This window comes from Macadamia integrifolia, chromosome 11, assembly GCF_013358625.1.
Source record: "Macadamia integrifolia cultivar HAES 741 chromosome 11, SCU_Mint_v3, whole genome shotgun sequence".
NCBI classification, from domain to species: domain Eukaryota; kingdom Viridiplantae; phylum Streptophyta; class Magnoliopsida; order Proteales; family Proteaceae; genus Macadamia; species Macadamia integrifolia.
In genome coordinates this window covers 11,048,082-11,192,260 of record NC_056567.1, presented here as the reverse complement: position 1 = coordinate 11,192,260, position 144,179 = coordinate 11,048,082, and the positions used below count along the sequence as shown (strand labels likewise).

The 144,179-nt window shown below is 37.6% G+C and overlaps 4 protein-coding genes, 1 long non-coding RNA gene and 2 other non-coding genes across 9 annotated transcripts; 5 read left to right on the top strand and 2 right to left on the bottom strand.

The window, feature by feature from the left end:
- Positions 1–61,997: 61,997 nt before the first annotated feature.
- Positions 61,998–66,883, bottom strand: LOC122092910. The gene is made up of 3 exons (XM_042663212.1): positions 66,638–66,883; positions 66,283–66,497; positions 61,998–62,349 (listed from the first exon to the last, which is right to left on the bottom strand). The coding sequence occupies exons 1-3, from the start codon at positions 66,881–66,883 to the stop codon at positions 61,998–62,000; spliced, it is 813 nt and encodes a 270-aa protein (XP_042519146.1).
- Positions 66,884–69,979: 3,096 nt separating this feature from the next.
- On the top strand, positions 69,980–71,650 carry LOC122092908 (pentatricopeptide repeat-containing protein At2g22410, mitochondrial-like). Its single transcript, XM_042663211.1, has one exon. The coding sequence runs from the start codon at positions 69,980–69,982 to the stop codon at positions 71,648–71,650; it is 1,671 nt and encodes a 556-aa protein (XP_042519145.1).
- Positions 71,651–76,355: 4,705 nt separating this feature from the next.
- LOC122092721 (kxDL motif-containing protein 1-like) lies at positions 76,356–81,972 on the top strand. Of its 2 annotated transcripts, none has more exons than XM_042662963.1 (3): positions 76,356–76,627; positions 77,569–77,721; positions 77,880–79,894. In XM_042662963.1, the coding sequence occupies exons 1-3, from the start codon at positions 76,506–76,508 to the stop codon at positions 77,911–77,913; spliced, it is 309 nt and encodes a 102-aa protein (XP_042518897.1). In that variant the 5' UTR covers positions 76,356–76,505; the 3' UTR covers positions 77,914–79,894. The 2 variants fall into 2 exon arrangements, with proteins under 2 accessions (XP_042518897.1, XP_042518896.1); XM_042662962.1 differs by lacking the exon at positions 77,880–79,894 and adding an exon at positions 81,617–81,972 and having other exon boundaries at positions 76,382–76,627.
- A 2,886-nt stretch (positions 81,973–84,858) lies between these two features.
- On the top strand, positions 84,859–84,941 carry LOC122094592. Its single transcript, XR_006144906.1, has one exon. It is a non-coding gene; the product is annotated as a small nucleolar RNA R11/Z151 (small nucleolar RNA).
- A 228-nt stretch (positions 84,942–85,169) lies between these two features.
- LOC122094594 lies at positions 85,170–85,277 on the top strand. The gene has a single exon (XR_006144908.1). It is a non-coding gene; the product is annotated as a small nucleolar RNA Z152/R70/R12 (small nucleolar RNA).
- A 2,881-nt stretch (positions 85,278–88,158) lies between these two features.
- Positions 88,159–116,420, bottom strand: LOC122093752 (ADP-ribosylation factor GTPase-activating protein AGD12-like). 2 transcript variants are annotated; one of them, XM_042664223.1, is made up of 9 exons: positions 116,057–116,420; positions 115,534–115,605; positions 114,915–114,999; positions 97,113–97,188; positions 94,811–94,974; positions 93,927–94,065; positions 92,332–92,451; positions 91,792–91,887; positions 88,159–88,580 (listed from the first exon to the last, which is right to left on the bottom strand). In XM_042664223.1, the coding sequence occupies exons 2-9, from the start codon at positions 115,568–115,570 to the stop codon at positions 88,299–88,301; spliced, it is 999 nt and encodes a 332-aa protein (XP_042520157.1). In that variant the 5' UTR covers positions 115,571–115,605; positions 116,057–116,420; the 3' UTR covers positions 88,159–88,298. The 2 variants fall into 2 exon arrangements, with proteins under 2 accessions (XP_042520157.1, XP_042520156.1); XM_042664222.1 differs by having other exon boundaries at positions 92,332–92,454; positions 116,057–116,418.
- A 15,813-nt stretch (positions 116,421–132,233) lies between these two features.
- LOC122093642 lies at positions 132,234–136,079 on the top strand. Its single transcript, XR_006144521.1, has 2 exons — positions 132,234–132,562; positions 132,717–136,079. It is a non-coding gene; the product is annotated as an uncharacterized LOC122093642 (long non-coding RNA).
- The last annotated feature ends 8,100 nt before the right edge of the window (positions 136,080–144,179 follow it).

Below are 144,179 nucleotides of genomic sequence, written 5' to 3'. Positions count from 1 at the left end.
ATGATGAAGCAGAGTATAGTGATGGGATTGATGGTCAAGATGATGGAATAGATGGCACAGGAGTTGCAGACCAAGATCACAATGAAGCACTATTTGACTATTGTGATGATGATTACACCATTCTTTAAAAATGAGAATGCTTCACATGGGCGTGTGATAATACTAGAGAAAGGGATGTTGTTTGATGATGTGACTCATTTCTGGGCTGTTCTTAAAGACTATACTATTCAAGAAGGTTTTGAACCATTATAAGTCATTCACAAAGCTACCTAATTATGGAGAAATACTGCTATAAAGAAACCCTGGAAGTCTATTCAAGCTGCAATTCCATCAGAGAGTGAAAATGTCAGACCCTCCTATCTTCAAAAGATTGTTCATTAGTTTCAAGGCATGTATTGATGATTTTGTGAAAGGTTGTAGACCATTCATAGGTCTTGATGTTTGCCACTTGAAAGGGATGTGTGGAGGGGTACTAGTGGCTGTAGCCTCTGTTGATGGCAATAAAGGGTTGTTCCCTATAGCATATGGCATTGTGGATGTTGAATGTAAGGAAAGTTGAGTTTTCTTTTTGTCATAGTTATATAGTTGTCTTTACATTACGGAGGAGAAATTTACCATCACATTTATGTCGGATAGACAAAAGGTGGATTACCTTTTACTCTATATGCATTTATACCTTTAACTATAGGACACACACTTTTTTTTTTTTTTTTTTGTACTTAATCTTTTTAATTTGCTAATGTGTAGGGACTACACTAAGCCATCGATGAAATATTTTCAGAGAGACTACACTAAGCCATCAATGAAATATTTTCAGGCTGTCACTATAGATGTTGTAGTGAACATATGTACCAAAATTTTAGAAGCAAGTTTCCTGATGTGCTACTTAGAAAGTATTTTTGGTCAGTAGCTAAGGCTTCCACTACATTCTTGTTTGAAAAGGCAATGTCATATATAAAATCAATTAACATGGATGCATATGATTAGTTGAACAATGTTAAATTTGAGATGTGGTCTAGGCATGCATTTGACTTTCAGTGCAAAAGTGACCATATCACCAACAACATGGTTGAATGCTTCAATCAGTGGATTGCACATTTTAGGAGCAAGCCTGCCCTACTCGTAATTGATGAGATATTGAAGTCGTTGATGGAGATAATGCATAAGAGATATTAGGAGGGTTGCACATACAATGGGATTGTCACCCCCAAGTATAAAGAAATTGCTGGATTTGATCCAAACACAATCAAGAGGATGTATGGTCCAACCTGCTAGGGTATATGAGTTTGAGGTCATTAATACTGAAGGAAGGCATGTGGTCGATTTGAAAAAACAAACCTGTTGTTGTAGAGAATGGGAAGGTTCTGGATTACCTTGTAAGTATGCAGCAGCATGCATTATTAGTGAAAGAGAAAGCTTGAAGAGTTACTGCCATGAGTACTAGAGCATAAAAACATATTTGGCAGCTTATGAGGGTATTATCCATCTATTACCTGGACTTCAAGAGAAAAGTAAAGAACACAGAATTGGTATTGCACAACCTCCAACAATTAAAAGACTTTCAGGAATACAAGATACTTTTAGGAAGAAGGAAACTGATGAAGTCCCACCTGACCAGCAAAAAAAAACAGATCAAGAGTTGCCAAGTGTAGGAGATGCGACTAGGAAGATAATAATAAGAAAAGATGTACAAGACCTCCAGTGAAACAGAAAGCAAAATCATCCCAGGTTTTCAATTTTCAAGTTTTTTAAATATTTTGAAATTTTAGTGATCTTATCCATTTATTGCAGTTCACTAATAGTTACTCATGTTTAAGTAAAGAACTGAGTAGCCTGAAAATCAACCTGATACAAGAAATTCTCGAAGAATGATCAGATCACAAACTTCTAAAATGACCATTGAGTTGAGCATGCAAGCCAAGGTTAATGCACAATTGCAAGCTAAGGAAGCCAAAAGGAAAGCAAGGGAACAGAGGAAGAAGGCAGTTGCTGGTGGGAGTTGAATGCAACAGAGAGATAGAGTGCAATGAAGACTTTCATGAGATTGGATGATCTGATTTTCATGTTTGTACTGTTAATGAAAACTTTTTTTTGGTTGATGGATTTGATGTTAAGACAGTACTTGGACTACTCTTTTGGGTTTTGATGTTATTATGGAGTATATGAATTGTGTTTGAATTTTTGGTGGAATGTTTATGGATGTGTGGAACATTGCTGGATGTTTGGAATTTTTATGGATGTGTGGGGTGATGTTTATAGGTCATATTTCTGGATTATACAAGTGATGAAAATCATGCCAAAATGCTGTCAGAATTTCTATTACACAACCTAATTCAGTACAGAACGTAGTTCCTTGCTTAATAACATCCAACTTTTACATTTTTTTGCTGATAAATACGGCTACAAAAACACCTACGAAAAAAACAAACACAAAATTACAAAACATTTTCATTGATCCAGCAAAGTTAACTATGTCATCCACCTTTATCTTCACACTCTGCATCTCTTGCTGGAACCTAGGTAATACATCTCTAAGCCACGCACCTCCTCTCGCAGTCACCTCATATCCTCTTCCAACTCTTGCATAACAATGGTGGGATTGGGTAACGGATTGATAGTTGTAATATTCATAGGTTCACACCATGTGAAGTATTTGCATCCACTGTAATCTGGACAACTATAAAAAAGTATGTTTGGGTTGTCAGCGGTCTCTGATATCTTGATCATAGCTTGCTGATTACACCTACATTTTATGGATCTATACTTGAAACCTCTGGATTTGCTACAATTACTCTCAATAAACATTTAGGGAGGCCCCTTGTTGCAGTCAGATCGACCGAATATAAAGCGTACTATGCCCTCAATAATTAAGCCCGATTAGTTAAATGAACGGACACGGTGTAGTTTTGAAAGTCTTTAAGCCCGATCACCAAAACTGAAGCGGCCTGACCGATTGACAGCCCTAGGTCCTACTTGTAAGAAAGAGAAAAAAAGGGATGGGAGAGTAAAGTTAGTGGGACCCATATATAGTAGGGTGAGGAACAGAAAAAGAAAGGACAAATGGGAAACCCAATTGTTGTGGGTCCCACATTACTAAATAACCAATTTTCACTTCTTGTTTTTTTCCTTATTATTATTATTATTATTCTCCTTAACGCTGAGTCTGCTCTTGCTAGTTGCTGTAATCCTCTCATGGTCTTCATCTGGTCACTGATCCCAGCGCAGGTACCTCCTCCGTTTTATTTTATAATGCTATTTTTTTAAGGGTAATTTACAGCGTCACCTCTTGGAAAATGCTAGTATTATAGGAACACCCACTCTTTTTCATCAAATTAGATTCAGACCCCCAATCGTCAGTCATTATTACAGAATATACCAAGAATACTGACATCAGTAGTTCAATTTTTTTTAATACCATTTTACCCTTAAAAATAATGAAGTATCAAAATTACCCTTACCCATGATAGTTTGATACCAAACCCTTGTAGTCCCCAAATCGATTTCACCACAACCCTTTGCCGATGACCACTACGGAGAAAGAACATTCCCTTCCGGCAAAACCCTCAAGAACCCAAGAGAGACTCAGAAAAAAGGAAAAAGCTTCATTTCTTTCTTTCTTTCGGTGAGAGATAGTTGAACGAGTAGTGGATGATTTTGTTTTTCTCTGCTTCTTTGTTGGAAATTACTTTCTCCACACAAGCCAACGTTGGAAATCTGGGAGGATGCCATTAATCTATTGATGTTTGTCTACAATAAGGAGTTTACTGCTATGGGTGGTTATCTTACTGATGTGGGGTGAGGTCTTATTGGAAAAGGTAGAATATTTTATTCAGAAAGTTGCAGTATATGAGGACCAAATATTTCAGAAGTTTGCATCCACTAAGAGCCTAGAAATAGTATCTATAGGGTGAAATATCATCTCTTTCCTAATTTTCCTATTAAAAAATAGTTGAAGTAAGCATAGGGCAAAGAACAGATTCCGCTCCGTGACACTTTTCACTGTCTCTCATTTCTTCCCTCTTCACCAAATTGAATCTTTCCTCTCCTTCTCCTCCTCCTCCTCCTTCCAATCGGCACTTGTTGAAGTTCAAAACCCTATCGGTTTTTCTAGTTTATGTTAATGCCAATGGAGTTGCTTAGATCAAACCTTTCTTGAGTTCGAATTCTTGAGCCTACCAATTGAAGGCTATTTTGTGGTTCGATCAGAAGTTGAATTCTATCATCAATAAACGGCTTGAGAGAGAGAGAGAGAGAGAGAGAGAGAGAGAGAGAGAGAGAGAGAGAGAGAGAGAGAGAGAGAGAGAGAGAGGGAACCCGCGACGTATGCGAAGAGATTGACGATGGTGAACAATAGAACCTCAAAAAAAGTCAGGTTGCTCTTGATAAAGAAGAAGAAGAGAGGGATATTTTTGAGATAATAAAATAAGGGTGCTTTACTCATAAAGGCTAAAGTGTCATTTCATAGTATCACTTAACAGAGACTGACGGTAGTAGGGATGTAAATGGATAGTCGAAATCCGAAATCAAATTCACATTCGTATTCATTTAGGGGTATCCATATTCGGTTGAATGTATCCGAACTAAAATCCAAAATTATCCAAAAAATAATTATCCGATCCGATTAAATAATCAATTAATGATTTTGATGGTTCTTGAAATTTAAATAAGTTCTAGAGGATGAGAAAAAGAGTTAAAACAACATAGAAAGATAGATTAATAGCAAATTATATTCATTAAAGGGAAGAAGATTTGGATTATACAAGTCAGAGAGTAAACGGTAAAGGCTCCGAGTCTAATTTGGTGAAAGAGAGGGGGTGTTCCTATAATATTGGCATTGTCCAGGGGGTGGCACTGTAAATTACCCTTTTTTTTAATACAAGTCACAACAGAGTCCCAGAGTCCCCCATAGACCCATCACAGTTGTATAGATAGTAGAGTCTTGCTGAGTTAGATTTATTGATTTTTATGATTTAGTCCGGGCTCGTTAGAGGTGTTCAGATGCTCTTAGGTTATGTTTGGTAACCAAGAAAAGAAAAAAAAAAATAGCATAAAAATATAATAAAACAAAAATAATAATTAAATAATGATTTTGTACGTATCTCCTCAAATTCAAAATTTTTTGATTTTTTGATTTTTTTCCTTGATGACCAAACATAGGCTTAATCCACATTGACAACACCGTTTCGATGCCGTCAAGGCAGCTGTAACTACTTATTTAAGAACACAAGCTACGGCCGCCATGCAAATGCCAACTTAAGATTAAAAAATCTGTCTCCACTTTCCCTGTAGCTCGTTGGTTTGAGGAAGCATTCAAGGCTATCAGACGAGAGAGAGAGAGAGAGAGAGAGAGAGAGAGAGAGAGAGAGAGAGAGAGAGAGAGAGAGAGAGAGAGAGTTTGGAGAATCATCATACCAGTTAACAAATGCATTAATTGTTCTATGACTTGTCTATTCTGGGGTTGCAAGGAAAACATACTTCCCTTTGTACCTACCATTTTCGCTTTTCTCCATCTGGAGAACATTTTTTGTAGCTTATGTAGATGAGAAGCTAAGCTACGCACATTGGGTTCGGTGCCGTGCGTGTCACCTAATTTGTTTTATATCTTTGTCACCTATACTCAAAGTCCTACACATAGCAAGGGTGGGTGGGCGGCCCGGTGGGTGGGGTGGAGCCATTGAGGGGGCGGGTCGGTGGGGGTGGAGCCATTGAGTTGGGCTATGTTTGGTAGTCATCCAAAAAAAAATGGTCCTAATGTTTTTTCGTTTTATGAGAATAAAGGGACATAGAATAAACGTTTATTCATTTGGTGCTTTTTTTTTTTCTTTTTTTTTTTTTTTGAATAAGAAAGGGAAAGAAAAAAGAAAAAAAGCTGTAAACGCAAAATAATGGAACAACAAAACCTTGTTCCGTTATTTCGGTTTCATTCTAAATAAAAAAAGTGAAATAGGGTAATCATTCCTAAAATAGGTCTACCAAACACTATCTTTTTTTGTTTTAAAATGACATTTTAATATAGAAACTGAAATTTTTGTTTTTAACATGAAACGTCGTTTCTGGAACCGAATGATTACCAAACGTAGCCTTATACCTCATAATGGGTCCATCGAGGGATCCAGCTCTTAACCTGAGTGCTGATCGTTAGGGTATAGCTATTTGGGCAATCAACATATATTCAAGTGGTGATCCAACAGTAATGTTTCTATCGATCAGAATAGAGGCACCGCATTGAGAGTCGTTGGATCACCACTTGGACACGTGTTGATCACAACAACAATTGCCTAGCGCAGTTGGTGAGTCGTGGTGTGTAAAAATCCCATGATCATCAAGAGATCTCAAGTTGGAACCTCCTAACTGCTACCTACTTCCCTCCCTACTTATCCAAAAAAAAAAAAAAAAGACATATATATATATATATATGTTGATCACCTAAGTAACTATGAATAAGGCCTGAACTATCAGCGCTAAGGTCAATTAATACATTGTTAAGATCGAAAGGTCATTTTGATCTTATCTTCTTATCTACTATATCAAAAAAAAAAAATAAATAAATAAATAAATTAAATAAATGGAGTCAGTTTATTAAAAAAAAAAAGGCATTTTTGCGACTGATGTATTATATTATTATTATTATTATTATTATTATTATTATTATTATTATTATTATTATTATTTATTAAATTTTTTTTTTTGGTAAATCGACTGATGCATTAGTAAATTTTGAGAAGAAGTGTTGATTATATTTTAATCTTACAAATTGGCAATAAATAATTGGATTTGGTAACATGTCATCATCATCCTAAATTAATAAGCCAAATTTTCCAGCTAGTTTATGGGATTGTATGTACAGCTAAGCTACGTGCATGGGTTAGGTGCCATGCATGTGTCAACTAATTTGTTTTACATCTTTGTCACTTGTACTAAAGTCCTACACTCCCATTATATGATAAACATAAGGTGGGTGGATGGGTTGAGCTGTTGAGCGCTGATTGCTTAGGTCAATTCATACTATTATAGTCATTTGGGCAATTGATATATATTTAAGTGGTGGTTCATCGGTTGTGGTTCTATCAATCAAAATAGAAATGTTATATCAAGAGTCGTTGAATCACCGCTTGGACATGTATCGAACATTCGGGTAGCTATGAACAACACCTAGGCAATTAGTGCTTAGAAGAGGATCTCGATCCTCCATCGAGTGTTACAATAGAGTCCTTTTCTATTAATTTTGTGGTTTCTCTTCACCGAACCTCTTTCTATTTAAAAAAAAAAAAAAAAAAAAAACCCTGATAGTCTGATGTAGAAAACACTCAAGACTGCATAGGGTACGAAAAGGCCATATTACCCCTTGACATGTGTTGGATAATGAATATGCTCCCACACATCCTCCCATTGATCCACTGATCTAGTGTTTCCTACGTTAGTAGGGTTCTGTCACCCTTTTATTTTTTAGAAAAAAACTAACTTCATTAGAAAAGGAAAAAAGAAAAAAGAAAAAAGAAAAAAATCAAAATAAACACATTTTATAACGATTCAATTTTAACTTCCCTCGCTAATTGATCCACAAAATAAAACATCCTTCTGTTTTTCTTTTCAACATCATAAGAGATAAAAAACGATACATCATATTATGAAATATCGATCCAACAAAAGAGAAAAAAAATCTCTCACAACCAATGCTTTAAGAACTTGAATATCGCTTCACAATTTTTATTCAAATGGCGATAGAAGTGATTCCTAATTGTTTTGCCTGCTGACTTTTAGTCTGAAGAAGCTTACCTACATTGAAGCCAACATCTATTAGCAGTCAAGATCATTAATTGATATTTATTGCATGAGAAAATAGTTTAAGGAAATTTTTAAGCTAATTGATTTTATAACAATTGGAGGGTTGGAGTCTTCAATCTCGTCAGAGGTGACACCAGAATCCAAATATTAGAAAGTATTTGAGATTTAAAATGTAACCGCAAGCGTACGGATCAGTGTAGTTACGGGTCGAACACAGGGAGAACAGCCACTTTATTTTTTATTTATTTTAATAATGCAAAAGTGAACTGATTAATGGTTGTGATCAAATTCTAATTACCGTCCTAAACATATGTATCTAAAATAACGTCCTAACCATTCGTCATCTAAGAATTTAAAGAAGCAAGCCACACAATTAAAATTAAATAAATAAATAACTGAAAAGGCACAACCCACGCAATTAAAAAAAATAATAATAAATAAATAAAGAAAAAAAATGCTGAAATAAAAATAAAGTAAAAGAAAGGGGATAAAGCTAGAGAGAGACTCACAAGTAGGTTTCTCTACTTAGCCCGAGGGATGCATCATAATATGAGCTTCCCTACTTGACCAGAGAATCACTCTTACAAGGATTACTCTACTTGGCTTTAGGGAAAGGGAGACAATTAAAATAAAAGCAATAAATTGATGGTTCTATGGCTAGGAGGGGCAAAGCCAACACATACACTAGCCATGAACCTTGGGAGAAAGGGATAACAATAATGTAACGACTAAAAATAAAAATCCTAAATTAAGAAAGAAAGGGTAGTCAGAAGAGGGAATGAGAGGAGGGAGAGAAGACTACTGAAGGAGCCTACTTACTTGAATCAATGCTTGAACTTGAAAAAAAATTGCTCCACGGTTCGTGATCTTGTCACTTTTTTTTTCTTTCATTTTTTTTTTTTTCTTCTCTTCTTGCTTCCACGATTTTCCTTGCTTCTAATTTGATGTGGAAATTCCCTCCATGCCCTTAGTGCTTTAAGTGAGTGAAAAACAGGAAATCTTCAACAAAATTCTCTAAAAAAAACAACCATGAGATATGAACTTGAGACCTCTTGGTGAGCAAGAGAATTTTGTACACCATAGCTCACCAACTACCCTAGTTGTTGTTACCAAAAACAAATCTTTAATCACTTAAGGATGTGGTCCATCGATCCTTGTTGGCATTTGGAGTATTCCTTGTACCTCTGGGACAATTGCAAATGGGCTGGTTCTGCATCTCGGTTCAGTTTTAATCCATTATTCTTTTTCTGACCCGAATTTCGTCCATCTTGCTCAGAATTTCATCCTCTTCGCAACCATGGAAAGAAATAGGACCTCTTTATGTGTAAAATTGAAGATATAGCGCCCGATAATCCTTAAGGCCTTGAAAATATAAAACCTGCAAAAAGAGAGTAAAACCCAAGGTAGCTCCATTCTAAATATGTAAAATGCATGTTTTACTACCCTAGATTTCAAACATAAATGTGCTCATCAGAAAGCCTTTCCATATGATATGTTTTCATTTCATTAATAACTTATACATATTAAGAAAAAAAATAATAATACAATCATCCAAATTTACATTATAGTAGCTATCACTTTTAAAACAATTTCAAAACTTAGAACTCTCTAGCAGTATCAGTTGATAAAATATAAGGAATTATTATCTAGGATGAGATTCAAAGCTCCTTCTTCATGTTCAATTTTCTTTGTAATACAAAAATTTTCTTTGTTCAATTAAGGCTCTGCCATTTGCGTCTTATAAAATGAGCTAATAATGCCAAAATTTCTTCCAGACTTATATATTTTAATAAGAACACATCATTTGCATCATCTACATAGCAAGAGTTCTTTCAAACTTATCAGTACTCCAACACATAATATTCAAATATATCAAAAGTTCATTACTTGAAACTAGTGAAAGACCGTGTGTGAATGTAACTTGTTAATATAGGTTATAGTGCAACTTTGGTAACCAACAAATATAACAACTGTTTAGCATAGTTGGTGAGTTGTGGTGTGTAAAAATTCCATGCTCATAAGGAGATCTCAAGTTCGAACCTCCTGGTTGTTACCTACTTCTCTTCCTATCTATCAAAAGAAAAAAAAAGAAAAAAAAAAAAGCAAACATGCAAGTTTTCCTTTTCCTAACATCGTCTTCAGCCTGGCAGCTGTTGAGAGCTCAAAACAATAAATACTGTGTCTAAACTTCCTATATTGCACAATTATTGAGCCATGACAAAGTGAATGCAAATGATCATCAAAGTAGATCTTAATTATCCCATGGTTTGGATGGCTAGAAAGAAAGGAAACGAGGGGCTGACAATCTAGGAAATGGCTACAAAATGGGTGTTACGTGACCCTCTGCCTTGGCTAAATTAACAAAGCATGACCAGCAAATCAACCCTTAAAATTTGTTGAACTACTGACTAACGTTACCAAAGAAAAGAAAAAAATTGAACTATTGTTTAATATATCAACTTGTCCAATCGTACAAAATGAAACAAAATTCAACAAGATAAAATTTAATTAAAATTATGCGGTGTTAGCAACTTCTAGATCTCGGATTGTAAGATTCTCAAGCAATTACCTTGCAAATGAGGGAGAGGGACATTGGTCATTGGGTGATGAACAATAAAAAAAAAAAAGGGGGGGGGGGGGGGGGGTGATAGTGGAATATTTTAAGAATAAAAAATGAGAAATTTAATCAAAATTCTCTTGATTAAGCCCAAATTGTATAATTCCGAAAAAGAAATACATAAATATGTGTGCGATGGTTTTGGTGGTGGAGTGTGACCTATATGTCTACATATATGGGATCAAAACTAGTGACTCACCTCACATGAGATGAAAAATAAGATTTTTATTCATGCTTCTTCTATCCAATCTCACCGGCTCTTATACAACCCCCTCATCTTTTCTTTTTATTTCCTCCCAAGCCCAAAAGAAAACACTCGACTTTATCCTTTTGTCTTAATAATGGAATATCGAAGCGTGAATGCGTTATAAAGTTTGCCACGCGTTTGTTATAACATTTGATCCACCCAAACCCAACAACAAAAAAACAGGTAACGAAAAGGCCAAAAGCCAAAAACAATTAACTCTCATTTTGACTTTGGGTCATTTTTGTGGAATATTTTAAACGTAATTGCATCCACTACGCTTTATTGCCGTTATAATATTCACAGATGGTGTTAAGGGATTGGGACTTCTTATTCCGGGAAATGAAATAAAGAATGAGAATAGGACCTGTATCAAGTTCGATATGCATTTCTTTGAAATTTCAATTGCTAAGGCAATGGAGTTGAATTAATCAAAAAAGTAAAAGATACCCACTACAGCCCATTTAGCCAACTTGTCATTTTCAACCAAAATAGATAGATGGATTCGAGGGAGGGACAGAGAGAAACCAAACAAAGAGAAGAAGGGTGGGGGAAGAAAGAATGCAGAGATGATTGAGATTTCGTGAAGCTGGCTTATTTGCCTGTGATCACTGATCCCTGAGAAGGATGATAGAAAAGTAAAAAAACGAAGCTGGGTTATTTGCTATTAAAAAAAAAAAAAAAAGGGTGTGAAGGGAGGGTGAACCTAAATTACATATTTTTTCTCCCCCATCTTAAAAAATGAGAATAAGAACCTCCTTGACTCATTAGAATTTGTATAAACTAACTTTTACTGTTCAAAAGTCCATGTCTTTCTTCAATAAGAAAGTTGTATATTTATACAAAAAGAGAGGGAGATAATTTCTCCTTAATCTAAGCTAATTGGAGAAAGAGATGATTTCTCCTTGATCTAAGCTAATCGGATCCTCTATGTAAGGGAACCAAATTTACAAGTAAATAACAGCTAGATATATACACGCATGAAGGGATAAGATTGTACACTCATGAAGATCAGGCTTGGAAGGGATAAGGCTGTCCAACTGGCTAAGATACCGCCCAACTAGCTAAGATACTGCTAATACTCCCCCTCAAGTTGGGAAGTGAAGATCACAAACCAACTTGCCAATGATGGAGTGAAAGTCAGTTTTGCCTAAGGCCTTGGTGAGGACATTTGCCAATTGAAGCTTTGAGGGGACGTAAGCAGTCTTGATGATGCCTAATTGAATCTTGTCCTTGATGAATTGACAATCTATATCGATATGTTTCATTCTCTCGTGAAACACAGGATTGGAAGCAATTTGGAGTGCAACCTGATTGTCACAGTATAATGTGGCAGTTGTTAGGAACATGCCCACACTCCTATATGTGTTTTGGTGTTAACGAACAAACATATATCGTTAACTTGCTTTGATAAGTGTGATTAGTATAAGAAGAAGCACACGTGGCAAGCTCAATTCAAGAACTCAAGGAATCACTCTTGGAGATACAACCTTGAAGGACAAAGAGATGAAATCCTAAGAATGGGACTTCAATACCAAAGATGAAGACTCAAGATGAAGACCCTAGAATAGGCCATCATACTTTGTACATTGTACACTCACTGCATATGCACTCATGCATTACATAACATCATTATAGAATGACCTTAGGACATACCTTAAACAAGTATAAATGTCCTTAGGTGGTATGGAACAATGTGTTGTGGTAATATTCTATGAAAATCACAATGACCTGATTCAAGGGAATTATGAGTAACCTTAGAGTTAATATCAGGATATAGACCCTCATAAAAGTTGAAGGAAATCGAGTCACGATTCCAACGCAACTGACTTCAGGTCAATCCAAGGTTGGATCAAAAAGTTATGGTAAAATCACTGACGACTGGTCAGTATGACAGTAGTCTGTCAAAACAGAGCTTATCATGTTGGCGGTCGACCGGATGGAAGCGTCGGTCAATCGAAACTGTCCGAGACCATAGCCGATCGACATGATGAAAGTCCCAATCGACCGATGACTCCTTGGAAGTGCTCTAACGGCTATTTTTTTGGCCCTAACGGCTCTTTTCGATCGACCAGCTACCAATGGTGGTCGACCGGTGGATCTAGAATAAGACCGTTAGAGCCTGATTTGCTGCCTAAAATGTACTCCTAAGTTCACCTATAAGTACCTAAGTTGCACTTGATTAAATACTAATAAAATCTGAGCATTAAGAGCAATATAGTGAGCATGTAAGAGTCATAAAGCCATTCCATCCTACTTGAGCAGTTCGGTTTCCCAAATCTGAGAAGAGCTAAAGTCCCAATCACTTTTCTGTGAAAGTCAAACCTATAGAGCAGACTTCGTAAAAAGGTGCATCATTCATTTCTTACTTTCATCATTTGCACCACACTAGAGGTATTCCTCTTATTTCACTTTTCTCTATTACTATGTTTACAATTCTAGATTATACTTAGGATTGTAAGGATTCTATTATCCTAAAAAGAGTAAGGTGCCTCTCTACCTGCACAGGAGATTGTAAAGGTGCCTCTCTACCTGTAAAGGGATTTGTAAGGATACTCTTATTTATAAAAAGATTGTAAAGATTTTTTACCCTACATACTGTATTGAAAGGGAGAACTAGTGTAATACCTTACAAGAAAACTCTTGTAGGGAGTGGACTAGACTCGGGTTGAGTCGAACTACTATAAATTCTGTGTGTGTGATTGTGATTATTTTTATTTATTCTGTATTATTTTCAATTCGTAATCATGCTCAGGGATATGATCTCGAAAAATTAAATTTGCACTAGTGTAACCTATTCACCCCCTCTAGGATATTTCAATTGGTATCAGAGTGGGAGCTCAAATTATTTAAGACTAATTTTGTCTTAAAGTGAGTTAAAGACCATGGTCACATTCTAAGGACCACCAAAGGGCATGAACGCCTCGAGACCCCCTTACTTTAATAGAGAAAACTTTTTTTTTCTGAAAGTGTAAATTCAAGAATTTTGTGTGTGATCATAACATCCTCATATGGAGAGCTATAGAGAGTGGACCATACACCATCACCAAAATTGTAGACGAAAAGACAATACTAAAATAAGAAATAGAATGGACAACAGATGATATAACCCTCATCCAGTACAATTTCGTGCAATCACGTTTCTTTAATGTGCCATTAACGAGCAAGAGTTCAATCGAGTCATAGTATATGACACTGCCAAAGAAATTTAGAACATGCTCATAGTCACACATGAAGGTACGGAAGAGGTAAAAGAGAGAAAAGTAGTCCAATTCGTCTCAGACTATGAGTCATTCTTTATGAAAGAAAATGAATAGATAACCTTTATGTTTACTCGTTTCACTGACATTGTGAATATCCTTAAAAGTTTAGGGAAAACTTATACTAATACTGAAAAGGTTGGAAAGATCTTGAGAGTCTTGGCTACAGCTTAGAGACCCAAGAAAACAACAATAGAAGAAGCCAAAGATTTGATGAAGATATCTCTAGATTACTTGCTGGGATCTCTACAAACTAATGAAGTAGAGTTGAATGCTGATAAACCAAATCCTGAGAACAAAAGAAGGACCATAGCGCTAAAATCGTCTCAAACAATCGAAGAGGTAAGTGAAGACGATGCAGATGAAGAGTTCGACATGGAGAAAGAAATTTCTTTCATCACGAGGAAGTTCAACAAACTTCTCAAGAAGAAAGGAATAATGCAACACAAAAACAAAGCCTACGGAGATAAACCCTATGGAGAGAAAGGTAAGTCCAAATTTAAACCTAAAGAAACATTTTCTAAAGATGTTGTGTGTTTTTAGTGCAGGAAGCCTGGACACTTCAGAACTGAATGCCCACATAAATTAAAGAAGAAGGCTTATGCAGCCACATGGGATTCAAGTGATAAAAAAAGAAAAAACGACTTAGAAGAAGAAGTCACCAACCTAGCTTTAATAGCTATCAGAGATAAAGATCAAGAGGTATGTCAAACCCAACCTGAATCTCTTATAAATGACTCTAATGAGGAACTTCAAGAAGCTTTTAAGGCCCTATATGAAGAAAGTCTAAAATTGGAGTCAGATAAAAATAATATGAAAAAAGAAGTTGACATGTCAGATAAAAATAATATGAAAAAAGAAGTTGACATACTCAATAAAAAAGTGGATGCACTAACCTCAAAGGTGAGTGAACTTGAAGAAGAAAACTCCAAGTTAAACTCCACCCTTTGCACCTTTACCCAAGGGCAAAGGAACCTTGACAACGTCCTTGGATCTCAAAGAAAAGGTCTTAATAAAAGAGAAGGACTGAGTTATGATGGACAAAATCCATTTAGGAGAAAAAAAAAAACAAAATAAGAATCCAAGAAGGAGTGACCAAAGAAATCAACCATCCACTTCTTATATCAAATGTGGTTTTTGTAAGAAAATAGGGAATTCGATAAACCAATGTAATGCTAGGAAAAGAAAGACCACCAACTCTCAAATTGAGAGACCAAGAACTAGAGTTAACCATGCTTACTATTACACACCCCAAAGAAGGCAATATAGGCCTCAAGAGGATCCTAGACCTATGCCCAGAAATAGAAAACCCCAGCGTCAAAGGGAATTCTCTATTGAAAAGGGCCAAAGGCATACCAAGATTATGGGAACTACCCTCGAAAGTCTTATAGACCTCATGGGAAATACCAAACCCAAGGATCCTATAGACCTCAAAGGTATTACTATACTCCTCAAAGACCAAATGGATCACATAAACCTCAAAAGACCCAAAGAAACCCAAGGCCATCTCAAAGGCAGAACCAAAGACCTAAAAAGTATAAGGCCACTTGGGTGTTCCAATAGGAACATTCGACACTAACAATGACGGACCCATGAGATTATGAGGACTAATGTACGATTAGACTACTATTGTAGGTGTGCTTGAAGAATAAGGTGGAATCTGAGTAGGTAATCAATAGTGGATGCTCCAAACACATGACATCCAACAAGAATCTATTTTCAAGCCTACGACACTACAACAGAGGATGGGTCTCCTTTGGAGATGACAGCAAAGGAAAAATTGCTGGAATTAGGAAGATAAAACTAGGAGGTATTTCTATTTCAAATGTCTATTATGTGAAAAAGTTGAACTATAATCTTCTGAGTATAAGTCAATTATGTGGAATTGGATATAAACTAGAATTTGATGTCTTTCACTGTTACATCAAAGATGCAAATAATGATCTCATCTTAAAAGGTTTTAGGAAGAACAATATATATGTTTGCATGCTTGAAGAAACAAGTCCCTTAAATGCATGTATGATTTCAAACTATAGTGAATCCTCATTATAGTATAGAAGACTTGGACATGTGAATGTCAAGTTAATCCAAACCATTGCATCCAATGATCTTGTTAGGAATCTCCCTAAGATCAAGTATGAGAAAAATAATTTTCGTGATGCTTGTTAAAAGGTCAAACAAACCAAAGTTTCTCATAAGTCGAAGAACATTGTTTCTTCTTCAAGACCATTGGAACTTCTTCATTTAGATTTGTTTGGACCTATTAATGTATCTAGTATGAATGTTAAAACTTATACTTTTGTAATTGTAGATGATTACTCTAGATATACTTGGACTGTCTTTTTAAGAAATAAAAATTACGCCTTCGATGAATTTGTAATTCTGTGTAATAGATTACAAAATAAGAAAGGATATACAGTAACCTCTGTGAGGAGTGACTATGGAGGAGAATTTGACAATATAAGTCAGTTTGACTTATATTGCAATAAGTATGGAATTGACCATAATTTCTCTGCTCCTAGAACACCCTAATCTAATGGGGTTGTTGAAAGGAAAAACAGATCATTACAAGAGACAGCCAGGAGTATGCTCAATGAATATTCCTTGGCTAAATACTTTTGGGCTGAAGCTGTGAATATAGCTTGCTATGTGCTAAATAGAAAAATTCTCAGATCTTTGCTTTCCAAATTTTGGTTAACTACCAAAAGTAGACTACTTCAGAGTATTTTGTTGTAAGTATTTCATCCTAAACAATAAAAACCATCTTGAAAAATTTGATACAAAATCTGATGAAGTAATATTCTTAGGATATTCTCTCACAGTAGAGCATATAGAGTTTTCAATAAAAAGTCATTAATGGTTGAAGAATCCATGAATGTTAGATTTGATGAATCATTACCTAATGACTTGAATAAATCTCCTGTTGATGATGATGATACTATGCTTGATGAGATAAAGAACAAAGTTAATGATGTTTCTCTTGATGATTCTAAAGTAAAAACAAATGACTTTACTGTCGAAAAAGTAGAAACACTACCTAAGGAGATCATTCTCCATAAAAATCGTCCCTTAGAGAACATAATAGGAGATCTAAATAGAGAAATCTGAACTAGATCTAAATCCTGAGAGATATGCAATCACACTGCATTTATCTCAAGGATTGAACAAAAAAATATAGAAGAAGCACTAAAAGACGGTGATTGGATTGTTACTATGCAAGAAGAACTTCATCAATTTGAAAGAAGCAAAGTATGAGAACTTGTTCCAAGACCTAACCACCACACCATCATTAGTGCCAAGTGGGTCTTTCACAATAAACTAGATGAAGATGGTAATATAGTAAGAAACAAAACTAGACTAGTAGCAAATGGTATAATTAGCAAGAAGGAATAGCCTATGATGAAACCTATGCACTTGTAGCAAGGTTAGAATCTGTTAGAATGCTGCTCGATTTTTCATGCCATAAGAATTTTAAACTATACCAAATGAATGTAAAAAGTGCTTTCTTAAATGGTTACATTCAAGAGGAGGTATGCGTAGCGCAACCCCCTGGTTTCGAAAACACAATGTTTCCAGACCATGTTTTTAGACTTGAGAAAGCCCTCTATGGACTCAAACAAGCTCCTAGAGTTTGATATGAAAGATTGAGTACTTTCTTAATTGATAGTGGCTTCTCAAGGCGGAGGATTGACACTACCCTATTCGTGAAGAATAAGAATGAGAACATACTCATTGTTCAGATTTATGAAGATGATATCATCTTCGGCTCAACCAATGAGAAAAGGTGTACTGAATTTAGTAAGAAACTGAGCAATGAATTTGAAATGAGCATGATGGGAGAATTAAATTTCTTTCTAGGACTTCAGATTGAATAAACCAAAAATGGCATATTTATAAACCAAAGTAAGTACACCAAGGAGATTCTAAAGAAATTTGACATTAACAGTAAAAAATCTTCAAACTCTCTAATGAGTTCATCCTTGAAACTAACCAATGATGAAGATGGCATTTATATGGATGTTATTAGATGTAGAGGCATGATTGGGAGCCTTCTATATCTAACGGAAAATAGATCGGACATCATGTACAATGTATGTGCATGTGCTCGATTTCAAGCCAATCCTAAGAAATCTCACCTCACTGTTGTAAAAAGAATATTAAAATATTTGAAAAGCACTTGTGATGTGGGATTATGGTATCCTAAAAACCAACCCCTTGACTTGGTTAGTTTCTTAGATGCTAACTTTGTTGGCTGCCATATTGACAGAAAAAGTACCAGTGGTACCTGTCACTTCCTTGGATCATGTCTTGCTTCTTGTTTTAGTAAGAAACAAAATTTTGTTGCTTTATCCACCACCAAATCCGAATACGTCGCGGCCAGTCGGTGTTGTGCCCAAATCCTTTAGATGAAGCAAACCCTCTAAGACCTTGGAGTAAAGTTTGAATCTTGCCCAATTATGTATGATAACACCAATGCCATTAACTTGAGTAAAAACCCTATTTTTCCCTCAAGGGAAAAGCACATAGACATTAGACACCACTTTATGCAAGATACCATCCAAAATGATGATGTCTCCCTTGAGTACATCAAAACCGAAAAATAACTCTCAGATATCTTCACTAAACCCCTAAGTGAAGAAAGGTTTTATTTCCTAAGAAAGGAGCTTGGAATTAGCAACCCATTTGGGTAAAAGAATAAATATTTACCATGCATATTTAAGTTCCTGAGAAATCGGATACTAAAACCCCCTCAAAAATCACTTTTTCTGGATTTTCTGGCAAAATTTGTAGTTACCGGTCGACCACCCCTAAACCACCGATCGAACACCCCTAACAGAACCATCTTCTGGTCACCACCTCAAATGAACAGGTCAACTGCCACTGACTGAATGATTTTTCAGTTGACCAGAACAATCTACCGGTCGACCGGTGCTGCTGAAAATCTCAAACCAAGCCTCTCTAAAACCCAATTTTTTGAGACTCTTGCTTCACTTTAAAAGCCCCAAATAGCCTAAAACCCTATTTCGACTATCCCTCTCCCAAAACCCTAACCTAAAAACCATCGACAACCTAGATATACAAGATCTCCTATTTCCTCACTAAAATCTCTTCTCTCTTTCCCATTCTTAACTCTTCCATTCCATGGAATCTCATCGCCCCACCAAAGTTAGAAAGCATGAAGGGAAAAAGAAAAGCTCCAAGTGGAGACAAATGGTTCTCCTCCTCCATTGCTCGAGAACCGTGGAATATGATAATTCCTTGCCAGATTGAGCAAGGAAGAAACATTAACACCGAGTCTCTCTCCAGGTATGACATCAAAGACTACTTTGATGCTTTGGGATGGGGAAATATACTCAAACTAGAGACCAAGTGTCACACCCCATTCCATATAGAACCTGATTGGTGACCGAGTTAACCACCTGTTAACCCAAAACCTATCGGGATTACATGACACAGAAATCACAGCACAACATACACACACTAAGTCAAGGAGAATTTGTATTTCAGTGAAAGTCTTACCTGTACATATCTGTAAATACCCTAATACTCTTGATACCCAAATTGTATTATATAACATAATTACATGTGGGCCTGTAGGCATGATATATACACAAGAAATATAATTTAAGCATCTAGAATACAAAAGGGGATCATCTCCAAAATAATAATAAAAAAATCCCTGTATGGTATCAATGTTGCTAACTCACAACACAACAATTGCACGGGCACTCGGCCCAGTGCCTGAGATCTATGGGACCCACCAATCCACGACTAGAAATTCCACGATGGATCCCGACTTTAGCTCTTCAACCGAATGACTTGTAAGATCAACTAAAAATGGTGTGCACGTGGGACAAGCTCACTAGCCTAGTAAGTGAAAAGAAAGACCACACAAGTATGCACAGTTCATTTTATTATCTTAATCCACCTAGACAACAATTCTAAGTCATAGGTTATGTGCTACTCGCAACCACAGTGCGCCCCGGGTCTAAGTTACAAATCCCATCACGTGATACGCCGATATGATTGTCGAAGAAGGCTAACCATTGATACCAAAAAGTAAAATTCCCACCCAGAGCGACATTAAATTTAAAAGCAGTATGATTGGCCCTCTTGTTCATCATCAAAGTTGCCCTCAATGAGATACCCAACACCTAAACCCCTACTGGGAAGGTCGTAGTATAGGGATATGTCATTCCTAACTGTATGCTTCTATATGAGATAGTACGACTGCATAGTACCACCTCGTCCCATTCCACGAGGCACCAATGCATTCGTGTCCAAGCCGTCTATGACATCCAGTCTAGTCAAGCAACATATTCAATAATTTAAAGTCATCTATATCTTATCACAAAGCACGAATAGACATTTAACAATTAAAGATATCAGCATGTCAAATCATAATTGAATTTCATAATGTACAGGTCAATGCATGTAATGGCACTTATGGATGACTAGTCTAAACAATAATAATATGATGACATGACTAGTCTACAACCAGAATGACATGATGTAATGACCTCTTTCCACTTATCTAGTTGTGTACACAGATCACCCTTAAAATGAGGAAGATCTAACGTACAATGACACAAGTCCTAGTACAACCTATCATAAAAAGAGTTGGGTTTAGTATACCTCCACTTTAGGGTCATAACCAATTATGTATGATGATTCCAATGTGTTTAGAATCACAAGAGAAGGTTGCCTAACAAATTTGGACCCAATTAAAATCTGAGAAGTGGGATTGGTAGGTCGACCGGTGGGTAAAGCACCCACCAGTCCTTGCTTGCCTGCCGATCCAGAGACATTGCCTGGACCAATAAGCAAGGCACCCACCAGTCCTTGCTAGCTTGTCGATCCAGGGACACTGCCTGGACCTGCAGGAAAGGCACCCACCAGTCCTTGCTCGTCTCTAGGACTAGTGGCTCTGTTTGGACCAGCGGGCACAGGATTGGTGGGTCCCATCCATTTTCAGGGCACCCACCAGTCAGAATCGGGATTTTTGAAGTTCTCTTCCATTCTTCATCCCACCTTGGGGAAACCATCAAGGGTCAATTCGGCCACAAAGTTCAAAATCATGATTCCAACCTAGATCTAAGTTAGATCCAAGGTCTTAAGCATGGATCTTACCTCTTTGCTCAAGAACACCTTAAAACCCCAAATCTTCTCTTTGGCTCAAGAGATCAACAAATGCTTTACAAATCTTGCGAATCTTCCTCTAAACCCTTTATAAACAACATATAGAACCTATATTAAATCTTAAATTCACATTATCAAGAGATCATAACAAGATCTAAAGGATTTCTACTCAAATTGAAGAGTTTCACAAGGGTTTAAGGAATATAAATTTTACTCACCTCAAATCGTAGATCTCGAGGTGAGGATCGTTAATCCAGTGTCAGATTCAAGAGATCTGACCCCGATGACACACAACAATCATCTACTTCCCCATTTTCTTCCTCCTTCCTCTCTCCTCTTTTTTCTTTTTCTCTCTCTTCTTTACTTTTCTCACCCACCATGTAAAACAATAAATGAGGTGAAAGAGAGGTAATTAATGCTATTTATAGTGGGGTCAAAATATCTAGTGACTAGATTGGTAGGTCACACTGGTGGGTTGCCCACTTGTGACCACCCACTAGTCAGCCAGAACTTAGCCTAAACATTAGGATTTTCGATGGGGCTCGGCCCCGACACGTATTTCTCTCCCAATAAACTATTTATATGTGTACTTGACATAAAATATGACTACGTACCTTTATTGTGCATACATAACCTCGTGATACGTACAAGTGCAAGGTTTGGGCATGCGAACTTCATTAGGCACTGATTCCAACTCATTTGGGCAGCCTGAGTTCGGAGTCACTCTTGCCATCATGTTCTATAAGGTACTTGAATCGGCTCACTCGGGTTCAGGTCCTGCAAGATCAAACTGAACTAATCGAAAAATTAGACTAGGTTTAGAAAGTAGGGTATCACATTTACCCCCCCTTTTTGAAAATTTTATCCTCAAAATTGAGGTATCTTGTTGTCCGAAAAGATGAGGATACTTGGCTTATATGTCATCTTCTTTCTCCCAAGATGCTTCTTCAAGCGAATAATTGGCCCATCAAGCTTTCACAAAGGTGATGGAGCGATTGTGAGAGTCTTTATCCTACGGTCTAGAATTTTAGTGGGCTTTTCTTCATAGGTCAAATCAGCTTCTAAATATTCAGGTTTCATAGGTAGCACATATGATGGATCATGGATGTACCGCTTCAGCATGGACACGTGGAACAAATTGTGAACATTGGTGAGAGAAGGTGGAAGAGCCAACATATATGCTAAGGAGCCAACCCGAGCCAAGATCTCAAATGGGCCAATATATCTCAGACTTAGCTTACCTTCCTATTGAATCTATGCAACCCTTTGGTAGGAGAAATTTTAAGGAATACTTTCTCCCCTTCTTGAAATTCAATGTCCTTCCTACAGTTGTCTGCATAACTCTTTTGGCGTGATTGGGCTGCTTTAATTCTTTCCCGAATGACGTCGACCTTGTCACATGTCATCTGTATCCTTTCTGGTCCAAGCATCCATCGCTCACCCACTTCATCCCAGTATAGGGGTGTTCTACACTTTCTTTCATACAATGCCTCATAAGGAGCCATTCCGATTGTGGCTTGATAGCTATTAATATAAGCGAACTTCATAAGAGGTATGTATTCCTCCCAACTGCCACTCATTTCTATTTCACAGGCCTTGAGCATATCTTCCAATATATGTATGGTTAGTTTTGACTGCCCATCGGTCTGTGGATGGAACGTTGTACTCAGATTCACATGTGTCCCTAAAGTTTGTTGGAGACTCTTCTAGAATCTAGATGTAAATCTTGGGTCTCTATCTGACAATGCTTATCGGTACTCTATATAAATGGACTATGTTATCCATATACAGTTGGGTTGACTTGTCCATGAAGAAATTGGTCCTGATCGGAATAAAATGAGCAGTTTTGGTAAGCCTGTCTACTACAACCCAAATTACATCCATTCCCTTGGGTGTATGGGGTAGTCCTATGACAAAGTCTATAGTGATCTTGTCCCATTTCCACTCCGGTAAGGGGAGCGGCTGAAGAGTGCCATACGATCGATGCCTTTCTGCCTTGGCCTTCAGACACACAAGACACTTTACCATATATAAGCAATAGTGATTTTCATTGCTGGCCACCAATAACTTTACTTAAGGTCCTTATACATCTTTGTACTTCCAGGATGAACGGAGTATTCAGAACTATGTGCTTCCTTCACAATCTTATCCTGTATCTCCATGTTATCAGGCACACACAGTTTATCTCAAAATAGTAATGCCCTGTCATTGGCTAATGTGAAGTCAGGGCCATTCATTGTCTGCTCTTGAATTTGTAGCATGATCTTTTGCTCAGGATCCAATGATTGTTTCGTTATCACCTCTTGTCTGATGGATGGATGTACCTGCAAGACTAACAAGGATATAGTCAATAGCTTAACATCATCTAGTTGATGCTCAAGCTCCAATGTTGCTCCCTCATTTAGAAAGATTTCATCCAACAACATTGCCTCTTGTATGAGCTGTGGACTAATAGCTAAGTACGAAAGCGAAATTGTTTGGGCCTTTTGACTTACCAAGTCGGCCACCACATTAGCTTTGCCTAGGTGATACTGAATATCACATTCATAGTCTGTTATGAGCTCAAGCCATCTTCTTTGCCTCATATTTAAATCTCGTTGGGTAAAGAAGTACTTAAGGCTTTTGTGATCACTTTAGATCTCGCACTTCTCCCTATACAAATAATGACATCAGATCTTTAAAGCAAATATGACTGGTGCCAGTTCTAAATTATGAGTGTGGTAGTTCTTCTCATACTCCTTGAGTTGCCTAGAGGCATATGCTACCACCTTGCTGTGTTGCATGAGAACACAACCCAACCCTATCTTGGATGCATCTGTATAGACTGTCATCCCACCTGTACCATTTGGAATGGTTAATACAGGAGCCATCACTAACCCTTTTTTTAACTCTTGGAAGTAGATTTCATATTCTTCCGACCACTCAAACTTTACACCTTTCTTGGACAACTTAGTTATCGGCGCTGAAATTCAAGAAAAGTTTTCAATAAAGCACCAGTAGAAGCCTGCTAAGCCCAAAAAGCTTCTGATCTTTGTTATATTCTTGGGTGCTTCCCACTCTACTATAGCTTTCACCTTTTCTGGGTCCACTTTGATCCCATTCTCAGACACTACGTATCCTAGGAATCCTACTTGCTTGAGCCAAAATTCACATTTCCTGAATTTGGCATATAACGTTGCTCTCTCAATCTTTGTAGTACCATCCTCAAGTGTTTTGCATATTCTTTTTTGACTTCGAGTAAATCAAGATGTCATCAATGAAAACAATGACCCATTAATCAAGGACATTGTGGAATATCCGATTCATTAAATCCATAAAAGTAACCGGTGCATTGATTAGCCCACAAAATAGCACTAAGAATTCATAATGACCATATCGAGTTCTAAAAGCTATCTTTGGTATGTCACTGCCCTTTATCTTGAGCTGGTAAAAACTAGAGATGAGATCAATTTGAAAAGGCCCTAGCACCTTGCAATTGATCAAATAGGTCCTCGATGCGCGGCAATGGATACTCGTTCTTAATGGTCAACTTAATCAGCTCTCGGTAATCGATGCACATATGTAGGCTACCTTCTTTCTTCTTGATAAATAAGACCGGTGCACCCTAGGGTGAGACACTTGGGTGTATAAATTCCTTTTTCAAAAAATCTTGTAATTGTGTCTGTAGCTCTTTTAAATTGGCTAGTGCCATTATATACAAAGCTTTAGATACTGGGGCAGCTCCAAGAATTAAATCAATGGCAAACTCTAGTTCTCTGTCAGGCGGTAGCTGGGTTAGATCATCTGGAAAACATTAGAAAATTCCTTGACCACCTCTAATTCTTCTAACGGGGTGACCTTTGCATCAACATCTAGTACTGATGCAAGGTAGCCCTGACATCCATCTTCTAATAACTTTGCCGCCTACAAGACAGAGATAATAGTCTTCCTAGGTCACTTTGACCTTTCAACTTGCTACACAAGCTCTTCGCCTGCATGTTGAATTTGATAAGCTGGGCATCTAGTTTCTTTCCATTAATCTCTACTGAACACGGCCCACACACTTCTTTCAATTGTTCCACTGTGCCTGTAGGTGTGCTCACCACCATCTTGCATTCTAAGGTCTTAGATGGCACACTAAGCTCTCTAGCAAGTCGCTTAGATAAAAATGAATGCAACGCCCTGGAATCGAATAAGACATATGTAGGTATACCTGATACAGATAAGACACCTAGCATTGCATTGCATGTAAGTATAACAGATTACTCAAATCTTAATCATAAGGTCTTTTAACTAAAGAGTACCTGCTACTACTTCCGTACTGGATTTAGCCTCTTCAGCTATTAGGGCATACATTCTACCCTGAGGCTAGTTTTCCTGAGTCAATGCAGGTCTATGAATAAGGGGCCGATCAGATGGGGCTACTGCTGGGTACCAATAATCCTTGGCAAAGTGCTCGTACAAATGATAATTAAAACATCGATTTGGTAATGACTGAACTGGGGTAGGAGCTCTCTGCACCATTCCTAGTGTAATTGAGGACGAGGGGGTCTCAGAATTGTAGGCTCCACACTAATGTTTGGGCAAAAAGATGTAGTGCCTGCTCACCAGCTAGTCAGGGAGGATAACCCAAAGGCCTGTAGAGCTGTCTATAGGTGGGACCATAGGAGTATGACCCATGAAAACTCTTACTCGGGCCACCCCAGTCAGCGTATGGGTTTGCCCTGTTCCATAATCCCGGTGCAAGGGATGGTTCTTCCTTCTGCTTATCTTCCATTATCTTAGCCATTTGCACAATCTATGCATATCAGTTAAATCTAACGCCTCCAGTACTGTACCGATGGATGTCTTTAGCCCCTTCAAAAATTTTTGGGCTTTTTCCTCAGCCATCCTCATATGGCGAGGAGCGAAATAGAACAAGCTTTTAAACTGTTGCTAATACTCCAGAACAGTCATGCTTCCTTGGGTCAATGCCACAAACTCTGCCTCTTTATGGTCTCTAAAGCTCTTTGCATAATAATTTGACAAGAACAATTCCTTGAATTGTTCCCAAGTAGGCTCTGGGTGAGTTGCCATCAGTATAGGCTTGGAAACTTTCCACCAAGAATCAGCTTCATTTCTAAGTTGCATGTGCACAACATATAAGCTTCTGTGCCTTTATGCACTCTACTATGTCAAATACTTTCTCTAACTCTTGGATCCACCAATCTGACTCCAGTGGGTCATTTCCCACCTTGGTGAAGATGGGTGGTATGTACTTCTTAAAAGATACCACCACCTTTGCCGTACTTGTGGCTGGAGGATGATAAGGTGGATAGTACGAATAGGGTGGAGGCATCATGAATGGCAGAGTGCCATATGGTGGAACCAGAGGGGTACCTCCTGGTTGATCTTAAGGTGTGACCCCAGGCAGTGTTCCTCCAAGTTGTACTCTAACTCCTGTCCCTACTAGAGGGTCTAGAGGAGTAACCCCTCTAGGAGGTTGACCCTATAGAGTAGGGTTCAAATATTATTGCATAGCAGCCATGAATGTTTGTTGCTGCTGAAGCAACTGCCGCTCGAAAGCCCCTTGCGAGTGTTGTATAAGTGTTGCAACGTCACCAGGAGTGATGACATGTGGGGGACCTAGGATTCCATCCACGAGTGGGTCACCCTGAACTTCCCCTGGATCATGATCCACTTGTGGTGGTGGATGTGAGGGTTGCCCCATGGGTCGAGGTCCACGAGGAATGGGTGGTCGACCACGGGAGGCACCACAGGAACGACCACCGGATCTAGTGCGTACCATGGTGTTCTGTACCTGGATTATTCCAAAACATAAGCATTAATTGAGTGCCACAACTTTTTATATATTCACAATCAATGCATTTCATATCACAGGCCACCTTGATACACCACATCATATATCCAAAACATGCCCTCATTATTTATCAATGCATAGTTTTGGTCTCGTAATAATGGTTGACTATGCGGCGAAACACCCCTATTGACATCTAATTGGGGCCTAGAAGGCGCAAAATACTAAAAGTCCCCCAACACAGGCCAATTTGGGGCCTTGATACTCAGACTGGCGGGCAAGACCAGTGAGCAAGGGTAGACAGGGGCCAGTCGGTCGGCGGGCCGCTTATTGGTTTTGTTCAAGACCATTTTAAAGGGGATTTTTAAAACCCATATTTTCTTCTTCTTCTTTCCAAACTCAACTAGGGCGATTTGAGGGTCTCATCCCCCGCTTTAACTCACGATTCTACTCAATGACTCACTATTCCAACTTCGATTCATCTCCTCAACTCCACAAGTAAATTCTCCTTCTCCCTTTTTTCTTTGAAAATCAAGTTTTTCAGTGCTCTTTTGCTGTAGAACTTTAAATCTCTTCATATACATATTTTCCATGAAATGTTTATTTTTTTTGACAATGTGGTGTTCTATTTATGCTTTCCATGGTTTGTTGGTCTTGATTGACCGATTGCAAAGAGAAAATCTCAATTTCTTGCCCTAAATTATCTGTTTTAGGGTTTTATCCTCATTTTTCCTTCTCTACTTCAAATTGATGGTTCAAATGCTATTTTCCACTCTCAATGCACACCTACAATAGTATAGTAGCCATTTCCATTCGTGTATGTCTATGTTTTCTTCTTTTGATATGCAATCACCCCCCCTTATGGTCAAAATCCTTTGGAAATTTGGGGGTCTTTCTCCATTTTCTTTACTTTTCCTTTATGAATAAAATTATCACTATGTCCATCCTCTATTAATGATTTGCAAATTCCTTTCTAGGGATCATCAATTTTCCCTTATGATTGTCTCAACTTTACTTATACACACCTCCATTTCCTCTTTGTCATCATGTTTGGGGATTCCATCCCTTTTCTTAAATTTTGTATAACTATTTATCATCATCATGCTTATTATTTTCATTCAGTTGCTTATGGGTATTATGTAGATTTTCACACCCATCCATTTCTTTATCACAAAATTTTCATTTCCTTCTAAGTTCATTCCGTTAATTTCATTGCATTTGATATTTATCCGTGCACTTCGGGGTTTTATCATCCATGTCGTTGTTCATTGGGTTCATCTCACCCCCCCCCCTTTTAAAATATTTCTCATGACACTCCTTTCCTATTCCTTGTTCATTTCACTTACCCATCTACCTTGTGTTTTCAGGATGTCTTCCAGAAAAGGCAAAGAGACTGCCTCCTCCTCCAAGAGGAGGGAAACTACCACCTCTAGGGGGAGGAATGCTACCCTTGGTTCTTCTTCATCATGGACCCGACCCGCAAGAAAGCCCTCCTTTGATCCTATAAACTGCGATGAGACTTTATTTCATAGTATGGAGGTAGTTGTTGCCTAGTCCATATTTTTTGAGTGGCCGGTTATGATGGAAAAGATAGTAGTGACCGAAGACTTTGTGGATTACCAGATGTTGGAGAGGTTCACGGACTTGGGTTGGGAACCCTTGCTCCACCCTGACAGTCTATGCTATGAGGACCCTGTTCGGTACTTTTACTGTAACCTAGAGGCTTCCTATAGGGATGGGCAGTACTCTCTTATTAGTCTAGTGAAGGGAGTAGATATTGTTCTGACTGTGGATTTTTTGGTGGCCATTTTAGGTGTCTCGGCCGAGGGTGCTCATTTTTACAACCCTTCAAGGATTAAGGTCGTGGGTCTAGATTTGAGCGAGAGGATGTAGGAGATCATTTTTGAGACCATATGTGGACAGAAGGAGTGTCCATTGTCTAAGACTGCCTACAATGTAGGAGCCTAAGTTTTCGTACGACTAGCCCAGTTCAACCTGCTTCTCAGGGCAAGTCACAGGAACTAGGTAAGCTTTATGACAACTTACCTTGCATACTACATCTTTGTGGCCCTAGAAGGGGGTGCTTCCCGCCTTTGCCTCTCATATGTCAACGTAAGACCATGGAGTATCACGCTGCTCATCCTAATGACTCTGATTTTCCTTATGGGAGCTCACTCACCAAAGTCTTTGAGTACTTCCAAGTAGACTTGACAGGTGAGGACGGGAAGTATCCTGGGGATAGGTTTACTAGAGAGAATCTGAAGAGGATGGGATTGCCAATGCCAATGGGGGCACCACAGGAGGTGGAAGAACAAGGCCCAGTGGACATAGAGGCTGAGTACATCAGTGAGGAGGATGAGGATTATTACCCCCATCCAGACGAGGAGGAGATTGATGAAGAGGATATTCTAGAGGAGGAGCCCCTAGAGACTAGGTTGTTGATCCACATTTTTCAGTTCCACCACCTTCAGGTGGGGCCTTTGATTTTTAGAACTTGATGGACAACATTGGAGCCTTGAAGGAGGGGCAAGATTAGATTTTTAGGCAGATAGAGGAGAGTATCACCCGGGAGTTGGTGATACATCGTAGACCGAAGAGGATGGAAACCGATTTCCAGACTCTGATAAGGGACTTAGATGAGGTTTCTAAAGGTGTCATTGTTGACTTCCGTAGAATACAAAGGGAAGTGGTCCTGATCAATGACCGTTTAGACTTTTTTTACTCCAACTTCCATTGTAAGTCACGGCCCAAGCGAGGTAGTTCATCTTCTATGCCCAGGAATTATCAGTGAATTAGCAGATTCCTCCTCCACATTCTTCTCCTATCTTTCATTCCTTTCTTCCTAATTGATGATGTTTTTTCTGATACTTTGATGATTGTATGTCTTGATACATTTTTACTTTGGTTTGAGAACTTGATGGTGTTTATATGGATGTTATTATTTTTAGGATAGTTTTATTTACGTTAAGTCATTCTGTTGTGGTTCGGTGGTGACGGTGTGTGTCACCCCATTTTTGTGATTGTGTTTATGTGTATGGTTTATCAGGTGACTATCTTTGTAAAAAAATTTGAAAATTCAATATAGCATCATTATGCTGTCAAAATTTTTATTACTTTATGATTTTTGTTGGTTTATGGAATCGCCCAATTAATTTAAATTCATTGAAAATTTTGGCAACACATGAGATGATGCATGTATTTGAACTTTTTCATTTTAGTATAGCTTTTAATCCTTTAAAGCTTTTATGTTTACCCAACCCAGGGTCCTATTATAAACTCTGTGGGATCTAACTCGTATACTGTGAGTGGGTAGAGCATCACGCCCTGATACCACAGTTGACACACCCCATTCTATACAGAACCAGACAGGTGACCAAGTTAACCACCTGTTAACCCAAAACCTACCAGGATCATATGACACAGTAACCACAGCATAGCATACACAGACTAAGTCAAGTAGAATTTGGATTTTAATGGAAGTCTTACCTGTACATACTTGTAAATACCCCAATACTCTTGATACCCAAATTGTATTATATAACATAATTATATGTGAGCCCGTAGGCGTGATATATACACAAGAAATACAATTTAAGCATTTAGAACATAAAAGGGGCATCATCTTTAAAATAATAAAAAATAATCCCTATATGCTATCAATGTTGCTAACTCGTAACACAGCAATCGCACGGGCACTCGGCCCTATGTCCGAGATCTTCGGGGACGCACCAGTCCTCGACTGAAAATTCCACGGTGGGTTCCAGCTCTAGCTCTTTAGTCGGATGACTTGCAAGATCAACTAAAAATGGTGTGCATGTAGAATGAGCTCACTAGCCTAGTAAGTGCAAGAAAGACCACACAAGTATGTGTAATACAAATGAACCTATATATGTGCAGTTCATTTTATTATCTTAATCCACCTAGACAACAATTCTAAGTCATAGGTCATGTGCTACTCATAACCACAATGCTCGTATGCCCCACCTAAGTCAAGAACCCCACCCCATAATACACCCATAGGGTTGCCAGAGAAGGTCAACCATTGGTACCGAAAAGTAAAATGCTCACCTAGAGCGACATTAAAGTAAAATGCTAACCTAGAGCAACATTAAATTTAAAAGCAGTATGATTGGTCCTCTTGTTCATCACCAAAGTGGCCCTCAGTGAGATACCTAACACCTAAACCCCTACTAGGAAGGGTCATAAACTAGGGATATGTCATTCTTAATTGTATGCTCCTATATGAGATAGTACAACTGTATAGTGCCATCATGTCCCATTCCACGGGCCACCAATGCATTCGTGTCCAAGCCGTCTAAGGCATCTACTCTAACAAAAGCAACATATTCAGTAATTTAAATTCATCCACCTCTTATCACAAAGCACGAATAGGCATTTAACAATTAAAGATATTAGCATATCAAATCATAATTGAATTTCATAATGCACACGTCAATGCATGCAATGACACTCCTGGATGACTAGTCTAAATAATAATAATATGATGACATGACTAGGCTACAACCAGAATGACATGATGCAATGTCCTCTTCCCACTTACCTAGTTGTGTACACAGATCACCCTTGGTATGAGGAAGATCTGGCGTGCGATGACGTTAGTCCTAGTACAACCTATCATAAAAAGAGTTGGGTTTATTATACCTCCATTTTAGGTTCATAACCAATGAGGTATGATGATTCCAATGTGTTTAGAATCACAAGAAAAGGTTTCCCAACAAATTTGGGCCCAATCGGAATCTGAGAAGTCAAATTGGTAGGTCGATCAACGGGCAAGGCACCCACTAGTCCTTGCATGCCTATCGATCTAGGGACACTGCGTGGACCGACAGGCCAAGACTGATGAGCAAGGCACCCACTAGTCCTTGCTCGCTTGTCGATCCAGAGACACTGCCTGGACCGGTGGGCTGAGACCGGTGGGCACGGCACCCACCAGTCCTTGCTCGCATGTCAGACCAGTAGCTCTGTTTGGACTAGGGGGCACTAGATTGGTGGGTCTCATCCATTTCCAGGGCACGGACCAATCAGAACCAAGATTTTTGATATTCTCTTCCATACTTCATCCCACCTTGGGGAAACCATCAATGGTCGATTCAACTGCATTTTTCACAAATCTAAGGCTCCAAATTATGATTTCAACTTAGATCTAAGGTCGATCTAAGGTCTTAAGCGTGGATCTTACCTCTTTGCTCAAGAACACCTAAAAACCCCAAATCTTTATTTTAGCCCAAGAGATCAACAAATGCTTCACAAATCTTGCAAGTCTTCCTCTGACTCCTTCATAAACAATATATAGAACCTACATTAAACCTTAGATTCACATTATCAAAAGATCATAACAAGATCCAAAGGATTTCTACCCAAATCAAAGGGTTTCACTTAGGGTTTCATAAGGGTTTAAGGAATATGGACTTTACTCACCTCAAATCGTAGATCTCGAGGTGAGGATCATTAATCCTGTGTCGAATTCAAGAGAGCTGACCCCGGCGACGCACGATGATCATCTCCTTCCCCATTTTCTTCCTCCTTTCTCTCTCCTCCTTCATCTTTTTCTCTCTCTTCTTTACTTTTCTCATCCACCGTGTAAAATAATAAATTAGGTAAAAGAGAGGTAATAATTTCAATTTATAGTGGGGTCAAAATATCTAATGACTAGATTGGTAGGTCACACTGGTGGGTCACCCACCTGTGACCACCCACCAGTCGGCCAGAACTTAGCCTAAATATTAGGATTTTCGATAGGGCTCAACCCTGACACGTATTTCACTCCCAGTAAACTATTTATAGGTGTACTTGACATAAAAATATGGCTACGTACCTTTATTGTGCCTACATGGCCTCGTGATACATGCAAGTGCACGGTTTGGGTATGTGAACTTCATTAGGCACTAACTCTAACTCATTTAGCCAGCCCGAGTTTAGAGTCACCATTGCCATCATGTTCCATTAGGTACTCGAATTGGCTCCCTCGGGTTCAGGACTTGCAAGACCAAACTGAACTAACAGGGAAATTAGACCGGGTTTAGAAAGTAGGGTATTATACCAAGTGCTATTCCCATTTAGTAAATATGTTCTTTTGCAATCTTACCTTCTCTGGTACAGATGATACTCTTCAGGATCATTCCTATGTGAACAGTCTTTATATAGATATAGACATTCTGATGTTAGGGGAAATCCTTGATATATTCGTAGATGGAGAACTCAAATACTATCTTCCCAAGACCTTTATTGAAAATTTTATGCACATTGACACAGTCAACTCAAGCATCATGAAAAACTATGCAAACACCCACCAAATCAAAGCTATTGGACTTACTGATTTAGGGTGGATAGTAAACCTCATCATCTCATACAACTTCTTGCCAAAAGGAGGTCATAGAGATGAGGTTTCTCCTTTCCATGCATATCTCACCTACTATGTCTGTAAGAATGTGAGCATAAATCTTCCCTACATTCTGCTTAAAACCATAATTTCCCATGGAGATAAACTTCAAAAGGGAAATCTTCTCTATGGAAGAATGATCTGCCAAATTCTGGACTATTTTCATGTGAATTTCTTTGACGAACTCTTTGGGCCCTCAAGAGATTGACCTCACCACCATTGGCAAGATGCACCTTCTCCCTGGGAAGAGAATTGCTCCAAAGAAGACTGCTGCTGGTCCAAGTCAGCCACATGGACATGACGACTCCACTACCTATGCAACTGTTGCTGACCTTGAAAAATTTGGGAGCATCATTCTTGGTCAATTGGCAATTATGGAAAGGAAGAAAAATGAAATATTGCAGCTTCTCCATGACAAAAAGGAAAATGAAGAAGGTGATGAAGATGAGGAAGAAGATGATGCTGAAGATGAGGAGGAACAGGACAATCTTTACTCTTTTATAGACTATGTTTTATGACCGTTAATTTTTAAACTTATGCTACTGGTTATGATGGACCTCTAATTTTAGTTTACTTTCTGTGGAATCCTATGATGGTTATGATGAGATGCACTTTGCTAAAAGTACTATTTTACTTTAATATTTTTTGTGTGGTATACTTTCCCTATGACTGAGATATTATTTTACTTCTAGCACATGTTCAGGGGGAGCATCTATTTTATCATATGCTGCTCATACATTATCTTTTCCCACACCACCCTTTTTTGCTGTTGACAAAAGGGGGAGAATACTTGATTTGATTATGATTTGTCTATTTCTGGAAATGACTTAATGTTGCTTTTAAGTTTAAATTTTAAATCATATTATTGTCATTTTTAGTGTTTGTTTGTCATCACCAAAAAGGGGGAGATTTTTGGGAACATGCCCACACTCCTATATGTGTTTTGGTGTTAACAAACAAACATGTATCGTTAACTTGCTTTTATAAGAGTGATGAGTATCAGAAGAAGCATACTTGGCAAGCTCAAATCAAGAACTCAAGGAATCACTTATGGAGATACAACCTTGAAGGACAAAGATATGAAATCCTAAGAATGGGACTTCAATACCAAAGATGAAGACTCAAGATGAAGACCCTAAAATAGACCAGCATACTTTGTATATTGTAAACTCATTGCATATGCACTCATGCATTACATAACATCATACTAGAATGACCTTAGGATATAGCTTAAACAAGTATAAATTTCCTTAGGTGGTATGGAACAATGTGTTGTGGTAATATTCTGTGAAAACCACAACGACCTGACTTAAGGGCATTTTGGGTAACCTTAGAGTTAATATCAGGAGATGGACCTTTCGTAAAAGTTGTAGAAAATCGAGTCACGATTCCAACATAACTGACTTCAAGCCAATCCGAGTCAGACAAAAAACTTATGGTCAAAACACTGACGACTGGTCAGTATGACAACAGTCTGTCAAAACGAAGCCTATCATGTTGGCGGTCGATCGGCTAGAAGCCTCGATCGACTGAAACTGTCCGAGACCATAGTCGATCCACCGAATGAAAGTCACGATCAATGGGTGATTCCCTAGAAGCGCTCCAATGACTATTTTTTCGGCGCTAACGGCTCTTTCTGGTCAACCAACTACTGATGGCTATCGATCGGTGGATCCAGAATACGATCGTTAGAGCCTGATTTACTACCTAAAATGCACTCCTAAGTTCACCTATAAATACCTAAGTTACTCTTAATTAAATACTAATAAAGTCTGAGCATTAAGAGCAATATAGTGAGCATATAAGAGTCATAAAGCCATTCCATCCTACTTGAGCTGTTTGGTTTCCCAAATCTCAGAAGAGCTCAAGTCCCAATCAAGTCCTCTACACTTTTCTATGCAAGTCAAAGCTATAGAGAGGACTTCATAAAAAGGTGCATCATTCATTTCTTACCTTCAGCATTTTCACCATACCAGAGGTATTTCTCTTATTCTACTTTTCTCTATTTTACTATTTTTACAATTCTAGATTGTACTTAGGATTGTAAGGATTCTCTTACCCTAAATAGCGTAAGGTGCCTCTCTACCTGCAAAGGAGATTAGAAAGGCGCCTCTCTGCCTGTAAAAGGGATTTGTAAGGATACTCTTATCCATAAAAAGATTGTAAAGGTTTTCTATCGTACCTATTGTACTGAAAGGAAGAACTAATGGAATACCTTACAAAAAGACTCTTGTAGGGAGTGGACTAGACTCCCACTGAGTCGAACCACTATAAATTGTTTGTGTGTGATTATGATTATTTTTATTTATTCTGCATTATTTTTAATTCGCAATCATGCTCAGGGATACGATATCAAAAAGATTAAATTTCCACTACTGTAATCTATTCACCCCATTTAGGTTATTTCAACAGTATGTGTTCGTACTCTAATATCCTGAAGTAAAGTCTGAAGCCAAGTGATTTTGTAAGAAGTAGAGACCATGGCACGATATTCAGCTTCAGCAGATGACCGAAAGATAGTGTGTTGCTTCTTAGACTTCCAAGATATGGGGCAGTCACCGAGGAAGTGCAATATCCTGTAATAGAACATCTGGTGGTGGAACAAGCACCCCAATTGGAGTCACAATAAACTCGTAGAAGTAGCTTACTGGTAGATGATAGGAGAATGCCGGAGCCTGGACAAGATTTGATGTAGCAAATAATATGAAGTGTGGCCTACCAATGTGGTTCTCGTGGCAAACTCATGAATTGGATTAAAACATTAATTGAATAGGTGATGTTGGCCATGTGATGGTGAGATATAAGAGTCGACCTACTAAGCGACGGTAGACAGTGGGATCAGAAAGGGGTGCACCATTATCAGGCTTAAGTTTGAGATTAGTTTCCATAGGAAAGTCACAAGGACGACCACCAAGAAATCCCACATCATTAATAATGTCCAAGGCATACTTTCTTTCAAAGAGATGAATCCCCAACTTGGCGCGAGCCACTTTAATGCAAAGAAAATATTTTAAGGGTCCTAGATCCTTAATTTGAAATTGGGAATGAAGGTACCGCTTCAAGACATTGATAGAAGTGGAGTCATCACTAGTGATGATTATGTCATCAACATATACTAGTACTGCTGTAAATGAAGATGGGTGGCATGATGTAAACAAAGAGTAGTCGGCCTTGGATTGGTTGAATCTTGCGGTAAGAAGGGCAGTAGAGAGCTTAGCAAACCAATTGCGGGAGGCCTGTTTGATCCATAAAGTGACTTGTGAAGGCGACAGACTTTGTGCTCACCCTATTTGGAAAAACGAGGTGGAATGTGCATGTAAACTTCTTCATCCAAGTCACCATGAAGGAAAACATTGTTGATGTCCATTTGATATAATGGCCAACCTCGAATAGCGGCAACCACGAGGAGACAACATACAGTAACAGGTTTGGCAACTGGACTAAAAGTTTCATTATAGTCGATGCCCTCAGTTTATGCAAAACCTTTGGCCACAAGTCGTGCCTTGTAATGCTCAATAGAACCATCTGATTGTCGTTTGATTTTATAATCCCACTTGCATCGAATGGGGACCTTACCTGGGGGTAAGTCCGTGATAGTCCATGTACAGTTGTGCTCTAAAGCTGTAATTTCAGCTGCCATTGCATCCTTCAATTTAGGATTTTTGTTTGCCACAGTAAAAGACGTGGGATCCTGATCATTAGAAATAGAACAAATAAAAGCACGATAGGTAGGATTAAAATGACTATTTGATAGATAATGTGAAAGAGGATATGACAAACCTGGATTACTTTGTGGAGAAGGAGTTGGAACTTGGAGCATATGTCCATAGTAGTAGTCCTTCTTTTTAAGGGGTGGTTGGCAGCATCAGGTTGAGTGCCTTGTAAGGAGAGGGGTGATATCTTGTGAGGGGTTTTCAAATAGTACAATGTTAGCAGGTGGGGAAGGCGCTGCAAGATGGATGGGAGAAGGAGGGAGCAGGATGATGGTATTGTCCATGTCGGATTGAGAACGAATTCGAGTCACCTCAAAATTTGTGAGATCAGGTAATGGAATGGGGAGAACTAATGGAGAATCGATAGGGTTAGGGGGTATTGGGTGATCTTTGTAAGGAAAATTGGTCTCATGAAAGACAACATGGCAACTAGAAAAATAGTGTTAAGTTTCAAGATCAAATAGACGGTAGCCTTTTTTACCTTGTGGGTAGCCAACAAAAATGCAATGTTTCGTTAAAGGACCAAATTTATCATGATGCAATTGGCAGGAAGACGCAAAACAAAGACAAACAAAGACAACCAAAGTCCTTTATGTGATCATATGTGGGGGGTTGTTGAGTAAGAACCTGATAAGGTATAAGTCCATTAAGAAGTGGGGTAGGAAGACAGTCTATTAAGTATGCAGCTGTAAGTATGCAATCACCCCAAAAAGACTTGGGAAGATGGGCGTGGAAGCATAGAGCACGAGCCACATTAAGTAGATGACAGTGTTTTCGTTCGACTACACCATTTTGTTGTGGTGTAGCAACGGTGCTATGGCGATGGGAAACACCATGGTCATGACAAAATGATTGCATTGGGCGGGAAAAAAATTTTAAACCATTGTCAGCCCTTATGGTTTTGATGGCACACTTGTATTGGTTTGCAACGTGAGAAAAAAAATTGCAAATAATACGATATGTATCAGATTTAAACTTCATGAGAAAGGTCCAAGTGCATTGCGAAAAATCATTGACGATAGTAAGAAAATAGCGTGCACCATTAGTGGTGGATGAATAAGGGCCCCATATATCACAATGTATTACTTCAAAAACAGCATAAGTTGAAATGGAACTAGAGGGAAAAGCTAATCGATGTTGTTTGGAAATGGGGCATACATCACAAATAGGAGTTGTAGAAGGAGAAGAAAAAAGCAAACTACTGCGTAATGCCTTTATTTTGTCAAAGGAGGGGTGGCCCAACCGCTGATGCCATAACTCAAGGGTAGTAGATGAAGAAACAAAAGATTGAGGTGATTTCCCAATATGGAGGTAGTAGAGACCACCACGTTCATGGCCCCGCCCAATCTCCTTCCCCGGTCCTGAATAAGACAGTGAGAAGGAAAGAATGTTACAAAGGCATTCATATGATTTGTAAGTTGCTGGACAGAGAGAAGATTATGCCAAAATGATGGAGCATAAAAAACATTAGATAGAGTGATATTTGGGGTGAGCTGAAGAGAACCAGCACTTAAAATAGGCACGGTGCTACCATCTGGGATGCCAATGGATGTGGAAGAAGAGGAGTCAGTGTCATGCAACAAATGAGGGAGATGAGTAACATGATCAGTAGCCCCTGTGTCAAGAATCCATATAGAAGGAGCATAAATAGAAGAATTAAAGCAAAGAGATGTACCTGTAAGGTTTGCGACGAGCTGCACATTTACCTCATTAAGTAAGCACAAAAGCTATTGGTATTGATCTGTAGTAAGGGAAGTGCCCTTAGAAGTGGAAGAAGTAGTTGTATCTTCTGAGGTGCTATTTCGAGGTTGTGAACGGCGTGTATTCCGATAATTAGCGGGATAGCCGTTGAGCTTGTAACATACATCACAGGTAGACTGTGGACATATGGCAGCATTAATAGAACCATAGGTCATATCAGAAGAAGATGCAGGAACATTGGGTGTTCCAAGCAAGGCTGACCCTTCTGGAGTGGGTGAAAAATGAAGAAGTCGTTACAAGAGAATATGCACAACCCCAAGAAGGCAACAGATCCATAAGTAGGATCTAGCTGCGAATGAGTGCATAAGTTTCACTTATCCCATGGGGAATTGCATCAATTGACAATTTTGATAATGCTCGGCAAAGGCGCAATATTTTCCACATGTACAAGAAGGAAACGAATTGTAGGTGGCGAGTTCATCCAATAGCTTTTAAATTATTATAATATTTTGCAATAGAATCAGAGTTCTGTTGCAACATGGCAATGCTATGCTCAAGGGAAAAAATCCAAGGGCCATTTGATGGTGAAAAGCTGTCATGTAAGTCCTTCCAGACGGCTGCGGCTAAATCAGCATACAAGACGGAGGTGCCAAGTCTCGATGGATGGAGTTCAGTAGCCAAGATAGAACCATATTGTTGACCCGAAGCCAGGCAGCAGATTGTGGATCGGTGGAAGGAGGTTTGGGAATTGTCCCATTCACAAACCCCATTTTGTTCTTGGCTGTGAATGCCATAATCATAGTCTAACACCAGATGGTGTAATTGTCAAGCTGGCAAGATTTGTTCCTCTGTTGTCAGATGGGTGTAGGAAGAATGGGTTTGCAATCCCATCAGTAGAGATAGTGGCATTGGGTTTAGTTGTAGCCTGTAATGATTCAGTAGAACTCATGTTGGGATGAAGGATGAAGACCTTGATTGGGTTGAACAGGAAAAAAAAAAAAAAAGAATTCAAGGAAGGCTATTGATGCCGATTTAGCTTTGATACAATGTAAAAACTGACTTTTAGTGTTCAAAAGTCCATGTCTTTCTTCACTAAGAAACGTGTATATTTATACAAAAAGAGGGAGATAATTTCTCCTTAATCTAAGCTAATTGGAGAAAGAGATGATTTCTCCTTGATCTAAGCTAATCGGATCCTCTATGTAAGGGAACCAAATTTATAAGTAAATAACAGCTAGATATATACACGCATGAAGGGATAAGGTTGTGCACTCATGAAGATAGGCTTGGAAGGGATAAGGCTGGCCAGCTAGCTAAGATACCGCTAATACAATTTGAAGCCCTTATGAAGCCAAAATTTTGATTAAGGAAGAAGAAAAGGAGAAGATGAAAAAAAACTGTAAAGTACCTATGTAGAGCCTTCCCTGATTACTTGCTGACACTCAGGAAGAGCAAATTCAAGAAAGAGCTGTTTGATGTCTAATGCAAGGCACATATAAGTCGGAAACAATCTTACATGTTTAAGAATTTCTCGCGTATTTTCTTATGTATTTAAAATGGACAAATATGTCATTCAAGACTTTGCCACAGTAATTGGTTAGGCAAATAGATCGCATATTACCTTGAGCTTATGAACATATGAGTCCATCCCTCGAAAATCAACCACATGTTCACTCTTTCCAATAGTTTCAACGCATAAAATAATAATAATAATAATAATAATAATAATAATGAACTACTTAGTTAAACTCAAACGCCCCAAATAGATGTCAAAAGGTAAGAACATATATTTATTCAGTTCCACTATGATATTCTTATATCCTGGCAACGTGACAAAGGAAGGATTGCTCGCATCTTGCAATGCTTGAAGCTAAGCAAATTGGAGGTCCAACATTTTCTACATGACATCTGAATATCACCAATAAATCTAGCCAAAAATTGTATTAATATTCTAATATCAAAGCATTTTCTAACTAAACTAAGTCCTTCACTGGATCCAAAAAGAAGAAAGAAATGGAGAACGAGCCAACGATAACCTATGTTCCTTAATGGAGGAAACATTCAATTTTCATAACTGCTGAATAAGAAATTCGAGCCTGCATTGAAGGTTTCTTATTGGAGAGATCTAAGGAGGCTTCCTATCGGAAAGGGAGGGAGAGAGGGGTGGAGGGAGGTATGAATTGGAGAGAGGGAATCTATAAAAAATAAGGTTTCCTATTTGATTTGTGTGTGTGTGAAATGTGAGAGATGGAGGAGAGTCAAGGGAACTTAAATTTTAGAGACTATCGGGTGGGTGGGTGGGTGGGCTGAGAGGGGCAGGGAAAAAATATAGAAAGATATACATTGGGGCAAGAAAGGTAAAGTATTGAAGGGAAAATTAGTCACGAAGCATAAGTACATATACTTATATAATATTACCATATCATTATATAAGTGCATGTACTCATGCTTTGTGGCTACTCTTTTCTTGAACTATTTTATATATATATATATATATATATATATTTTTTTTTTTTTTTTTTTTTTTTTGTTTAAATACCTTAACTTCTTCATTATGTCACATTTCTTCATCTTTTTTAATTTTTCTATATTTTAGTACCTTTTTTATTTTTTATAATTAAATATTAATTTCTTTATTCAGTTAAAAAATTAGTTTCTTTATTAAACTCTCATGCCCTTCACACACAAACTCTCTCTCTAACATTTAGAGACTAAATTAGTTTCTAAACATTAGTTTCTTTATTCAGTTAAAATAAATAATTATCCTTTATTAAACTCGCATGCCCTTCTTTCTCTCTCTCTCTCTCTCTCTCTCTCTCTCTGCTAACGACGGGTATTCAAGCCTTCAGCTTGACTAGTCCCGTAGGCTCATACTGACCCCACAACCACATGGACGGAGTTATACTAGGATTGAATAAAAACCATTCAACTTTCAGTGAAAGCAGTGAAGAGCACTAAACACCCCTGTGTGAGTGCCCAAGGTGTGCCTAGTAGGAATCGAACTTGGGATGTCTGAGTTACGGCTCGTACGAAGTTCGTTGCTCACCAACTGCTCTCTCTCTCTCTCTCTCTCTCTACTTTTCTTCTCCCTCTTAGAAGAATATTCATGGTAAATTAAATACATATTTCAAGAAGCGCTAACACTCAAATGATTTGGGCTTATGACGCTTGAGGTCTCTGCTTAATCTCTATTTTTGAGGTTCTAATTCTTCTTTTCCTTACTCAGATTTATTTTTCTTCGGTAATGGACTATGGCATTTTCATTACATTGGGACTGAGATTTCCATGATCTGAAGTGGTTGCAACCGACTTTATTTTCTTTTATTATCTCGCTATTGTTGGTTGATCTTGATTGATTACAAGTAAATCCCTCAATCCCTTCCCTCTTTTTATTTATTTTATTTTATTTATTTATGAAGTTTGAGTAATGAGTGCCTCTCTTTCTCAATAGATTCATGAATTTTCTTGATAATACTGCTTCCACTTTTCTATTAATGATCGTCTCATGTCTAGGAGGTTAGAATTTTTCAAGCTTCTCACCCTCTGAGAATTTTAAAAATATTTTGAAAAAAAACAGGTTTTTCTTTCCAGAATTTTACAATGTTTTCTTGTTTTTTGATTCTTGATTCTTTTGATTTCATTTTACATCGGTTTAGCCTCCTCAAACAGGACATGGATGGAGATGAACCCAAGGGGGTAGCGCAATTGGTGAGCAACAAACTTAGTACGAGCCGTAAACTCGGACGTCCTAAGTTCGACTCCCACTAGGAACACCTTGGGTCACTCACACAGGGGTGTCTAGTGCTTTTCACTGCTTTCAGTGAAAGTTGAATGATTCTCATTCAACCCCGATATGACCTGGCCCATGCGGTTGTGGGGACAGTATGGACCCGTGGGACTAGTAAGGCCAAAGGCTTGGAAAACCGTTGCCATTGTTAGCAAAAAAAAAAAAAAAAAGATGGAGATGAAGCAAATTATATTAAATGACTATAACTCTAGAATAGCAGGTAAGTCCTAGAAGAATAAGTCCTCTGTATGCGTCAAGATATCCATAGAAAAGACATTGTAGTAAGGGTACTTTGATTTATAACAAATCATGGGGACTGTGTTATGATCTCCCATCACATATTAGAATTGAATCAGAGGATCACCTGCATCTCTAAAAGTTGCCTTTCTTCAACTTTCCACTAACCAAATTTGTCTCATTTATTTTTCCGTTTCATTTTCTTTTCCACTAGAAATTCTGTTTTTCTTGGGAAAAGGAATTAAAACAGTACATACAGAAGAACTATTTAATAACATATTATAGCCTAGAGGTGATAGCTTCAGCTTGTGGAGCCGGCACCCAGGGGAGGAGGTTGTGGGATCAAACCCTGTCATATGCAATGTGTGTGTTTTTTTCTTATTTATTTTGTACCCACCCGTGGGTTGCAGATGGTTAGGGCGAACTAGGAATTGTGTGGATTAGGCGCGCACGGTCTCAGGTTCGATTCCCCATCTTTGCATCTACGATTTAAGTGGAAATCATGGCGGTGGGTTGCTGTGCTAGTCTCCCCGAGGATTAGTCGAGGTGCGCGTAAGCTAGCCCGGACACCTTGATTAACAACAACAACAAAAAATAAATAAATAATAACATAATATAGGAAAGAGATCTAACAAAATGGATTTTTCTAACTATCATAGGGGTATGGCTTGGTGAATTAGGTGGCTAAGAATAAATACAAAATGGATTTTTCTAATATCATGGGGGTATGGCTTGGTGAACGAGGTGGCTAAGAATAAATACTTGGGTTCAGCAAGTTTTTAGGTGAGAGCAAATTCAATAATAAACCACTTTTTGGCCAATTCTCCCTAACTATCTTAGTATCGTATCAAGGCACCGGTTATTAGTGATCTTGATACATATTCACCGATATATACTGAAAACTAACAAATCCCCACCCCCAAGTCTTCATGAATTTGCTTCACAATAATTCTTCCTCATAATGTTTCTTTATGTGATTTGGTTTGTATAATCCTATTCTACCATCTATTTTTGTAATAAATCCCTTTATATGTGACTTAGTCTATAATAAAAGAAGATAGAAATGGTACCTTCCTCTTGTCTGCCCAAATTGCTATATCTTATACTTAGAGATAGCCATGAGTTTTGTTCCCCGCTGAATACCCTATTCTCTGTTGTTGGTTTTCATGAACTGTGTATTCATATTGGATAATTCTGATACATTACATATGTAAAAGAAACTATAATATTTTTTGTTAAACTTCATCTCGTGCCTCTTTCCTTGTGTCTGTCACTCCCTTCGCACCATTAGAAGGGGTTGCTTCATGCATTAAAAGGAAAGCAGTACTTGTGCATTCCTGATCCCTTCACATCGTTTATAGATTTAGATTTGCTCCTTGTTCTTTCCTGAAAATATATTTTATTTGATGCACGATTAAATTTTCTATATTATATATTATGCAAATGAGTGTCAATGAATAGTTGCATATCATGGTTTACATGTATAGATACGTTTCAATCTTATATTCTTGTATATTCCCTACTTGTAGACTTTTTTTATTTTTTTATTTTTTATGAATCAAGGGTTCATTACTTGTCTTTCTCCTATGGATGATTAATATTCTAAAGTTTTACAATTCTTCTACAAATCCTTGAAATACTAACATTTGTTATTGTTTCCAACATGTCAAAACTTCAACAAGAAGTGGACTAAGTTGTTGTTACAACCGTGCCCATAGACTCGGGCTAATTTCAACTTTTGAACATTGGTAATGCAACCTAGGTGATAACCACTATTAACTTATAATTTTCCCAGCTCATTATATGGAAAGGCTACAAACCATTCAAGGAGTTAGGGTAAGTACTCTGCCGCTGAAGAGAATTTTCCCAAAACTTAATACTGTAATGTATCAAGAGGTGGGGCCCAGATATTGAAAACACCTTCGGAGGCCACCATTCAACTTGAGGATCCATTTTCATTGAAATGAGACCAATTCAGCCTTGGGCAGTGAACACCCTTTGGTGAGGTTATAGGCCAAAACCATGTTATTTGACCGTGGGGCCCGACTCCTCATACCCGCTCAAATCCAATCCCAAGGATAGAGCAACATACTTAGAAATGTATTAATTTATTGGGACACCACAAGGTAGGCCCGTTATACCAAATTATAATTTAACTCGGTAAAGGGTAGGAACTCATTATTTTGCCAAACAACCCTTAGTTAACTTAAGTGGTTATAAATAGAGACTCTTGTCAATCATTTCATTCTACCAAGAAGAGGGGAGCAAGGAGGGCGCCTATCCATTGAAGGTAAGTCTTCTCTTTCTCTCTACCTTCTAAGTAGTTATCTCTCTTTCCCATTTTCACTCTTCATTAAGCTAATGGAAACCACCCCAACCGAAATCTACCTTCCCACTTACCCAATGCACAAATTGATTTGGGGGGCTTGGTGTGGGTATCTAAATAGCAAGATTAGCTACTCACATTGGGTGTATGGATCTCTTCCATAGAAAGCCCCATCTCATAACCCCAATTTGGACAACACAAAACCTAGAAATGGAGAAATGGCCCAAATTTCCTAAAACTCATCTTCCCACTTGTCAAGACAACTAATGGGAGGGTGATTTGGTGTATGAGACTTACCCTAGCAAGGTTGGTGAATCAATTTAAATCTATGAACCTTCCTTTATGAAATTTCCACCTAAAATTCCCAATTTGGGTAGCCAAACCCTAGAATTAGTGGACTTTGCCTAAATCTTCTACACCTCACCATTCAAACCCAAAATTGGGTTGGGAAAAATGAAATTAAACACATGAATGGTGGTTCAGAATGGTCACATAAGCCATTGGTGGTCACCACATAAACCATCAACCGAAATCCCCTAATGTTAGCCTAACCTAGACTTGAATTTGGGGGTCTTGGGTACATTGTGTAACACTAGCTTAACTAACGCACTAAGCACACTAAATCTAAGTTAATTGATGTGGGTGAACATCCCCCCATATATAAATTAGCCTTATAACCGCAAAATCCCAAATTGAGAATGATTCAAAGAAAAGGAAAATGGGAAATGAAGCTAGAACATGTACCCTAGGGTCAGAACCCCCTATGGATGACTAATTTTCTGAAAAACCTTATGTATCGTAGGAGAAGAACCAAGAAGTGAGGGGACAACGACAACACGTGGTCATTGGCTGTCCATCAACACTAGAACTCGAGGTGAGAGGATTGTTTGACTTTTATGGAATATTTATGTTATGATGCATACGTGGATGAGCATGTCATTTGCATATTATAAATCTATTCTTTAAGTGAATGAGTATGTGCGTAATGATATGAGTTATGAATGCATGTGTGTGTGTGACTGGGGTGAAGCATGGCCGAGGTTGTGGCAGATTTTGGTACTACATGCCCATTCTGTGTGGTCATTCTTGTGGCTACAGCATGACTGAGGTTGTGGGACATTCCGGTGACCGAGGTTGTGGGAAATGCCGGTACTGCATCACCAAGCATGATTACTTTGTATTTGTGATGTGATATGAATCATGCTAGGTTGCATTGGGCTAGGACAACCACCCTGGTTCTACAACCTTTTCCAATAGGGGGTGAGGTTCTGGCTATCCCACAACATGGGTGACCGATGTGCATGATCCAGGGACCTTAACTATCTTACAACACGAGTAACTGATATGCTTGATCCCAAAACCGTGGTGTAGGGGGATTATTCATTAGGGTTTGTAGGGTTACCAATGTACATGATCCCACGACCTATAGGCTCTTGAGTAGCAACTAGTGTATATCGCTAGGTGATCGATGTGTATGATCCTAGGACCAGGGATATCCCCTATGTTGCAATAACATTAAAAACATTATGGACTTAGAATATATTGGCTAGGAAAATAACCGAGGGCTACACCCCTTACCAATAGGGGTGAGGTATTGGTTATCCCATGGCATGGGTGACCAATATGTATGAACCCCAGACCATGACTATCCTACAACATGGGTGACTGATGTGCTTGATCTTGGGACTGTGGTGTGAGAGTATTATTCATTAGGGTTTGTGGGGTGACTGATGTACATGATCCCAAGACCTGCAGGCCTCTAACTTGCAACTAGTGTATATTGTTGGGTGACCTAATATATGACCCTAGGACCAGGGATATCCCCTATGTTGCAGTAGTACTCAGACCCTAATTTTAATTAGTTTAGTAGATAGACTTGTGCAATAATAATTTAAATCATACTTGCATTCATTTAATCTTTGTTGTTCCTTTATGTTGCATTACAATTGTATTTTTTTAATCTTGTTAATCTCTATTCTTGTATCTATAATTATTTATGAATTTTGTGTATACCCCTCACCAGGCTTCGTGGAAGCTCAGCTCCGTTGTTACTCCTTTTTAGATGTTGTTTTAGGTAACCATTCAGGGTTTGTGGTTGAGGAGCCGGCTCTCTACAGAGGTGATCTCTGGGATAAGGAACTAGCTATACCCAAGGATAGTTGCGTATGTGATGATTGTGCATTCGGAGCACATAGAGAATAAGAGTATCATCTTCTATTTTGATTCCTTTTGATTATATATCAGATGTAGCCCAGGGGCCATAACTATAATTATGTTTCCACTTTGAGAAACTTGTTTTTTGATCAATATTAGAAATCCTTAGTTGTTTATATTTTGATTATTATTATCTATATGATCGCAGAATCATTTCATAACTTTATAAACTTAAAGTACTACATTGTGGATCCTGGATGGATTGTGGACACATGCGTATGTGTCCATATCACCAGCCTTCAGGTGAGTAGAGGCAAGGTGTGACAACGAGTGGTATTAGAGCGCGATACTTTGCTTTAAGTCATAAAGTTATGGAATGTTAGGTATGTTGGTGATTAGGCTATAAATAAAAACTTCAAGATAAATACAAAACTCATAGTTCACACATAGGAGACGAGTTGAGTGTAAAAGCCGATAACTGATACTTCCATTAATAATAACATAAGTCTTACACCTTAAGAAAAAGGAAAAATTTTCAAGAAGCAAGAAAGAAAAGAAACAAACCAAACCATAACCCTTTGTTGAGATAACAACAAGGCTCTTACTTAAGGGTATTTTAGTCATACTAAATGACTGATTTTGAAGTCAAGTTCATAGAAAAAATGTAGATCATTGAGTTATGGAACCAATGCAACTTGAATCGGGTCAATTGGACCTTGTATGAGAAAGTTGTGCCCATTTGAATAAATGCAATCTGTTAGGCCAAAAAATAGTCCTGGCGGTAATTACCGGTTTAGTGCTATGACGAGAAATTCCATCAGACCTAGACCAACAAAAACCTGGCGATAACTACCAGTAGGATCTGGTAATTACCGATACAACACTGTGATAAGAAAACTTATCAGAACAAGACCAAAAGAGGCAATTCGATAACAACCGACACCTGGCGGTAACTACTGGATGCCTTTCGATAACCTTACCGGTTAACCGAATGTCTATCGGATGATTTTCACCTAACAATCCCATGATCCGATAACTACAGGTAGGAATCGGTAATTACTAGTAGAGGAAAAACATGTCAGTTTGGTTATATTTCTCTTGCAAATTTGATTATACTCCTACCTAGTTTAGGATTGATAATCACCTATGTAAATACCCCACTTGGGCCTATTAAGTAAACAATTAATTGAGTATTGACTATCATTTTCAAAGGCAAAAGGGAAAACATTTAACATATTGAATTCTCTTATTGAGATCGTTCCGAAGTTTGAAGAATTCAAGATAGTTTATAAGTCTTCTATTAAGGCCTACATCTATAAGGAAGATATTTGAGGTGCGAGTTCATAATAATTAGAGACAAGCAAAACAACATGAAATCCTAGGAAATATACTCCAGAGGAGGTGCTGGTAAAATTTTCCTGAATGGGTTGATTTTGTTTTTATGCATGCATAGATGGCCAAATTGAATTTCTATGTATGTATAAATTTGGTTAGATGGTGCAAATTTTGATGGAGTTAATTGTATTTTCTTAAAACAGGAAACTCCTATGGCACCAAGGAAAGCCCAAGCACAAGCAGGACAGCCGCCCAAAAGGCACTGCTTTCCTGAACCTGAGAGGGAAGCAGTGGCCGATAATATTGTGCCTTGTGCTCCTACTCCAACGATTGTGACCACCCAGGATATAACCTCCATCATGTGTGACATGTTGCAAAGGTTACAGCAGCAACAAGATACCATATTGCAAGAGTTGCAACAACAACAAGTAGACTTCATGACGTGGTTGAGTACATAGATTAATGTTGTGATTCGGGCTCGAGAGGTTCATATTGCTCCCCAAAATGTGCAACATTTGAGTCCATAGGAGAAATAGTGTTATACATGTAATCGGATCGGACATAAGGCTAGATCATGTCCCCAAAAGAAGCGGTGTTTTATGTATAATCAACTTGGACAATATTGTCATTTTTTTTTACATGTGCAAGTTTACTTTCTCGGATATGGTCATGTGCATACTATTTGGAGGCGCATAAATATGCCTGTCAAAATTATTCCAACAAGTAATTAGACAGAGATCATTGTGGAGTGATTAAAGTATGCAAGCCATGTTTCTTTTTGGATAATCTTATATGATTATCTGTCAATCTATGAAGACTTTTCTAAAAAAGCAACTGGACTATCAACATTAACAACTATAATTCATTCTTCTTGTTGTTTTGCTATATGTGACGAACTCCCTGAAAAGAGAACATTGTAGTAGCTTTGGCTTTACAATTTTACTAAACCCAAGTTTTTGCTACCTTATATAGTTACATGTTACATTGGATTAATCCCAATGATCAAAGAGTGAAGTAAATTGGAAATCCGCCACAACTTAAAAAAATCCAATCATCTTGTGAGTTCATTTTAGTGTGATGATCCCAGTGCTATCCTACAAGTTCTCTCTTAAAAAAAAGAAAAATTTATGTTGGGATGGTATCTCAAAAATAGGCGTATTTATCTAATCTGTCTCTAATTCAAGAAAATGTTTCTACACTTCTGCAGAAACAGAGGAAGTCCTCGTGTTGCACCCCTTTTTGAACCCAAGGGGGTAGCGCAATTGGTGAGCAACGAACTTGATATGAGGCATAAACTCAGACGTCCTGAGTTCAACTCCAACTAGGCACACCTTGGGCCACTCACACGGGGGTGTTTAGTGCTCTTCACTGCTTTCAGTGAAAGTTGAATGGTTCTCATTCAACCCCGGTATGACCCAGTCCATGCGGTTGTGGGGTCAGTATGGGCCCACGGGACTAGTAAGACCGAAGGCCTAGATACCCATCGTTAACAAAAAAAAAAAAAAAAAATGTTTCTATAGCTTCAATGGCATACTTGTGAACTCTCTTGAAGCCAGGGGTGTTTTCTCATGGTAAATGTATTGTTTTACTGCTTACTTTTTTAGTTTACATTTGTTAATCATGGACAATATTATTGCCTTTGTTTAGTTTCATTTTGGTCACTAATGATTTAAAACTCAAGGTCTAGGATCAGTTGAGACTCCACCAATCCCAAGTTGTCTTGGCTGTTTCGACCAATCATGACTGAGCTTGGGATTAACAGATGGTGGCAGATCTCGTGAGCCAAAATTTGTGGGGGTTCAAGTATCATAATTTGGGATTAGGTTCCACTTGCTCTCTCTCCCTCTACCCTAGAACAGCATTTAACTATTGATTTCGAAAAAATGTTACAATTGTCTATCATTATTTGAAATTTAAATTAATATTTAATAATCATCTTAAATTACTAATTGCTTCGATGGATATCAAATAGTTTGATGTAGATATTTTGTTCTCTCTTATACAAATACATGCACACATAGCCACACGTGTATTTACGTATGCACTTTAACTAGTATATATATATATATATATATATACTAGCAAAAACATACGTGCAAATGCACGTGGGGGCAGAAATTACAAATAATAAATCAAAGCTACATGTGTAGTATTACATTGAGAGAGAGAAAGAGAGAGAGATAATGAAAGATTGTAATCACCCTCTGTTTAACTTTAACTAATACCCTATTGGGTGGACCTATTCAGTGAATAATATGATTATCTTCTATCTCTTATATTTTTTTTCATTCTTTTCTTTTGCAACTTGATGGCACTGGCATTGACACAAGGTACAAGGTACTGTCCATTCAAAGAATTCAAATTAATCTCAAGAATTTAGTGATCAGATCTAATTTTTATTACAAATCTAAACTTCAACAAAAGATACAAGTTTGGTGGCATTGCATTCTCGGGTCCACAAAACATTGTTTCACAGTTCTTTGCATGATGCATTCAAGAAAAGAAATCAGTGGTAGTCCCCTATCACAGCAGGTAGAAGCGTCTTTAACCTTTCCTAATGAGTTGCATACAAAGCTAGTATTACAATTTACAAACATCACTGTTTGCATTTCCATGTATATAACAATAACCTTTGTATCAATGAAATGGTATAAGAAAAAAAGGAGGAAGCACTCCAAAATACAACATCACTTTTTAAGTATAGAATGCCCACACTTTAGAAATGGTACAGTCCAGAGAAGGCATTCAAACCTGGATCAACATGTGAAAGAAACTCAACTTCAAAATTTCCCCATAAAAGACAAATTTAGAAAAGTAGCTGACTTTTAAGCATAAAGGTTTTGTAGGATATGACAACTTTAGTAAATTCAAGTCGCAGTTGAGAACGATGATATCTTTTCCCCTTCCATATAATAGAACAAACGGTTAAATCATTATAACTTCAATTAGAAATCAAAGATATTGTAAACTCTAATGGACATAACAAATCCATATCTCCATGACTGTGTCTTCCTGCTTCTTAACGCAGTAAGTAGAATGCCAAATGACAACACTGAGGCAAACATCTCATTTGCAGATCTCCAAGAATGTATAAATTCTGTTAACTTGGGTTTTCTCTTTTGGGTAAGTGAAACTCTTCCTCAAGTCAATAGGATACGCATTCAGAGTGGTGCAAAGGCACTGCAAATTACTGAACAAAATTCTTCTACATCAAAAATTTAAATAGTTAGATAAAGCCTAGATAAAACCCAATTTAGCTGACCTCAAGATCTCGACTGCTAAGGTAAATGGTAGGCTTGTGGCTCATCAAGTTTCAATGTTAACAAAAGAAAGTAAATTAGATATTGTGAGTGGTTTAGTTTACTTTGATGCCTTGCTGCATGAAGAGCATTGCAATGAGCAGAACAAAAAGTTCTCCAGCCAGTTGAGTAAAACTATTGATAATGGAGCAATAGAGAATTATTATTTGAACAAAAGAAAATTTTAAACATAAATCCATTAAAAGGAAACTAAATGTACAATAGAGAAAACTTAGAAGGTTATATACCCTACATATGAAAAGAAAAGAAAAAGGTTGTGAAGAAGTTCATACCAGCTCTGAAGGCACTCTTGTCTCTGTTTGCGGGGAAGATGACCTTGGACAACCTTCACTGTGGAGGAAGACTGTGGACGTACAAGGAAGAGAAACTCTTGGCAAAGAGGGGAGAGGGCAATTTCTCAAACCTAAGACCACAACCAATAGCAAAAAAATAAACATAACAAAAAATCATCTAGATAGAGAAAGCAATTGATTAAAGTAAATATAGTCATTGTGTGTGATAATGACTATATCACCTCAATGACTGTAAGGACCACCAAGGATCAAAGGAGTATTTTGAATCATTGAAGCATGGCAATTGGCCTGGGGAATTCATGCCATTGCAACCTTCCACCGGCAACTCCAAATTTTCTTCCTATAACAATATTGGGACTCGATTATATGCTTTAATGCAGAAGGGCAAAGGCCTAGCAAGAAAGCAATATAGTACTAACTCTGATCCTGTTATTCTGTTTGAGAAATTCACCCTATCACAACTCTCCTCGGCCACCAAAAACTTCTCATCAAAGTATTAAATTAGGGATGAGAAAAACCTTTGATCTCAACCATATTGAAGAAGTAAAAAAAAATCCGTTGAAATTTTGAGATCGATGCTCAGATGACCACTAATACAAAGTACTATCTGAAATCCATTAAATCTCAGTTATGTCAAAAACAGAGACCAAACTAAGTTTTCAAAACACTGGTTTCACACATACCCTACTGCCAGTTACACTTTCACATGTCATCACTCAAATTTGATTTCCTTTATGTAAGCCTCTTAGTGCATGTCAGAACCAACCAATTTTTAATTGGTTTAGCATATATAATCCATTCAATAGAATGTCAGTTCTAACTGATTTTAATCAATTCAGAAAACCAACAGTTTATCAGTTCAAAATGAATCAAATCGTTTAGTAAGAAGAATGAAGAAATACGTCTCCTTGACTATTTTTGTAATCGTCCTTACGTTTTCATGTATCTTGTTTTCCTTTTTCTTTTTTTCCTGGGTATTTCATTCTTCTCAAACGGTATTGTTTTTCCCCCATTTGATACTTTTTTTTTTTTTGTTTAAAAGAAAATAATAGGTTTCTCCAACGCACCCTCCTTCCAAGCTAGGGTTCATTCAAAAAGATTAAATTAAAATTAAACCTTGTCATGTTTGCTGTCATCTTTGGTTAAATATGTGGGCTGCCAATGACACGGTTCCTCACGAACATCCAACGAAAAAAGGGAAAAAAAAAATTATGACTTAACCCATTAGCCATTGAGGTGAATATTGTACCTAGTTGTCTCTTGGTGGAAAATGGTATAGTTCTTTGAGGGAACATCTTCTTCCTCTTGCCTTTCTGAGCAATTCAGTAGTTGCTTCCAGTAGCTTGAGCAAAGCAAGTCCAGGAAGAATATCTCCTCATATTCACCATCATTGGTGCACTGCCCACATTGGACACAACATGCAATGTAGAGTGTGCATGCCCTGCACAATTGTGCAGCAGTCTGTTGCCCTTGGCAGCTCTCTGCATGGCAATCATAGATCAGTCTCTGTAAGAATATTCTCTAGAATATTCTCTATTATTGTCCTATATACCAATTTGGTTATTGATCGATATTAATCTCATAGAATTGGATTCCAAATAGGAAACACATTCCTCGTCAAATTAGGGAAAAGAGTCATACCCTATTTGCACACCTTGATGGGAGGATGCAAAACTTTATTTAAAAGGACTCCAAGTCCTCTTCCTACTCTAACGTTAATCTCATTATTGGTTCCATCACCAAGAGAGCATTAAGAGAGCTAGTGGGAGAAACCTAGAGGATCCATTGTGTTTGTGATTGGGATTGCAAGAATAAAGATACAAGAAGAATATAATTGCGGTAAATTCTTCACAGTCGATGGTGAACGGTATGCATCAACCTTTATAGTTTACTTTTGTGATTCAATGATTGTATGGTAAGATCATATCTGTTGTTATTAGTAGGAATAACATCCTTCAAGTGATATCAGAGCTTCATGGTTACGCCAATGCGTTCTTGAATCACATGGAGAATACTATTCATGAATAGCGCCGATACTGTTTACGGCACTATTCATGAACAGTATTGATACTGTTCATAGTACTGTTCATGAATAGTGCTTATACTGTTCATTACACTGTTTATGAACAGTGCCGATTACTGATCACGGCACTGTTCATGAACAATACATGGTGTTGTTGCATGAGACCGAGTATTGTTGTTCACGGTACTGTTCATGACAGTACTCGACCCATATTATGTTTGTATGATCCGATTGATCGGATCGGCTTGAATGGGATGAATTGTATTAATTTTGATATTAATCCATATGATTCTTGACCAATATTATACGGACAATTGTAAAATCTTCTTTATGTTATTTGCATGGGACTCACAAGTATTGAAAAGATTTAAACTCCAATTATAAATTAGGGTTTATTTGTTATACTTTACCCAAGGGTTTATTTTGTATAATGTAATTTAGGGTTTTGGGTTTGTGGCACCCTACCCTACTTTATAAAAAAAAAAAAATCCATATGTGGGGTTTAATAAACTAAACCCATTATGAAAGCCCATATTATGGGATTTAATGAAATAAACCCATTATGTAAGCTCATCTTCTCTTTATGCCTTATTTCTGATTCTAATCATAATAGATATGGTTTCTTTGTACTCTCTACTTAAGTTTGTACATATTTCATGGATTGTACATCTATTTCTACTTATGCTCTATATTACAAACTGAATTTCTATGTTTTTTAGAATACTTTTACGGTAAAAATAGATAGAAATAGATGTTGTCTATGTCTTTATGCATTATTTTAGAATACCTATGATGCTTGGATGACAATTTATGTTAAATTTAAATTGAAAGTGTATAATTCTCAATTTTAAATGTGTTTGGGACATCAATGATTATGTGATTAAGTTGAATGGGAGTATCTATAGGTACACATTTTTCTTGATCACAATAATTATATATGTTGGCCTTAAACATAATCGTATCACACATTCAATTTAAATTTTAAACTTTAGAGTCTTATGATGATCGTTATGTAACGGTCAAGATAGAATGGGAATATCTGTAGGTATACATTCTTGATTGACTGCATTGATCTATATATGATAGTTTAACAGTTAAATGGGATGGGAATATCCACAGTTATACATCTTATTTGACCATTTTGATGACTTAAATATTTTACCCTAATGATTTCTTCCATCTAATGTAAAGTGAACCATTAGCATGTTACCATGTCGATCCTACAAGATAGATTGTAATGAAGCAATAGGTTGCTTTTCTAGAATTTTAATATTCTATTACTGAAACTCAAAGCATGATGATTGATATGTATGTATTGTTTACTCTTATTCACAGGTTCAACACCTATCTCTATTTCGAATAACGTGTCACTTCTGAATGGATCAAACTTTAATGACTGGCATGAAGAACTTATTTATTACCTTGCTGCCATGGATCATGATTATGCATTGCGTAATGAGAAACATGCTGCTCTCGCTGATGAGAGCACTGATGATGAGGTTACATTACATAATTGGTGGGAGCATTCCAACCGTCTTTGCCTTTTATATATCAAGAAGACAATTAGCAAGACTATCAAAAGCTCCATACCAACTTTTGAAAATGCAAAGGAATACCTAATCAATGTAGAGAACCGTTTTGCTACTGTTGATAAATCTTTGGCTGAGACTTTGATGAGCAAACTAGTAACAATGAAGTATACTAGTACTAATGGGATAGGGGACCATATCTCTGAAATGGCAAGTATCTGTGCACAACTAAAACCCCTCGAATTGATAATGAATGAAGGTTGCCTTGTCCAAATCATTCTGACTTCACTTTCTCCTCGTTTTGGAGCATTCAAGATCCACTACAATATAAATAAAGATAAGTGGACTCTAAATGAACTTCAGAGTATATGCGTCCAAGAGGAAAGGAGATTAAATGACGAGGGAGGCCAGGTGGTCAATTTTGTATCCAACCAGAATAAAAGGAAGAGAGGAAATTTTAAAAATAACAATGCATCAAAGAAAGCCTCCAATCCAAAGTTTGATAACAAGGAAAAGAAAACTGACAAGTTAAAGTATTTCTTCTGTAAGAAAGTAGGACACTTTCAGAAAAAACTGTCAGAAACACAAGACTTGGTTTGAAAAGAAGGGTAATGATTCTATCCTAGTATGTTTTCAAACAAATCTTGTTGATGTTCCTTGTAACACTTGGTGGATTGATTCAGGAGCAACTGTTCATATTTTAATTCTATGCAGGGCTTTCTTACAACCCGAAAATCAAATCAAAGTGAGAGCATCGTCTACATGAAAAACCGGAAAGAGTCTAAAGTTCGATCCATCGGCACTTATAGACTCATTTTGGACATCGGATTCCAGTTGGACCTTACTCTTTATGTTCCTTCTATTTTTAGAAGTTTAGTTTCATTATCGAGACTTGATTGTGAAGGTTTTAAGTTTAATTTGGTGATAAGGTTGTAAACATTTTTAAAGACACCAATCTAGTTTGCACTGGATATTTATGTGATAGTCTTTATAAACTTAATTTGGATTTTAATTTTTCTAAATCCATTCTTGCAGTGCATGTGAATGTTGGATCAAAGCATAAATCCAACAATAATGATTCCTCATCCCTATGGCATAGACGTTTAGGTCATATTTCTAAACCAAGAATGGAGAGGTTAGTGAAGCATCAAATATTATCAAATCTAGACTTCACTGACTTCACCACTTATATAGATTGCATCAAAGGTCAGCAATCTAAGACAAATAAAGTTGCTACCAAAATGACCAATTCACTTATAGAATTGATGCACACTGACATTTGTGGCCATTTTGATCCTTGTATAACTGGTGAAAAATATTTCATCACCTTCATTGATGATTACTCATGATACTGTTATGTCTACTTATTAAAAAAAAAAAATCTAATGCTTTAAATGCTTTTGAAGTGTTCTGTGCTGAAGTCGAAAATAAGTTAGACAGAAATATTAAAATTGTGAGATCTGATAGAGGGGGTGAATATTATGGTAGATATATTGATATAGGGTAAAGTGAAGGACCATTTACCCGATTTCTTAAGTTGAAGGGTATAACCCCCGAATCAATGTAGCATGATGAGCAACTCCTCATTGCCTGAATTCTTGTAGAGCGAAGCATTAAAAACAGCTGTGTATATCTTGAACCGGGTTCTTAGTAAGTCAGTTCCTAAAACTCCTTACGAGTTATGGAATGGAAAGAAACCTAGTTTAGGGCATTTACATGTATGGGGCTATCCTGCTGAAGCTAGATTGTACAATCCACATGAAAGAAAATTTGAACCTAAAACCATAAGTTGTTACTTTATTGGTTATTGTCAATGGTCAAAGGGTTAAAGGTTTTATGCACCACTACACAGTACTAGAATTGTGGAAACTCGAACTGCTAGATTCTTAGAGGATGGTAACATTAGTAGGAGTGAGAAACCACGTCATGTGGTATTTAAAGAACATCAAATTTCTTTACCAACTTATGTATATCGTGATAACATTGTTATTCCACGGGTGACTGTTCATAATGATCTAGTGGAACAACAAACTATAGAAGATGTACATATTCATCATGATGATGTTGTCCCACGGGTAACTATTGAAAATGATCCTATGGAATAACAAATTATTGAAGATGTATCACTCCATGATGTAGTTACCACTGATAGATGAATGTTTCTCAACTGGAAATTCAAAGAAGACCTCAGAGGGTTCGAAGGTCTGCTATTCCTGATGACTATATAATATATCTCCAAGAATCAGAGTTTGATATTGGAATCAATAATGACCCATTAACCTTTTTATAGGTCATAAACGATGATGATTCTCTTAAATGGGTAGATGCCATAAAAAATGAGATGAAGTCCATGAGTGACAATGATGTATGGGATCTCGTTCACTTACCAATGGGCTTTAAGGCGATTGGTTGTAAATGGGTATTTAAAACCAAACGCGACTCGAAGAATAATATTGAAAGACATAAAGCTAGACTAGTTGCAAAGGGATTCACTCAGAAAAAAGGCATTGATTACCATGAAACCTTCTCTCCTGTCTCTAAGAAGGGTTCTCTGAGAATCATATTGGCATTAGTAGCTCATTATGATCTAGAGCTTCACCAAATGGATGTGAAAACTGCATTTTTGAATGGAGATTTAGATGAAGAAGTCTACATGAACCAACCTGAGGGATTTAGTGATCAAGAAAAAGAAAATCTAGTGTGCAAACTTAAGAAATCCATATACGAACTTAAACAAGCTTTCAGACAGTGGTATATTAAATTTGACCATATCATTGTTTCCTTCAGATTTGTTAAGAACACCTTTGATAGGTGTATATATCTGAAACTTAGTGGGAGTTAATTTATATTTCTGGTCTTATATGTGGATGATATTTTACTTGCTAGTAATGATTTTGGTTTGTTGAGTGATACAAAGATCTTTCTTTCTAAGAACTTTGAAATGAAAGATATGGGTTTAGCTTCTTTCGTTATCGGTATTGAGATCTTTCGTGATAGATCTCGTCGGATACTTGGGCTATCACAGAAAACCTATATTAATAAAGTTTTGGAAAGATATGGCATGATGAATTGCAAATCAGGTGTTTCCCCCATTATCAAAGGAGATAAGTTCAGTCTAAATCAATGCTCAAAGAATGATTTGAAAAGAGCACAAATGAAGGATATTCCCTATTCTTTCACAGTAGGGACTCTTATGTATGCAATGACTTGTACTCATCCAGACATCAGTTTTGCTGTTGGTATGTTAGGCAGGTATGTGAGTAATCCTGACATGGATCATTGGGTTGCAGCAAAGAAGGTGATGAGGTATTTAAAGGGGACTAGGGAGTACATGCTTACTTACAAAGCATCTAATTGGTTAGAAGTGATCGGACATTTAGAAGTGATCGGACATTTAGACTCTGATTATGCAGGATGCCTCCACAATAGGAAATCTACATCAGGATACATCTTTCTACTTACTGGTGGGGCGATTTCTTGGAAGTCCAAGAAACAGGCTTGTGTCTCTACTTCTACTATGGAAGCAGAGTTTGTGATATGCTTTGAGGCCACATCTATGGCAATTTGGTTACGGAACTTTATCTCAGGACTTCGGGTTGTCGACACCATTTCGAAGCCACTGAGAATGTTGTGACAATGTTGCTACTATATATTACTCCAAGAATGATAAGCATTCAAGTAGAGCGAAGCATATTGGAGTAAAATACAATTTTGTGAAGGAATCAGTTCAGAAACAAGAAGTGTCTATTACACACATCAAGACAAGTCTGATAATTGCTGATCCTATGACCAAGGCATTAGCGCCTAAACACTTTACAGATCTTATAATGAACATGGGTTTATGTAAAGTTTGATGTAATGGTCATATTATGTTAGATATTTTTCTTATTTATTTAAATGATCATGATATTTATTGTTTCTGAATATTTCTCACTTTATTATTATGCGTACACATTTTATTTAATATATGTGAGATATTATATTAGACCATTTAGTTATAGACTTTTCTAGTCTATTCCCTACTTTTGCACCTGTTTGGATGAAGTTATTAGTGTTGTGACTATGGAAGGGAGTATGTCGTTATATGATGTATAACCGCCATGATCCACATTAGTAGTTTTGTTCAAATATGGTATTATGATTGTGATGACATAAAGTTGATGGGTTTACTTTCAAATACTGCAGTATGATGTTAGAATCCAAATTATGTTTGAGATTATAATTTTGTGGTCATATGGTTCAAGTGGGAGATTGTAAGAATATTCTCTATTATTGCCACATATACCAATTAGGTTATTGACCGATACTAATCTCATAGAATTGAATTCCAAATAGGAAACCCACTCCTCGTCAAATTACGGAAAAGAGTCCTACCCTATTTGCACACCTTGATGGGAGGGTGCAAAACTTTATTTAATAGGACTCTAGGTCCTCCTCCTACTCTAACGTTAATCTCATTATTAGTTCCATCACCAAGAGAGCATTAAGGGAGCTAGTGGGAGAAACCTAGAGGATCCATTATGTTTGTGATTGGGATTGCAGGAATAAAGATACATGAAGAATATAATGACGGTAAATTCTTCACAGTCGATGGTGAACGGTATGCGTCGACCCTTACAGTTTAATTTTGTAATTCAATGATTGTATGGCAAGATCCTATCTGTTGTTATTAGTAGGAATAACATCCTTCAGTCTCAAGTTCTGGCATCTTGAACACATCTCAATATCAATAGCACGATCATCATCACAGGAGAGAGACAAATGTCCATAGTGAAAAAACCCAATGATTTTAGTCCCTAGCTTTAAGACTAAAATCTAAGAACAACTGGTATTCTAGAAAAGTTGAGCGTGGCATGGGAAAGTACGCAAGTCAATGGTTATTGGTTAGTGATTACCTTAAGCTTGGAAAACTTCTTGCTCTATTCACAACTATTTCAGTGACCACGCTTCTCTTTGACTTACAGTCGAGGAGATCGTTGACGAAGTGGTCTCTGCGGAAGGAGGCGGTCGTTCAGATCCCATGAATGCAATTTCAAGGTCTGTGAGCTCGAGCACTTCCTAGAAGATGGAAGCAACCATGAATATTCTTCCTGGTAGAGAGAGGGATTAACAGCAAGAAGGAGAGAGAGAGAGAGAGAGAGAGAGAGAGAGAGAGAGAGAGAGAGAGAGAGAGAGAGAGAGAGGGAAAGGAAGGAAGCGAGTAAGAGAAGGAAAGTCGAGGGAGAGGAGATATCATACTGAAACCAAGTTTTTATTGGTAAGGAAACTAATGGAATTGAATGGAAATTTGAGGAGTTTTTATTGGTAACGAAACTAATCATATTGAATGAAAATTTTAAGAGTTTATATTGGTAAGGAAACCAATCGTATTAAATGAAAATTTTAGAAGTTTTTATTAGTAAAGAATAAGGAAACTAATGGTATTGAATGAAAATTTTAGGAGTTCTTATTGGTAAGGAAACTGATCATATTGAATGAGAATTTTAGGAGTTTTTATTGGTAAGGAAACTAATCGTATTGAATGAAAATTTTAAGAGATTTTATTGGTATGGAAACCAATTGTATTGAATGAAAATTTTAGAAGTTTTTATTAGTAAAGAATAAGGAAACTAATGGTATTGAATGGAAATTTGAGGAGTTTTTATTAGTAAGGAAACTGATCGTATTGAATGAAAATTTTAAGAGTTTTTATTGGTAAGGAAACCAATCGTATTAAATGAAAATTTTAAGAGTTTGTATTGGTAAGGAAACCAATCGTATTGAATGAAAATTTTAGGAGAGATAATCATGGGGAGAATTTTTTTTTTTTTTAATTATTTATGGAGATATGTTACATGAGGGAGAATTTTTCTCTTCCACGTTCAGGGAAGAGAGAGTGAGAGAGAGAGAGAGAGGGAGAGAGATAATTATGGATAGTGGATAATTATGAATTACGGAGAGAATTTTTTTTTTGTTTTTTAAATATGGTGAGATGTTAAATGGGGGCATTAGTCGTAATTTAAGTGGTAAATGGGGTCATTTGGGTCAGATGGTAAAGTTTTCCTAAAAAACACAAGTACGTCCTTTTATAGAGTACGTACATAGATAAATATATATGCCTTGTTATCCTTGCATAGACCAATTAAATTCATAACTATAGTCATGTCAATTGTTTCAGTAAACTCTAATTGTCATTGTCTTTTGCAGATGCTTAAAATTCGCAATTGGGAAGGAAGGAAGTTGGAGGAACATTTCCAATGAAAAGGAAGTCAATAAATTTACGTTCATTTAATCAAGAGCCCTTTCCACCACATTCTATGTCATGAGAGCTCAATTCCCCCCCCCCTTTTTTATCAGCCAAAACAAAGGATAAGAGCATTAGATAGCATAATATATATTACATGCCATATCTGTCCTAAATATTGGCTTCATGCCAGATAAAGTTTCATAAGCCATAGATTTCAGATTCTCTAGGATACTATTAGTCTTTAGTAAACCAAACCTAGGATAGATAAGATAATTGTCCATCTCATCGCTTAAGATGATTAGTGTTCTAGGCCATAAAGTTAACAGTTTATCAAAAAACTTCTTGAGAACGTCCACATCACTCCATACTTCTTCGATAACCCATTTGTTGGTTCGTGCCCTTGACAGTCCGTGCAGAATACCTAACGCCTCCGCATCACCAGTTTCTCCTGTCAATACATAGTTTGCTTCACATAAGATGACTCTTTTTTGAAAAATAAATGCTAAAGCCCATGCAGATATATTTTTTTCCTTATCTATGACACTTGTTATCATGATAAGTGAGTTTGAGCTTGGTGTAATTATCGGAGTCATGCAATATGGATCTGTGTTAGATATCACCTGTCCGAGAATTTGCAAGTAATGCCATTCGCAATACAATACTCAATGTGCTTAATGAAAGTGATGGGATCTAGCGTTTGTGCAAAGTACAGGATTTTATTTATGTGGATCCGGATAAAGTAGTAGGTGATGATAAAGACAGAAAATAACCATTGCAAGTCTTTTTTGGGGATGAAACCAGAGTTGAAACAAAAGGAAACTAGTTTCTTAACAGAATCAAAAGGAAGAAGGTTAGGTTTTAAACCCAGTGGGCTCGCAGCTCATATCTTTCTTGAAAAATCACAATCAAACATAAAATGGTAGACAGACTCCTGCTAGGAGTGGCAAAGGCTACATATGGAGTCAATATCCACCCACTTAGACAATATATCTTTTGTTGGTAATCCATCATTGATCGCTCTCCAAAAGAAAAGCTTATAGTTGGGGTGGATACTGATTTTCCAGAAAAATCACCACCATTGTGAGCATGGAGAAGAGCAACAATACCTGTTTGAGCATGCATGGAAGTTTGTTAGTGCATTGGTGCTGAGAAACTTGGCAGTTAATTTAGTTGTGAAAGATCCCTCCTTAGAAAGGGTGCACCACCATCTGTCATCTTGATGTGATAATGGGGTTTGAGCAATACAATCATTGACAAAAGCAAGGATAAAAGAGTTCAAACATTCCAAGTCCCAGAGATTGTTTAAAGTGAATGTACTAACAGATTCAGAGTAGTGATTTCTATTATCACTATTAGGGGTGTCAATCGGTCGGTCCGGCTCGGTTTTGGTCCGGGTTGAGTCGGTTTCGGTGTGGGAAAATTGAAACCGAAACCAAACCAATAAGGAAATTCCGGTTTCGGTTTGGTTTCGGTTTCGGTGCGGTTTGGTTTCGGTTTGTCTTCGGTTTCTTAAATCGATTTGTAACCGGGTTGGTTTTGGTTTTTGGTCTAGTTTGGATTCGACCTTCCATACAAATGTATACAAAACTATGCAAATTTTGATTTTTTTTTAATGAATTTTGGAGTGTTTCGGTTTCTTACCGGTTTGGTTTCGGTTTCGATCCTGGTTTTGAGCCGATTTCGGTTTGGTTTCGGGTTCATCCAGTTTCCAGTGCGGTTCGGTTTGGTTTTGGGGTTGCAATACTCGAAATCGAACCGAACCAATAAGGCTTCGGTTCGGTTCGGTCCGGTCCATGTTGTTATCGGTTCGGCCCGGCTGGTTTTACCGGTTCGGTTTAGGAATTGGCACCCCTAATCACTATGGTTCAAGATATTATGCATCTCAATGGTAGCTCAAATCCAAGGATCAAACCAAAAGAAGGTGTTTGAGCCATTACCTATTTTCCGAAAGACGATCTTTTTCAAAATGGGGAGAGTTTTACCAATACTATTCCAACATGGAGAACCTCTAGCTTTCAGAGTTCTGGAGTCAAAGACTGACTTGTTGACAAAATATTTGGACTAGAGAATTTTTCTCCAAATGCTATCCTCATCAGAGATTAGTCTCCAACCAAACTTTAGTAGGAGTGCAATATTGTGAGATTCAACATTCCTAAATCCTAATCCTCCCACATGTTTTGGTTGGCCAATTTCCAATTGGTTCTTCCTATAATTTCTATGCCCAAAATAAATGTGCAAGTGGGAGTGGTTGTTATGATTTATTACAATTTACAACCATGCATCTATTGTTTATTTGTGTTGCAAACTTATTTAGTTTTATTAATTTGCAGATTTTCTTAAATCACTTGTGCTACTTGCCTAATAAAGAAAGGCTTCTTAAACGGGCTATGCCATAGGGTTGCATTCTACCATGGAAGCCAAGGTTGCAAGGACATCGGTAAAATTAGGGAGAAAATGCTACCAAGCCCTAAAAGAGAAGGACCACAACCCCTAAGAGAGGGGACAAACCAAACTAAGGTGGGAAGAAACAAGCAAAAGAAGGGAGGGATACAATAAAAAAACGGAGGCAAAAACAAATCAAAATAAAGAGTATGATACAACCAGGGAGGAGGAGGAGGGGGAGGGGATTAGACGAAGAGAAAGGAAGATACAATAAAACTAAAAGGGAGGAGGGTAAACAGGAAGGTCCCAAGAAGATGCAAGGAACCTATTTCTATTTGTATCCGGTGAAACAACGTAATTGTGTGGAATTTTATTTCTCACATCAAAAGTAATAGCATCCTTAATATATGATGTATTTTGTTTTGAATATAATTGTTGGTGGGATCCCAATAACACAGCAGAAAAGTTAGATTGGGTATCTCTTTCATTTGAAATCATGTACAAAAACCATAATATAGGAAGGGAATAATTTATCTTAGAATCGTAAGTGTAGCTCTTTTTCTAATAATAGCTCTTCAACACCCTAGCAACATAAGGACTCAATCCCTCCAACGCTTCAAATGGATTGAAAACTCCAAGACAAGTATACACAATTTTTCTCACACTTGGGCTTTCACGAATCCTAATTATCAAGCACACAAAATAAAGGGGATGGAGGAGTTTGCCAAAATCGTGAAAACCCCCCTCTCCTCTTCTTGCTTTTATAAATCCTATTAAGTAGATTACTTCGATTGTATGCAATTGGGATTCTCAGTCCTTACCTGCCAAGTGACCATCTCTTAGGGTCAGGGTTGGTAGTGGTAGGGGGTGAAGGTGGAAATAGTGGTGAGAATTAGGTTGGGAGGGAAAAATTGAAAATATGGTCAATTTGGATTTTTTTTCTTTTATTATTTTATTTTATTTTTATTTTTGACTTACCCAATAAAGAACCCCCAACGGCAATTACAAAATATGAGGTAAGGGTGTTAATCGGTTTGGTTCTTGTATAAATAGCTCGACTCGGTTTAGTGTAAGATTTCTTAAGTAAAACCAAAATCTAACCACTTAATCAACTGTTTCATACATTAAAACCGAACCATTTATAATGGTTTTCTTATGTTTACTAATTTGTTTTATCCAAACGATTTCTTTATCTTTAAAATTTTGAATGAAATGGATGTAAATTTTAACATTGAATTGAATTATTTATTGTTATATGCTTCTTTTTAATAGTAGTTTGATGTAAACTTAATTTTTTATTAAAATATATGTAAATTTAACATTGAATGACTTAAACTTACTGAATATATGTTAATTGGTTTAACGGTTTATCAATGGTTTCAATTTTAATACCAAAATCGAATCACGACTTCAATTTTAAAATTAAAACCGAACCATTTATTAAACGGTTTCACGATTTTAGTATAATGGTTCAATTCGATTTCAATAAACGGTTTTAATTCAAATTCACATTCTTAACATGAGGTACCATAAGTGCCCATTTGATTGATGGTATTTCAATGGGGTGGGATTGTTGTAAGAAATTTCCCACCCCATTGTGTTGTTAAGCTGTTTGGTTGTTTGGGGGTAGGAATATGGGTAGAAAACCCAACTTTTCCTGTCGGGCCACATGGCCTACCCTTTCTCCCACCCAGCCCTTTGTAATCGGTGGGACTCTTGTGGGATGGTGAGGGTACCGATATTACCCTTACTTACACCCCCTAACCCACTGATTGGAAAGACAATCATAATATTCTATAATGTGATTGAAATCGTCTGCAATTCCGATCTCGTACAATTCCGTGCAATACCACCTTCAGACGGTGACACGTGTATTGATACCAATACAATGGTCCAGATCTGGTACAACTAATAAAACATTAAATCAGTGAAGAGACATTTAAATCAGATCTGGACCATTGCATTGGTATCAATACACGTGTCACCCCTTGAAGGTGGTATTTCACGGAATTGTACGAGATCGGAATTGCAGACGATTTTTTGAGTCCTCCCATTGGTGTTCTATGAGGTATTCCCTTCCTTCGGTTGGCAGTTCTATAATTTACGACAGTTGGCAGCGGCGTTGAAGGGGTGAAGCTCTGAACTTTGTTCTTCCCATTGCCATGGCTGCTGCTATAAGATTCTTCGTCATCAAAAGCCTTACCCAGATGCTGCTTCTTCCTCCTGAAGTTGCTGGAAGTACCAACAATCTGGATTCAAAAACAAACCACATTTTGAATTTAGTTAATTTTGGAGAATCAAAAGAATGTAGCAGAAGAGTTGAGGAAATTAAGTCAATGAGATCAAAGAGGGATTTTATGATTTTATTCTTGGTTGTATTGATGTTTACCTTGCAACCCAGAGAACAAAATCGGAAGGAATCGAGGAGACTCCTATCGCAGACCTCACAGGTGTCCTTTCCCTGGCTTGGCTGAGGGCGTTCGTTCAGGACCACAACTCTGGCGCTATTGATAATGTAGGTCTTGACACCAGTTATGTCCAATACCTTCTGAATCTCATTAACTCTGATCACATCATGGTATGAAGACCTCCTATCTGTAATGGCGAAAAAACAGAGTACTGTAAGATCCAACATTGAAATAAAAATAAATAAATCGAACACAGAATCTTCAATAGTAGAAGACCCAAATTACAACCAATAATCAAGAATATGAATAGGTGATCCTTTTTACCAAAAAAAAAAGAATAGATGATCCATGAATTTCTAGGTGATGAGCTTCTCTCATTTCTCACCCTGTAGCTAACCTTACCAAATTTATAAAATCAAAGCTTGTAAGTTGAAGGGTCTTTTTCTTTGTTCATCTTTTTTTCCAATCCAATTCTTTTTTTGGATCTTAAACAGTGGAATGAAAAGATTGTCGGTGGGGAAGCATTCTCTCTCTCCCCCCGCCATTTCTGTTGTCAGTCTCTGTTAAGAGATATAGCATTTCCGATCACTATTCCAAGAGATGTATCTATATAACTTTGAACGTTACTCGGACTCTCAGACAGAGTGTGTATCTCTCTCACTCTTGCTTTGGTTGTTCAACGACAATCTCAAATTTCATAACTGTGCTTTAGCCGAACCAGGTGGAAGAACAATAAAAAAAAAAATCCAAACCTCCATTTGTAGTCACGCTCAGCTGTGATGGAGTTGTTCTCGGCGACCTAAGATGGAGCAGTTATCGGCGGTGACAGATGGCGTAGTTATCACAGGCGACGGATGAAGCAGTTCTCAGCGGAGACAGATGGAACAGATCTCGCAGGTATGGAGAAGAGGATAATGGGAGGAGAGAATTGTTAACCCACCGTGAAAAGGAGAGAGGGGTAGTTATGGGTAAATATAAAATGGGATAGGGATATGTATTTTATTCAAAAGGGTTAAAACGTCATTTCATAGCATCACTTAACAAAGAATAATGGTATGGGTCTAAATGCAATTTGATACTAAAGAGGGGATGTTTCTATAATAGTAACATTCTCCAAGGGGTGACGCTGTAAATTATCCAAAATAAAAAATAAAAAGATAATGAAAAATTACGGCCCCTCTCTTGTAGTTTGTCGAAATTGTGTATGGGTCCAAGGGTTTGAAAGCATTACGCCCCCTCCCTTGAAGTATATATGATTCTTACATTTGAGTCCAATCCATTAGTGTCCGTGAGTTTGAAACTGTTATATGATGAGGTCACCTTTCTTATACCGAAAATGCCCTCGGAACTAAGCCTTCACTTGAAATTAAGAAAAGAGAGAAAATTCATCTTTCAATTTCATCATCTTCAACCTAGGTCACCAAGCTGTGATCTGCAAATCTTCAATCTCAGGAAAGAATGGAGACAAGTCCTACATTAGTGCACCTGGGATTCCTAACAAGGTTCAATATCTCAAGATCCGAGTAGTTAGCAGAATTTTTTTCCTTTCTTACTTCTAGTGTTCAAATCTTACTGTTTTCTATTTTCGTTGATGAATCCGACTTAATCCTTCTCGCTATTCACTTATTTTCATGCCAAGGAATTTATATTAGTGAGCTTTCTATTATAAATCGACCCAAACTAACACTGTGAGAAGATCTCTATTCTACTATTCCACTTGGCAAATATAATTTTTTTTCTCTCTTTTCTCTCTGTTGTTGTTCTAGGGAAAAAAAACATGATTCGTATTTCCAATTTGATGAATGAATTGAAGGTTCGTTTGGTTGCAATGGGAATTTAAAGGGAAGGAAAGTGAAATTTTCATACTTTAAATGGTACTATTTATAATCATTATACCATGTGATTGTATAAACTACTTAATTTTTTTAGCCATATTTAGTAATAATGCATTTTACATGTGATTTTTATTTTACGTATTATAACAAAGGGTTTTGGATGCAAAGTAAAGTGAAATTTTATAATCAAATATGGAATGATTTGAAGTTAATTTTAAAGTCACATGGAGCAATGATTATATATATTTCTTTTTTAAGTATGAAAATTTCACTTCTCTTCTCTTTAATTCCTCTTACAACCAAACATAGCCAGAGTCGTTTTAAGTGTTTTGAAATCATAATTTTACCTTACAAGGAGCTGATGAGTTGGGTTCTTTGAAGAGTGGGGGGTAGGTTATTTTGGGTTGCAGGGGAAGGCGCAAAAGCAGGGATCGGAGGGGAAAACAAGGGGGATGGGGCGTTGCAGCAAGGAGGTGACGCCGTCGTTCCTCCGATCCTTTCAAGAATTGAATGAAAATGCCCTATTCGAGTGTTGTGAACAGCTTGGATTCCAATTGTTTTTCAGATTTCAATCTACCCATTCCGTCCAACGTCATTGATGCGGTTTCAATCTCAAATACGCTATACGGAATCCAAAGATCCATTTTGGGGAAGTGGCGTTGTTAATAAGGCAAAGTAATTAACCTCGTGATGGCTAGAGGAGGTGGAGTAAGACAAAGAAGAAAAGAGGAAAGCTGCAATGAGGATGAGAAAGAGTATGATAAGGCTCATATTAAGATTCCCTCTCGAGGGCGAGGAAAAAGAAGGATCTCCACAAAGAAGATTCGTATAGGGTTTTTCAGTTATAGGTTTTGAATAAATTTCTAATCGTGCAGGTGGGGTTTGGACATTAGGGGTTTTTTCTGAAAAGGAAAAGAAGATCTAGGGGTTCTGTTAAAAAAACCCTATACATATAATTAATACAATGAAGAGAGAGAAAGGAAAAAAACAAAACACTGTGTACTCGCATAGGTCTCGCCTCCACCTTCTCCGATGGTTGTCTCTTAGGGATTTGATTTGCAGATGGTTTGGGTATTCCAGTATAAAAGGGTATAATGGTCCTCTCAAATTAGACCATCTCTACTAAAAGGCTAATACAGTCTTTTGTTGCACAAAAGTAACAGCATAATCACACCGTAAGTGTTAAGGGAGGAGAGGCGTAAATTACTCAAACTCTTAGATTCATATGCAATTTCGACAAACTACAGGAGCGGGATGTAATTATCCCAAAAGAACAAGAAGACATTGCATTTATATAAGAGAATCAAAACAATACACAGAAACGCTCAAAGAGCTCGCCCAAGGTAGCCCGGTTAACGCCTTAGGCTTCGACCTTCCGTCTTTACTTGCTCTGTGATCCGCTCCGGTGGTGTGGAGAAAGCTCTAGAATGCTGGTTAACCTTACCACGGCCGAGGCATATACTGAAGGCAATCCTAAAACAAAGTATGATGTGTGGGCACTTGGACCTTATTCTTCGACAGCTTAAACGTTCAACCCTTGACAACAAACAACTCTCCCAAATCTTTGCCCAAACCATAACAACCGGTCTCATACACACAACCTTCACATGGAACTGCGTCATTAGAGCTTACTCCAACAGCTCCTTACCCTTCTATGGCATCCTCATATACAACCACTTCGTCACAGCAAGTTCCAACAGTCCTGACAGTCACACTTACCCTGCCCTTCTCAAGGCTTGCACCCATTTGGTTTCAATTCCAAAAGGGGAAGAGATACATGCCCATGTCACAAAAATTGGCCTTGATTCTGATATTTATATACAGAATTCTCTCATCCACTTTTATGGGTCTACGGGACGCATTGAAGAGGCACGCCAACTTTTTGATATAATGCCTATGAGAGATTCAGCGAGCTGGAATTCACTTCTAGCTAGTTATAGCAAGAGCCCAGGTCTGCAGTTTGAAGCCTTGGTTTTGTTTAAGGCAATGGTGTTTGATGCTGTTCAAGCCGATGCAGTCACTTTGGTCATTCTATTGATGGCTTGTACTGAAGTAGGGGCAATGGATTATGGAAGAGGGATCCATACTTTTTTGATAAAACAAGGGATTAGATGTAGTTTGAATTTGGAGAATGCCATGTTGAGTATGTATGCTAAAGATGGTTATATGGACATGGCATTTCGATTTTTCCTTGCAATGAAGGACAGAAGAGATGTGGTTTCACACACGATTCTGATCAATGGGTATGTTGAGTCTGGGCTTGTAGATCTGGCTCGTGGTATCTTTGATCAGATGGTTGCTAAGGATCTGGTTTCATGGAATTCGATGATACATGGATATGTTAAGGCCAAGCGTCCAAGGGATGCCTTGGAACTTTTTAAGAAAATGGAGATGAAAAGTGTAAAAGCAGATGAAACCACTATTGTTAGTTTGCTTTCAGCTGCTGCCAGCCTATGTGATCTCCAATTTGGTAGACTAGTTCATCAATTTGTCTTGCAACGAGAAATAAGAATAGATTCTTTTGTTGGTACAGCTCTGATAGACATGTATGCTAAATGTGGGAGTTTCGAAGATGCCTTGCTAACATTCTACAAGATTGGCTACACAGACACTTTTGCTTGGACTGCAGTGATTACAGGGCTGGCAAATTGTGGGCATGGAAGTAAAGCATTGACCTTGTTTGAGCAGATGGAGGAGGAAGGAATTGAGCCAAATGATGTCACATTTGTTGCTGCTTTGATGGCATGTTGCCGATCAGGCCTACTTGAGCAAGGTATCCTTTTGTTTGATAGGATGACGGGGGTTTACAATATGAAACCAAAAGTTGAGCACTTGGGCTGCCTAATTGATCTGTTCAGTAGAGCAGGGTTGCTATACCAAGCGGAAGATCTCACAAGAAGACTGCCTACAGAAGAAAGAGTCATAGCTTACAAGACTATTCTCAGTGCCTGCATAAATTATTCCGAGATTGTTCTTGGAAAGAAGGTTGCAGAAGAACTGATCAGTTTGGGTCCCAAAAGCCATGGAATTTACATCTTATTGGCAAACTTCTATGCCATGGCAGGTCAATGGCACAATGTCATGGAGATTAGAAAACTCATGAAGAAGTTGGATATGAGAAAGGACATGGGCATCAGTTTTATAAAGGTTTCTAGGTAATCTGAAGAAATTTTTCACTACAGTCACAGTTGAACCAGAGAAAGATGAAAGTGATTTTTTAAACAACAAAGAAAAAAGGGGGGGAGCTGGGATATACATCTTTCACTGGTTAACTTGTCTTCTTTATGGCATCATCAGCGACATGAATAAGAGCTCGATGTATCCAAGTTAGTTCCATTCGATGGGTTGACAGCTGAAACAGATACAGAATTTTTGTGCGATTTGTACATTAGCTTCAAGGGGAGCATACAACATAATAGAAACATAACCTTAGCACTAGATGGTCACTTTGCACCATTTAAAACTCTTGAATGGTGTGACAATGTGTTTAAGAAAAAGCTTTGAAAAGAAAAAAATTTGGAATTGGAGATGTGATGGAAATGGCATTAGGTGTTCATTGAATTCGAGATGATAAAGAGAGATTCCAAGTGAACTGCAGATGAAAGTATACAGTGTGAAACATAGTATATGAAAGAGATTGCCTCCCTGGTCACTCTGTCAAAATTTTTGCTAACATCATCACTGAAGTATGTTACCAAAAAAAAAAACATAATATTTTGGTCAACTATTGTTCAAAATGACCAATTGACAGTCTAATCTAGATTTCACTTTACCAATTGATGATGAGTTATGCAGTTAATCCAGAAGGCCTCTTTGAACAGAAGAATACCACCGAGGGGCAGACTTGGACTATTGCCCAGATATGAAATGGGATAAACCAGTTTCATAAGATAAGAAAACTAAAAAAATATCTGTGGATCATTTTTTTAATCTTCCAACAAAGGGTTGAACCTGTAAAACCATTGAGCTTTGAGAATGCAATCTGAAGTTTGGAAGGAATTCTCAAAGAAAGGAACATCAGAAATACTAAGGCTTCTTGTACCAAAATCGCCCAAATCTCATCTGCCTCCTTCATGGAAGACCTTTCTTCAAGGCATATTCAAGATTCTGTTCACATTTTGCACTTTTACCAGGTAGACTATACCATAACACTTTTGTTGCAAAATTTCTTTCAATTTTCTATCATTTTTGTATATCTATTAACTACTATTGGATTGCATAATAAATTTTCTGATTGAGATCATTTATTTTCTCTTTGATGATTCAGATCATTACATTTCCACCCCCCCCCCCAAAAAAAAAAATCTTTGGAGTTTTGATTTGATTATCAAGTCAACTTCTGTCGTTTCTGTAAAACCTGATATTTTGATTGCAACTAAAGAGTATGATGTTGATTTTTAAATGGAATATGTCTTGTTTCCATGATGAAAATTTGATAACATCGAATCTTTTTATGATTATAGAATTGAAAAGGCATACCCAGTGCATGAGGCTCCCACGATCACCAGGTTGCAATAGAGAAACCTTACCATTGCGCCGAGACCTGCCTGCTTTTTATGATTATGGAGTTCAAATAACAAAATTAGAGTAAGCGGTAAAAGACTTCAATATCTCATAAGCTGCACCTAGATTTTGCTACCATGTGCTCTACCTAATTCGCCTATGGCTCATATTTTTTCGATTCAACAATGTTGTGATGAAGATTCATGTTAATGATTGTATCAGTCTTTAGTAGTTCTGCTTTTGGGGGAGGGGATCCTAAATATTTCTTTGCTAGTCCTATTTTTATAATTTGTTGTAGAACTTGTAAAGAACATACATATCTTCAGTTTTGTGTACTTTTACTCCTAAGGGAAAACTTTGCATCTTGATTCGAGCGTTTTCTTATCTTTACCACTATTCTACTGTTTGCTTTCAAATTCAATAATTTCCTTGTATTTTCCCTTCTTTTTTTTTATTTATTTAATATTTTTTTCCACTTACATTAGAAAAATCAAGTTTGTCCGAGCATGCTCTGCTCTTCTATGCATGCAATTGCTGATATAGCCAATTTTACAAGTGGTGGATTTAATGTTTTCCTTCCCATAATTTTGTTCTGTAAAGATTATAACTGTTAGAACAAACACCAAAGGAAACAATGAAAACAAATAGATTTGTGCAAGACACAAAGATTTAACAAGGTTCACACACTGATGTGGTGTGCTACCCAGAAACCCTAAATAGAAAACCCCAAATCTGTGTGTGTGTGTGTAAAATCGGGTTGATCCATCGAGTCGTGGACCTTAGAAAACAAAAAAACCATTCGGGACTCGACCAAATTTTGTCAGAGCGGGTTAATCCTCAAAATGGGTCAAGAATCCGGGACAAACATAACAATAACAACTATCAGATACCTTTCTTCTTATTGTGAAGGGGCAGGGAGCCATATGTGCGTTGCTTTTGTATATGTGCTTCACATATCCTCTTCTCCTTTGAATTTCCCACAATGCATTAGGTTCTTATTGCTATAATATTTAGTTTTCTCATTACAGGGTGTGTATCCTCATGGGTTACAGAAGCATATTCTTATGGTTGACTATATTGTCTTTTGTTGCTAGTGACTATGATCAATTCATCATATTCAGGGTACTGTTGGCTGGCATGGTTTGATGTTGTTTGGAATATATTGGCCATAGTTGTCAAGGCAACGCCTAGGCATCCAGGTGCTTTGGTCCCCTTGTTGGTGTCACCTTGCTTTTGGACCCTCTTGAATGCCTTGGGTCGCCTAGACGCCATGATAACTATGATACTATCAGGCGTCAGCATGATAAAAGTGGCTTATGTTGTTCGGCCGTTGTTTTATTAATTTAGTTTTCCATCTTTTACTTTTTACAATGTGGTTTGTTTATATGATGTGAGGCTTTATATTTGGTGAACAGGGTTTTTGTTACCAGTTTTGGAATTCGACATGGATATCACCATCCATCTAGTATATAGATCTCTAGTGAGTGATTGTATGTGATGATCTAATCACCAACTATCTAGCCATTCCATTTGGTTGATTAGTTCTTTTTCCTAGCCTTTAAGATCTTTATTACAATCTAAGCACAAAGGAAGGGGAAAAAGTTATCTATAAGATTGCTAAAATGAGGAGAATGAAGAGTGGAGATCTTGACCATGTTACATTTGTTAAAAGTGAAGATAGTAAAGTACTGATAATGGATGAGAACATTAAGGAGAGATGGAAAGAATTTTTCTTCAGCACTAAATGAAGACACTTGAGGCAATAGTGTCTAGCAAGACTGCATTACCCATCAGGGGCAGACCTAAAATGACCTTAGGAGAAGTGGTAAGAAAATACATGCTTATCTTAGGCCTTGTATGACCTCGAATAGAGCTGATTGAAAGGCAAGGATCCATGTGGCCAATGACATTTAGTGGGATAAGTCTGAGTTGTTGTTGTTCTTTTCCCAAGGCAAGCGTCTTTGATGCAGTGGTACTATCATGGCTGCACCGTCACGACCCGATCGAGATACCCAAACCAATACGAATTGGTCCCAAAACTGGTTTTTGGTCCGAAAGGGGTTGATAGGGGAAAATATGGTTCTCTTTTACTTTATTATGTTTTATTTTGGGATTAACTATAAAAGGCATTTTCTTTGAGTAGTTAGATTCTATTTTGTGAAGAGTTGTTTTTGTAGTTTCTATTAGGAGTCTTTTCTTTATCTTTATATAGTTGCATGTAGCCCTACAATGGTGATTGATTAGAGTTGAATGAAATTGGAATTTCTTAAGGGTGGTGCTGTGCACGACTGGTTTCTCCCTTGTGCAACTCAAGTAGTTGCTCTACTACAGGTCGTCTTCTCCTTTCAATCATCTCCACTGAAGTTTGATTCCTTCCTAATCAACACCTATTTCTGTATTGTTCTTCCTGCAATTTCCATTATTTTTTCTTATTCTCTGTTTTTCTATTCTGTTACTTCTCATCTTCTCCTAATGGGAGACAGTGTTGGAGCTGAGAAGGGAACTCACAAATCCATCAAATCAGTTCTGTTTGGCCTGAGATTTGGGGCAGTAGCAGTCCTCCCTAAGGCAATTCAAGCCCTAGAATATCACTCCCGAAATCGCTTCCTGTAGGGAGAATCAAACTGTAATATATGGGAACCTGTTCTTACCACCAAGATGAGTAGCAGAAAATTTCAATGAACTTCTGATCCCTGTTTGTGGTGTATCTTGTTTGGAATTACTACACTGTGTTATTGACTCCCACATGAAGTTTCAGCTTAATCGTTGTTGACCTGGGTGAGTTCCATTGCTGGATATCAGATTTAGTTATCAGGATCGAATTGGATTAGTGTGGATCAATCATTTTTGCCCTTACTTTATAGAATAATAAAAGAAAATTATGATTTTACCCCTAAACCGATTTGGTCAGATATCAGTATCGGTCTCAACCGATACCAATACAATATGGCCGATACGACACTGATACCTAGAACCATGCATGCACGGTTCAAGGTATCGATATTGTATTGGTCATATCGATGCTGCCGGTATTTGATATCAATACCAATATGATACCATACAATAATGATGGAATCAGTATTCAGTACAAGAGAGGATAAAATGGTCCAAAAAACAAAGTTATTGGTATTTTGATAGCCAAAAGGTCCAATCCGACCAATCCCTATCTGTATCAGTATCAGTATCAGTATCAGCACCGATATGGGTACTGGTACTGGTACCGATACCAATATCATTACCTAAGACCTTACTTATATGTTTCACACTTTGGTAAACAATATGGAAAACAAGTGAAAACAAAAATGCAACTATAGCAAAGGGGAAAGAACCAGTGGCTGGTTAGAAGATAAGTGATTAAATGATATGGCACGGGCTTGGTTAGAAAGTCCCAGATGGGCCAAGGAGAGGTTTCCAGGCCCCTGGCCCTCGACCCATTATGCTAGTTGCTTTCAATCCAAGTATCTAAGTATTTAAAATTGGCTTTAAGGTTCTGCCATACCTGCACTTCTCGATGGAGATGGAGCAGTCGGAGAGGGAGGCAATCAGAGACGCTTCTGAAGAGGTTTCTCGGCAGTTCAAGTCACTAGTTAACGCTAATGATATCGACACGCTCAAGCAATTACAGAACCTAATGTAATCTCTCTCTCTTTCTTTCTTTCTCTCTTTCTCTCTTTCTCTCTTTCTCTCTTTCTTGATGAAACCTTTATTTTTTCTCCATCGTTCTTGATGAAAACTAAAGCTGCATTTCTCTGCTTTCCGATCTAGGGTCTCTGTTGGGTTTTGATGTCAATGGTTTGATAATAATTGAATAGAGTGTTAGAGGCTACGTCTCGGGATTAATTCCATCATTTGAAGTTGCTAGATTGCATTCAAAAGTAGAATTGCTTATCGCTTTTTGGTTCTGTCTTCCACTGTATATAGTTCACCAGAGTTGAAGAAACTGTAGTCTTTGATGCATTGCAAGATTAATTTCATGTGGTTTCTTGGCCTGCATAAAATTAGGTGTGGTTTGATTGCTAGAAACTATAAACATTCGATTTCCATTACCTTCTGAAGGTTAAAAAAAAAAAAAAAAGAAAGGAAACCTGGGTGGATCTGATTTTAGTGGTTTACTCCTTTTAGTCGTAGGAACTGCGAATGGGTTTGCTTAGTTTAACTCAGTGTTCCAAATGGACATCCAGGATGCCTAGCAATGAGCCCATGCATCCCATTTCTTCTTGCCAGTTGCGACACTGTCCTTGATGGGAAAAGCACCTGGAAGCTATCCCCACCATCCGAGAATTTTTTTTTCCTGAAATATTGCTTTGAATGTAAACGCACGATTTGAAGTTATGGCTCCATTTCCAGAGAAGGGAAGGAGGTCCCTTTAGTGGGGTAGTATTTGTTGTTAATTGATTTCTTTGGTTTCGTTTTTCTCTGATTAGCTTTACTTCGCTGACCTCTTACTCCAATCCTGGTAGTTGGAAGTTCTAAAATTATGTTAAATTTTCTTTTCCTGTATGTTTGTGTTGTTTAAAATATGATGCCTCATAGTAGAAGTGTCAATGTTGATACAGTGAAACTGTCTCTTGCAGATTGGGAAGGTTACAGGATAGCAATGCTGTCCTATCACATTTTAATGATTTTTCGGAGCAGTGCTTTGCAGAGATTTCTAGTGATCTATCAAAGAATACACTTCTTTTAAGGTCCATGAAGATGGACCTTGATTACATATTTCAGAAGCTGAGGTAGGAACCACCATTTGTTCTTTGTTGTATTAGGATTAACAGCTCAACTTTCTATCTTATATCAAATTTTTGTGTTTTGAAATTCACTGCTGTAAGTGTGATACATTTCCAACAACACCTTGGCATGTTTTTCATCAAAGTTTCCTTCCTTCACACAGGCCATGGTGGAATGGAAGCAACGTCATGTTGTAGAAATTGGACTGTTTCTCATGATCATGTCCATATGCCTAAGAAATTAAGTGTTTGGATCTTTCTACAGCCTGTGTTTATGTATCTTGGCATGTCAGTTTCTATGAGACACTAAGTTGTTCCCCTGGGCATTCATTTACTGATTCTTATTTGCTTTTTGATTGCTTACATTGGAACATTGACCCCACCACCCCACTCAGTCCAATACCAATCCCACCTGCTCCACCTGCGATGCCTTCCCTTCTCGCTTTGCACACAGCCTCTCCACCACACCATTACCACATGCCCTTCCCTATCATCAGCTCCTCCTCCTTTACCTCTTCCACCTACTACTTCGTCCTCAGCTTCTTCCCCTCTCCCCCTCCACCTTCCATATACTTGTTTGCTTAACTGGGAAAACCAAGCATAAAATGATTTTGAATTTAGGCACTACCAAATGACCTATGCTAAAACAAGAGAAGCCCACGGAGCGGTAGGAGTACGTCGCTTCTTTCTTTTTCATATCTGCTGTCCCAGCTGAGTTCCGCTATTAACTGATTACAGCATTTCTGCACTTCACTGACCTTCTCCAGCAAGCGTGTAAAAAAGCAACGAAGGAGAGTGTCACATGCCAACGTTAGACTTGAAAAAGTACGCCACAGCGGATCTTTAAGTGACTAATTGGCTCAGCTCAATAAAGCCTTGTATATGTGTAAGGCTGGCTCTCCCTCTTTCTGTTCTTTCTCATCTTGAGCCTAGTGAACCTACATCTTTTAAAGAAGCTAGTCTTGATCCTTGGTGGTGAGGTGATGCAAACAGAATTATCTGCTCATATTATAAATAATATTACAATAGGGGTCTATTAGTTCAATAAATCTACCCCCCCCCCCTTTTCTTTTCTGGAGTTCCGCTGCCCAATAGGCGTTACGGCCATGCACCTCGAGATCTCGGAGAATCTCTTGGAGCTTTTCAAGAGGTGTGTTGTTCCCTCCTACAACTAAAATGCACATTATTGGGTGTAAGTGGATCTACAAGATAATAGGAAAGCTGATTGTTCTATCAAGTGCTATAAGGCTTAAGTAATTGCTAAAGGGTGCTCACAAGAGTATGGTCTTGATTGTGATTAAACATTTACTCCTGTTGTCAAGCCGGTGGCCATTCGGGTTTCCTTTGCTCTTGCCTTGTCTCAAAATTTTCTAGTTCACCAACTTGATGCGAAGAATGCCTGTCTTCACAATTATTTGTCCGAAGATGTCTATATGTGACTGCTGCCTGGATTTCATGATTTTGACATCCTAGAGATGTTTGCAAGTTGAAGACCATTTACAGTGGCAGCAAGTGAGTCGTGCTTGGTTTTATAGATTTAGTTCTTATCTTCTTGATTTGGGATTTTAAATTCTCTCTGATACAATGCCAAGGATAAAATCGTTTTTTATCAGAGAAGTTCACTATTGATCTTATTTATGAGATTCAATGGCACAGTATTTACATGAGTTTAAGCTATACATGGACACAGTATTTGCAACAAAAAATATAAAAGGGCAGAAGGTAAGCCGGCCATGCTAACAATGGAAAGATTATAAAACCCCTTTGGATTGTGCTACTGTGAGGTGAAATCTACACACCAGTTGACATGTCACTATTAATGGTGTTCCTCAGGGACATTGATACCTACTTTGGCATTTAATTGTACTTGATCCAGGAACCATTCTTCTGCTGGGGACTGTGGACCCATATTTTTATTGTATCATGATATCCGCGTGCAAACAAAAAAGACTTTCATCATTAAATCTTCATAGAGCACAGTATAATGTGTTGATTGTTCTAGCTTGTCAATCGTATTTGGTCTTAGTTTTGAGGTCTTCCACAGAGGGGAGAGGGGAAGAAGTGATTTGTATCCCAACCAATTGTACTCATTCCTGTAACTATTCAAAAAGAAACTGAGGAATGATCTGTAGAATATAAAAGTTAAAAGGTCATTCTTCATATGATTACCCATTTGATTATATGCTACTGTCCAAAAAAAAAAAAAAAAAAACTGTGGAATGATCTGGGCTTTTGAAGTCCCCAGCTCTTTCTTGCTTACAGTCTGTAGTTCTTAAACTGGAATCGGTTTCTGCATATAATTTATTTCCTGCTATTGCATTTTTTGTCAGCTTTTTGTAATCTTTAGATTTAGGAATGGAAACAGGGAAACAATGACATGTAGCTGGCCGAGATGGAAGTCATTTATGTTTATTTGTAGTGCTAGAACCATTTTTGGCTACTAGTTTATTGCAGTACATACTAGTATAACAGATTTATAAGAAAGAGGACATATCTTGGCCCAAGGATCTAAATGTGTCTGATGAGACTTGATACTGAGGATTTGCACCCCTTGGCAGAATCCCCTTCTATTTCTAATCCAATCCATTCCAAAAGTGGGGCTTGGTGCAATCTGGTACACACAGTATTCCACAATAGTTGAATGGTTCTCTTTTACTAGTTATCGGAAAATGAGACTAGCATATATAAACTGTTTTCTTGGAGGGGCCTAATAGAGGAATTTGCTTCTTTTTTCACTGACTATTTTTTTTTTAATAGGATATCATAACTTTTGTAGGCTCACTGTCCAAAATAGAGGTGGATCCGTGGATATACATGTATACATCCATGATTTGAGTTCTACCCAAAATTCAGGAGCCATATACAAAGGACGACAGAATCAGAAACTGGTCTTATTATACACAGTTGGAAATGGTCCTATATGCAAATTGTTTCTTTATTCCCCACTCCTGACTAGAGATTCTGCTAAGGCATTAGCTGATCTAGGTCCTGAGAGAATGAGATGTGTTACCTTGGGAATACAGCTGTCTTATCCTCATAAGAAGATCTGCCAGCCTCCAGGGAACCTGTCCCTCCTGTGATAACCATCATGGCTAGGCTGAGTCTCCTTCAATCGTTAGGTGATTCCAAGATTAATTAGAGAAAATGTGAATCCCCTGGATCACAGCTTTAATTTTTTCTGTGTTTGAATCCACCCTCCCAATGGAACTCAAGAATGACATAAGAATATCACCAATATGATCTCTGAACACCGCCCCTGCTGGTCCTGGATTGCCAAAAACTACTCCCATTAAAGTTCCTTTTTTGCTGAATAATATTCACTAGGTGAATTAGATGAGTTAATAAAGCACACTGGTGACAACCGAATCTTAATCACTATTAATGCATTTCGATTCTTCACCTCAGAAATGACTCATTTTCTGTTAACTTAGGTTTTTTTTTTTTGGGGGGGGGGGGGGGGGGGGGTGGGGGGATGTGGATAGATGGATATCTTAGCTTTTGGTATACCATCATCTTGTAGTTTGTCGTGCATATTTTTCTGATCAATTACAGAAACTTGATTGAAATACTAGTAGTCTAGTAGGAGGGAATGGTCTAACAAGAGTCTTGTTAAGAGAAATGGATAGCCAAACCCCTAAAGATACTAAATGATCTCCACAATGTTGAAGTCCTATATTGCCCCTTTTTTGGAGGGGGTGGGAGGTTTTGCGTTGTTTTCCCTGGTGGGTTCCTTCTTAATGGCAACTATCCCACTGTATTTCTTTTATTTGCATTTTCTTTCGGTATTATTCATCAAATTTATCATTTACTAGGTTATTTCATTGGCCTCTTTCCTAGAAATACATTGAGCTTGTTAGTTTCAATTCTTGATGTTTTAGTTACAGTAATGTCATTCTTGCAGAAGCATGAAAGCCAAGATCATGACTACCTATCCAGATGCAATTCCTGATCCTTCAACCATGCAAAAGCTTGACCAAAGACCAGACCTTGATAGGTTTCAGTAAAATCAACTATTCTAAGAAGAAAGAGCATGCTGGGTGTTAGGATTTGGTGATTTTTGTATTTGCATTGTTGGTTGTATATGTGTTCTACAGATAGGATATAAAATAATTCATTACAAAACAGAGAAGAAAATTACCAAGGAAATGTATTGTCAATTACTGATACTCAAGACAGGATTGTTACATTTTTTTTTCGTCTTGGCACTAAAAAACAAAGATTGTTCTTTGATATATATAAAAAGAAGGTACAATCAAACTCTACCATTGTTAAGGTTTTGGTATTTAATTAGAACTGATTTCTAATGGTTTACTAGTTCTCCCCTTGGTTGATGGCCAGTTATGTTAGCTTTGAGGGTGGATGAGGGAGAACAGAATGGCATGGCCGCCCCGGGGGGGGGGGGGGGAGGAGGAGGGGGAGAGATGGTGGATCCCCTCCCCTGCAGGTAACTACACCATCCCCGTCCACCCCCGTTGGTTACCTGCAGGGAATATGAACCTTCCTCATGAGAGTGGGGGTTTGAGTAGGGGTGTCAAACGGTCGGTTTGGCCCTTTGGTTGGGCTGAATTGGTTTGGTTTTGGTCTAGGAGATAGTGATACCAAAACCAAACCATTAAGGAACTTTGATTTTTATTGATTTTGGTTTGATTTAATGTGGTTTTGGTTCATTTTTGGATTTGAACCATAATGAATTTTACATTCATAACCTATAGTGAAGAAAGATTCGGTAAAAATGCTCTAAATCATCTTACCTCATGTCAAATAAGTAAAGAACTAAGAATAGGAAAATTGATTTGATGTGTTCATGTTGTAATTGGAACAAAGAGGAATAAATTGTAAGGTGAAGATAACTAATATTGAAATCAATGGATAAATTGAATTTGGTGGGAAATCATTGTCTATCTTTGTAAGGGAAAGATGACTAATATTGAGATCACTGTATAATTAGTAAGTAGGAAGATGACTAATGTTGAAATCACAAAATGAATCAGATTATGAAATCATTTATTTAGCTATCCAATTAATTTTGTGTAGTGAACAATGTGATCAATGGAAGAAATGTTACAAATTAATTTCCCTACTCATAATCTCATACTCATTGATTTAGAATAATTCCCTTTACAACAAAAAAATCTTCTCGGTAATATTGAAATAAATGGATAGTGAATTCACCTATTCATGATTTTTTTTTTAACGGTTTAATTTGGTTGGTTTCAGTTTGGATATCTTTGATGCGATCCGATATTCAATTGGTGTCATTGTACACTCCTATTTTTTTCGGATTGGTTTTGTTCAGATCAGGTTCTTTCAATTGGTTTTAATTGTTTTTTATCGGTTTGGGACACCCCCTAAGGTTTTTCTTTTTTCTTTTTCTTTTTTTTTTTTTTTTTTTTTTTTTTTTTTTTTTTTGGGGTGGGGGGGGGGTGGGGGGTGGGGGTGTAGAACACCCCTAAGTTACAGAGCTAACTACAAATTAGTAATACCAAATTTAAATAAAATTCTTTGTAGATGCATGTGATCACTATGTCCAAACACAGGGAATGCGAAATAATCACCATATTCCTTTGAGTGATGTTCGTGTGTGAACTCATTGGCAGGTAATGGATGCAAAATGATCGTTGCACCCCTCTTGGTTGATGTCTATATGCATGCTCTCATTGATTGGTGTGCTGGCGCAAAGGCCATGCGCCCCCACAAAGAATACTTCCCATATTTCAAACATGAGTATAGATGGCAATCGGTTCAATTTCGATTGTTCAAAAATTTGGTTCAAGAGACAAGTGCAGAACCCAAAATCAGATCAAACCAAATATATGAACAAATTTTCAAAACCAAAACCAAACTAATTTGGTTTGATTGAGTTTCTATTTTTTTATTCGATTTTGTATTTTGCTTCTTGTTCGGTTTTATATTCATGTTAGGTCTTAATTTAGTTGTTTGAGTCAACTTTCTACATCTTCACTAAAAAAAAAACTCATTTATTAGGGTCATAATCCACAAACTTTTTTCAAATATTAAAAAAGAACAGACTTATCATCCACATTGATTAAAATAGTAAAAAATAATATAATTTTGCTCGGTTCTTTATTCAGTTCGAATATAGGTAATCAATTCAATCGTTTTAATCATAAACTAAACCAATAAAGATTTCAGCTTTTGAAACAAAAACAGAACCAATTTAATTTGGTTTGATCGGTTTTGATTTTGATTTCGGCAGTACAATACTGTTTTTTTTTCTTAAAAATTAGCTATTAGTAGGTGTATCAATCCCAAGCCCATATTGATTCGACCGATCGGGCCTGACCTGCATTGGTTATAAACATGTTGGGCTCAAGCCTAACCCATTTATAAATAGATAGTACACAATGCAAGTGTTAAGCCCGATAGATACCGATCGACCTGACTTGTTTATGAGCCTGACTTGGCCCAACACATTTAGCACGACCGTGTTTATATGTACATTTTGATTTTTTTTATTTTTTAATAGAATAAGGTATATATTGATTTTTTTTATCAATTATTGAATATAATTAAGTATAATATCTTTTCCAAATTGTTGATAATTTAATATAGTATATTAAAGTTCCTTAAACCTATGACAATTAAACACTGCTTAAGACCCCGTTTAAAATTTTATTGGTACGTTATTCCATTTAAGCATCGATTATAACCCAATTAAGAGAAACCTAGTTAAAGCCTAGAATCCGATCAAGTCTAACACAAGACCGACCAAGATTGACTCATTCCTCAAAAATAGATAACCTAATAGGCCCACCAGGCCCATTAGATACCTCAGCTGTCATTTACAATAAAAATAAACCACAAAACAGATTTCACACTTCTGAGAGACCCTAACCCTAATTTTCAATTGATGCCCCCGTACAAATATGAAAACCCTAATTTCTCTCTCTATATATACATCACCCTTGACAGACTAGACAGTCATCGACGGAAGCTACCGCACGAGCCAAAGAAGAAGTTGCTTTTGCTGTGTTAGGAGGAAAAACAAGAATAGTCCCGACTCCTGAGTTCTTTGTTGTTTCATATTTTCTTCTTTTATTTCTCGGCCTATTCGTCATTTTTTCTTGATTTTATTTGTTATGGTTTTCATCAGTATATGCGATGGGAGGATCAAAGAAGATAGGGCTAATGATGATAAAATCTTATCTTAGCGGATTTCAGTGAGATTTCGGTCAATGATCTGATTGTTACACACACTGAAGCCCATTATTCTTCTTCTTACCTGATCTTCTTTTGAATTTTCTAAATCGGATTCAAATCCAGTTTCATTTAAATCGTTATTCTTAGGTTTTCATGAATCTGTGTTTCTGTTTCAGTTAACAATAATCTCTAATTTGTTCTGTCATTCTTTTTTAGGTTCATTTGTTGAAATGAAATATGATAATTCAAACGGAAACGGAAGATACAGAATGTGGTTAGAGAAGAGAGGATTTGATGCAATGATGAGTTTAAAAGGGATAGGCAGTGGACGGAGCTTTGTTTAGAAGCTTCGCCGTGAGCCTTGTCACCAATAAAAACGACTTCTTCTTCCTCTGAGCTCAGATCTCCTCCTTTTGCCATTAAAATTTTAAATTTGTGATTAGAACAGTGAAGTACCAGACCCCGAGTAGCTGGCGCTTACTCTGTTTCTTGAGTCTTGACTTGAATCTTTATTAAAATGGTGTTCATACGAACTGGGCTATGTTTGGTATCCAATCCCGTCTGTGAATTTTTAAAATTTTAGAATATGTTATTAACTAAAATTGAAAGCATTGTATGAATACATATTCTGCTTTAAGTGCATTTTTTATTTTAAAATGCTTTCTCTTAATCAGATTCTTGATATTTTTCATAATCATGAAAGAACTTGATAATTTATGGGTATCATCAAAGAAGCTTCTATGACACTAGTGAGGGAACAGAACTATTAAGGATGTTCCAGCATTGCGACAAAATCCTAACCTAGTCAGCAAACTGATGATGGGTTTAAGAAGATGGTCAGTGAAAGAGAGTGTTGTCCATTGGTGGAGCTCTTCTCATAAGGTATGAGGGGGTTGGCTGGCGCTGGAGAATGAGAAATGAAAATGAGAAAGTCTTACATTCCAGAGTGGGGGTGCATTCTTGACCATTTATTTAATGACATATTTTAACAGTATAGATGAATTCTTGGTCGGCTATGGATTCTAAGAATTGTTCATCTATGATTCTATTATTATTTTCTTTTTGTGCAAAAAACCCCTGACGGAAACAATAAAATCAAATCTTGCTTGGAAGACAACTATGGAAACTCAATGGATGAACTCATGAAAGGCATGCGAGGTAGTCTCAGTGGAAAATAAAATGGTGATAGCCAATTTACAGCTATCCAGAAAGAAAGGCCTTGTGTATACTTGGCCATTGTTTCATTCTTTAATCAGTAAAATAATAAACAAGTTATTAAAATGCACTTAATGAATAAAAAAGTATTTACATGGTTTGAATCAATTGTAAGCTAATTTTGATGGAACTGGAATTATGGAGCGAAAGAGAAACTGCCTTGTCAATTGTCATAGATGTTGTTATATACTTATTTTTTTCACAAGAGGTGAAATTTTAGGATCCGTTTGATAATGTTTTTGTCGTTTATATTTCAAGAAATGGTAGAAACATAAATTTCCGAAACAAAAACGCAATGCAATCAAAAGTGTTTGATAAATCATGTTTTTGAAAGTCGATAATAAAAAGAATGGCTATGAGTTATTTTGAGAAACGTTTATTTGTTTCTTGAACTATAAATAGGGAGAAATTTCAATTTCTATTTCTAAAAACAAGTGAAACAAAACAGTTTTATCAAACGTTTTTTATTCTATTTCTGTCATTTCTTGACATAGAAACAGCAGAAAATGTGTCTCTTGAAACGTTATCAAACGGATTCTTAATTTTACCTGATTTTATGTTTGATCCATGGAATCATTAAACTTTCTTTTTTGTTATATTTAAATAAGAATAAAAAAGTAAAATCATAAAGCTAAATATGTGTGATTATTGAGAGGGTAGGGTTGGGATTTTCATTTTTTACCTTGAAATTTTATTGAAATAACCATAATAATGAGGAGATACGAGCTCTGAGAGAGTCACGGGTGAGATAACTTCTTGAATATATCAACAACAGAAATAAAATTAACAATCAAGAGTCAAAGTTAATGTAAAAGTCTTTGAAACCCATAACTACACACAATTAAAGACCATATTGAAGAGCCCTCATCTCAGCCGCAAAGTTGAAACACACAGTAAAAATTTGAAAAGGCTGCTAGAACCTGTTTATCTCTATTTCCGATTATTCCACCACCTACATTAATGCTAGATTTCTTCACTTGCACAATCGCGTTAAGTTTAACAGCATTAAATGGTGGATTCCAATAAATAGGAGTATGCCTTTTTTTTTAATCAAATAAGAGGGGTCGAGATAAAGAACCTTTAAAATTATGACATCCCCAACTTGTCCTAAATGGTGGCATGTACGCGTGCCTACAGCCTACACCATGCCTTCTATTGTTCATAACTCCCCAACTTCTTGTACCCACAAATACTATTAGCACCTACATGGGATGGCCAAAACGACAATCTTGCTCGAATCTCCTTAGTGGGAATATTCTCCACCTTCAACAACCTCCCAGAAAAATCCAAACTTTAGAGGGATTTTCATTAGCCCTTCTTCTTAATTGGCTATTAATGCATTTAGGTCTCTTGTTTTACCCTTTTTTTTTAAATAAATAAATTTCTTGCCTAGTAACAAAATCTAAAGACTTCATAAAATCTTCACCCAACAGTACAAAACAAAACGAAAAGACTGGAAATTTTTGTTACTTCTTCCCCATTCCAATTCTATGGTTTTAGATAATTCCATCTACTCCTAATCAATTCTGACCTATTTTAATCGGAATTTGATGCAGGCCATTAGTGTTCAATTCCAGGTTTTTAAACCTTGATCCCAATCCGTCCAACACAATAGTGGCTGAAAAGTGACAAGTTCGGTGGAAAGGGTTGAGTTTGGCAAAATCTATTTCATATTTTAAACCCATATCTTCCACTACTGTTCTTTGGTGGCTGAGGGAAACATTCGACAAATGGCGGAATGAGAGTTGGTAGAAATAAAACTCGCGAGTTCATATTTAGTTTGTATAAGACTTTGTTTTTTTATTTTTTTATTTTTTAAGGTCTTTGAGGTACCAATACTTGATTCCTAGTCCCCATGTACAATATAAGATTTTGACCATTGAAACAGCCTAGGGCATTGGTTGTATAAGACTTGATTCAAATGTTGTCTTTGGAGCCTTGTGAACAGGGTTTTTTTCTTTTTTTTTCCTTTCAGGAATAGTTGCAAATTCACTTCGGCCGAATGATTGGAGAATTAAACTATGGACTCACTAGAAACCACCCCATCTACAAAAAAGGGAATGCAAATTACAGAAAAGGGTAATTAACATAAATATATAGACAAAAAAAAATGAAAAAATGCAATGCTGTATAAATATTTCATACAATACAACAGCTGCATCAAAGTTTTATTCAACAGTAGATATGGAGGAAAAATGATGCGACAACTATTGCTCTAGAGGTATCCATTCTAGTTCTAGTTCAAGATCTCCACATTCAACATTCTGAAGCTTCAGCAACACCCCTTGTTTCACTTTCCCGTCCACTATATTGATGATGCTGTCTTCAATGAGAGCATTGTCATGCGATTTCAACCACTTTCCAATCTGCATGTTTCCAAACATGTTTGGATCACCAAATGCCATTGCAGATGTGATCAGCGGCTGAATATCAACCTCGGCTACCCCCATTATGTCATCAGCCGAAAATGTGTCGTAATCATATACTTGCTGCACCATGGGAGCCAATAAATTAGAAAATAAAAATGCAAAGTATTAATAAATTCATAAACATGAGATATTGACAAATAGACTAGGTAGTCTGTATTCAGAATCCATTTTCTGCTCATCTCACAATTAAGTTCAGAGTTGATCATATCAGATAATCCTGACCGGACATACCACTCCTGAGGGTAGTCAGATACACAGGCAAGGAAAATTTCTAGGTCAACCGATGATTTAATCCACCCAATCATGGTTTATAGTATCGTGGACCAAATAATTTTTTCTTTTTGCACTAAGAAGAAGAAAATAATAAGGTTATATGAATGACGCCGGGATTGAGCAAACTTTTAGCATCATAATGTAGAAATCAAGAATTCCATCATTAGAGAATAATAAAACACATTATCACTGCCATGTTTTCCAAACTTTGACGCCATGTGAGATGACTTTTGCTTGTAACCTTGTGAACCGTGAGGTGGACAGGGAGTGAAACGTTGAAGCACTAAATTTAGGAAGCTCCAAAATGCTCCAATAAAAATTGCAGTTGAAGCATTGGATCATTATTTTCTTTGGGAGAGGGAAGCATTGGATCATTACCCATTCCTTCTGCAAGTTAAACACTGGACAGCATTCGATAATCATTAGATACTGCAAAAAATTTAGGCGGACTATGCCTACCATATCCACTAAGAATTTCTAGAAGGCTGAAAGGGTAAGGTATACTCCTCTGTTCGTGAAATTCTAAAGCTGACTTGTCCAACAAGTGATCAAGTCTGTTGTGGACATTAACAGACTGCATTATGACTTTATGAGATAATTAGGTTTTAGCAGCACATGGACTATTCTAAGTCATTAGAAAAGAGTTCTTGGATGACTGTTATAAGTTTGAAGACTTTTCATCAAAGAAGAGGAGAGAGAGATCTTAAAGAAGCTTGAGGAAGTGAGAGAAAGTACTTAATCTTGGGGGGAGTGATCGACAGTAGGATGGGATCGTTGGCCAAACATTATCCCTTAATTTTTATGTCCTGGCAAAGAGTGGATATTTTAAAAACACCAACTTTCGTAATATGGTGCTACTTTTTTGGGGTGGGAGGAAGAGAACTAACATGATGAGGCATTTAGTTCCGAAGGCAATGAGATCGAGAAAAAGAGAAAAGTAGGGGTAGTGAGAGGTACATTTAACGAAGAGATTTAAGGTTCTGATCTATGGTTTTGATTGCACAAGAAAATCCTAAAAAGATGCATCACTCAATATAAAACTATCATTCAAATAACCCATATAAATATAGTTGGACCAAGGCCTTCAATCGGTGTTGATAGGGTATAGCCCAACATTGGAGGGTGATTTCAAGCATTTGTAAATAGTGGGGTAGATAAGTGTACAGTTCCAAATTTTCCCAATATAGTTGGCAATCAAATAAGAAGATAAGAAAATTTATAATAAATTTAAGGGAGATGGTTAGGTATGCCGCCGGCTTTCTTGGTGGTAGTGGCTCAACCAAGGGAGGGCTAGGATGGGAGGGGCATGGGGAATTTTCCAAGGGAGGTGTTAAATAGACACAATCCTGGATATACCGGCGACATACCCAGCCTTTTCCCTAAATTTAATTAAACTTAAAAGTAGAAAGAAAAATATGAGGGTTAGGAGAGAACAGGGATAGATTCGATTATCTAATTATGTAATAAATGAAAACAAAGGGGCGACATCTTAGGAAACTGAAATTGTAAGGAGAATATTGGGGATGCATGGAAGAAAGAAATTGATGATGATGACATGGTGAGTATGATTAGGATTGGGTGAATGTTTCCAAATCAATATATAAGATTCCAATATGTCCACAAAATTGGTAATATTAATGGGGTGGTGCATGACATGGTTTCAGGCCATGTAAAGAACAAAGTGCAGTGAAAATAAATATTTTTTCACTTTGCATTTTGAAGGTATTAAATGAATAGAAATTGTAAAAAAAGGACAGTACGCAACTATGAGTTTGAAAGAAAGGGAGAGTTGTTAAGAGTTCATCAGGACTACTAAGGGAAGATTTAAGTATTGAAATTAGTAGATTTTCTAGAATTTTTAGAAAATTAATAACATGAAGTTATAGGAGTGACATTAACTTTGTAAAGAAGTAGTTGACTAATAAGATTGAAAGGCATTCACAAGTAAACTTTTTCCATGTGGAGCTATTCATTTTGACTGTTTGTTAGATGGCCTATGACCTGGATAGGCTACATGTTAAATTTGAGAGCCTATCTCAACAATATGCACCACCGTGCACAAGGCTTTCCTCCCTTGTTTTTTCAACCATGCCTAAGGCTGAACTGCCGCGCAAACCAAAGAATAAGTGATTTTTAACAATTAAAACAAAATCTGGATAAATTCGTTTAGTCTGAAAATATAGTCATGATTAGATTACGACGTGGACAATGTGTCCACTAAAGAGCCACTTCAGTTGGAACACTTCCCAGCTGCGTCATTAGCTGGATCCATGCTCCTACACATTTTAGCACTTAGGTACATAAATCACATTTAAAAATTAGTAATGTGATTGGTAAATTACATCATAGGACAGTAAAATTATATATTTTCCTCTTGAAAAATTAAAACTCTTGAAATATGATAAGAAAGTTAAGGATAACTACATCATTTTACAAAGGATGAACAAAAGTAGTTAAAACTATCAATGAGATAGGATAATGTACATAAAAGTATCTAATAACTACAGAATTATTCCAAAAAATACAGTAAATATTGTTTAAATAAAAAATTAAAAAAAAAAGGATAAAAAATGTTGTGTATGAAAACAAGCAACAAAAACTTTAACAATATAAGATCTATCCTGGTCTTTGATATATATTTCCCTATTATCTTGAGTTTTCTTTTTTATATGAATATGTCACTTATTTTATGTACTTACTTATAGTCATACATTCAAGGCTTATTTTTCAGATCTAAGGTTTACCAAATTGCCTCCTAGAAAATTGGAATGCTTTATATCATAACTTTATATTTGAGACAACTGGTGGCATAAAAGGTTAGCATCAAAACAACCATTAGAGTAAAGTCCTAACCAATGGGAATTTTAGAATAGCTAAATGCATGATTACATAGTAAAACAAATTGGAAAGAGAATGGAGAGAATAGAGAGAGAAGCCATTTACACCAATCCGACGTATTGAAATAGCAAGAGGATAGGCAGAAGATAGACAGGCTCACCAGCTTTACGGCCCCAAAGTTATGAGGAACTGAAAGCATGAGATCTTCATTCCACACTGGATTCAAATTGCTCTTTACTACTTGTGTCTGGACTTTCTACAAAAAAAATATTAATGCCAAAAGGCAAATTATCACCAGCCAAGAAGGAACTAACAATTGTAGTGGACGGAATATAAGCTACACATTGGCTAGATCATAAAAGTAATTTCTTTTTGAAGAAAATTATAAGAATAGTTTAAATAGTGTTGCGCTCTGCTTTGAAAGGGTTGAATACCATTTGACACAATCAGATGACAGCAGCTATAAGTGGCAACCTATTGAACATTCCAGAAACATCGTATGAGACTCGAACGAATTATATCAAACAGATGTTTAACCATTTTGGTCTTTTTGGGCGTAATCAATCCAATGCAAAAAATTTCCTGGAGACAACACCCTAATCATGAATGCATTTTATCCTAATAGATACCACAATTGATAGGACACCTTCAGCGTTTTTCACCAAAGGTTAAAAAAAGTGAAACCGAAGAAGAGACTGACCTGCTGCCCAAGAGTAAGGACAACGTAAGGATCACTAGACAATAGATCTCTGATAGCCAAATTTGTGCCTTTTATCACTTTAATCTTTAGCATTCCAATGAACTCCACCATGCCCCCCTCCTGCTGTTAGTGGCAAAATCAAACAAATTAGGGATATTGAAAGTAACACTTATAACAGGTGCAACCCATCTTGCATTACTTTGTCCCTGTCAAAGAAACAACCAAATATTGCTAAAAAAATGGAATACAATTGTTTCATAGTAACTATATATTAGGAAGAAAATATCTCCCTTCCATACACACTTCATCAATGGTTTAAGGTCCATGACTCCTCATGAGCCCAAGCCAACTTGACTGAAGAACGTGATAAGACCCACCTGGAAGTTGAACCATGAAAGAGGCCAGCTCATGAAAGTGTTTTAAAAGACCCTTTGACCAAGGGGTTGGAGCATGATCTGTCCATGCATATGAAATCTAGAGGTCCTTTAAAAATCATTGACTAGTTACTCGTGTGAATTTCATTTCAATGACTAGTTGGGTTTCCTTGCAGAATTGTCTAGTGAATTTAAGACATATTATTGGTGTTTTTCAATATTATTTCTCAGCAGGGCTGGTCTATAGTTAGATGAGGTAGTGACAAGATAGTAGTTAATGCTAGCACTAGGCTCTTAAGTCTTAACTAGGGTTCATTTTGTTTCTTCATAGCTGAAAAGGAGCACAATGTAAATGGGACATTGGTCAATTTGTTTAAGCCATGGTGAATTGGAGCACTCCAAGTTAACTATGTGTGTGTTCCTAGAATCCTCACAGATTATCACAGTTCTTTTCTTGTCGAGGAGGATTGTTATGAAGTTTTTTAATTCCTCTTTTCATCAATCAACCTAGAATTCTTCTTGTTCTACATGCAAACCAGCATCATTCAATACCAATCCATCAACTCTATCATCTCATAAAAATAATCACAATAAACCACCATTCACCACCTAGACCCTAGTGTTATCCATGCACAACATCTCTCGTCTTCATCTATTAGTTCATTTTTCAAGTTTCACCTATAAGATATACTTCATGAATTTCTCTTTGAAAACATGTTCCTTAAATTCCAGATCCAATCTCTTTGCCGCATCTCTCTATTCTAGCCAGTAAAATAATATTTGAATTAATTTTTTTTCAAGGTTCCATAATTGATGCTACATAATCACTGATACTAAATCACGACATTGTACAAAGGAAGATCTTTTGATTTTACCTACTTTTTTCTCGTCTTTTCTAGATGTATATAAATTTCATTTTCTTCGACAGCTCGACAATTGCACTAAGTGATATAGGCAGAATCATAAAAAGAATATAAATCACGACATCATAAAAATGAGGATCTTTTGATTATCCCTACTTTTTTTCTTTTTCTTTTCTAGATGTGTATAAATTTCATTTTCTTCGACAGAAGCAGTTCACATCATACGATCTAATTGATATATACTTTTTATGCATCATATAAAGTGTCACTCATAAGGGTGACAAACCACATGCTTGGATGCTGACGCTTAACAATTGGAGCAAGTGATACAGAATCATAAGAAGTACCAATCATTTACCATTTTAGTTGCTGACTTTTCGCTTCGAAAGCTATCCAATATCTTTCTAGAAAAACTAGATTGGAGAGAGGAGGTCCTTCCAGGAAGCGAGACAATCCGCAGACTAGGTTTCAGAAACTCCTGAAGTTCATATTTAGACCTTCATAAAAGTAAGTGAAATACATAAGCAATCATTTTTATAATCTTAACATTTTAATGTATGTTATTTTCCCATGGATTGAGCCTAACTCCTAAGTTGTCCTGCTAGAGTGCCACCTCTAGGAGCAGGTGCAGCCGAAAGAAAAATCTTTTGTATATCCAGTAAAGTTTGAAAAGTCGTTTATGAGGCCAATGCATAGGCAGTTCAAATGGTCTGCTTACTAGACTATGAGTTAGCACCCAAAAGTGATGTATACAAATTTAAACAGTCAATATTCAGGTACAGCTAGACTAATCTTGACCTCTTTCCCATCATACGGATTTTATTACAAAAAAATACATACATATAGTCAAACAGTCTAAGTCTTCTCGCTTGCCAAGTAGTCACTTTTATTTGAGCCACATACTATGATATGTGGCCAATTGTGTCCATCTATCAGATAAGGGACCCTCAGAATTGACCACTTTACATGTTCCAAGTCCATATACAGGCCCTACCCTTGGCAGGACTTGTTGTTTAAGTCTTAATTATTTTCCTTCTCAATGACAAGGAAAGGGGTCTTTCCTGCTTAATGGGCAGCCAGCTACTTGCTCAAACTCGCAGTGAGTAGAGGGTGACAATTCTAGCACCTTCAATCCCCAACACAACTGTGCACCCATACTTATTTGTTAGGCCCTAGACGAAACCCTCACATGCACAACAGAAACACACACGAGAACATACAGATAGGTCAAATTCAATAGACCTGATGAACTTCACCCGTTCCTCATTATTGGAATCTGGTCCAGGCTTTGAAAATCCTTCGGGAAAAAAAGCTTCATATATTTTGTTAGCAGAAGAATTACCGCCAACCTCAACCATAGACTCAATTTCTTCATCAGTCCACTCATCCAATGTCACAGACAAAACCTGTAACAAGAGTGGTAAATAAGGATGTTCAGAGAGTAATACAGGACCTAGGTATAAAAAACAATGTATAACCTCACAGGATGAAACTATGAGCTACTGCTTATATTTTAGTAAGCCAAGACATATATATTAACTATCCTAGAATTGAGGGGATCATAAAAAAATGAGGCAAATGCTGATTAAATTTCTAAGTAAAACAAGATAACTCGAAGAGAAACATAAGAAAAGCCAACACAAGCAAGTTTTGATAGAAAGTATAATCTAAATTTGCAGGTCATTAGATGCAACTGTGGTACACAAAAAATGGACGTGGAGCCCATAATTAAATTACTGAAACAAAATGAAATAAATAAATAAATTAAAAAAAAAAAAAAAATCAACAGGATTGAATGTTGAGAACCTTCATTCAATCTGTACATTTTTGTGAACAGTTCCCTGTTTCACTTCTTGTCCAAAGACTCGACGATGTTTGTGACCATTGGAAATCAAGCTAAATACTACCTAGAGAAACTCCAAATGGGGCCAATTAATGTTGTTTCTACCTCAGGAGATATGTTTTGATGTAGATCCACATTATGGGCTGAGCTATTGCAGGAAGAAAGCCCAGCCCAAATAGGGCTATCGAACCAAATTATAGCTAGGTTCGACCCTTAGTGAATAAAGGCCCATTGGGCCCATCGATTTATGTATAATAAGGCCCATCGGCCAACCTTAAGTGGCCATTAGTTAGTAGATGTTAGGTACCTAATTTCTCTAGGTTGCTATTGTTAATTCCTAATAGGAGTACAACTCCTAATTTGATTCCAACTGCTACTATTGTAACTCCAGCCCTCTATTTAAAGGAGGGACTGCTGTAGACACAATTGAGACTTGAATAAACAAAGATTATAGCAGTTAATTGCTTCTAAACAGCTGAGATAGCTGTGGGTGAGATGCTCGGCCTGAGATAGCCATTCCCACACACATCTCTCTTGATTACTCTTTCTTTCTCTGCTTTTATTTTCTGTTCTGATCATTGTTTGCTGTGAGAATCTATCAAGGAGCTTTCAGATTCTGTTAAGGTTCTTAAAAGCCAGAATCGACCAGCAAGAAGTCCAAGTCCTTGAAGACAATCGATCAATCTCTAACATCTTCCCATTCTAAGTTCTGATCAGCCAGCCCTTTTAGGGATTTGTTCCAGACTTCCAAAGGATGGTTTGAAGGCCATCCAAGAGGACCTGCTGTGGTTCTTGAAAATCTCCCATTTTCTCTCTCTAAAAGTCTGAAATCAAGAAAGTGCAGATCTCCTACACCAGCCAATAGAATTCCAAGATCTTCAAGGGTTTTACTCTACACCCTAGGGCCTACAATTGACCAAGGTTTGGGCTCCATCTGAGCCCCACATCTGCAACCGTAGGTACCCCTTAATAACCCTAGCCACAGGCCTCTTTTCTCCTAGGGTTTTGGGTCCTATTGCTGATTCTTGCTATTGGTTTATTCTTTGTTTTTATAAGTAGTCGTTGGGGGTTATTTCTGGTCCTTTGTTCCATTATTTCCCTACTTCTATTTCTGACTTCTAGAGAGTCATACTTGAATTGGTTTGGGGCTGTAATACATTGGGGGTAATTGCCTTGTGTAACCTACTTCTACATTAAGCTTATTAAATAATAGGACTCAATTAAAAGGGTGAAAACATCAAGAAAACTCCAAGAGAGCTGCAAAAAAATGCTTCCATGTGATATTTGAGCATTGTCACTCTGAACATTATCTACAAATAAAGGACAAAATTATCACCATATAAGCTCATTATCCATAGTTAGCAAAAGCCCTACCATTCATTTTCAGAAAAAAGGCTCCACATGGCAAAAGCCAAGGAGAGCAACAAAAGTTACAACCCTATGGACTGATGCCCAATTTTCCCAAACATACAAGACCTATCTCAACACCTTATGTGTTACCCAAAAACTTTCTTTTCTTGGTTGATTATTTGACAGAAATTAATGGACACCAAAATTATGCAATATTAGTGTCCATGACATTTATATGATAATTGGATTTTCCAACTGAGCAAATTGCAAAAAATAAAAAAAAGATAAATTTATAATGAATTGAGCAACATCTATATATCATTGAAATGAGAGAAAAGCCTGCAATGCCACCTTTGAAATATGTGTTCCGAGACTTCTATGCACGCCACAACATTTTAAGCATAAAAATACTCCAATATTTGCTGACCTGAAAAGAAGCATGAATAGGACTACATAAAATATTCTCGCTTAGAATAAAGTTTAAAAAAAAAAAAGTATTCTGGTAAAATAGTTTGCCACCAGAAGAAGGTGACAAGAAACTAGAATGGCAAATCATCATAAGAACATAAAGAAAAGAAACAAGAAGTCAACAACTATATAGTGACAGTAGACATAAAACAGCATAACTCTGACAAATTTCTACAGACCTATATTGCAAATCTTTCAGTTAATATTAAGTGATGAGGAGTTTTCAAAGTGTCAAAACTAGGAAAAGTAAAAGACTAGATGGTGCATAGAAAAAGGATGCAAGGCCAAGGTAATTAACAATGTGAACGTTCATGTACATTCTTTGAAACATTATTTAATCAGAATGAGTATCTTATCAAAAAACAGAAAAAGACTGAACACATGGGCCCAATAAATCAAATTGATAACCAAGACCAATCTCCACAAAAAAAGAGCACCAAGGCCAGATCAAGCTACTGTTAACCAAAAACCTGCAAACTTCGAATCATTTTATCCACAATACAGCTCCCACTACAAAATCTGATAACTCTAGTCACCACCTATTGCCTCCACAGAACCATCAAGACAACCAACCAGTACACTACTAGTATCTGTATAATTCAGATTGTCAACACATGCAATCTACACATCCTTGAGTTTCTATAATACCAGTCATAAATTTAAGGGCAAGCCTGGACACGTAGCCCCTGCACCAGTGGAGGAGAGCCAATGAGAGCACGCACAGGGGCATACACATGGATGGGATTTTTTATTCACAAAGGGGCGAAGTGGTAATTTCGCACATTTATGTGTCTGGGTGCTGGGGCTACATGACCAGGCAGCATTCTTTTTCCCTAAATCTAAATAATTAAATATATAGGAGAAAGTTTCTTCATCCATGGTGAAGAGATTATCCAAGAATCACTGGTCATAATTACTCCCCGCCCCACTGTAGTACGAAGTCCCCAACATGCCCTCAGCCTGCCAAGAGTCCCATCCAACAGCCATAAAGGATGTTCTCTCTTACCTTGGGTAAAGGAAAACACGGTCCTTAGAAATATATACAGCTTGGTTTCGGTATGAATTCAGTGGATATGACCCAACTCATATAGTTGGTACTTGGTAAATTATCCTTTTGCGCCACTATCAATCATGTGTGGCAAGAAAGGAATTTCAGGTTGTTCTGTAATAAGATAAGAACTCGTCCTCAACTAGTGGCTGCAATAAAAGATGATGTGATTTCTAAGTGTGCTTCTATTCCTCTTTCCGGCATTCATAGTGCTAGAAATTACCTCATTGAGGATATTTGGTCTAATGCCCCTGGCATTTCTTTAAAATTTATCTCATTTATTTTTTGTATGTTACCTTGTGTTGCATTTATATCCTATAGTGTTCGTGCATATATGTGTGTGTCTGTATGTAAAGTATGATTATATATGTGTGTGTGTGTGTGTGTGTGTGTGTGTGCGCGCGCGTGTGCACGTGTGTGTATATATTTTATTTTGATGATTGGTCTGATAATTAGCCAATCAATCGTGTGACTCTTATCCTTAGATATTACCCTTACCCTAGTAATAGGATAACCTATTTTATTTGATTGGAGACAAATTGATGGATTACCTATTTTAGTTGATTGGAGACAAATTGATGGATTACCTATTTCAGTTGATTAGAGACATTGGTGAATTACCAATTTTATTTGATTGGAGACAAACTGGTGAGTTTTTTTAGTAAGTAGGTGAGTGATTTGGAAGGGGATAAGGTCATGGCTCATATGATGGGTTTGGGATAATTTTTTAAGGGTGGTGATTTTATCATCCAAACCCTCATCAATCTTATCCTATGATTTACACCCCTAATTAGGGAAACTTATAGGCCAATTAGTATCCTTATTCCAAAACTTAGCTAGCCATTATCAATCATTATTTTTACTAATTTAAAAAGAGCAAGAGAGAAAAGAGAGAAGAAGGGGAGGAAGAGAAAAAAGAAAAGAGAAGGAGGAAAGGGATACTAGCTGCAGCCTTCCTACAACATGTATCCATTTGGAAAAAAAAAAAGAAGAGTAGAAGGAGAAGAAGGCCTCATAACCTAGATTGCATCCACTATCGGTTTACCCTCCTAGGAAGAGCTCGAAAATCCTTATCTAAGGGGTGAATCCAGCTACATCGTCAACATAGTGAGTAGAACCATCATACTCTTTTTACATGTTTTTTTTTTCTTTCCTTATAAATCTCAAAGAAATGCTTAGGACTTTGTAGCCTTGTAGTTTCCATATCACATGCAGTTTTCCTACTCTTTATCACTTTTTATATTTTCAATATATATATTAATTAATATATATATATATATATATTAATTTTAGGGGCTGATTGGTATTCACCCTTGATCGATACTATGCTATTTTAAATTCGAATCTAACGGGATGTTGAGTGCTATTCTTGATTGATTCTATGATACATAAATATTTCATGCTAGATACTGTTTTAGTGATGCCTTCAGGGGTTGTTAGTACTATTAATCAATCATTTCTATTTCATTCTATGTGATCCATGTTAGGTATTGTTTTAGTGTTGATTTTAGGGGCTGTTAGATCAATCACTTCCATTTCATTCGAATTGATCCATGTTAGGTATTGTTTCAGTAATGATTTTAGGGGTTGTTAGTACTACTAATTAATCATTTCCATTCCATTCAAAATGATAAATGATAGGATTGTTTTGGTGATGATTTTAGGGGTTGTTAGCACTATGAGTTAGCAAATCTATTTCTTTTCAAATGTTCAATGTTTTGTACTGTTTCGATTAATAGTTTAAGGGCTGTTAGCATTTCTATTTGAATCAAGCATATGTCATCTGGATTTTGATGAGTAGGGACTGTTTAGTGTTACATTTAGTAAATTTTTCTCTATTCTAATTTATGATTTGTAGGGGCTGTTTTAGTACATGCACTTGATTAAACCGATCCCATTGCCGTTTTATGATGATAGGGGCTAATTTGTTGTTCCTTGTCAATTAAATAGACATTATTTTGATTTCATGATTTTAGGGGTTAAATTAAGTTCTTGACTTGATTAAATCTATCATATCATAATCTAGAAATTTAGAGGATGATTTAGCATTTCTTATTGTCTTGATTCATTCCATTAAGAGTATATGAATTAGGGGCTGCTTACATAATCATGTGTAGTAAGGGATACTCCTAACTTCCTTTTACGTTGACATTGCATGTATATTTGTGTATCTAACGATTGCATCACCTTGTTTATTTGACTTGTTGTAGCTGGTTATCACCTATTGTGTGTACCTATCGTGTTTGCCTTGTGTATTACTTGCTTCCCTTGAGTCCTAGCTCTTTTATGTTAACCTTGTGCTTCTCCTTACATTTAAGTGATAAAAAAAAAGTGTTATAGAGATTTATTGTCTTGTTTATAAGACTAGTGAATCTGATTGATATTTGTGTTGTAGTATAATCTCATTGTTTCGTGCACTGCATGCTGGTTGTTTATCATGTGTGTTTAATTTATTTACTGAGAACCCTTGTTTATTGTGCTAAGTTTCATTACTTGTGTTTTCTTGCTTACTATATATATATATAGTTCTATTTTTGTGTGTCAGGTAGGCAGCCGGCACCATATTATATTTGGCCAATCCACCCTTTGCATGGATCCCCGTATTTTTTTATTATATTTTACCAATTTTCTGTGTCCTATGTCTTTTTTTTCCTACTGACAAGACATCCCACGGATACGACACACGGCATCGATCTACTTTGCATCATGTACAGGAGCGTGTAAGGAATGTTGGCCTTATTAAAAGGATTCGTTGTGCCTCATGGAACATTGGTTCACTAACGGGCAAGAGTTTGGAGTTGATAGATGTCATGAGGAGGAGAAGGATTAACATTGCATATATCCAAGAGACTAAATGGAAAGGGATGAAAGCTAAGATGTTGGACGAATTTAAACTTTGGTATGTGGGAGACCAAAGTGGTAGAAGTGGAGTTGGCATAGTGGTGGATAAAGATCTGAAGAACGATGTGGTAGATGTTAAACGAGTGGGAGATAGGATCATTTCCTTATAGTTGGTGTTAGATAAAGAGGTGGTCAACATTATTAGTGTTTATGCCCACCAGGCAGGGTTGGATGAGAGCTACAAGCTACAATTTTGGGAACATATGGATGAATTGATGCATAGCTTTGGACCTAATGAAAAGATTATTATGGGAGGTGATCTAAACGGTCACATTAGTAAAGCCAGGAGAGGTTATGTGGAGTTGCACGGAGGGTATGGAGTTGGGGAGAGGAATGAGGAGGGAACCTCAGTTTTGGACTTCGCAACCTCCTACGATCTATCCATTGCTAACATTCTTTTCGCGAAAAGGGAACAACACTTAATTACCTACAAAAGTGGACAACATTTCAGTCAAATAGACTTCTTCCTCACTAGAAGGTCTGACAAATGGATGTGTAAGGACTGTAAGGTCATCCTTGGGGAGAGTTTAACCTCTCAACATAGATTGTTGATCTTGGACTTGTGCTTCTATATATCGAAGAAGAAACCAAGGAAACATGTTTGCCCTAAAGTTAGGTGGTGGAGATTGAAAGGTGAGTCAATAAGGTCGTTTATAGATATTGTGGTGAAGCATGGGAAGTGGGAGTGTGATGGGGACGCCAACACGATGTGGAATGAAATGACGGATTGCATTAAGAAAGTTGCTAAGAAGATTCTAGGAGTGTCTAGGGGTACTAAGTTGGCCCTTAGGCAGACTTCGTGGTGGGATGAGGAGGTCTAAGCTGCCATCAAGACTAAGAAAGATAATTTTAAGATTTGGCAAAGGACTGGGGAAGCTGAAGATAAAGAGAGATATAAGGCCACCAGAAATGAGGCAAGAAAGATAGTGGGGAAAGCAAGAGGGAGGAAATATGATGACTTCTACAACAATTTAAATACCAAGGAAGGGGAAAAGGCTATTTATAGGATAGCTAAATCTCGGGAAAGGAAGAGTAGGGATCTCGACCATGTTCGATGTATTAAGAATGAGGAGGGTAGAGTGCTTGTGAATGATGAAGACATAAAGAAGAGATGGGATGAGTATTTTTGTAACCTACTTAATGGAAACAACCCTAATAGAAGTGGTTCGAGTAATCCGCATGACAACAGGAATCACAGGTATATACGTAAGATAAGAGTGATGGAGGTTATGGAAGCCCTAAGGAAGATGAAGGTAAGGAAGACTCCAGGTCCGGATAAGGTCCCAATTGAAGTGTGGAAGAGCTTGGGACAACGTGGGATTGTTTGGTTAACCACGCTGTTTAACAAGATCATGAGCACGAAAAAGATATTGGATGCGCGGGGGAGAAATGTTATTGTCCCAATATACAAAAATAAAGGCGATATTTAGAGCTGCAACAACTATAGAGGCATAAAACTAATGAGCCATACTATGAAACTTTAGGAGAAGGTGATAGAGGTTCGCATAAGAAGAGAAACCAATATCTCAGAGAACCAATTCGATTTCATGCCTAGGAGATCCACTACAGAAGCGATTGACCTTCTTAGAAGGCTTATGGAAAAATCTAGAACCTATAAGAAGAATCTTCATATGGTATTTGTCGACTTAGAAAAATTCTATAATAGGGTCCCTAGAGATTTAATCTGATAGGTTTTAGAGAAGAAAGGGGTGTCAAGTAAATACATGGATATAATTAAATACATGTATGGTGATGTGGTGACTAGTGTGAGATCAATGAGAGGCCAGGGTACTCAGTTCGCAATTACTATCGGGCTACATCAAGGATCCGCATTGAGCTCCTACCTATTTACTATAATCATGGATGATTTAACTAGGGATATTCAAGGAGAGATCCCGTGGTGTATGCTTTTCGCAGATGATATTATTTTTGTCAGTAAAACTGTGGCAGAAATTAACAATAAGTTGGAACTACGGAGATACACTTTGGAATTAAGAGGTCTTAAGATAAGTAGAACGAATATGGAATATATGATGTGTAACTTCAGTCGAGTGAGGATCGATGGCGAGGGAGTGAAAATTGAGGGGAGAGAGACCCCGCAAAGTGATTGCTTTAGATATCTGGGCTCTACCTTCAACAAGGAAGGTGAGATTGATGATGATGTTTCTAATTGAATCAAAGTAGGATGGATGAAATGGAGAGAGGCGTCTAGAGTATTATGTGATCGAAGGATTCCTCTAAAGCTTAAGGGAAAATTCTACAGGACTATCATAAGACCGGCTATGATGTATGGTGCAGAATGTTGGGTAGTCAAGAAGCGTAATGTAGATAAGTTGAATGTGGCGGAGATAAGGATGTTGAGATGGATGTACGGAAAAACCCTAAGGGATAGAATAAGAAATGATAAGGTTAGAACCGATTTAGGAATTGCACCAATTCAAGATAAGCTCAGAGAATGTCGGTAATGATGGTTTGCACATGTTCAAAGGAGGCCTTTGGATGCCCCTGCACGGAGGAGTGACCAGAAGCAAATGGATGGAGCTAAAAGGGTTAGGGGTAGGCCAAAAATGACCACAGATGAGTTGGTAAGAAGAGACATGCAAAAGTTAAGTCTTCACCCAAGTATGGTATCGAACAAAGCTACTTGGAGGGCTATGATCCAGGTTGCCGATTCGTGAGTGGGATGTCCAAAAGCGTCATTTTTTTTTTTTTTTGGATCCATGTAGCCGACCCCATGCAGTTGGGATAAGGCTAAGATATTGTTGTTATTGTTACATAATCATGTGTAGTATTGGATGTGTAAGGGCTGATCTCGTAATTTTCTTTTATTTTATGTGTTAGTATAATGCTCTTTTAAATACTCTAATACACGATGTGTGTGCATGGGCTGATATGTATGCGGTTTTACTTGTTGAGTTTCTCTCTAGAAAATTACCCAAATCATTCCTCAGATGGAGAGCACTTTGACATGCTGGTTAGTGTCGAGAACCAAGAGATTGATGGGGACGTGCAGAATATTTATTATTTTAGTTGATGCTAGATTATATTATTTATCTTAGAGATTTAAATTATGGATGTAATAATTCTCTTAAAGGATTTAATTGGTTGTGGATGATATTGGAGACTTTTATGACTTTTAATTATTAATTTGAAGACTTTCGTTGTTATTATTCTGAGGTTGTGTTTAGTATAGATTTGAAAATTTTCTTCTTATATTATTTATCACTCAATTGATTCACGGTTCAACCCTAAGAGACATGATCCTTGGACCGTTAACCTCCATATTTCCCTTACAGAAGGTGGGGCGTTACATTTGGGGACCGAGTATTTCTCTGGTTTTTAAAAATCCTAAAGCTTGCTCTTGGTTTCGGCCCCCACGGAGTATGGTTGCATTACTTTGTGATGGATTTGTTGCTCAAGACAAAGCCTCCTCTAGTACTCTGATTCGAGACTCCTCAGGCTATCCAATTCTGGCTTATGTGGGGTTAAGAGAGGATGCTTCGGTATGGAATTTCAATCTATTTATCAAGGAGTAGCATTATGTATCGAAAATGTTATTCATGAAGTGTCTATTCGGTCAGTTCTAAGCTGGCTATTGATGTGCTAAATGGAAGGATTATTGGCATGTGGGGTGCTCAATGGTTAAAAATCAAAGTCCTTCGTTTAGCTTGTCTTCTTGCTCAAAAGGAGTTTAAGCATGTCTGGAGAGAGCTAAACCAACCGGCTGGTTCATGGCTTCTTTCACCTCTACTGATGAGGAGGTCACCATTCTCCCTCCAGATTTTCAGCCGAGCTGCTTCAACTTGTGGAAGGGGATGCTGACCTGACTATATATTATCGAATGTAATTTTCAAATGTTTTTTTGGCTGTTCCTATCTTCTTGTTGCGAGGGTCTGTCCTGCATGGTTTTTGGGACCATTATTCTTTCTTTAGGATCTGTCCAAAGGTATTTTTAATGTCTACCTTTCATTTGTATTTTATTTTTTATTATTTTTCTTAATACATCACATTTACCTATCAAAAAGTATATATACAGATTTATATGAGTAAAGTAAATATTTTTTAGAAGCATTCTGCTTCCATAGGACCACAACCTTAGTTACTTTAGAATACTTTATCGAGAAGAAAAAACTTTTGGTAAGTGGTAACTATCCAGAGAGTACATAATTGTCCATTTAGGCATGATTTTCACAATCATCCAGTACCAATCCAGATTACCCAATGCATAGCCACATTTGCATGCCGATTGGCCAATAGATACAGGAAATTTTGAATCACAAGGTCCCTTATCTTTTCATTGCTTTCATATAAATAGGCCTTCTCCAATCTCTCCAAAACCCATGTTTTCTTGAAATATTCGGTTAAACGCCAAAGAAAGAACGGGGAAAATACCTAAAAGATCCCTTATGAAAACAACATTGAAAAACCAATGTAATTTGCATATCAAACAGACTCAGACAAAATCCTATCTCTGTTCCCCAAATTAGAGCATTTGGGGTCATTTAGAATATAAAACGACTACAATATCCATAAGAATATCTCTAAATGAGAAAATATTATATACTTTTGTAATAAAAACGCTATAGCAATCAAGAAAATATCTGAAGAAAACATTAAAAACTTCACTTTTAAGATCTTGTAACACTTGAGAGTAAGTTTTAGCAGTGCTCGTCTTTTACAACTTCTAGCAACTAAAATGCTTTATGAAGCACTTAAGAAAGATTTTGCCTCATATGGGTTTTATGAATATGAAATGTTAGAGCAAACACCAAGCAACACGAAGAAAACGAACAGATTAAAACAAAGATGACAGAGAAATTTAATGTGGTTCACACACCAATATGATGTGTTGCATCCATAGGCGAAGCTGAAGATGATTCACTAAGTGATGGAATAAAAGATACAAAGGAGATCTCTCAAGAACACCAATAGTTGTAGCAAGAACTCTCACCCAGAAACCTAACTCGAAAATCCCCAAAATCACTTTGTTTTCTCTTTTACTTGCTCAACAAAACAATATAGAAAATAAATACTCCTCCAAGTTGGGTGGATCCATCAGGTTGGATCGGGTCAGCCCAAGCCCTCTGCTACCATCACAAACCACACAAAATTCTCATTCAGTTCGCCACCAAAAAAAAATTTCGGAGCGGGACAATCTTCCAAAAGGGGTTAAGAATTTGAGACACAAAAAAAGAGCAACACATAACAGAAAATTAGACTCTGGCTCTTTTAGATATGATTCTTCTCCTGATGGGTTCCAGAGATTAAAAAGTGGGGGAAATTTTGAGTTAAGTGATGTTGAGGCTAGTGAAAGCATTCTTGCGTTTGAACTCTTGACCAAACAATCGCAAGGTGAGAATAATCTATTTACAAACAAAATATCTTAATCTGTGCATTCTCTTAGTTGCAGACATGTCAAGCCTTTTTTCTAGTATCAAAGCAGCTTGTTAGACAACTAGTGGTGTGCATGAGAAAGCTAAGAGTGTGAGCAATCATATAGACAATAGGTCCAATGTATTTGCTAGATAGAAACTTGTCATTGTAGTAGTTTTGCATAATATGTCCAATTTATATTGAATATTTATGTGAATATTGTTAGCACGACATTTACAGATTTTCAGAACTTTTCAGATTAGATAGGAATTTGTTGACGAGGTCTGTTTTTTAGCTATCTCGATTCACTAACCTGTGAATCTAGTGCCCAACGCACTGGCATGCAGCTTCTACTTGAAAAGCAGGCACAGATGATCCACGGATCGACTTCTGTCACATGTGTGTGTGTGTTGGGGGGGGGGGTGTATTTAGTGTGCCCCCTCACCCTCTCATTCCCCCTCACCCCTCTAGTGTGCATAAGTAAAGTCCCCTTGGGCAGTTCCTTAGAAAAAATAATAGTAAAAAAAAGGATTCGCTAATTCAAAGAGTGACATTGTCATGGAAAATATTGATGCCACTTTAGAAACTGTTGGGCATCTCAGAGTGGTTGGGCACAATTGGCAGTGGATTGTCATTGTTGCAACAGTTCTAGATGATGTGGCAGTGTCTTGAGATGTTATGGCAGTTCTTCTCAGGGCTTTAAAGAAATATGAAAGTAAACTGGATCCCAGAGATGGTAGGGTTGCAGTATCAAGTGGGTCCCACCTGCTTATGTGGAAGTCATTAGGTGGCAAGTGAGGCATAGATGTAGCATGCACGTCATACATGAGTGACGACATGGCTACATTAATGATGGGATGGTCTATGACATGCACATGGAAGCCTGCATATGACAATGCATGATATGCATGTATGCTGGGTCGGACACGTATGGGGTCATGTTGACATTGGCATGGCATGAGATGCGGTGAGGTGGCACTAGTGAGAGAACAGCCATAGTTAGCAAATTCAGATTCAGAAATTATTCTGACGGAGAATTATTCGGAATAATTCGTTTTGTTAATTTAAGAATTCAGCCAAAAAAGTGGTAAAAAAAGCAGACAATAAAATTCGGATTTGGATTTTGGATTCAAGAATTTTTCGTTTACCAAAAAAAGTCTGGCAAAAAATTCGGATGTTAATCATGTTATTTTAATATTTATAGTATCTTTTTTATGTTATCAATAAATCAGCATATCTGCTTAAGATACAATGACATAAAAATTGGAATACATCACACAAGCAATTTGTAGTCCACCTAATTCCATCATCCATAATCGCATAACAGAAATTCAGAAACTATCAAAGGAGCTGAAACTTCCACATAAGAGAAAGTTGCCCCATTTACAGACTACAAGCCTGAAATGGAACACTGATCTACCATACAAAAAGAGAAAAATCATAAACAAGTAATTGAACATTATCCTCCATAATAGGGATTGTAATTGAACATTATCCTCCATATAAACATTGTAAGCTAGTCTGTGTTTAGAAGACAGACTCAATTCCAAATGGGAAAACCTACTATACAATCAACTATGGATAACTGGACATAGGTATCATTATAAGACAATAAGAAATTATGTCATAGGCATTTTGTCCAACTGATATTGCGGTAGAATTCTCATACACGTATATCTTCTTCCCGTTTCAACATCTTCTATGCGAACGCTTCAAGAATCAGAAGCCTAAAGCAGATGGCAGACGGCAGCGATTGCTGGTAAGTCAGTGCTTCTTAGGGCTTTGAAGAACGGCAAGGTTGCCGCAGCAAGTGAATCCCACCTGCTTATGTGGCAGGTGAAGAATAGATGTCGCATGCAGGTCATATATGAGTGATGAGTGTGACATGGATATTAATTAATAATGCATGTTTTATGACATGCACATGGAAGCATGCACATGACAATGCATAATGATAATGGTAAGACATGTTCGGGATCATGTTGACATGGCATGAGATATGGTGAGGTGGCAAGTGGCAACACCAAGTGAGGTGGCATCGCATGGGGCTGAGATGGTGGCAGCAGCACAGCCCAACAGGGGCAGGCATGACACACAGGCCACAGGCCTTGAGATCAATGCAGGAGCAAGGGCTGTCAGCCACACCTACACATGGTGCAGGGGGCTAGCCGAGTATGCTCACCCAGCGAGCACGCATGGGGCAAGCTACAAGGGGCCAAGGCATTGATGGGTTATATTTTGAAAATCGGCCAAGTATGGTTGCCCCTACAAGTGTTCTTCGATTTTCCTAAGAGAAGGGAAATTGTGACCTTGCTCTCGGCCAAATTCCTTGTGAAAAAAGAGGTTTGTGAGTGGATTAAATGTTTCCAAAGGCTTCAGGGTGGTCGGATCAGCATTTGATGGGCTTGATCTTGATTGGGCCATTCAGAAGAAGGCGTGTAAGGTGTGAAATAGGGGATGCAAAAGATGCTATCACTATCTCAAAGAGTGGATGGGAGTCCGAAGGTCTAGTACTCCGCATCACACGGTAACCTAGACTCGATTGCATGAAGAGCACGAGCAGGGACCTATTGCGAAGATTCTAATCAGAGTACCTTGATTGGTTCTGCCTTACCATGTGCGATATCATTGACTTGATGCAGATCCCATGACTAGTGTTGAAACCCACCATTTGGAAGCGGAACTAATGGCTACAAACCACCCCGCTTGTATCGTCCCCTAATAAGTCAAAAACGTGTCCATGCTGCTTTTCGCATGATGATCTTTTGTGTCACCAAGTTCCAATCGGGCGGTATTTGAGTCACTTCCCTAACACTATCGATATGATCCTACAGCAAAGATTGGCCCCATGTTTGATGTAGATCGAGCATGTAGAGAAGGGGCCAGCTGTTTCCATCGAACCAGGTCCAATTTTGGGCCAGCCAGCTCCCACCTTGGCCCATCAAACCAGCCCAACCCACAGAAAAACACTGTTCGCGTGAACAGTAACCCCTACAGTTTTGCCTCATTATTAAGTCTTCTAGAAGCAGCCAGTCGTTAGCTTAATTTGAAAGAAAGAAGCTTAAAGAAGAAGAGTCCGGCAGACCTGGACAATGATTTGTTTCATTTTTAGTTAATACTTTGTTTCCTATTTGGTTAGCTTAGTGGTTAAGTTATTAGTTTCCTTTTTATATGTAATGCAAAATATTTAGTAGTTTATTTCTTTAAGTCAGGTTGGGAAATTAGAGTAATTCAAATTTTTTTTTTTTCCCCCTCGTGTCCAAGCAATATAAGGCCATTTAATAACCCATCAATTATAATGAAAGAAAGATTTTGAAGTTTAAGAATTGTGAGTTTTACTCCATGGCTCTGAGATGTGAAATGCCTAAAACCTGAGGGGTGGGATGCCCTAACAAACCCTTTCTCGTCCCCCCCCCCCCCCGCCCCCCCCCCCCCAAATTGATTTTGTTTTCCCATTTTATTTCATTAATTTCTGGATATTATTTGATCTATTCGAAGCATATTAGAAGGCTGTTTATTAGCTACCAAGCCCTGCTACTGCTGTGAAACGGCAGCACAGGCCAGGCAGCTGTTGAAGCGTATGTTTTGAAGGCTGGTTGAACACTTACAGAGCACCATTCAATCCATAGTTAAGGGCCAACAGAGATCTCTTCCTCCAATTCTTGATGAATTCCAATTTGTTTCCCAATTGATAACTTACATCAGATCCTCCAAACCAGCCAGCGGTTCAAGCTCATATTTTGAAGGATACCTAGACAGGTTACAAGGGATCTTCATTCCAATTTTGAGGATCATCTGATACCAAATACCCTAGTTTCTGAAGAGTGGTCAAAAGTTTCCTGATTCATGTCAACATCATAACTCTCAATTCAACCATCGAAATTGTCTCATATTTTTTAGGGTTTATTGACCCATATAGGACCTCATCTACTCCAAGTTTCAGTTCCATCTGAGCTGTAGTTGGTAAAAATTTGGAATTCCTTTTTGTTCCAGCCTTTTCTGTCCAGATCTGAGTTATTTTAATTGTTGGTTAGATCTCACTTGCGTTTAAAGATTGGTTTGGAGTTGGTTAGCACTGGGGTTAAGTCCTATGTGATCTAGTTTTACATCAGAGTTTCTGAAGACCGATCAAACGGCTTCAATGAGATCCGCCAAGGGTTTGTCCTCTAGTGTACCGCAGGCTGACCATATGCCCTCTATCAAGGTTTAAGATCTCGCTCTCCCCCCCAATCTCACTGATCCAAAAAAGAGAGATCTGGCGAGATCTCGCCGAGATCATGTATTTTTCCCGTACAACTCGGTGGTTGGTCTCGGATGCCATATGGTCTTTGTAACCCCTGAAACTTGGTATTTACCCTATTTTAGGCCTTCTAAACACAATAGAAACATCAGTTTTAAAAAAATCAAACCTAATATGGTACTTTGACTTCGTACCCTCTGTAAGTAGTCTCTGACTCTTCGAACCCTAGTCCAGTACACTATATTCCACAATCAACACACAACACAACATATCATAAGAATTTAAAAGACATCATAGATAATTACTTAACTGTTTAACAATTAACATTAATGACTGATGAGCCTCATTCACATACATTGAAAATTAAAATAACTCCAAATGTCAATGAGGAGGTAATGTTCTCTACTCTTTAAGCTTCAATGAGTGTAGGAATGAAGATCCTCAAGCAAAAGCACCAAATCCTTGCTCCTTAGTGTTTTTTCTCTAAAAAACATAGTGAGAGAGGCGAGATATAAGCGAGATTTGGCCAGATATAGGCGAGATCTCGGTCAAGTTTTTATACAATTATAACTCGCCATACATCTCATCTCACCTTTTTGAAAGAAAGAAAAAAAAAAAAAGAGAGATATTAGTGAGATCTCGCCGAGATCTTAAACCATGCCCTCTATAAATTCCGTTTTAAGCTCATCCGTGAGCTCTATTGTTGAGATCAAAGGGACGATTTCTTGCTCATTTGAACTCCAAATCACTTGGGATTTGAAGCATTCTTCCCAAATAAGCTCAAGAACAAGATTAGAGCAAGAGAGCAAGAGGGAGAGGAAGATTAATCCTTAGTTTGAAAAGAAGAAAATAATGAAAGGATTCTTGGATGTATTTGCATTGAATTTAAGCTTCCCAATAACCGTCTTAGGATCTATTGGAGACTTTATTAAAGGTATGAAGAAAAGGTTAGTTGTATTGAAGAAAAAAGCACCTTTACATGTGAAGTGAGAGAGAAAAAGGTAGATGGGGTCCTACTGAACAAGCACGTGAGATTCAAATTTCCCCATTAAAGGGGATTAGTTGAAGATTCCAGTGAATCACCTGGGATCATTGTGAAGTCTCTATAGTTGTGATTACCATGGGGAAGGTAATCTTTATTTGACAAGTCCATGTGTATGACCTAGGTTCAATTGTAGCATGCCTAAGGTTTTGAATTGTAAAGGGTGGGACTTGTATTTATTTTTATATGCATTGTAACCTGGTAAGTTGGGGCTTGACAGGGTTGGGGTTGTAGCCCTTGACTAAGTTGTAGCTCAGACTGAAGCACATGTTGTAGTACCTGGACTATTGTAGCAGTCAAAATCCAGATGAGTATTGTTCAATATACAAGACCCTAGGTAGAGTATTGCTCCATGGATGTAGGCATTTGGTCGAACCACATATACTATGTGTTGTGTGGATGTGACTGTAATCTGTGGATATTGGAGTGCCATGAATTGTAGTTGATTGCAGAGTGCATGTGCATTGTCTGGTAGACCGAGCCACTTGGTGGTTGCATGTTGCACATGCATACGACTGTATGTCAGTGATACTGGTAAACTTAGGATTGCCCTAGCCAGTCTAAAAGTGCAGTAGGGAGTACCAAGAAGTGGGCTGAATGGTTAGGGTCATAATTTTGGGGAGAAAGATTGGTGACACAGATTCACTCCCCTCTCAATGTCAACCGGGGAATATCAGAAACAGTTCATGGAATAATATTGGTTGCTTCAAAAACAATTCATGGAATGATACCAATCCTTAATCCTTGCAAAAAGGGGCCATAATGGGTAGTCTAATTGAAGGATGGGAATGTGCAGGTTGGAGGCATGGGGTGAGAGGAAAACAAAGACTTACGGGAGTAAATAGAAGAGATTTTAGGGATTGGCATACTAAGTTGGATAGGTATCTAAATTACAAGAGTAGGGAGATTGTATAGAGAGAAATGTTGTGATAAGGAGAGGAAATATTTTAAGGGGTGGAAGGGGAAATTTACACTTAAAATGATATAACAAAAGAGAGAGAGTTTTCCAAGACATATAATGAGTGACTAAGAAACTATGAGAAGTGGATATGAAAGAGTTTTGAGAAAGAGGAGAACTGGCATGGGTTTTAATAAAATCTAGGAAAATTATCTTGTACCACCCCTCTTTTGAAACCTTATATGAGATACCACCCTAATTTTCTTATGATATCAACCGCACCCCTAGCATAATGCCGTTAGTCTCATCTTCTTTGTTTCTCCTTCTACGGATTTAACATGGTATTGGAGATCACATTTCTCACAGGCATTTTTTCGAACGACCAATTGACATAAGAGCTTCTTCACCCATCCTCTCTGATATCTATCCCTGTCCCTGTTTCTTCTTCTTCTCCTAGTTCTTGTCGTTATTCTCTTGCTCTCTCTCTCTCTGAATCTGATCATGGAAGGATTGTAAGAGCTAAACTAACTCCACCACCCAAATTGAGTTGAGTTGGGACTTGGGAGAGACCAAGTTCTCCAGGGTGGTTGAGTGAATCTACAGCTTTAAGGATAGAAGGTATAATCCTTTGAGATGGAGAAGCTTAATTTTGTGAAGAATGGAATGATTAAATGAAAAGCTGCCAAATCCTTCATGGTCATCTGGCCTCAGCCAAAGCTTCTTCTTTTCATCTGGAGGAAGTTGGAAGAAATCTTGAACCTCAAACTTTATTTTCTCAATCAAAGAATTACTAACCCCATGGTTTACAATCTGTAAAATAAGCAGCATTTAATCACTCTAATAGCCTATAGGATTAAGAAGTTTCAAAAACTTATAATTTGGGATCAAATTACTGTGCATCAGCAACACATAACGCTAACATGTGGAACAGATATAAAAACAAATACTTGGAAGAAACCCCACTCTCTGTAAGCATTGTGCAGCCTCTGTAATTCCAATTCTCTGGAGGATTCCATTGTTTTGCAGGGGAAACCAAAACCCAATTTTTTTCTTTGTTTCTTCCTGTGAAGCAGAGAACACTCGTTGATAAAAAATACAAAACTTAGGTAAAAGATTCTCAAAGTCAAACTGAGACAACTGGTTGTTGGTATTGGTTGGGGGAGATTAAAGAGGAGATTTTACAGATCCCATTTCATTGGGCTTTCTTAACCAATCTTGCTTCCTATACGAATATTATTTAAAGAGCTCGCCGTTCATCATCTGAAGCGCGTTTGAAGATCGAACAACCAATTAGATGTTCCGTTTCACCCAAAAAAAAAAAACAATTAGATGTTCTGACTTGATGAGTTTCCGGTCGTTGATAGATCTTTGGCTTCAGCTCTACAAGGTCACCATTAATTAACACTGTGAGAGAGAGAGTCCCTAAACCTGCAACTCAATATTTTGGGGGAGAAACCCTAAACCTGCAACTCAATGTTTTGGGGGTTTTAAATGGAAGGGTAAAATAGTAAGTTTACCCTTCCTCAAGGGTAAACTTGCCATTTAGAAAATAGCAATCACAAGACATCATCACTTAATGACTTTGCTCAATGGAATGGATTTAAGAGTCATTTTTTTCGCAAAATAGGGTACATACTAGATATTTTGGGCAAATTAGGGTGGTATCTCATATAAGGTTTCAAAAAAGGGGTGGTCCAAGATAATTTTCCTAAAATTTAAACTATATTTTTGTGCATGACTAACCTACCTCTGATGTTTAAGAAATAAAATCTAAAAAAAAAATGTGGTTGAGGATTAGGGGCAGAATAACATCATAACATGGAAGCAAAACTAATCTCTTCTACTAGTGCTCCCATTGTGCAGGGGTCACACTACCTTTTAGGGAACCCTCTTCCAAGTTTTGTCTATTAAAAATTCAAAGAGACATGATTATCTAAGTCATTGATATATCAAGGAAACTGTTCATGCAACAAGATTCCCCAGGAAAGCAATGATCGAGTTGCAAAATCATGGAAAAGCATACAAGATATTACTAAAAAACAAATCAACTTAAGTACTTATTGATACAAATAAAAGTACCATATCCACAAAACATAGGTGTGCAGTAGGACTACATGTACAAATAGCTATTGCAAGATTAATAACCATTTCAGGACATTAAAAATGTCATGTACAGAACTTACGCCCATTTTGGATCTGGTGCACCACAATCTGCACAAACACGATTATCACTTTTACGCAATAGTTCTCTTAGCCTTGCTATATTACCTGTAATGAAAATGGAAGAGACAAGTTACTAAAAGGCAACATTCTTTAGGCTCTAATCTAGAGAGATAAAATCTTATAAAGACAAAAAAAAAATCTATGAAAATTATTTTATGAACTATAACCCAGCTCAATAGACACCTTATCATTATTTTGTACTTTTCTTCATCTGGTCGTCTGATGGGCCCAATGGAAGAAATGTATATATTGTGAATCCAATACAGTGGAGAATGATAATGTAGTTACTTTCCTTTCCTTTTAGTTTACTGAGCTCAAGGTCTTCAACAGGGTGAGGTTTTTTCCAGTTACCCAGCCGTTTTTTTTTTTTTTTTTTTTTTCCTGGTGAATTACCAAAATATTCTTATTTTCTTACAACGTGATGACTAAATTACAGATGATCAATGCCACAACAGAAATATCATTTGGAGTTCCACACCCATTTACCCTTCCTACTAGAGAAGCAATCCAAAGAAAAAAAAAATGCCACACGAAAGTTGGCCGATCTTTAATATTTCTCACAAACAATTACAAGTATACCTTGGGAAGGCCTGCTATTGGCGGAAGGACGACTCATTTCCGAGCTTAAGAGCAACAATCATCCAACAAAGCCTGCAGTATCCACAAAAGGAACCCATTCAGAAAAACTGATGCTAAATGTTCAACAATGAATCGGTCAAGTAATCAAAATTCCCCACAACTAAAACTAAGATTGAAGGGGGAAATTTTTAAGGGGTAAAAGAAAAAAATGAATACGCCAAGTCGAATCAGAATCCCTATAACTCTAATAACAAAGTATAAATGCTCCAAATCTATCATTGAATAGCATTCAAGTTTTTTTTTTTACAACCAAATCAACATTAACCCCAAATGAGAAAACCATTTCCAGATCAACAGAACGCCAAGTTACCAAATTTGAATTCCAATACGAACCATCAACATTCGTTCAATTTCTAAAAAATAAAAAAATAAATAAAAATCCTAGATCCATCTATTCTTTACGAAAAATAAACCGAAAAAAACGAGAAGGGAACAGAAGATTGGATTGAATATTCATATTTACCCGGAGATTAAGGAATCAATTGATCCAAAGCCCCTGATAGTTTCAAAGAAGCAACAACACAGGAACTGAATTTCGTCCCTTCTCCTCAATGATTACATAATGGCTAAATGGGGGCATGAACATAAAGGGGGCGGAGGCAGGTCGTTGAGCGAGATATTCTTCTTTCGTTTCGAAGCGTTTTGCCTCTTTTTATATATATAGTATACCACCAGATGCGCCCCTACCTATGTCACAGTCAAAACTCCCTCCTCTATGACGATGACGAAGAAAGAAAAGCACTTAATATGGCTGAAATTAATGACATGAACATATGAGGACGACGAAGAAAGCACTTAATATGGCTGAACGCCCAAGGCCGATTTCTTGAATGCCATCAACTATATAGCCCCTGCCTTTATCGCGCGTTATCTTGTTTAAATCCGCATCGTACGGTCAGGTTGGACAGTTTAGGGATGAATTTGTTCTTGAAACCTGACGCGTGTCACTTTTACAGTGAATATGGAACCACATCGGCAGTTAGTAGGAGCATCATAATAAAGGCCAAGTGGCTTGATTCTGATACGTGATGGGCTTATGGCTCCACGATTGAGGCTTTTTTTTTTTTATTAAACTCCACGATTGAGTTGGAAGCAATAAAGAAAGGCCAGATTAATGTAATGGTGGGGCCAGAGTCCATTACCATCACACACGTTGAAATAATTGGTCACCGGTTTTACGGGACCCACCATTGAATTTGATGAAAAGCTTATGAAGTCGGCAAGATAGGTATTATTTTGGCATCTTCGATACCTATTCGATTTTACTTATGAAAAAATAAAAATAGTCCGTCTAGTATTCCTTTGACCGTACTTATTTAATGGGAAAAGAAAACTCACCCATTTGCGTATATCAACGCTAAACATAAACGGTGTAAAAAGATTGCATTATTCTTTTCATACACTAAAGATGTCTTCATGTGGCCTACTGTACAAGCGACAATATTCACTTGACCAAACACAATGAGGGATAAAATAACTGTTCTACCCCTACGTAAGGTGAAAATCCCACCTCGATGTGAAGATATCATAATGTGCTGACTATGGATTGGATCAGACAAGTTAATCAGGTCATGAATCATGATTGCTATGAACCAAAAACTGGACTATTTTGTGGTTCAACCATAGTTCTGTTTGTAAACCACAATATTATGTGTTAGGATCTGATCCATGTGGTCCTAATTAATATTCAACATAGGTAAACACACACTAATAATAAATAAGTAAACAAAACTACTTCTTTGGTTAGAGAATTATTGTGGCTAGAAAGCATGAGACTGACGAAGGAATATGAGATGTTTTACTTTCGATCAAGTATATGTCATATGGAATGTGCTGATTAATACCTTTTAAAATATAATCATTCTCAAAGTTATGCTCCTAACTAGGAAAAAGTGAGAGTGAAGAGATTATTAAATCGTTTAAGAAAAAATTTCAATAACTTATTGTTAAAAAAATAATAAAAAATTCAATAGATATACATATACATCATGAAGATATAACTTTACATTGGGCATGCTAGACATTCCAACCTTTATCTCAAGATGATCAAAAGTCTATACATACAAGTGAGAGAAAAGAGATTATTAAATCATTTTAGAAAAAGTTTCAATAAATTGTTGTTAAAATTTTTTTAAAATTAATTAATCGATAACCATATGCAACATGAAAATATTAGTTTACATTTGAGCATGGTAGGCATTCCAAATATTTATATCAAGATGATCAAAAGGTGTATGTAAATTACTAGCACCCCCTTGCTCAGGTGGCTTGTGGCATCGCTCTATAAAGAATAGGTCTCTGGTTTGATTCTTAATCACATGCTTCAACTTGATACCAATCATCCAACAGATCCAACTCCGTTACATAGGTTAGGCTCCCAACTCACGAAATTGTAACAACGATGTAATTGAATGATAGTCCACTCTACATTTTCCTCTATAACATAGTAAAAAGAGTAAGAGGAGAAACGATGATCTAGATTTCAAATAAGTATATGAAGAGGTGGGCAATGCCAACCCCATAAATTCTTTTATTTCTTTCTCGTCATGTTTTGTTTTATGCCAAAGTAAATCCACTCTATAAACTATTACTTACTCAAGAGGCTTATGAAAAGATTTAAAGTCTGCAAGAAGGATCTCCATATGGTCTTTATTGACCTGGAAAAAACTTAGGGCAAAGTTTCTAGAGATCTAATCTCGCATGTACTAAAAGAAGTGGAAGGTATCGAGTAAATATGTAGATATAACTAAAGATATGGACGAGTATGCAGTGACTAGAGTGAGAATCATGGGAATGCAAAGAAGGGATTTCCCAATTACGTTGAGCTATTTCAAGAATCTACTTTAAGCCCTTATCTGTTTGTGCTTATCATGGATGATTTAGTCAGTGACATTCAAGATACGGTCCTGTGGTGTATTTTTTTTAATGATTTGTGTGTCGGTGAATGAGACAAAAATTGGGATTAATGCCAAGTTGGAGCTATAGAGTTTGGAGATCAATTTTGAAATCAAGAAGTTCTAGGATAAATAGAAACAAAGATTAAGTATATGATGTGTAACTTTAACTATAACACAATGGATAATGCTATGGTGATGATTGAGAAGAGAGAGGTACCGCAAAATGATCATTTTAGGTACATGAAATCAACCATAAATAAAGAAGGTAATATAGAGAATGATGTTTTGACAAAAGATTAAAGTGGGATGGATGAAAGTGGAAGGTACATCCAGAGTGTTGTGTGCTTAATTTATTCCTTTAAAGCTCAAAGGAAAGTTCTGTAGGACAATTATTAGACTGATTATGATGTACAAGGCAAAATGCTTCGCTAGTTAAGAAGTCATATAAGTAAACTATATATGTGTAGTAGAGATGAGGATACTAAGACACAGTTTGATAATGTTTCTGCTGTTTCTGTGTCTAGAAATAGCAAAAACATCTTTTCACGTTTCTGGAAACAAAAATGGATTTTTTGGTGTTTGATAAACCTGTTTCTCGAAATGTTTTTTGTAGACATAATACTACTAAAGACCCCAATAGTATCATTGGATGCCCAAAAGGAAGAGAGGGTTCGGTTGCCTCTTTTTAGGTTTAAATAGTTGAGAGATTTATCGGGCACAACAGTCTCTCTTTTTTCTCTCAAATTCTTTTCTAAAAACGACAAAACAAGTTGGACTTGTTTCGTCAAAGTCATTTCTAGAACTGTAGATAGGCATAAATTTTGATTTATTTTTCTAGAAACGGGTGAAATGAAACAACTTTATCAAACGTTTTTTAGGATGTTTCTCCGTTTCTGGGAACAAGAAAATGCAGAAACGGAACGTTGTCAAACGGTGCCTAAGATGGATGTGTAACAATACTAGGAAAGAAAAGTAAGGAATGATCATATTAGAGTTGAGTTGGGAGTTGCCCCAATTCATGGTAAACTTCAAGAAAACCGCTTGAGATAGTATGACCACGTCCAACGGAGGCCTAAGGATGCACTAGAAATAAGTAGTGACTTGATTCAAATTGAAGGATCTAAATAAGCTGAGGGTAAGCCGAAAATTACCATAGGATAAGTAATAAAGAAAGACATACCTAGTTTAGATCTGATTGGAGAGCAAGGATCTTTGTTGTTGACCCCTTTTAGATGAGTTAATTTGTTGTGTTGTGTCCCTTCCTTTTTACTCATATTTTTCTTTTGCTTTATTTGATCAGATTAATATAGTCGACCCCATTTACTTGGGGTAAAATTGAGTTGTTGTTGTAGTACCAAAAAAAAAAAAAAATTGACACATGGCTTTACATGGATTCTTCACCCATTGGGGATCCCAATTAGTAATTGATTTGTCTTTCTTAACCATTAATTCCATGAGATTCAGTACATATAACTCAACGGTAAAGTAAAGAAACTTGTCATAGTACGTATTAGAAATTGGAACTATCTCTTCACGCAGCGCTATGTCTCGTGTTTTTTCAATCTAGCCTATGTGCCAACACCTACCACCTATTTGATATTATGTGTAAGTAAACACATCCTGCACACTACCCCACCTGCCCCCAACACCCTCACCTTGCTGCCCAGTTTTGCCCTTTCTAGTGAAGCACACAGCCCATCCTCCATATACCTCCTTGTCTTACTGAGCTTACCTCCTTCTAAATTAAATTGCTTCTCGCAAACCAACCCTCCTCTACCTTTCCTCTCCCACCCCCCTTCTCTAACTTAGATTTTTTTCCTCTCTCTCTCTCTCTCTCTCTCTCTCTCTCTCTCTCTCTCTCTCTCTCTCTCTCTCTCGCTCTGTGACCCCTTCCCCTTTCTTACCCTCTGTGCTGGTACGATGGGATCTTCTCAAATTTGGCCTAATGCTTTGGAAGAGGATACTCTTGGAGACATTGGTATTGGAGATTGCAACGTTCCAATAGATGTTGACGAAGATGTTTTGGACCCCCTCAAGCAGGAATGGAAGCATACCCTAGTTGGTTTAGTTATTGCAACCAAACAACCCCATCCTGATGTTGTTGGGTTCTTTGTGAGAGCTTGGAATCCAGTCGGGGGTTTGGAAGTGGAACCCCAAGAGCAGGGCTATATTCTTATTAAACTCTTCCATCGCTTTGATGTACATCGAGCCTTGAAAAATGGGCCGTGGATAGTGGAAGGACATTGGATCTTGCTGAAACCATGGACCCCCAATATTGATTGTCGCTTGGACATTTTTTCCTACATTAAGACTTAGATTCAGGTTATTAGATTACCTCCAGCTTACAGAATTATTCCCATTGCCTCAAAGTTAACTACAAAAGGGAAACCTGTTGAAGGAAATGTGTATTGGTTTATATCCTTCCCAAAACTTTGTCCGGATTCTGCTGCGGATTGATGTGAGGAACCCTCTTTATAAGGGTGCTAAATTACAGAGAACCAGGGATTTTGCTACAGATGTGGAGTTTAAGTACGAAAGACTAGACACTTTCTGTTATTTTTTACAAACGCCTGGGCAATGCAGATAACCATTGTGTTAATTATTTCAATTGGACTGAAGACCATAACCATCAGCATAGTTGTGGAGACCACCACTCATGTGCTGAACGTGATGCTCGACTTTTTTCTTCTAGGTTACCCGCTTCCAAGGGCGTCCAGCGATCCCGTGAACCTTTTCAACCTACAAGTAGACAAAATACTAAGAATTCACAACATCAGAGAGGGCCATTGAGATCCAACGCTGAAGCACCACTTGCTTCTATCGGCGATGTGACCAAAATGGAAAACAATGGGTCTAGCACTGGCTTTTGCCTCTCTCCACCGCAACCAATTCTAGGGTTACTGCCTCCCCATTTTTCTGAAGATGATGATGCTAGTGTGGAAAATATGCTCCCCGATTCAGTTGATGGAAACATTAGTGGAGGATTCGATTCTTCTTCTGATACCCAACATCCAGTCCAGGTATTACCCAGCCTTTTGAATTCTGGTATTTCTCTCGCTAGTGGGCTTAGTGGCCAAATGGCCCATAATTACCAGTATGATTTTATTGAAGCCATGGGCCATCTAGCTATGAACTTCTCTCTTTTCTCCTCCAACTTTAGGCCCACCTCCGATATGAGGTCTATGTTGTAACCCGGCAATCACTGAGAGGGGGATGAATCAGTGAGTCCAATTTCGATCCCTAAAAGCCTGTCCGATGTCTGGCCAAGAAAAACCTGATATACCTGTCCCTGTTTGCACATAGTCGTATGCACACTTAGCCTCTCATAGGCACTTCCAAGTGTGCACACTCATTCCACATTCCACGCACTTCAATATAAAATGCAAACAACAAGCACCCACAACATAGGGTTTTTACGAGGTTCGATAAATTACCTACATTCCTAGAGTAGTGCCTATAAAGGCTTCGTACCTACTCAATACAGTACTTTAACTGTACCCACAGTCGGGAGCACCCACACCTAATTTTCTCAAGTCAAAGCTGAGATGGCACTCGTAGTGCCGATACAATGTGTAGCACCCACTACACGGAAGCACTCAATCCTGGTGCTTAGCACCCACTAAGCCCTTAATAAATAATACAGTAAATTTGGGCTTATATCAATGCCCTACAGTTAAGCTTTGCCTAGCAAATACATCCTCTACTAGCTAGCATGCTTACAGTTCATCCATAACTAACCTAGTATGTAAACATTCATCCACAACTAACTCTAACATACATACATATTATCATATATGCATATAATGTAAATTTTAGGGTTAGAAAGTCTCACAACCCTTGTCTGTTGTTAGCAAAGTTGTCTCAAAGCATTGTCTCTACACACTGGAATCCTCAACTCCCCCCTAGAGTAGGAGACTTGAATCTTCAAGTAAGCTCAACATGGCCATGGCATCTCACAAGTCTTCTCCCTTGTCTTCTTGTACTTTAAAGCACAAATAGAAAAACCCTCTCATCTTTTCTCTTTTCTCTTAGCTTTTGATCAATGAAACATCAAAAACTCAACTACCTTCTCTAACCCACTTTAATGGAGTAAAGACACTTTCCATCAAGTAATAAACCTCATTCAATGATCAATCATTAAGAGGGAAACTTCTCATACCAAACCCTTAGCCTTCCTTCACTCAAAACTTATTTTTCTTGCTTCCATAGTGTAGAGCTTGAAAAAACGAAGAAGTAGCAACTTGGTTCACCCAAATCTGAGTTAAAATGAGTGAGATATGACCATTTGAAGTTGGAGCAATGAGATAGCTTGAAATGGAATCTTCGTAGGAGTGGCGTAGGCTACGCCGGTGGCATGCGCAACAGAGTCGCAGATCTGGCCGTCGATCTCATCAAAAGGTATTTCTTAATTTGAGCCGTCCGATTAAACCAATGGACAATAGATCTAAACCATAGGTTTTGAATATCGATGATGTCATCATGACGTAGGCGCTGACATCGTCAGAGGTGTTGTCGACCACGAATTGGCTACAACAGCGCATATTCCAGATCTATGTTGGCTTAACCTATAAAGGAGAATCATTTAATGACCATTAGATCTGGATCTATAAGATCTACTTGATCCATAGCTAAGGATTGGAATCTAAGCTTTGGTGATGATGCACATGCGACACACACTAGTCAATGCAATATGGTGTAGCGCCAGACCATCATATCTAATACACTCCACCAATGAGAAGCCTCGGGTAAGCATATTCAACGCAAGCTCTTGCACGAAACGTCAGATCAGAATCTGACCGACGTGGCTCAATCTGACCCGTGTATTAAGGATCCCTCTGATTCTCTTATATACGCATAAGCCCCTGCCTTCATATTTTTAGTACTAAACACCCCTTATCAACTAAGGGGCCGTTTGATAACACTTCTATTCCTGGAGAGTGTTCTTTTATAATAGTGTTCTTTTTCGATTCCATGCTGTGAAGACAGTCTGGTGGAATAGAAATAGCGTTTGGTAAAACTATTTCAGAAATGTCCTTAAAACAGAAAAAGAACAGAAACAACGTTTGACAAACACTTCTATTCCTGAATTGCTGAACAGCCTTTGCCCATATGCACTATCTTTAGTATATGAATCCATTCGGACTTGTTGAGGATTCATAAATTGCTGAACAACCTGAACTCCATTTGGTGTAATGCCCAAGTGAGGAGATGGAGCAGCCATTGTCATTTGCATAGCAGATACAAACTGATGAGGCAACTGTTGCGTGTGATCAGCATGCCAGTACATGGATCCTGGTGAGATATCCATCATCTTCTGCAACAAGTCTTTAAAATTGACATCTCTCCTCACTCCAATTATCCGCATCTGCCCTCCAACATACCTCAAGGCCCCGTCACTGGGTCTGGGGAGAATCTTACCTCCAAAACTACACAGAAGCTTGGTGAGGATTCACCGAAACCGAATCATTGCAACCCTCATCGGTCCCCTGATCGGCCGCATTGCCCCCAATTCGGTTCCCATAACTGGGAACTTCAGGAAACCCAACAACAATAGCACCGCCACAATCAGAGCCAAGTGGAGCAGTTGGTGGGCGAGAGAACCAAGCCATGGGAGGATTCCCAAGCCCTAATCCTACAAATCAAGCATCAGAAACCGTCACTGCAGGATAGTAAGCTGGTTGTAGGGAAGCGGCGACCGAGAGATGGTGGCAGAGATTGAAACGAAAATATGAATCAATGAGCAACGAAATCTAGGGCTTGGGTTTTTGTGCGTTCAAGCTGCACCAAAACAGAGAGAGAGAGAGAGAGAGAGAGAGAGAGAGAGAGAGAGAGAGAGAGAGAGAGAGAGAGAGACTATTGCAGGGAAGCGGCGGATTTGGGGATTTTTGATCGGGAGTTGCAGTAAAGGGGTTTGTGGGGTTTTGGAGGGTTTTTGTTCTTTTAAGTTAGTAGAAGAATAGAAAAGTAACCTTTTTGTACTCTTGCAATGTACTCTTTAGTCATTCTTTTTCATTGGTTCATTCCGAGGGAATACAAAAATGAACCGGACGTGCCAAACATATTTCTGTTCTATTTGCATTCCCGCAGAATAGAAGAACACCAGAGACATTCTCCCAGAGTGTTATCAAACGGCCCCTAAGACCTTCAAAATCTCAAAATTATAAAAAAGCCCTTACAATTTCAAAAATAAATTCTGAAAAATCCACCCAACACCGAGAGCAATAATGAATTTTTGGTTTGGATTTTCGAACCGACCTCATGGAAACACATATAACTTTTTCATACGATATCCGATTGAGATAAAATGAAGTGCGTTGGAACTATGACTGGACGCTCTATGACTTTCCAGAAGACCGATAATCTGAATCAGCCATGTAAAAGACTAAAATACCCCTAGACCTTTCCAATGACGTATATTTCTCATACGGAATCAGAACACAATGAAATTAGAACTGTTGGAAAGATCGAATTTTTTTCGTATCGTTACATGGAGAACACTTCCTTTAAAAAATTCATCTTCAATGTCGAAACTACCCTCGACTGCCACAAATGTCGTAACTTCTTCTTACGGTACCGGAATGCGACAAAATCAAATGCAATGGACTAGATAATTTACAATCTATCTTTTTCATGAAGAAATGATCTTCCAAAAATATCATTTTCACTATCAAAAATGCCTCCGAGCGTAAATACGCCAATTTTGCCAGTTTCAACTCAGAAACCTGCACCACATACTAAGGATGTATCAAACCACTCCATACATACCAAGTGGCTTTGTTATCTCATCGGTGACACTGGACACTGCCATGTCATCATTTTCGTCCACGTCACCCAAACTGGCCAAGTCATCACCGCCACGTGGCCGGGTTGCCAGTAAGGACAACCATAAAAACAACAGTCTACCTCTCTAAACCCATCTTTCCCCAACCCATCCTCACTTGAGCCCATCCCTCACAACTTTAACACCTCGACACCACATCCCTTTTGCTGCTCTATAGAAGACATCTCCATAGAATCTATTACTTCTGAGAGCAACATCTCTCCTCCCCTGTCTCTAATTCCCATATGGAGACACTAAACACCATCCCCTGCTCTACCCCTATTTCTCCCACCATCCTCCCTTATCCCGTCATTGAACCACCCCATCTTTCCACTAACCCACGGCCACACCTTCCTCTACTATCACAAATCCTTTCTCTAATCCCCCCCCTCTGCTCTCCACTTTGGCTCCCTGCCCTGCCCTCACCTCTGCCCCCCTGCTTGGTCTGAAACTCTACAGGAGGCCCTATTGTGGAAGCTAGAAGATTGAAGTGTGATGCACACTTTACCCCATACCCCTATTGTACCTTTATTGACTCTGATGTTGAACTTGCAGGACCATGTAACATTCAGTCTGTGAGAAGTTATGAAACTCCTAAGCTAGAACTGTCAAGGCCAAAGTGCCCCTTGACAATTCAAATCCTAGATAATCTTCTATCTAAATACCGTCCTGACGTTATTGTCCTTATGGAGACGAAATTAGTTTATGAAAAAATGAAGTTGCTTTGTAATTCAATTAAGTTTTCAAATTTTGTAACGGTAAACCCATTGACATTTGTGGAGGGTTATGTATGATGTGGACTTCAAATGTATTTTTTCATATTATGTATAGTTCCCCTCGTATGATTGACTGTAATTGTTGTGTGAATGGTTCAAATGATTACTAGTGTCTTAGCTTTGTTTATGGTCCGCCCAAAGCTTTGCTTATGGTCCGCCCAAAACCTTAGAAAAGACTAGAATTTTGGCAGGAGCTTATTAGTATTGGGGCCACGGTGTCTGGGCCTTGGTTGTTATTTGGTGATTTAAATGAGATTTTAAATGCAGTTGAGAAGCAAGGGGGAGGGTTAAAGTAGCCTCTCAGCTAAATGGTTTTCAGTCCTTTGGTGATTTGTGTGCTTTTATGATATGTGTTCTAATGGTCCTTTCTTTACCTGGCCAAATCGGAGATGGAGAAGTGGCCTAATTCAGTAAAAGTTGGATCGTGCCCTTTGTTCTTCAAGCTAGATAGATAAATTTCCAGATGCTGGCGTTACTTTTGAACCAGCTTGTGGATATGATCACTACCCCCTTATTATGGATGCTCACTTCCCCCCCCCTCTTCTATCTTCGAGGAAAAGACTCTTCCGTTTTGAAGAGATATGGAGAGCCCTCCCGGGATGCAAGGAAACTATTGAAAGCAGTTGGTCCTCTGATTGGCAGGGATCCCAATTGTTTAAAATTCACAAGAAGATTTGAAATGTTAGATCTCAGTTGGGGAAATGAAAGAGATTATGTGTCAAGAATGTAGACAATGAGGTAATCAGGAAGATAGAAGCTCTTAAGAAAATCCAAAGTGTGCCCTCACACCCTAAGTTGGCTGAGAAGGAATTAAAGGTTCAGAGAGAGTTGTAATTCCACCTTGATCAGCAGGATTCCCATTGGAAGTAGAAATCTATAATTCAATGGCTGGAAGAAGGCGATAAAAATACAAAGTTTTTCCACTCCTTAACCTTGCAAAGAAGAATTCGAAACAAACTATTGAGATTGAAGTCCCTTAGTGGAAGATGGCATGAAGATGAGGCAGATATAGACTAAGAGATTTTCTTCTTCTTCAACAATCTCTATTGCTCAAATGATAGCTATGACTTGGACCTTGCTTTTCAATATGTGGTTCTAAAATTCACTGACGATATGAATAGGGATATGTGCCTACCTATTACAGATGATGAAGTTAAGGTAATGGTTTTCAACATGAAGCCCCTTAAGGCACCAGGCCCAGATGATCTATCTCCAATATTCTTCTAATCGTACTAGAATACAGTTGGGCCTAAAATCTGTAAGTAATGAAAATTCTTTCTTTGATTCGCGGTTTCTCCTAAAAGACCTCAACAAACTCATATTCTCCTTATTCCAAAAGTCAAGGAAGCAATAAGGGTGGACCAATTCAGGCCATTTAGTCTCTGCAATGTGGTGTATAGATTTTTTGCAAAAGTTTTGGCAAGGAGATTAAAAAGTGCCTTGATGTGATTGTTGCTCCTGTGCAAATAGCCTTTGTGGAAGGAAGAAGTATCTCCCAAAATGTCTTGATTGCTCATGAAGGTTTCCATCACATGAAGAATCTGAAGAAGGGAAAGAATTACTTGGCGGCAGTCAAGCTTGAAATGAGAAAGGCATACGACAAAATCGAATGGGACATTTTGGCTGGCATTCTTTGCAAGATGGGGTTATGTGATAAGCAGCTTCAACTTCTTCTTCAATGTGTTAACACAATGTCATACTCCTTCCTCATCAATGGTGTGTAGAAAGGTTCTATCCTCCTTTCTTGAGATCTCAGGCAAGGAGACCCCTTCTTCCCCAGTTTGTTTGTGATGTGTATAGAGTGCCTCACTTTTCTGATTGCAGGGGCTGTCCAAAATGGAAACCTCCGTGGAATGAGGACTAAGCATTTTAGTCCACAACTTACTCATTCTTTCTTTATTGATGATGATTGCCTAATTTTTCTTCAAGTAAATCATGGGTCTCTAAGGAGTCTAAGGGATGTCCTTTCTCTGTATTGTGGAGCATCGGGACAAGCAGTAAATGGTCAAAATTCTTCTGCTCCCTTTAGCTCAAATACTCCTGCTAGACTTAGGAGGATTTATGCAAAGATTATAAAGGTGGATAGGTTAGTCAACCCGATCTTTATTTGGGGCTCCTCTCTCAGATTGAAAAAGGTAAAAAAATTGTTTTCCAGAATAAAGGATCGGACCATGAGCAAGATTACAAGATGGAAAGAAAGATTGCTCTCCCCATTCAGGAAAGGAGGTTCTTCTCAAATTTTTGGTGGTGGCCACCCCATCTTATTATATGTCTCACTTTAAGCTTCCTCTTGGGCCATTAGATGATATAAGCCAGGATGAATGCAACTTCTTTTTTGGGCAAAAGGAGGAGAGGAAGATTCATTGAGTGGGCCTGGATTGTCTGTGTCTCCCTAAGCTTGAGGTGGGTTGGGACTTAAGGAACTAAAGATTCAAAATCAGGCTCTTCTTGCAAAACTGGGATGGCAACTTTAGTCTAACCCTGACACTGTATGGGCAAGACTAGTTAAGAGTATCTACTTCCCCTCGGAGACGTTTTCTCTTGCTCGAGGACCTAGACCTTCATGAGCTTGGAGAAGTATTCTGTATATGAGACATCTTCTGCAGCGGGGGCTCTTATGGATTGTGGGTAATGGTGCTTCTATTTAGATTTGGGAAGACCCCTGGGTCCCTTCTTTGGATAGTTTCATATTGCATCTTCTTAGACCTTCGGGACGCCCCTTCCATTGGGTCTCAGATCTTATTGATGAAAATGCCATGTGGAACTTACAGAAATTGAGGGCTTTCTTTACTCCAGATGAAATAGAGTGCATTATACATATTTCTATTAGCTCTGACGGATCTCTTGACATGCTTTGCTGGGGTCACCAGCCATCTGGCATGTTCTCTGTAAAGTTTGCTTACAGGTTGGGTGCTCAGCTTTCTTTGTGCAAATTAGTATTTGTTGCAAAAGCTAGGGATACCCAGAAAGAGGTTTGGAAAATAGTGTGGAACTCTAAAATCACTCCCAAAGTAAGATATTTTTTATGGAAAGCTTGGTTGGGAGTTATTAGAGTGGGCAAACTTAAAGCGTCAGTGTATTGTTGACTCCGATGTGTGTGTTAGTTTTGGTTTAGGTGTTGAAACAATGGAGCATGCGTTCGTGTACTGTCCTTTAGCCCAGTAGGAGTGGCTTTCCTCTACTATCACTTTGAGGGTGGAAAATACTCCTGGTATCTACATTTCTAACTAAATTATTAGATGGGGCCAAAGGCTTGACTATTCAATGAAGGAAAATCATATTTCCCACGTTATTACGATATGAGAGATTTGGAAAAGACGAAATGCAAGATGCTTCAAGACTTGTACTCTTCCTCTTTGCTCATGGGTGAGTTCAGTCAATAGAAGTATTGAGGATGTTCTCTCTCTCTCTTCCCAACTTCTTATGTGGTGAAGCCGCTAGTTGATTCTGGATCGGAGTTCAATCCCCCCCAGCTGGTGCCTTCTTTATTTTCTTGGTTGCAATTGCTAATAATCGGCCCAAAGCATTGGACATGGGATGTATTATCTTGGATCCACTGAAGTTGGTGCTTCTCATTGCCTAAACCATTTTGTACTTATACTGGCAGTGGTGGGCAAAGCTTTGGTTGTTCGCTTTTCTCTCTCTTCGGCCATCCAGATTGGCCTCCTTAGTATGGTGATCTACTCCGACTGTCAGGTGTTGATCAATTGCATCTCCTCCCCTTCTGCTACCCCTTCTAATATCTCTACTATTGTCAATGACATTTTGCTTTTAAAAATGTCTTTTTCCTTTTGCAACTTTGTGTTTGTTGGTAGGGGGGAAATGGGATGGCCCACACTGTTGCTAAATGGGCACTTTTCTTTTCTCCATAGAGGTGTGTGGGAGTCGGCCTTTCTAGAGGATCTTTGGCATTATGTATAAATCATATGTTCTTTGTTGCCCACATTATTACCATATGGGAGATCTGGAAAAGACCAAATGCAATATGCTTCAAGACTTGTACCCTTCCTCTTTGCTCCTGGGTGAGTTCAGTCAATAGAAGTATTGAGAATGTTCTTTCTCTTCCCAACTTCTTCTATAGTGAAGCCGGTAGTTGATTATGGATTGGAGTTCAATCCCCCCCTGCTGGTGCCTTCTCTATCTTCTTGGATGCAGTTAGTAATAATCGGCCTAAAGCATTGGATGTGGGATGTATTATCTTGGATCCACTAAAGCTGGTGCTTCTCATTGCCTCAAACCATTTTGTACTTATGCTGGCGGTGGTGGGTGAAGCTTTAGCTGTTCGTTTTTCTCTCTTTGGCCATCCAGATTGGCCTCCCTAGAGTGGTCATCTACTCCAACTGTCAGGTGTTGATCAATTGCATCTCCTCCCCTTCTGCTACCCCTTCTAATATCTCTACTATTGTCAAGGACATTTTGCTTTAAAAATGTCTTTTTTCTTTTTGCAACTTTGTGTTTATTGGGAGGGGTGAAAATGGGATGGCCCACATTGTTGCTAAATGGGCACTTTCTTTTCTCCATAGAGGTGTTTGGGAGTCATCCTTTCTAGAGGATCTTTGGTATTCTCTATTAACGCTTTTGCCTCGACATGTTGAATAAATTGATCTTTGCAACAAAAAAGAAGAAGAAGAAGAAGAAGTAGAAGAAGAAGAAGAAGAAGAAGAAGAAGAAGAAGAAGAAGAAGAAAGGTAAGAAGGATAAAACAACAAAATAGCGGAAGACGTCACATGTGCGGTTTAAGTACAAGGTAAGGGATTGCGGATCGGGGATTAGGGATTGGTCACCCTAGAAATTCATACGATATTGATACGAATTAGTCATATCGGCCTAGTATTGACCGATACATTGAATCAACATTTTTTTTGTGTGAACATACATTGAATTAACATATCTTATTGATATCGGCTTAGGTATCAGTCAGAAAATGTTAAATTTTCAAAAAAAAAAAAAAAAAAAAATCCCTTAAATTATTTATTTATAAGAAAAACTATTTTTTTGATTTTCTAGTTTAGTTAGTGGAAATAAATATTTTTTGTGTTTTTATTTCACACTAAAATATTTTCTTATGTGAAATGTTTTTGGAAAAAAGAACACAACTAGGTCGGCCCTTGCATAGTTGCATTGGACCAATGGGGTGCACATAGGCATCAAGTAGGGATGGGGCATCATTTTTCCGCCTTTTGTCTATGAGCATAGGACCATGTGACTAAGGAGCGTTCATTTCCCATATATATATATATATATTGGGACTGGATATCACTGAGTCCGGATCCTCTATGAGCGGTGAGGTGCAATGAACATCTAGTGGCGGGAGGGCTAGACATGCACCCCTAGCCGTTGGATGCTCATTGCACCTCACCACTCACCGAAGAGGATTTTCTCGCGGAGAATTTTTGTTACGGGGATTAATATGTGTCCAGATCTAGGTAAGGATGTGAATTTGAAACTGAAATCGTTTACCGAAATTGAATTGAACCGTTTACACCGAAAATATGATTCGATTTTGATTTTAAAGTTTAAACCGTTGGTAAACTGTTTAAATAAACCATTAAATCGATTACATATATGTAGTAAGTTTAAGTCATTGAATGTTAAGTTTACCTTCTACCCAAAAAAAAATGTTAAGTTTCCATACATTTCAATAATTAAAAAAAAAAAAATAAGTTTACACTAAACAACTATTAATAAAAGCATATAACAAAAAACTATTCAATTCAATTTTTTTTAGGTCTTTAATTCAATTCAATGTTATAATTAACATCTATTTTACTAAAAAAATATAAAGGTAAAGAATTTTTTATTTGAATAAAAAATTTTAAAAACAGAAGAAAACCGTTTAAAGTTGTTTACACTGAAACAATTTATAAATGGTTTTAATTTTAATATTTGAAACCATTAATTAAATGATTTGATTATAATTTTACTTAAAAAATCTTGCACTGAACCCAATCAAACCGTTTATACCCGAACCAAATCGATTCCATATCAGGAGGGTGCGAATACCATCCGTATCGGTCTCAAACCCATATTTTGGTCTCATCTAGAATCTTTATCATTTTGGTACTTGTGTGAGATTTGAGATGGTTACATTAATCCAAAAACTCAACAAATTAAAACACCAATGCCCATGTCTACCTCAATGCTCAAAATCTTATGTGGTACCTTGGGAACCAGAGATCAAAGTATCGGTACCTCAGAGAGAACTTAAAAACAGAAAAAAGAAATAGCTACGAACTGGCAATGCCGTCTTTCTCTTGCCTTCAAAATGGTATAATACGAAAGAATTAGCAGATTTCTTTATTCCTAATCATACCTCCTATCTTGTCCTTTTGGGTCGTCGATGATATGAACGCAAAAGTATTTTATCCCGGTTTAAAGTAATGGATTCCTCAAGGAAAACTCGGTCAAGAGGAAATTTTACACTTCAAAAGGAGAAGCTGCGCATTTGGACACCAGAAAACGATATGCACAATGTGGTATGGGTTTCGTTCTGTTATGGTGGTTTCTTCTGATTTTAGTATCCTCTTCTGAATTTTTGTCCTTGTGCCTACCCATTTTTTCTCAAGATAATATGTCTTCTTGTATATAGTTTTATCTAGAAGCTGATTCCCTCAAAATTTTGATATTCAGAGTCGACTACTCGAAAATTGAAATAGCTTTCAGGAAGTTGCAAACGATTCTTTCTACATATTCTGCTGTGGTGCTCTGTTTGTTAGGTTTTCCAACAAATTTAGAATAAGGGCGAGTTTGCTTTTTTTTTTTTTTTTGGCCACAGGGGGTTCTTCCATATTTTATCAACGAGCATCTCTGTATGATGTCAAAACCTAGGTGTTTGGAAAGTCTTCTTTTATTTATTTTTTCAGTTATTAAGAACTTTCAGGGTGAAATGGTTTGATTCATTAGTATTTGCCTTATACCCTTTTTTTTTCTTATTTTCTTCTTCGTAGATCTTTCATGTTTTTCCTCATGTTTGATGTTGGACGGATTAAAGTTTCCCAATTTGAGTGGCTTTTGCGATGATGCTCTCTGCTAAACTTGTTTGAAATTTAATGCTGTTAATTCTTCATATATCATCTGAATGCACTGTTTTCAGAGACCGTTCACTTGTTGCCCAGTCCTTTTCTTTTTTCTTGGATAATCGATCTTAGTTTTTGCCCTGTTGAAAGACAAACCTAGAACTGGAGGGTGTGTTATTGACTCTCTACATTAAAAGTAAAAGATAAAAGAGAACGAAAAAGAGAGGGTCTTGTGGTTTCTCCTTGTGGATTGAAGAAGTCGAAGAAAGGCCCATTGATGCAGTGAAGCATACGCTTGTGCATCCAATGTCTTGCGCAAGATGTTTTGAGCATGAAAGAATGCATATGTGGCTTTGTTGAAGCTATGAAGAGCTTCTACAATTGAGAAAAGAAGAAAGAAGAGGAAAGAAGAAAGAAAAAAAAAAAAGGAAGAGAGAATAATATAAAGGGAAGAAAAGGTTAGCTTTTCCGGGTATCTCAGACAAGGTTTATAAGCATCTCCTACTATTGTATTTATTTTCACACACACACACACACATACACACACACACACATATATATATATATATATATATATATTGTCTGAGTACATATACGTATGCTAAGTATAGGAACTTAATGCAATAGATGATGTGGATCCGGGTTCCCAAAATCAGGGATTGGATCACTTAGGGCCCACAAGAATGACTAAGAAGCTCAATGTAATGGTTGAGGGGTATTCTTGTAATTTTAGAAACAACCATGTGCATTACTGATATTATAACAAGTGACAGGGATGACAGAAATAGGAAAATTAAAAGAGGGGGGGTGTTTTGTAATTGATAAAGTAGGGAGGAACTAATAGAACACACTTTTCAGTATAAGGGGTTTATTTGTAAAGTTAAGTAACTGTCCTTACTTGTAATTTCAGAAACCCAATCCTCTTCTTCTTGTTCACGATAGAACACAAAACGGTAACCAACCTTCAAAGGAGAGAACTCCCTCACCACAGAGTTGCTGGATCTACAAGTTTAGGAAAAGGATCAAAACCCCAAGCCTATTGGATGCACGTGACAACCAGCAGTGATAGACTCCACCAGCAGGAACTAATTTGTTCTGTAACTCAGTCTATCGCAGGTATAGAACCAGATCTGAACTTTTGGTCAGAGCTTCCGGTAGAGACCAAACTTGGTCTTGGATCTGTGTATGGTGAGTCGTTTCTATTGTAGGAATGAGTCCCAAAAATCTTGAACTGGTGTGGTGTGTTTTTGTAGAGATTGAACCCCAACACTAGGGCTAGAAGTATCGCCCAGTACAGGGGCTGGGAGAGGAAACTAGCGAGAAGAAGGAAAAGAAGGAAAAGAAGAAAAGAGGGGAAAAGAAGAAGATGAAATAAAGAGACAGATCAGAAAAGAGAGATGGAAACCACCCATGGCAACCATCGTTTCCAACCAAAACATAATTCTCAAACTCATTCAATTATTCAATATAACTTCAAAATCTCAAAACTGAGTTCTTCTCTATTACATGACTAATATAAAGGAAAAATCAAACAATTAATGGAAACTACTAGAAAATGGAAACTATTCTAAAATTAGAAGCTAGCTAATTTAAAAAGAAATTGTTTCTAAAACAAAAGAAAATCAAATCAAAAGATTTTTTTTTTCTAAGTCCATCGTGCAACTGCATCAATAGATCTACTCTAGCATGTGGAAAATTGTAGGGAAATTTCTATAATCCCATTTGTGATTTCATTATCTGACTGGGAGTGTGTGTGCTCCCCAATAGTGGGTGCTGTCACTTGTAGTGCCTTCTTAATCTATGTTGGAAAACTTGGGTGTGAGTGCTCCTTGAAAGTGAGTGCTATCTTTTGTAATCGGCATTAAGTGCCCTCTCAATCTATGCTGGGAAAATATGAGGGTTGGTGCTCTCAATTGTAAGTGCATTTAAAGTAGTGTATAAAGTAGATACAAAGCCTTTACAGACACTACTCCATGGATGTAGACATTTTGCCAAACCTCATAAAAACATGTGTGTTGTTGGTATGGTTTCCTTTTGCTTACATTGTTTTTGGAGTGCTTGTGGGCTGCAGGATGGGTGTGCACACCTGGAAGTGCCTATGACAAGAGCCTGGGTGTGTACATGAATATGTGTGTGTGATTGTGTTCAATGCTAGCAGATTGCCATGTCAGTTTGTGGCATTAAAAAAGGAAAGAAATTAGGATCGTTGATTCACTCCCCTCTTAGTGAGGGCCATAGTTAAACAATTATGGTTGGATAGAAGATTAAACCAAGGGCCTCTCAATGTTTTTGGTTTACAAAGACTATGCCATCTCCCACAGAACATCATTTCCACTTATCTTCTCCTTCTCCACTCCAAAATTTAGCATGTAAGTAATCAAGCTTCAAACATAGTTTGGAAGGGAGCATGAAACATGGCATCCAATAGGTAGTAATAGAACTAGGAATAGATTAAATAAGGTTTGATCTCCCAGCTTGGGAGAGGAGAGGGATTTTCCAAACCCCAAGTTTCCACTCCACCCTATGTATCGAGTGTTGCTAGTCCTGTATTTATGCCTAGAGAAAAACCTAGGGGTATCTAGATAGATAGTCTTATCTATAATGCGAGCCTGTTGCACAACAGTTAAGTTGCACTATTGCAACCTATTGGTCACAGGTTCAAAACTTAGAAACAACCTCTTCTGTGAAGTAGGAGGTAAGGCTGCATACACACTTGCCCCTCCCAGACCTTGCAACAGCAGGAGCCTTGTCCACTATCTCAAGGTAATGGTTGAGGGGCAATCTTGTAAATTCAGGAACACTCAAGCACTTAAAAGAACATAAGATAACTAATAGGGTCAAACTGGAATATAAAAGTAGAAGAGGAGGGGTAATGTGTAATTGCAAAAGTGAGGGGGAGGAATAATAGAACACAATTTCAAGACATGGGCTTTCATGTAATAACAGGGAATAAACTCTTTTAAAACAAAAGAAAAAACCTGTTTCTTTCTTCTTCTTACCGTGAGAACCAGAAACCAGCGGAAACTGAAGATTCGTTAGTTCGAGAGAACTTCTTCACCAGGCCTCGGTTTGGCCTGAAACTTCAAATGAAGGTAGCCAACCCCGTGGCCTCTTGATTCCGGCAGATAGATACCTCAAACAACAAGCTTCAATGAGGTAAAACAAGTTCTGAACTTCTCCAGGCAGCAAGCAAGAACCAGATATGAATCTGAGATCGATTTCTCACAGCAGAACAAAGTTTTTTTGAGGTGATGCTTTAGGGTTTGAATAGCCTATGTATGGCAAACTTACTCACGATCACTAGTTCAGCAGCTTGGGAGAAAGGTCTCGTCAGTCGGCCTTCTTCAACCAATAATACCACTCAGCAGGGTTGAAGGGAGTTAAACTATGGGATTCCAGCAAGTGAAGTACAGCAGAAGCAGTAAAGAAAGAAGAGAATGAAAAGAGAAAGAAGAGAAGAAGGTCAGGGAAGGGAAGAAGATCAAAGGGGGATGGAGGGAGTTGCAGGCCTGTCGGCATCCATGGTTCAAAACCAAAAGACCTTAATCAATTCATTCAATTAAAAAATTTCATCCTCCCCTGGGTACAGAAACACTATTTAAAGACTTGAAAATAAACCTATTTTCCTAATTGGAACTGGAACAAATATTGCATCTAACTAGGATAGAAATAAAATCTCATCAAATAAGAGTACTGCCAAACTAATTCTAAGCCTAAGAAAGGAAGTAAATAAGGAAACCAATCAAAGGTATTTCTTCTTAATCCATCACTCAACTGCATCAGTTGCTTTTTTTTTTTTTTTTTTTTTTTTTTTTTTTTTTAAACATGTTCAAAACGCAGTCCTCAAAATCCTTACTTAGACAAGGCATTGGCACTAAATAATCAGCCACGTATTGCAGTGTGAGCATTTTGGAACCGATTAAAATGCAGTCGTTTGGACAAATTGGAAAGGCAGGTTCAAAGAGGGGAGGGGGGAGGTTAAAGGTTTGATGAAAGAAGTAACTCTGGTGCTTGGTGGACCATTTAATTGAGGTGAGTTTGTTTTTTGGGTAAACAGGTGAGTTTTATACTTTGGGTTCCTGTCTAACAGAAAATCAAAGGGATAAAATAAGCCTCCATAAGAATCAAATCAAGATGCCAATTGGACAACATTGTTTAGATGGATTATTTTGCATTTACAAAGACAATAGAACTCAAATGGTATATTGTTACAATTTCATAACATTATATAGGAAAAATATCCTTTACATAATCTATCAAAGAGACGTCTTGAGCCATACATGAAGTCTGTGAGATGCTGACTGTTTGATGTACTGAAAGAAAAAGTGAAGAAAAAAAATTCCCCAGACTTGAAACATTATCTTGGAGCATTTGAAACATTATTATCATCAGTCAAAAACTAGAACAAAGGAATAATTTAACTCACAATATATTAAAAACAGAATCCATCACATAAATAAAATGACATTTTTCCTACATAGCCCGTTTAGGAAGCCTTTCCTAGTTAGGCCAGTAGCATAAATGCTTTAAGCATATATGCAGATTAAATAAACCTGCAACACAAATAAACAAGGAGAACGAGCACATCACAACAATCACTTGCAACACTCACACTCGCACTCGCACTCGCACTCGCACTCGCACTCGCACTCGCACTCGCACTCGCACTCGCACTCGCACTCGCACTCGCACTCGCACTCACACTCGCACTCATACTCACACATTGTAGGAAGAGCAGAAAAAAAAAGAACCAAAGATAAGCTCTCATGATATAGAATATGGTGGAAAGAGCTGCTATGTGAACATAACATCCTTGTCATTGAAAATGTTCCTCCAACTTCCTTCACCCCCAACTGCCAATTTTAAGCATCTGTAAAAGACGACGAGTCAGAGTTTACTAAATAATTAATATGACCACGATTACCTATTTGATGAATATCAAAGTTTAGACTACGATTATCAATTTAAGTAGTCTATGTAAGGATAACTAAGGACAATTCCAACTATGTAACATTTCCTAATTCAAATAATCGAGTCTTGATGTCATATAGTCTTGAGATGTGTTATATGACATGCATCTCATATAAGCCTTATTAATAATCATGTATGCTGCATACCAATCAAATTTAAAATAAAAATGACTTACACTAGATGATATGCATGGAACTCTTTTGAATTAATTAAACTAATTGGATCCATGAACTACAAAATTATTTATCTGATTGGAGGGTTATAGATATTTGAACTTTGTCAAATGTTTAATCTTTTCTCTGACCTTATCTATAATAGAGGTAAATCACATGGTCATGATCATGAACTATTGGCCAAGAGAATGTCCTAAATGTAATTTTTTTTAGATGAATAAAAATTTCATTACCAAGAGGAGAAGGGAAAGAATATACAGAGCCCCGGGGGAAAAATAAAAAAAGAAATATAAGTTGCAAGCCTGCAAGTTGCAAAGCACAAAGCAACCTAGGAATCAAGGGGGAAGGGAAGATGTAAAATGGAGGAGGGCAAACCCTAGGCAACATCAATGACCCTGTTCCTTAGGGAGTACCTTGTGTAGCGAAGGGGGAGCAAAGAAAGCTTCAAATTGACAAAAAAATATGGCAGTCCAAATCATATCAAAGGATTTGGAATTGGAAGTCTATCTTTTAATATTGCGCTCCATTCAAATGTGGTTGATAGTAGCATAAAAGACAAGCTTTCTAGCGGGTGTGACAGATGGAGCTTCCAGCAAAGGTCATGTCAATCATAACCACTCTCTCTGAAGGGGAAAGATGTGTTGACTGCGGGGCCAGCAATTGGAGATGATTCTTTTTCTAAATGGAGGAGACAACTGAAAAAATAGATGGTCGGAATCTTCAATCCAATACAGAAAAGGCAACAAGCTGGGGGGACATGAATGTGCTTGTAAATGAGAAAGGATTGGGTTGAGAGGTTGATGGAGAAAGCCCTAGGGGTAGGGAAGAATTCCCTAAGATGGGTCTCAGAGTTGTAGGGAGAGAACACACAATCAGATATTATACAAATCCAACTAGGGAGGGAGAAATCACATAAAGAAAAGGGGAACGGGAATCACACATAGCCCTAAGGTTCTCAAACATTAACGCAACTCATCATTCTTCAAATCTGTTCAATTAGAGTACATTAGCTCCTCTATATAAGAGGGCAGACTAGCAGTCATAACCTAACTAGGAGTTAGACTCCAAGTAGGACTAGACATTACATAATAGGAGTTGGATTCCAAATATGACTAGACTAGAACTTTAACATAGAGTAGGTAACTAACTAGTCATTCACTGATAAGGAAACCTAAACTAACTAAAAAACTGAAATAATAGAGGAAATAAACTCAAAACAGGGCTCTAACTTGGTTAATGAATTAAATCCCGTTTTCCTACTTTCTATCCATATTTTAGGCTCATTACAAAGAAAACCCAAGGGAACAAAGGCCCAACACATACATAATCCAACTCAAGGCTTATTTGTAATAAAATAAACTCTCCAGGAAGTAAAGTTGTGATGCGGGATATGACCTTTAAACCAGACAATCCTTCATCAGAGGGCAAGAGTGTTGCGTAACAACATCAAATTCTAAGATGAGAAGGAGCTAAAGGAACCAGAAGGGTCGGGAGACCAGATTATTCTATCTCTTCTTCCCCCTATAGCCAGAGGGATGGAAGGAAGGGAAGACCAGATGTCGAAGAGGTTGGGGGGGGGGGAGAGGATGGGATAGGGTCTCAGGATCGTTGGAGATGATGATCGCTATAGAGGCATCTTTGGGAAGACCAGAAGAGTAAATTGCTTTGGATCCCACCACTAAGAAAATGACTCCAGAGTGGTACTAGTTATCAAACCAAAGAAAGGTAGAGGTACCATCATCAATCAAGGTGAGAATGGCCTGGAGAGCAATCGAATGGATTTTGAGGATCTTGTGCCAAACCCATGAAGCATTGAGGGGTTGGGCAATAATCCAGAGAGAGTCTTTCCTAAGGATGATGGAGTGAGTCCAAGAGACCCATATACTATTTTGTTTAGAGACAATCTAACAAAGAAGCTTAAGGATACCCGTAGAGTTAATGTCTTGAGTTCGGCTCAAACCTAAATCTCTATCCTGCTAAGGAAGACACACAAAAGACCAACTGATTAGGTGGAGGAATGTTAAAGACTCCCCACCTTTCCAAGGGAAGGAGCACACATAAGGGATTCCACTTTCTTAAAGGTAGATTGTCGCAATTCATAAACATCGGACCTATAGATTTTGCAAGATTGGAGCACATATTTGATAAGCTCCAATTGGATAGCAGAGGAAAGAAGCTTGCCTTTTTGAAGCTGAAGCATTTTTCTAATCAACATGGGAGTATAGTTTTGATCAATATATCTGGCAAAAATAAGGGGATGGCCCATATATTTGACAGGGAGGGATCCGAGGGAGAAACTAGTAAGAGCAAGGAGATGTGCTTTGGAGTCTTCAGAGACACCAGACAGGAAGAGATGGGATTCAAGCATGGTTCGAGAACTCGAGCGAAATTTTGCATGTTTTGCAAGTATCGACCCAGGTCAAAATGAAACCTTAGGGGACTTTAAAAAATCACCTGTTTTGACAGGTTTCGACTAGGTTTCAAAACATAAGAAACTTCGACATTCTCTTGTGCATTTTTTCTCCCAAGTGTGTGAAACTTGGGGAAATAGTGGAGATTTTCATTTTTTGGCACTTGTTGATGCTTAATATCATTTAAGTAAATGTTTCATTTACTTAAGATATTATTCATAAATAAGGAAATACTCCCTATTTGAATCTAATAAAAATAATTTAAAACTCAAATTCCTAAAGGAAAAAAAGTCAACCCCCCAGTCTAAGAACAAAAACTGGATTTTGGCTATAGGGGTGATTTTCAACTTGTTGGGATTTTTCTTAATTATGAAAATTTTATAAATCCTATAATGTTAAAACATTGCTAAAAACCAAAAGTCCAGTAAAATAATCTTTTATTTTGATATCCCTAAATTTTTTTTTATTCAGTCGATTTAACAGCATTCGCGCACTTTAAATAAGTTTGACTAGAGCATAACTATGTCATTACAACTCAGATTTAAGTAATCTTAGATTTGTTAGAAAGCTGATTTTATGTTATACCTAATAAAAAAAATTTTCATATAAAAATAAAAATTATTTGACCAGTCAAACTTATTGTAGAACAAGAGCATTTCTCTAAATATTGATTATTTATAACTCAATGTGACTTGATATTGATTTTTTATGATTTGATGTGGCTAGATGTTGATTTTAATGACTTGATGTAGTTTAATGTTGATTTTTTATGATATAAGGTGTATATACCTTACTAAATAATGTTAGAAAAGATAACATGCGTGCCTTGAGGGTAGTGAGTCACTGCTTGGATGGAACTGCCTAAACACTCTACTTGGAATTGAGTCACCACTTTTGAGTGTTGAGTAATTGAATCACTACTATTCAGCGTTGATAGATAATTGTTGATGTAATATTTTTTATTGATTTTGGATTATTTGGATTATGTCTTATGTTTTGATGTAGAATGTAGACTATATATAGTCATTATGCAGTAAAGTTTCAGAATTTAAGCCAACAAGTCAGCATAATGATTATCGAACCTTTGGTTCACCATACAAGTAAGACTTTATATGTTTTTCTAATGAAACTAATGATGTGAATGTGTTAGAAATGTTTAAAATAGGTTGTTCACAAAAAATCAGACAAAAAAAAAAACACTGTTTCGGGGTCGAAACCTAAGTTTCCACCATAACTGGGAAAAATTCCCCGGTATCCTCGAAATTTCCCAGGTTTCCACCGAAATTTTGGTCTCCCTAGAGGTTGAAACCTGGTCGAAACTTGATACCGTGAACCTTGGATTTAAGAAGGTTGACGCAAAGGCCAGGAAACTCTTCAAAGAGGTGAATGGAGGACATGATGGACTCAATAGATAGGGTGTCAGCCTCAGAGAAAATCATGAGATCATCGGCAAAAAGGTCTCTTTCTCCGTTTGCCCTTCAAATCTTGAAATAAATAAATAAATAAATAAATAAAAAAAAAGAACATTTTATGGGGGAAAAAGTATTGTTTTCAAACTACATGTAAGTATTTAGTAATTTTAGAAATTTGTAGAGATTTTAATATTCATTAAAATCTACTCAAGTTGAATGAGGCTCACATACAAACAAACCATATTCAATTATGAATCCCAAATTTAGACCCGATCTATAATATGGATTGTACATATTTAGGTTAAGAATTTGGGTTGATGTTGAACATTGTGGAGGTAGGCATTAGATAATAGAATAATATTTTTTCTATTCTCTAAATAGTATTGGCTCCGTCTAAATGTAAGCATGCATGAAAATTTCATATTGTTCTGTCTGATGCTAGATTGAATCCATATTCAAGCCCTATCTGAAGTTGGATTGATATGGACCTGGGTGGTTCACCAGGTCATGGTCAGATTGGACCCGGATCAACTCCTTGAAATTTGGATTTGGGGCCGGAACAAAGGAGTTTCTTGTCCATATCTGACTAGTTTTATACAATGGACACATAACATGCTACAGGTGGCCCAACAAAATAACTGAGTTGGTTGTTCTTGCCGTAGGGTTGGAGCATCAGGATTGGCCACCCCAATATATGGGTTTACAAATTCAAATAATAGAGGATCTAAGGTGCCAAGATATGGATGGATCCCATATAAATATTTTTATATGACATGATTAGAATTTCAACCTGATTATGATGCTGGTTTTGTTAAATTTAATTATTTGTAGGACTGCCCCATTGTACTAGAACACACCCTAGGTAACAGCACTACTATTGACCTAATAGGGAGTTTGTATCATTTCACTTGAGTCTGTTTGGAATCCCCTACTAGAAAGTATGAGGAGAAAATGGAGTTCATAGTAAACTTTTTCCATACCCACACTGACTCATCTATGGCATTTGGATTATAAATAGAAGTAAAAAGAAGTTTGGTTAACTCTTTGAGATCTCTCATATGCAATATCCTCCATTTTCTCCATGTTTTTTCTAAGCTTTATTGCCTCCAAAATTAAATGTAAGTGCTACACAATAAAGAGAGGGAAGCACATAAGAAAACTAGTAGGGTTTCTAGTTGTATCAGAGATCTTCTATTTATAGTATTTCTTCTGTATTTATTTCACTTGAGTCTGTTTGGAATCCCCTACTAGAAAGTATGAGGAGAAAATGAAGTTCATAGTAAACTTTTTCCATACCCACACTGACTCATCTATGGTATTTGGATTATAAATAGAAGTAAAGAGAAGTTTGGTTAACTCTTTGAGGTATCTCATATGCAATATCCTCTATTTTCTCCATGTTTTTCTAAGCTTTATTGCCTCCAAAATTAAATGTAAGTGCTATATAATAAAGAGAGGGAAACACATAAGAACAATTCAGAGGAAAGAACAAGTCTACTTCTTGCTATATTTGTGGAAAAGACGGACATTTTGCAAAAAATTGTCCCCTGTCTCGCAAGAAATACAAGGTCATGCATATTTTATCTTCTCTTCATCATGAAGATCTTCAAGATGCAGACCTGGAATCTTTGTATTCCCTTGATGAATCACCCACAGATTTTTCCCTTTTGCCATTGATTTCCCAGTCACAGACTCAGGCCTAGAGTCTTCTCTCTCCAAGTCCGAGGAATCTAATCCCCTCTACCAAGTCATTCCTTTTATCTTCCCTTCTCAGACCTGCCTACAACCTTCTCCTCTTCCATGTCAAGCAGTTTCTCTCCCTCATGTCTCGGTTCAACTAATCCCTGAACCTTATGCAAAATCCATTAAAATCATAGCTTTCCTAGACACAGGAGCTGCTACCACCATTATGAATCCAAAAGTCCTTCCCAAATTCCTTTGGAAGACCTAGGAACCCCCTTTACCATTTCTTGTAGCCAATGGTGAAATTTTCCATATCAACCTAGTGTCTAAACATCCCATTAAAATTCAGCTTCTTCCTACCCTGCCTTTCACCCATACTGTTTTAGGAACCCATTTTCCAGGAAAAGACCTCATCATAGGTTTTGAT

Excerpts from the sequence above, each read along its gene's own strand:
- LOC122092721 (XM_042662962.1), top strand. The coding sequence starts at position 76,506 with ATGGAGATGGAGCAGTCGGAGAGGGAGGCAATCAGAGACGCTTCTGAA. Across the intron at positions 76,628-77,568 it reads AAGCAATTACAGAACCTAAT|ATTGGGAAGGTTACAGGATA; the intron begins GTAATCTCTCTC and ends TGTCTCTTGCAG. Across the intron at positions 77,722-81,616 it reads TACATATTTCAGAAGCTGAG|AAGCATGAAAGCCAAGATCA; the intron begins GTAGGAACCACC and ends TCATTCTTGCAG.
- LOC122092908 (XM_042663211.1), top strand. The coding sequence starts at position 69,980 with ATGTGTGGGCACTTGGACCTTATTCTTCGACAGCTTAAACGTTCAACC.
- LOC122093752 (XM_042664222.1), bottom strand. The coding sequence starts at position 115,570 with ATGAGTCGTCCTTCCGCCAATAGCAGGCCTTCCCAAG. Across the intron at positions 97,189-114,914 it reads GCACCAGATCCAAAATGGGC|GTCAGCAAATATTGGAGTAT; the intron begins GTAAGTTCTGTA and ends GCTTCTTTTCAG. Across the intron at positions 94,066-94,810 it reads GAACGGGTGAAGTTCATCAG|GTCTAAATATGAACTTCAGG; the intron begins GTCTATTGAATT and ends ACTTTTATGAAG.
- LOC122092910 (XM_042663212.1), bottom strand. The coding sequence starts at position 66,883 with ATGTTGGATCTTACAGTACTCTGTTTTTTCGCCATTACAGATAGGAGG. Across the intron at positions 66,498-66,637 it reads TTTGTTCTCTGGGTTGCAAG|ATTGTTGGTACTTCCAGCAA; the intron begins GTAAACATCAAT and ends TTTTGAATCCAG. Across the intron at positions 62,350-66,282 it reads ATGGGAGGACTCAAAAAATC|AGTCATCTTATGTGAAGCAA; the intron begins GTCTGCAATTCC and ends TTTTCAAAAAAG.